The 142,462-nt window shown below is 43.4% G+C and overlaps 7 protein-coding genes and 2 long non-coding RNA genes across 22 annotated transcripts in view; 5 read left to right on the forward strand and 4 right to left on the reverse strand.

Annotated features, from left to right (window-relative positions):
- Positions 1-6,410, reverse strand: part of LOC103714626 (protein ULTRAPETALA 1-like) — an 8,822-nt gene extending 2,412 nt beyond the window's left edge. The window contains exons 1-3 of one of the 4 annotated variants that reach the window (XM_026807483.2): positions 6,163-6,410; positions 5,728-6,078; positions 3,409-3,733 (exon numbers count right to left, since the gene is read on the reverse strand). In XM_026807483.2, the coding sequence (XP_026663284.1) occupies positions 3,409-3,733; positions 5,728-5,935 (533 nt within the window). In that variant the 5' untranslated portion in view covers positions 5,936-6,078; positions 6,163-6,410. Of the gene's footprint in view, positions 1-3,408; positions 3,734-5,237; positions 5,681-5,727 lie in introns of those variants that run through there. The other 3 variants (XM_008801946.4, XM_008801945.4, XM_026807484.2) reach the window with 3 other exon arrangements.
- A 12,559-nt stretch (positions 6,411-18,969) lies between these two features.
- LOC120112550 lies at positions 18,970-20,016 on the forward strand. Its single transcript, XM_039132122.1, has one exon. The coding sequence runs from the start codon at positions 18,970-18,972 to the stop codon at positions 20,014-20,016; it is 1,047 nt and encodes a 348-aa protein (XP_038988050.1).
- Positions 20,017-50,263: 30,247 nt separating this feature from the next.
- Positions 50,264-50,986, forward strand: LOC103697879. Its single transcript, XM_008779821.1, has one exon. The coding sequence runs from the start codon at positions 50,264-50,266 to the stop codon at positions 50,984-50,986; it is 723 nt and encodes a 240-aa protein (XP_008778043.1).
- Positions 50,987-53,284: 2,298 nt separating this feature from the next.
- On the reverse strand, positions 53,285-72,082 carry LOC103697878 (WASH complex subunit 2-like). 7 transcript variants are annotated; one of them, XM_039131769.1, is made up of 9 exons: positions 67,149-67,508; positions 66,988-67,039; positions 63,074-63,238; positions 61,853-62,050; positions 61,200-61,278; positions 60,939-61,081; positions 58,037-58,118; positions 56,585-56,658; positions 53,285-54,376 (listed from the first exon to the last, which is right to left on the reverse strand). In XM_039131769.1, exons 3-9 carry the CDS (start codon positions 63,176-63,178, stop codon positions 53,843-53,845), a joined length of 1,215 nt encoding a protein of 404 aa, XP_038987697.1. In that variant the 5' UTR covers positions 63,179-63,238; positions 66,988-67,039; positions 67,149-67,508; the 3' UTR covers positions 53,285-53,842. The 7 variants fall into 7 exon arrangements, with proteins under 7 accessions (XP_038987697.1, XP_038987694.1, XP_038987698.1 ...); XM_039131766.1 differs by lacking the exons at positions 66,988-67,039; positions 67,149-67,508 and adding an exon at positions 71,854-72,082; XM_039131770.1 differs by lacking the exons at positions 66,988-67,039; positions 67,149-67,508 and adding an exon at positions 71,854-72,080 and having other exon boundaries at positions 63,074-63,210.
- A 2,142-nt stretch (positions 72,083-74,224) lies between these two features.
- Positions 74,225-88,166, forward strand: LOC120112410. Of its 5 annotated transcripts, none has more exons than XR_005514031.1 (5): positions 74,225-74,283; positions 83,187-85,254; positions 85,360-86,193; positions 86,288-87,337; positions 87,410-88,166. It is a non-coding gene; the product is annotated as an uncharacterized LOC120112410 (long non-coding RNA). The 5 variants fall into 5 exon arrangements; XR_005514029.1 differs by having other exon boundaries at positions 86,288-86,443; XR_005514032.1 differs by having other exon boundaries at positions 83,187-83,741; positions 84,873-85,254; positions 86,288-88,166.
- Positions 88,167-94,969: 6,803 nt separating this feature from the next.
- On the forward strand, positions 94,970-96,514 carry LOC103697522. The gene is made up of 2 exons (XM_008779394.4): positions 94,970-95,712; positions 95,888-96,514. The coding sequence occupies exons 1-2, from the start codon at positions 95,091-95,093 to the stop codon at positions 96,265-96,267; spliced, it is 1,002 nt and encodes a 333-aa protein (XP_008777616.2). The 5' UTR covers positions 94,970-95,090; the 3' UTR covers positions 96,268-96,514.
- Positions 96,376-97,594, reverse strand: LOC113461347. The gene is made up of 2 exons (XR_003383576.2): positions 97,031-97,594; positions 96,376-96,999 (listed from the first exon to the last, which is right to left on the reverse strand). It is a non-coding gene; the product is annotated as an uncharacterized LOC113461347 (long non-coding RNA).
- Positions 97,595-99,812: 2,218 nt separating this feature from the next.
- Positions 99,813-101,679, forward strand: LOC103697524 (vacuolar protein sorting-associated protein 28 homolog 1-like). The gene has a single exon (XM_026801273.2). The coding sequence runs from the start codon at positions 100,231-100,233 to the stop codon at positions 100,657-100,659; it is 429 nt and encodes a 142-aa protein (XP_026657074.1). The 5' UTR covers positions 99,813-100,230; the 3' UTR covers positions 100,660-101,679.
- Positions 101,246-118,518, reverse strand: LOC103714774 (B3 domain-containing protein Os07g0563300-like). The gene is made up of 12 exons (XM_039131771.1): positions 118,165-118,518; positions 117,491-117,572; positions 117,233-117,331; positions 115,137-115,918; positions 114,875-114,971; positions 113,343-113,517; positions 112,692-112,768; positions 111,605-112,003; positions 109,027-109,076; positions 104,435-104,548; positions 103,317-103,384; positions 101,246-102,439 (listed from the first exon to the last, which is right to left on the reverse strand). Exons 1-12 carry the CDS (start codon positions 118,308-118,310, stop codon positions 101,856-101,858), a joined length of 2,673 nt encoding a protein of 890 aa, XP_038987699.1. The 5' UTR covers positions 118,311-118,518; the 3' UTR covers positions 101,246-101,855.
- Between the last annotated feature and the right edge of the window lie 23,944 nt (positions 118,519-142,462).

Raw genomic sequence — 142,462 nt, forward strand, 5'->3', positions numbered from 1 at the left:
GGTCTGTAAAACAAATTATGATTTTCCTTCCCAAATATCTATGTGCCCACAAAATTCATGCAGGCCTAGACTACCATAGCCTGCCTGCCTGCATAAAGAAAGGGGAGCATAGAGTACTTCAAGATCACATGATGCTTTGAAAACATAAATTATGCATCATAGAAATGTCACCAATATAAATATTATTATTTGCTTAGATAGTACTTTTGTTAAACTCAGAGAGAAGTTAGTAATTGCTAAAACCTAAAAGAGTATCATGTCGCTCCAAAGCCACCTAGATTCTTCAAAACATTAATCAGGATCAATGGAAAAGCTTTACCTATTACTGAGAACAAAATTTTTCAAAACACCATTGCAAATTGTTATAAAAGGCTTGCCTCTATTAGTACTGTAAAATAGTAATCAATTTTCTAAGAAGCATATTGCAATTAATTGAAAGTATACTTTTAAACAAAAGTCAAATTCAAATGAAATTCTAAAGGCATCATGAAGGAACTTTTACGAACAATAAGAACAAGGTCTGCAATCTCGGTAACAGGAACCGTATCGGTCAAGTATCAGTACTGATACGGTAATAGTACCGAGCTGTACTATAGTGATACTTGATGCGCAAATGCATACCAGTTTGGTACTAGCTCAATGTTCTTTGTTCCTTTTTTCTATTTTTGTTGACTTTAAAGGTTATTTTAAGATTTATGGTTCTCTAGACTATGATTTTAATGGTATTTCAGTATTATTTTCATAGATTTACATAGGTTACATTATCCTAATATATAGGTGGACGTAACACCCAAAGGTCTAGTTATTATCTTGATCCTAGGTTATGATTGCACCTCTCTAAATCTCTCTAATTGTTGCTACCCAATTTACAATCAGCATTGGCTAGAGAGCATTGGTCTTACAGAACAAGCTCAGGATCTTTTTAAGCTTTCATTTGGTTTATGCAACCATTGTTCCCATCAAAAATTAAAGTACTATAGGAGGATTTGAAGATTCCTAAAATGACAAAAGGCTATGGTTAAGATGCATATTGTTCTTCGACATACTAATGTGTAAGAGCTTGCCTTCACTATTAATCAAAAGTGCTTTTATTTGTTGATAGTTCAAATAAGCAACACAAAGCTTGGATGGTGGTGGATTGTTTTTCTTAAGGACATGGCATAGATTATGCAAAAAGTTATTAATGGTAGGCAAGGTCTCATTCAAATATTAATTGTTGTGCAGTCTCTCTTTTAGATGAAGTGAAGAAAGCCTCTATATTGGGGATCTATATGAGATCTACATGTCCTAAACTTTGTCATTCTCTACAGATTTGGAAACTGATTATGATTAAGATCATCTCCATTTCAATGCATCTTAATTAAGGCAACGATTTTAAATTTTCATGATGAACCTAATCTTGCAGTAAAATATACAAGTTTTTCCTTACAAAACCCACCCTTTTTGATGTAGCACAGGGTACAACCAGCAAGTACTATGAGCAATGGGACTTCAATAAGCAAATATTGATATATTAATGCACATTCTATGAGAGAACTTTCTAAGACGAACAAAAAGTTCTTCAATCCATTTTGCCATCAACTTGTGTGTTGATCCCCGAATTTTAATTTTAACATTTGAATAGCTCTTCACTCCTCATGTTGCATCACTTCCCTTCACAATTTTTGCAGAATATAGAGGAGAATAGTATCTCATGGTCTTCACCTCTCTCTTTGGTCATGAGATGACCTGATCCAAGCGGAACCGAGCAATTCTGCTCAGTTTAGAGCGGTTCAAGCCAGTTTGCATTGGATCCCAAACAGAAAGACCAAACCAACCCAATTTCGCATTGGTTCGAGTTGGTATGCCCCAAATCAGATGATTTGGGTCAGTTTGGTAGACCATGAGTAAGAAGCTTATCCAACAGAGCTCCAATCCACAGATGATGAAAACTGATATCACCTACCAAGGTCTCCAATGCAACAAAAAAGAAACGATTGTTGACAAGTTTTCTCTCACATACAACCATGTAGCAAATCAATATGATAGTCTCTACAATGTTTTCTTACAAGTTCCTCAAATTTGTGCATTTAATGATTAAGTTCATGCAGGATTAGTTTGGGAGATCTCACAAAGAAAGAGACGCGGGATGGACGAGGCAAAACATTCCTTCTTTCAATTAAAAGGGTATGAATTAAACTATAAAAGGGTATAAGGTGTTAATATTAATTAGAAAAAAGAATAGACACCTGCTGAGCTTTGACACTCCTTAGATGAGGGTTTGTTGTTTGAGTGGAATATTGAAGAAAGAGTATACAATGCTATATTTTTGTAGCAGGCAGAAAGGTGTGTACCTAGAAAAAAGAAAAGAGCGGGGGGGGGGGGGGGGGAGGTGCTGGGGAGAGAGAGAAAGAAAGAAAGAAGTCTATTATCAGTCTACAGCACCTGGGGGGGGGGGGGGGGGGGCGAGGAGGTGCTGGGGAGAGAGAGAAAGAAAGAAAGAAGTCTATTATCAGTCTATAAATGCAATGTGGCTAATCCCTTAAGCTTCACCTTGCTACAGCACCTCCAAAATTCTTTATTGATCTTGGTCAGCTGGATAATGAAAATTGTGTTTGAATATTGAAAACTTTACCGACCATGTCCTGCTATATGATAGAGATCAAACACCAGCATGGAATACATTTGCAGAGTCAAAGGCATTAAGAAACAAGTGAAACTTACATTTGGGAAGTCAAAGGCATCTAGGAACAAGTTAAACTTTCTAGCATAAGAAAGTTCTGTCTGACATACTAATCCATAAATCTAGTTTGGTATAAATCTTTAGAATTAATTTAGAAAGTTTTGAATGGCTGTAAGAAGGTTTAGGGACCAAAAGGAATCAATAAAACAACAGGTTTTCAACTGTTCAGAACTCAAAATAGTCCAGTCAACAAAGAAAAGCAAGAGAGGGCAAAGCAGTAAACTCAGAATAGACTAAACACCATGAATAATCAAACTCTAATACATGCCAAATACAACTTAGTGTCAAAAGATGATTCAGTTTAAAAATTATTGATTTGAAAATTAAAGAAAATAAATCAAAATAAAACACCAAATCAGAACAAAATTCAAAAATTTTCAAACCCATAATAACCATTAAACTTTAAATCCATCATAGACCCATTTCAATTCTCGAGAACCACTAGTGTAATGGCACTACATACATGCAGAGCATGAGAAATAATTGCAAAGTTGTGTACAAAGTAGGCAATGACCAATTTGACAATTTTTTGTAAACCAAATTTTATTATAGCAGCAACAACATGAGTGAAAATTCTGCATGTCAAGAAAGTTTGATATAAAAGAAATGAGCTGACCCATTTTATGCTAAGACATGAAAAATTTGCATTGGTTAAACTTTCACACAATCCCAATGAGAACACTTACTTGTCAAATTTTGAGTCAGAGCATTTCCAGTTGAGATCAGCCACAGCATCATGGTAAATGCGGCATTCCTCTTTGGTCCGAAGGCGAAACCTGCGTTCCTTGTTACACCTTGTACAGCGGATAAACTCATCATGATGGCATGGTCGTCCATTGGGACCTTTGTGAGAGCTATTACCAGTTTTTGATGTTTGATTGTAGTACTTAAGTAGAATTGTCTTTGACAGTGGAACTTTTTCACCTTTAGCTATGACCCATACATTGCTCTTCCATTTCCTTGCAGTTTCCCGCTCAGAATGCTTCTCAAAAGCAGCTGGGGTCAACTTATCTGATGATTATATTCATGCAGATCAGCCAAAATATGAGAAGATTAAGTCATAAAAACTTATGAACATCAAGCCTACTGCCTACATACATTTGAGGTGTAACATTGAATGTTCTAGAATGCGATGGGAAACCAGTGCCAATATATTTGACAAGCATCAGATATATTTCATGCATTGAGAAAATACAAGCCAGCATACTACTATTGTAAGCAGGAAAGCTTCATCATATGACGTCTTTATGCACTCACAGATGAATCCAGAGAAGGAATTGAACAGTATGCATATTCACCAAAGAGCGACCATACTAGTAGCTACAATATGTATACAAAAGGGCATTTCTGAAGCTCCCTTTTCGACTCGAATCTCTTGATATAATAAAACAGAACAACAATTAGATCCATTAAAAGCAATTTCTTTTTATTTATTCTTCAGAACCTGAGGTATTCTAGGAGCTTTACCTCATTGTTTTTACATTTTTCTTAACGGGGTTTTAATCTAATACCCTTGCTAGGCTTTAACGACATCCATAAGCCTTCAACACAGAATAATTTTAATTAGAACTGGACTTCCTAGTTTTGAATTCAATACATGCATTTTTTACTAAGCATTCCTCCATACAACCTCAAAAGAATCTCAAATAAATAACTGGTTATGTGCTGAAAATAATTACTGTTGCCTGAAAAAATGGGTTTTTTAGTTTCTCTCCTATTAACTTTATGGTATAAAAGATTTACATCAAGAATAAATGGAGGATCAATGAATATCTTGGCATGCAGAGCTTTTCCAGAGCAAAGTCAAAATAGGAGAGGCTCCTATGATAATCTTACGCAGATTAGGAAGAAGGGCTCAGTCTGTCCACATGCGGGACATCAACCTATTTATTGTGATACATCTATTCATGTGCCACCTTACTCGCGCTTCATGTTTCTCAGATAAGATAATGAAATAAATTATGCAGGGGTAGAGTGTGAACAGATATTACAAGATGGTATCAACAAAAACAGAAATTGTGAAAGCAAATTATATAATAGAGTGGGATAGGATATAATGTCCTTAGCTCCCAAGGCATTATTTACTGGGTGACAATCACAGTTGACAAAAGCACACTGCGGCCATCATTGAAGAAACAAAGAAAATAGAGCTTCCTTGAACTGTGATGCTTCCATAAATCAGTGTTACTTCGTTCAATCACAAGGAAAATTGAGAAAGAACAGAGATAAGTAGATCTCGGCGACGTAAATCTACAAAGCAAGTCAAATCAGTGGAATGAAGATAAAAAGCCTCCACGATCATACAGAAAAAGGTTTGTAATTTTAGCTGCAAGTTTGATAAAAGAAAGAAAAACAAAAATCTACTGTGGCATAAATAAAAGTAACACCTCAAAAACACAGAGACAACATATCGACAAAACAAAACATGCAGATGATCTTGTGCAAGAACAGTTCTAACAAAAGTTCCATGCTAAAAAATGGCCGCACGTAATAATAAACAAATCTGATTTAAGACCTAATATGAGAAGCAAAATCTCTCGGATAGAAAAACATGGCCAACATGAGAAGCAATCCCTTGAACCCGAAAGCAACCGCATCAAGGCAGGCAATCAATCATAAGATGCGACCGCATTGCAAAGATAAACGAATTCATACGTCACTATACACTCCAAAAGAGCAACTAGAATCAGAACTAACACCAAAGGCTTCATGACAGAACTTAATATCTCGGCATCACATGTGAATGTAGCTGATATTTTGATATAAAACAGACAAACCTTTCACAGCCACTCATATGTATGTGGGCTGAGCTAATATAAAGATAACAGCCACAACTCCAGTATCAAACATCATGTGTGCGTGAACACCAGATTCCTCTATTCCCATAAAACTCAACATCACCAAAGCTAACAATCTGATACCTGCCTGATATTTTTTTTTACTATAAACAATATATCCAAGCACTCAAGGGAGGAAAACCCAGGAGAATAAGAGAACTAACTGACCTTCCTGACACCCCGGCGTGCACTCGCAGCTGATCTCGAGATCGCCCGAGGCGAAAACCCTAAGCCGCCCGACGGCATCGCCGTAGCGGTGGCTCGTGCACCCGCACGTCACCTCGACGAAGTCCTCGCCTCTCTTCAACCCGCTCATCTCGCTCAATTCCTCGTCGGTGAACAGAAAGTCGGCATCTTTCCCCGGAGCATCGGCCATCTCTCTTTCTCCCTGACAGAAAACTTGAGAAACCTCGCCAAGATCCCTCTTTTAACGGACGAACAGTGAAGAAGACAAGCAACGAACTCAGCTCGCCCCAGATCGCCTTCAGAAGATTCGGGGCGCCCCGGAATAACGAAGGACTGCCTAAAAGGAGATCAGGGACGATAAAAGTCTCCTAAAACCCCTGTACAAAGCCGTGGAGGAGAGATCTGAGAGGAACTCACGTCAAGAACACGCAACGGGCCGCGTCCAAGGACCCAAACCTCGTCCAAAGGCCCCCGAAAGGTACCGAAGGCGCCAACTTTTCGCTACCGAGATCTATCGCGACCCGGCGAGAGGACAAAGGCCACAAGGATCCACCGAAGGAAGCCTCCTCGCACACGCCTCTCACCTAATAAACCTATGGACAAAGCGCTCTGACCTCGTCACTCCAAACAGCTTCCCATTAAGGGCTCCCCAACCCCAACCCCAACCCCAACCCTCAAACTCTCCTCTCACCCTCTCCCCGCCTCCCCCCGCCCCCTCCCGAGAGAGGAGAGAGAGTCTCTCCGACGGAGGCGGCACGCAAGGAACCCGGGAGCCGAATCGTCTCAGAGGCGCTTTTCGCTCCGCGAAATCTGGTGGAGAGAATGCGGGTAGAGGGAAAGGGGAGGAGAGAGAATAAATCCTGGGTAGTTTGGGATTCCCAAAGAGGGCCTACCGAGCTGGCCGAGACGATACGGACACTAGCGCGCCGCGCTCGTGCATGACATGTCATGAGAAATATATGTTCACTATTCTCCTTCAGAGAGAGAGAGAGAGAGAGAGAGAGAGGGGAGAGAGCGAGATCAAAACAAGTGCTATGATGGGGAGAAGCCGAGGTTTTATAATGGCAGTACTTTTTTACCATTTCCATGTCGATGGACCCCTCCCCCCTCCTCACTGCATTTTAGATGCCTTTTTCCAAGTAAAAGCATACTTGGATTTTAGGCCACATAGGAGGATTGGCCTTTTTAAAAAGTTCCACCAACTATCCCAAGTCTCCCTTTGTACAGTGCACTCGATGGGTGTTTAGTTCATTTGCACCCATGATTGGAACCTTTTGCACCGTCACCTTTACCCATTTAAACAGTGCATTCACTATTCTCCATGAGGATATCTTCTCCTGTGGTACATTTATTTTCGCATTATTTCTCATAGTGCAAGCACAATAATTATCTCAACTCGTTCCTTCTGGGACCCACGGATAGGTGCCACAAAATGCAACAAATGTCCTCCTCCATCTGGTTTCTACACCGGGAATCATGGTTGTCATTCATAGGTCGCGATCACATCTCTATGTGCTATGTGGGACCGCCATCACTAGATTCTTTCTCACGGAAAGAAGAGGGATTAGATTTATCAAAAATATTTAGACCCCCCCCCCCCCCCCCCCCCCCCCCCCCTTCTTCTCTCTCTCTCTCTCTCTCTCTCTCTTCCGTGGAAAGGTGAATATCGCACTTTGTTTAATGATTTTTAGATATTTATGATCTTTAGATATTTATGATCATTACATACGCGTCGGTTTGGCATGTAAGTATAATTTAGACCACTTCGGACTTTCAAAAAAAAGTATTAAGATATTTTTTTATAAATAATTTTTTATAAATATAATATTTTTTAAAAAAATAATTTTGCCTTATTTGGTTGATTATAAAAAGTAGGATATTCTTTGGGGGGTTTATATTTGATTGAACATTTATTTGTTTGAGAAAATTGTCTGATATACCTATTATGCTTTTAATAAAGAAACACTCATAAGTTTTGATGACTTGAAAGTACTTTTGAAGAAAAAAAAAAAAAAAGACTCCAATTGCCAACAGGTGAAAAAGTACTTCTTCTATGTCCTTCATGGATCTTTCTTTCCATGAAACATGAAAATTTTATTCTCATAGAAATGCTGCTTCCCATCTCTTTCTTCTGAAAAATTCAACCAAATAAGAAGTACTTGTTGGCTCTCCAGTTGACCACACTTTTTCTACTTTTTTTTTTTTTCTGCGAAGTCGTTAGAGTGCATTATTTCATCACCAACCCCTATTCGCAATCATAAAATATGAAGACCAAACATCTAATTCCTTGTCATCTTACCATGTGATCTGCATGCAGTCCCTTTTTCCTTTATTCTTCTCCGTAATTGCTTCCGAACCCCTCCTACCATGTATTATTGAGGTATTGGAAACATCATAGAGAAGGAAAAAGCCTACACGGTCCCCCCGTCAACGGACTATTATTTTTTAGCACAGCTTTACACTCCAAGATAGAACGAACGCATAGCCAAGTCGACATTTTTGGCTTCTTAAATGTTAGTTTAATCAACTCATCCCAGCGGAAAAACAAATAAGTTTATTGTATTCTTGGCCTTCTTTTCAACTTCCGTAAGCTTCGCAAGCCAACCAAGTTTGAACGAGAAGGTGAAAGGTAATTTGGGGAACGAGGGAATCCAAATGGATACTTATCACATGAATATGTCAAAAAATAGTGATATGTAGACTGTTCAACCGAGGATTAGAAGAGTCATAACTAGAGGTTCCTGTCCCCACTTCAAAATTTCTGCCTTGACTTGAGAGAAATTGCCAACTGAATCAATGCGTTCTAAGTTCACCTTCTATCATTCATTTAGAATTTTGCGTCCACCGTCCACTGTGGCCTAAAGTGATGGAACCATTGCCTACCCTTCTTATTCAGTTGTACCTAATCCACACTTTAACATGGATATATGCAAATGAGCAGCAAAATTAGGCACCGAAAACTTAATTTCTACGTTACCATGTGTAGTATATGATTGATCCAATCACATGCCAATAGTTTGGTTTAAACTAGCTAGGCTAATGGACCATAGCATGTGCCAGTTGAAGGGACTTCATGTGAAGTTGTAATGGAAAGGACGAGCTTTTCTTTAGAGTCCTGCAATTCATCCATCTACGCCTTCATGACTTTATATCCACTTTATAGTAGGCTGTCATTAGACGTGGCATAAAATTTATATAAAGTAAGATTTTAAATTTGTGGGACAAGGTCGTTCGACTTTCTTATCGAATAGAACGCAGAGGAAAATGTTCCAAGGCATACTGAGGAATGCTGGGACAAAGGCGGGACGATTTTATCCTAATATTCGAAATGGCGCCCTATCTCGATATCTTGCGAGACATCCTGCTGGAACTTGAGTTCTTGATATGAAGTAAAAGAACACGGATGGCCATTATCTCAAGAGCGATGAAATATTAACTCAACTCAGAATGCTTAAATGCTTTCATTACGGGGGGAAGAATTTCCAATTGAAACAAAGAGGAGCATTGGAGTCTGATTCAAGAGCAATAATATAAAGTTGCTGCCTTTGGGATGCCATTATGGTCATACCATGCAGTATTTAGTTCATCAAAATTAAGTGAAAGTGCCAAGGCTACTGATCTAATTATAATATGCCACAAACCAAGTTGTACTGAGTAAAATAAGGAGTAGAGATAGGTTGGCCAGCAGTTTCCAAGGCCATATTATGTGAATTTTGGGTGGTTACTCCCACAGGCTCTTTGGATTCCCAAATTTGCTTCCTTGGAAGGAGAGGTAGAATGTTTATTAGCAAAAGGACCGATGAAGTCATGAACTCTCATTGCTTGGGTATTATGTTTTAATAAACAATGATGAGTCAGACTTTTTAACGCTGTCATATCAGCCTAGCAATCATCCAAAGCCTTTCACCCAGTTGTTTTCCTCAAGAATCCTGGAGTTTAACCTCTTGTATCCTCTCATATTTCAAGCACCAAAGGAGCAAATTAATAGGCTGGTCATACAACTACGTTTGGCGAGATACCTGGCACGAACGAATGGTAGCTAAACTACATTGGAACGGGCTAGATTGAAATGAAGCGTGCCAAACAAAATGCAAATCGCGTTGAACCATAAATGTTAAAGAGTCGGCATTCGAAATGCATTCTCGAAGTAGGAGTTCGTATGCAGGCTAATGCAGACCTAAATGCAGCCCAAGTTTGTATGATTTGATTTGGGTTGGAAGCTATTATTTGGAACCACTCGTTGATTTTTGCTCCCCAACTCTAAGTGGATTTCCTCATTAATTGAATCAAATACCGGTCGCAGATTTTGGATCCAATCTATAAGAAAGCTAATTCAACATGTGCCACGAATGCCAACTGTCTGGTTCTAATTGGCAAACTGGACCTGTATATCAATCTGGTGGCGGCGGACTTTATGGACTAAGAATAGGGATGAAAGTGGATTAGTTAATTTCCATCAAAATTCATTTTCATATCCAAATATATTCGAATACAGATAAAATTTGAGCATCCGACTAATATGCGTATCCATATCTGTCAAAAAAAATAGATGTGAATATGAATAAACAACTATCTGATCCGTCGATTCTACTTATAATCTTATTCAATTTTATATAGTAATTATAAACTTTTAAGAGAAATAAATGACCGTATTAACATGCTATTAACTTGATTTGTCATATTCTTTTGACTTTATGGTCATGAAATTTAATTATCCTACTTATATCTATATTTATATTTATATTTTCAGTATCTGATTGGTATCAGTATTTATTTAAAATCAATATGGATATATTGAATCTCTAATAGGAACGAGTCAATGTCATTCACTCCATATCGTAGGTCCAACCTAAGTTAGGCATTCGATATAGATGGCTAAACTAATCCAACCTAACCCCAACCTAACTCATTAAGACCTTTACTAGCAACTCAATATATGATGCGCTTGCAATTTATACTATCAGCGAAAAATATAAGTTGTGCTCCATTTGAAAGAGATTTTATTTCTACCCCAGTTTTTTTTGAGGTCTTTGATCTCAATGATTTTCCTAGCAATTTTGTGAACCAAGATTTGTTTGGTGGTAATTTTTTTGTATATTGAATTATAGAGGTGGCAATTTACTCAACCCCTTCGTATACCTAACTTCTATCGGATTTAGAGCAGGTGCAGGTAATGATAAAACTTACTCCAAACCCAAACCGAATATATATAACGTTTTGCAAATTTTCTGAGGTCAAAAAAATTACTCGTTTTTTTGTAGCTTTATTCAACTCGATCCATTCAACTTGCCATGTCTAACTCTACCTGCCCCGCCCTGAGGCAAATATAGGATAGGTTCGGGTAACAACCTCTTTGAGCCATTGCCATCCCTCATAGAAACCAAACAATTTAAGGTTTAAATCTCGGATGGCGCATATCCTTCGCCATTCAAGTGCCAAAAGAACTCTCATGCATATTTCCAAGCCTTCACAGGTCGGTGATCCCATAGCGACAGCAAAAGGTCAGTATTTGACCAAGTCAACTTGCACAACTGTAGTTAATTATTTCTAACCACTCATTCTGCAAACCCATCCGAGATTTAATGACGGCAATTAATTAGCCTAGATGGGAAGACCACTCCATTTGTGTCTTTGCCAAGATCTATAAAAACCCTCACCCAGTCGGAAAGGGACAAAGGAAGGAAGGAAGAAGGAGGAATCGCGAAGATGGCGAGAGAGAGGGTGGTTGTCGTTGGGTTCCTCCTCATCATTGCCATCCTTGCGCTCGCTGCTGTCTCGGTGAGCGGCTTCGGCTGCTTCGAGGACTGCGTGAACGGTTGCTCGAAGTCGCCGGAGGAGTGCTCAAAGACGTGCAGATTCGCTTGCATGCAAGGGTCAGGCAATGATGTATTCAACACGGGTCTGATAGATGACTGATGCACCAATCTGGTTTGTTTCTGCTGCAAAGTGATGTCAATGATGTTATTTGCTAGTTGGATCTGTAATGTTTTCTATGTTTGCCAAAAGATACTGGTTTAGTGTACTTGTTGGAGCTCATGATGCTTGAGTCCGCATTTAATTATCATTACTATTAACTCCATTATAAAATAATTTATTGGGTCTATTTTAATATGATCTTGTTGTGCCTGTGTATATGTTCTCTTGTTAAAGTACCTTTCTTAAATTATATATCAAACACGGTGCTTCTATTATCAGGGTGATTAATTTGTAATTTATCATGGCATTTGTTTGTTGGTTAGGCTCATCATAATCTTTTGATTGTTGTTTAGTGAACCACGTAGGCATTATGAAGGTTTGCGCGCGCGCATACATCAAGAGAGCTTCAAATTTTTTATAGAGAGGTTGAAACTATCAGGAGTTTAGAATTCCAGAGTGCTTTTGGAACAAAACCAATGGAGAAATTTGGAAGGATAGAGCAAATCCACGTCGTTCGAAATTGGAGTGCGGAATATTAGGTAAATCCATATTCGCCACGTAGCCATTCTGGCCACCTTATGTAGCTTGGTGAGAGGGGAGACAAGGAAAGGGAAGGGAGCGCGCCGTGATGGGAACACGTTCGGGAGGCCAAGATCACGATCTTGCACGGTCGCGAGATCGAGAAAACAAAAAGGGACATCCCTGGACCGCAATCTAAACCTCCTGGTGGCCAAGATCGCGATCTTGTGCACTCGCGAGATCGGGAAAAAAAGGACCTCCTCTCCGATCCCCTCGGCTACGAGCTCGCCCTCAAGGAGGACGCTGACTCCCTCCACCTCATCCTCGATCTTTGCCCGGGCTCCAATTTGATCGCCCGCATCTCCGGCCGCCGTGGTGATGCTCCCGCTGATACAGGTGATCGCCGTGCGCCACCAATAAAGAATCGCCCACCGAGCGTGAACAGGGGTTTCCATTTCCTCCCCCCTCCAGCTTCGTTGGCCAGAATGACCGCACGGCGAAAATGGTTTGCCCTGGCATATCGCTGAGATGGTACGCCAGGCATAGGGCATAATTTTTTTTGGCTAGAAGCTTTCTCGTGGCGAAGACCTCCCCGCGACCAAGCTCCAGTAGAGAATAGAGGACTATCGAGGTTATTAGAGCTAGGCCCATGGATGATAAAGATAGGGATGGAAAAAAGATGGGGTAGAAAAGCTCAATGAGGCCGGCCGTCACTTCTAGGGCTTATATGTAATGACTCAGGATCCTTTGTGGTATGTGTTTTACATCGTAGAGTTCTGTACAATATTTGATGATTGCCATATAGAGACGAACAATTATCAATAGCGCATGTCATGTATGATACGTAAGACTGTCGTGTTTCATATCTGTTTGTCTTTGTGATCGAATGACGTGAGGGCTATCGAGTGCCGTGCAACATTTTGACAGTGCAAATCATTCACCTTATAGAATCCTCATGGGAGGTTATTAGAGCTAGGCTCATGGATAGAAAAACTCAAGGAAGCCATCCGTCACTTCTAGGGCTTATATGCAATGACTCAGGATCTTTTGTGGTACGTATTTTGCACCATAAAGTATTGTACAATGTTTGATGACTACCATATGGAACGGACAGTTATCAATAGTAGTGTGCCATGTATGTAAGACTGTTATGTTTTATAGCTGTCTATCTTCGTGATCAAGTGATATGGAGGCTATCGAGTGCCGTACAATACTTTGTTCATGCAAATCATTTACAGCATAGAATCCGTGCTCTTTATGTGACAGCCCCTTTATTGTAGTGGAAGTGGAACTAGTCTTCTGCAAACCGCTTGCGAGGACCGGTTCACGCTAACATTGAGGATATTTTTACATATTAGCTCCAGTCAAATACGAAAATATCATTAAATCCTTCGCTCTTCAGCCTCTAGATTTTTATATCAAATGCCCTGCAGAACTTTTAAGTATTACAAAAAAATCCCTTATAAAAATAAAATATCACCAACACCAGGGGATGGAAGAGAGAAGTTCAGGCCCAAAGCACACAACAGAAAGAAACTACTGAATTAAGGTCAAAGTTGTAGTTACTTCACATACACAACGCCAAACAGCACAAATCACTGCCTTCACTCAGCAGAGACTAGTTTCATGTACCTTTCTGTAATCGTATCTTGCGAGAAATGTGTGAAGTAGCCTTTCCACCTCCAGGCCTTCCTTTGATCGATGCACGATCAAAGTACTGTATGGGAATATATAGATTATAGAGCTTCCAACAGCAAGCACTGTCCTCTTGCATTTCAAAACAAGCTCATGTAAGAAGGACTCACAAATCCTGACATCATTTAACTATTTGTTCCCATTGATACAAGAAGGTAACAGGTGCACAAGGCTCCATGCACATTCCTCGAAACATACTTCTTTTGAAGATATTTGGAAAGTTTAAATTTCCATAAAGAGGCCCCAGCTACATTAGCTTGTCTACCGTGAAAGGATGAAAGCGAGATGCTTTGTACATGGAGTCCTCGTAGAAATATTTAATTTCAAAGTTCCATCTTTGTTCCAGTTGGGCAGGTTTGGATACCGAGACGGTGCGGACTGCCGGACCTTTGACCGTTGCTTTACTTGAACCTCGGTTTGTGGGTTGAGGGACATTGCGTGTCCTTCTAAAAGGCATCCTATCTATGTCTATTACTCATTTTATACCTTATCCCAATTTTTTATTTTTTTTAACAATTCTTCCCTTGTTTAACTTTAGCACGAGACAGAAAAAAGAGAGATGCCCTAATTAGGAATCTATTTAGCTTCGCTTTGGTTTCTTAGTTTTAGTCATATATATATATATATATATATATATATATATATATATATATATATATATATATATGATATTTTTTTGTTTGATGCTTAATTTTTTTACTAACTAAAAAGAAAAATAAGAAAGTCATATTTTTAATATTTTAATGATAAAAAATTAATATTTTATATCACTGTCGATGCCGTTACTACCATCATTGTCACCGATATTGTTGCCGGTACCACTTGCCATTGTCTTTGCCGTCTACCTGCCATTAGAGTTGCGAGTGGGCTCGAGCCGAGCCGACTTCAGGAAGGGCGATGGGCTACCCCGAGTAAATTCAAATTAGTTTGGGCTAAAAATTATGGCTTGTGCATTTTTTAGGCCAAGCTCGAGTAGCTGGTTGGGTCGGCTTAAACCCGATCCGAGCCTGAGCTCAAACTAGACCCGATAATCGGGCTTGAAGTCAAGCTCGGTATCACTCGTTTGGCTGAGGGCTCTACTTTTTGTTCTTTGAAGAGACTCAATCTCTAATCGAAAACCCTTGCCCATTCCATTGGTACTTCTCTCCACCTCCCCCACCTATCCACCCTCATCGAATCTATTTGATTGTCCAAGTCTCCCTGAAGATCTGACCTCGTCGACGGTTGCCAATCACTGGTCCAAGCAAGGCGAAGGTGAGGTGAAGGCGAGTAGGCAATCCTCCTATCATTGGTGAAGGACCCTAGACTTTCACACCAACAAGAAGATCATTGAGCAGGTGGTGATCATCCCAATGAAGCGGCTCTAGAATAAGATCTCTGGGTTCTCGACCCATCTGATGCGCTGGATCTAGCGTAGCCCCGTGCATGCTCCCTTAATCTCCAAGAGGAGGAGAGCAAACTCCGCATGGATTTCATCCCCAAGATCACATCAAGGTTGAAAAAGAAGACTATGGAGATGCTCACCTCCCTCAGCATGGCCGACCTCTCGAGCATCGTCAGATAGACCCAGTATAACAGAGGTAAGCTTATGGGGAGGTGGGCGTACCCATTTTCTTTTATTATATAGTTTATATTTTTTTCCTTCATTTGCCTTCATGGTAATAGTGGAGATTCATGGTAATAGTTTATATTTTTTTCCTTCATTTGCCTTCATGGTAATAGTGGAGAGAGCTCCGTGGTTCTCTATCGGGCAATGGAGATTCATTGGACAGCGTCCCTCGCCGCCTCGATCACGATGGTGCTGCTCGCCCTCCTCTTGATCGTTATACTAAGGTCTACTTCAAAGAGAAATTTGGAGGTATGGCTATAGATCTGCTGTGATCTCCCTTTCAGTCTTCTTGATCTCACTAGTCTACTCTAATCGATGCGATCTATTTTAGGTCGGCCCGATTGAGTTTCGGGTTGGGCCCGGGCCGAGGCTCAGATTAGGCTTGGGCTTTAATTTTCTAAGATTTCTGAGTCTAACAAATGGAAAGATTTGAAAGAACTCGACAGAAGAGAAGCCGGTGATGGTCACAGGCTGGGGGAAGAGAGGAAGTCAAGAACCCTTTGTAGCTAAATGGAAACTCTGTCAATCGATGAGAGGAAGGCCACGTGACCCGTATCCACCCTACTTTGACTAGAGAACGACAAGTGCCAATTGGTGAGCGGTGACGGTACAATTTGAAGGGCAAGGCTTTCACATGGGACCGAAGGTGATGAGGATGGAGAGGCAGCAGAGGCAGAGAATGGGAGAAAAAAATCCTAGTGGAGGCATGAGGGGAGATAGAAGATTTTATTCGAGCTATTTACGCTGTCGAGCCTTCGAGTTTTCGATGGTGGAGACATTAGCGAATAGCAATCAACAAATTGAGCTCGTGAATTGATCAGACCATGTAACATAAAAGGGTTGGATTGAGCCACTAAGGACTCGGATCTATTTTGGAAATATTCTGGGTTAGGTTTGGGCCTAAGTTTGGGCTCTGTTTTAGGCCTTATCCAGACTTGGGCTTAGGCCGGGCCTAGGCCGAGCTTATGCTATACTCGAACCCAGCCCGAAAAAATATATGGGCTCTATAATCCGTCTCGAGACTCAGGTTTGAAATAAAAAAAACAAAAGAGGACCGGAATAAAAAAGAAAAAAACAACTAACATTAATATTTTTTATTTTTTTTATGATGGGCGATCATTTCTCTTCAAGAATTTCATCAAAAGGAACAAGGTATGTAGCTCACCTCCCAGCTACACTAACTATACCATATCATATTTTTTTTAAAAGATTATGATTAGAATTTACTTCTTTTTTTTTTTTTGATGGTGAGGGAGAGTAGAAACCACCTGGCCTTCACTGAAAGTGAAAGGAATACAGAAAAGAGCTGACATAAGAGAGGTTAGGCCAACTTGATAACGGCTCTTTAGAGTGAGAAGCTCTGAGGAGAGAGAAAGCGTTGAGGAGCGAGAAAGCTCTGTCAACCCAACGGCTCTCTTCGCCGGTGGTCGGTGAGCTGCTGCTGGCCGGGCCTGGGCGGTGAGGAGGGTTGTCGTTCGGTTTGCTTATTGTGTTGCAGGTCTCCCATGGCCAGGAGGAAGGGGAAGGAGCCGATGGAGGGGTCGACGGGTCCGGCAGGGGAGCAGTCATCGGGGCCGTCGTCCGCGGAAGGCAAAGACCCGACGGAGACGGCTGCGGCGGCGACGACAAGGACGTGGGCGGAGGTTGTAGCGCAAGGCAAAGGTATGAATCTAGTAAAGAAAGGGGAGAGACCCGCTGGCCGGGCGCGGCCGGCTCCATGGGTCACTCATCGGCTGACAGAGACGGAGGTGGCTCGCCTGAGCCACCACTTCTCGTCGGTGTTTGAGCTCCCGGTGGAGCCCATTGAGGCTGCTCGCCGGGAATGGGAAGGGTTAGCGCTCGTTGGCCGGAGCCTCGGTCGGCGGGTGCCGGTCGAGTGGGTGGCCAAGGATGTGGCCGCCCGACTGAGGAAACCAGGGGAGGTGGTGGCGGTGTCTTTAGCCGACGACCACTTTGCTCTGCGTTTCCGGTCGTTGGAGGTTCGGGATCGCGCCCTATCGGAAGGGCCCTGGGTGGTGGCGGGGCAGCTCTTAGCCATGGAGCCATGGACGCCGGACTTTCTACCTAGGGAAAATCCGGTGCAGAGGGTGGCGGTCTGGCTTCGGCTGCCTGGGCTCCCTCCAGAGTATTGGTCGACGTCGACTCTTCTGGAGATCGCGGCCAAGGCAGGCCGACCACTGGCGGTGGACCGAGTTACAGAGGAGCGCCGAGCTATGGGGTTTGCGCGGGTCAAGGTGTCGATTGACGCTTCTGAGCCCCTCCTCCCTGGCATCCGGATACTCGGGAAGACGAAGGCCCTCTGGCAGCCGTTCGTCTTCGAGAGTCTACCGGACCTTTGCGTGCGGTGCGGTCGGATCGGACACCTTGAGTCAGGGTGCCGATTTGGGGCTCCGGCTCCGGCGGATGGATGCCCTTCGGGGGAGGAGATCTCCGGGCCGATCTACGGCCCATGGTTGGTGACGACCCGTGCGCGGCAGACGCGGGAGAAAGGCCCGCCGCAGCCGCAGCCGGGGAAGACGACTGAGCCTTCAGTCGGAGCGTCCCCATCTCGGCCGCCCTCGCCGGTTGCCTCGCCCAGGCTTCCGGTGTCCCCGCCGGATCTTGAGGGCTGGCAAAAGCCAAGTAAAGTGGCCCGTCGCCACTCCCCGCCGGCGGAGGGGGCCCCGGCTCCCGGTAGGCAGGAAGAGGACTCCCGAGTCGACATGTCCGGCGACTCACTCGTGGGACGAGTGGACTCGGAAACTGGGTTGACTCTTGGCTCCAAGAAACGGTCCAGATACTTTGGGTCGCTGCTTGATGCGGGCCGCCCACAGGGCGTGGGACGCGTGGGCCACGGGGGAGGTCGCGGGGCACGTGAGTCCCGCGGGAGGCATGGCCGTTTTCGCGCGATGTGTTCCCAGGCCCGTCGCGCGATGGGTTTGGCGTGGCCCTGCTTGGCTGGGGCCCGTGCGGAGGATTCTGGGAAGGCCCCTGTGGGCGGGGGCCTTCCACTGTTCCCAACCCATGTGGGCCCTATGGGGTCCACAGATGGGCCTGCTATTGGGCCCGATCCACGGGCCGAGCTGGCGGGTGAGCCTGGGTTCCAGTTCAGTGCCCGGGCTTTGGGGGTAGCCTCATCGTCCGAGATCCCTACTATTCTAGGTTCCCTAGCGGCGGATGTGGGACTAGGGGATGGTGTCTCGAGCGGGCCCGATTTGGGCACCCCGACCATGACCAGCGATTTTCCAGTCTGTGTAGATTGCCCGATGCGGGATGCGCCTGCACCTGTAGAGCCTGGGCTAGGCGACTCGAGTGTCTCCGAGGAGGTGGTGAGCAGGTCTACGGTCACTCGACAGTCGTTCAGCGGGTCCGGGCGGCAGTGTTGCGTGTTGTGTCCGGGCCTAGGTGGATGAGGGTTTGCGGGATGTTCCTCATCACGAGGTAGCGATGGACCCTACGGCCCAGAGGGTGGATGTGCTTGCGGCCGACCTCTCGGACTTCTCCCCATGAGGATTCTTGCGTGGAATTGTAGAGGGGCGGCTAAGCCAGCTTTTATGTCATCTTTCAGGAGGTTGGTTCAGATCCATAGTCCAGCGATCTGCCTTCTCTATGAGACCCGACTGTCTGGTAGAGGTCTGGATCGTGTATTACGGCAGTTTGAGGTTGAGTGGGAGTCATATGTGGTTGAATCCCAGGGGTTGTCCGGGGGCATTGTGGCTTTGTGGAAGCGGGGTGTGGCCACAGTCGTTGTTTTCCATAACTGTGCCCAACAGGTCCTGATGATTATTTCGGAACCTAATGGTGCTCCATGGATATTGAGCGGTGTGTATGCTAGTACTGACCATCGGACCAGGAGGGTGCTGTGGGATGAGCTTACCCACTTGATTGCTCAGGGATTTCCGATGGTGATTGTGGGTGATTTCAATTGTATCTTGGAGAGGAGTGAGAAACGTGGAGGGAGGGCGTTTACTGATTCCGTGGACAGGAGGGAGTTTCGCGACTTCATCTCGAGAAATGGCCTAGTTGATCTAGGTTTTTCCGGCTCGCAATTCACGTGGTGTAATAACCAGTCTGGTTGTGCCAGAGTGTGGGAGCGGCTTGATAGGGCGGTTGCTTCTGCTGACTGGCTCACTAGATTTCCTTCCTACAGGGTTAGCCATTTACCCCGTATTGCTTCGGACCACTGCCCGTTGCTGGTTTCGACGGCAGCGGGCTCTAGTTACCAGTGCCCCTTCCGCTTCGAGAAGGTTTGGCTGTCCATCCCTCAATCCTGGGACATTGTCCGAGGAGCTTGGGGTCTGCCGGTTCGCGGCGACGCCATGCAGAGGGTCTCACGTAAATTGGAACTAACTAAGCGACGGCTGCGGCGGTGGAATCGTGAGGTTGTGGGTGATATCTTTAGGAAATTGGAAGGTGTGGAGGCCGCGATTGCTGACCTTCAAAGAAGAGAAGATCAGGTGGGTGTGCTCCCTGAGGCCGATATGGTTAGCCTCCGGGGACCGCTCGCCGCTCATCACTCGATCCTGCGTCAACATGAGATCTTCTGGAGATAGAAATCCAGAATCCAGTGGGTCAGAGAGGGTGACCGGAACACTAGTTTCTTTCACCGCTCTACGGTCATCAGAAGGCAGCGGAATATGATTCGGTCCTTGCAGGATGACCAGGGCCATCGGGTGGAGGGCGATTCAGATATCAGCCGTATTCTGCTCGATTTCTTTCGATCTCGTTGGACGGAGGACAGTGGGTCTTATGTTGCGGGCCAGCTCCCGAGGGTTGAGTCCCAAATTGGTATGACCGAGAACGCTATGTTGGTTCGACCAGTTATGGAGGGAGAGGTGCGTGAGGCCATTTGGGCTCTAGGGGAGGATAGGGCTCCGGGCCCGGATGGTTTTCAACCTTTCTTTTTCCGGAGATATTGGGGTATCGTTCGGAGTGCAGTGGTGGAAGCGGTCTTGTGTTTCTTTAGGCGAGCTGGGATGCCTGACGATTGGAAGGCCACTTTTGTCACTCTTATACCTAAGCGTCAGAATGCGGTCGAGCCGAGCCATTTTAGGCCGATTAGTCTGTGTACAACTTTATATAAAGTTGTCGCAAGAATACTCATGGTTCGTATGAAGCCCTTCCTTGCTGACATTATCTGTCCCGAGTAGGGTGCTTTTGTAGGTAGCAGGAATATTTCAGACAATGTCATGGTGGCCCAAGAGATGATGTGGGATCTTCGACGGGCCCCGAAGCGACATTGCCTGATGGCTGTTAAACTGGATATGGAACGTGCTTACGATAGAATCAGGTGGAGCTTTCTTACGTTAGCCTTGGAGAGTTTGGGGTTCCATGAGACATGGATTAGGTGGGTTATGGGGTGTGTTCGGGGACCGAGGTTTTCTATCTTAGTCAACGGTTCCCCATCTCCTTTCTTCAGATCTACTATGGGGCTTCGGCAGGGATGCCCGTTATCTCCATACTTGTTTATTATTTGCTCTGATGTCTTATCTCGCTCGCTGCGGGATGTATGTGCTGCCGGTGAGCTAGGGGCCTACGTCCCAGCTCCTGGGGCCCAGCCGATATCACATTTACTCTTTGCTGATGACTGCCTCCTCATGACTCGGGCCCGCGTTGTGGATGCTCAGACCATCAGGAGGGTTTTGGCTGCTTATTGCTTTGTATCTGGTCAGAAAGTGAATGTCCAGAAATCCTCCATTTCCTTTAGCCCTGGTACGACACTCGCGGTTCGACGGAGGATCCGGAGGATTCTGGAGATGCCCGAGCAGGATGGAACCTGGACCTATCTGGGTGTTCCGATCTCGGACAGGAGATTGCGTGTGTCCGAGTGTACTGGACTGGTGCAGCGGGTTCAGGGTAGACTAGAGGGGTGGCGGGCAGCATCCCTGTCAATGATGGGCAGAGTCACGCTGATTCGATCAGTTTTGAGCTCTATGCCCGTCTATCTTATGGCAAATACGGTGGTGCCAAAGTCTGTTCTACTGAAGATTGAGCAACTTTTTCGGGGTTTCCTATGGGGCTCACATGGAGGAGGACGGGGGGTGCACCTGGTGGCGTGGGAAAGCATATGCCTTCCTCTCAGCGAGGGTGGTCTAGGGGTGGCATCTCTCCTCGAGAGACGAGAGCTGCTCCTTGCCCGGCATGCCGCCCGAGTTATTCTAGAGCCGCGGGGGTTCTGGAGTCGGATCATCACTAGCCGCTATGGACGGGCAGGCCCAGAGGGCTGGGCCCGAGGAGGGCGGAGTTGCTCCTTTCTATGGCGCGAGATAGCGCGGTATTTGCCGCTAGTGTCTAGTCACACCCGATGGTTGATCGGCGACGGGTGTAGTATCGATGTTGCCAGGGACCCATGGGTCGACGGCCTTCCTTTGCGGCTTTGGCCGACTACGGTTAGTGTTGAGGCTGGGGAGGGTCTTCGAGTCTGTGATCTCATGACTCCCGGGGTGGCTGGCTGGGATGAGACTCGGTTGGCCAGGTTCTTTGGGCAGTATTTGGCGGAGCGGGTTCGCTCACTCCCTCTACCACAGAGTGGCGGACCTGATGTTCGTGTGTGGAGCTCCTCGACCAGGTCCCGGGTTAGGATGGGCGACCTTTTCCGTCTCCTTAGGCGAGGTAGTGAGCCTGGTCCGGATTGTGCCTGGATTTGGCGATTGGGGCTCCATCCGAGGGTAGCGTTGTTCCTCTAGAAGATGGCCTGGGACCGTCTTCCTACGAGTGCTGTTCTCGGCGGTCGGGGTGTGAGGATCCCACTGGTGTGTGGGGCTTGTGGTGCGACTGAGACGGTGGACCACGCCCTATTTCGGTGCACATGGGCTAGGGCTACTTGGCGTCTGGTAGGGGTCCCACATGGGGTATGGCGATGCAGGGATATGTTCCTACAGGCCATGCGTCAGGGATCGGGGTCCCCAGTGCTTCGTCAGGTGGCTATTCGAGCGAGCTGTCTTGCCTACCAGATTTGGCTGGCCAGGAACGCTCGCCTGTTTGGTGAACGACGCATGTCACTGCGATTCGTGGTCGAGAGTGCTTGCGCTCGGGCGGCTGAGCTGTGTCATACTAGTCCTGTTGGAGGGACCTTGACAGCTCGGGACATCTGGGGTTCCCACCCTGCCTCGACAGTATCCCGTACGGTGTTTTTCACCTGGGAACCCCCACCCCCGAGTTTTCTTAAGGTCAACTTTGATGGGTCTGTTCTGGATGGTGGTTTGAGGGGAGGCGCGGGTTTTGTTGTTCGGGATCCGTCTGCTAGGGTCGTGGCTGCTGGTGGCAGTCAGTTATTTGATACTTCGGTTCCATGTGAGGAGCTGAGTGCAGCTTGGGCGGGCGTTCGCTATGCCCGATGCGTCCTACGGGCTAGGTCTATCATCCTGGAGGGCGACTCAGCCACCGTTATTAGTTGGATCCAGGGGGGTCCGAGGGGTGGCGGGTGTGACCATCCCCTGCTCCGGGACATCTGGGCCATGGCGAGGGATGGATGGGCCTTTCAGGCCACGCATATTTACCGTGAAGGTAACTGTAATGTCCGGGCCCAATACAGACCGGGCCCAATACTGTAGGGCCCAGTTGAATAGTATTGGGCCAGGGAGGGGTTAGCTGGCCCAAGATGGCCATAATCTCCCGCCTGAGGGCTGAAAAGACAAGACCACCAGATGGCCAACGGAGAAACCCCCACCGGCATGCAAAACAGGAGCCCGCCACCTCCTTCCCCTCGGCAAATGAGCTGTGAGCTGGCCTGAGGAGGAGGGGCAGCTGGTGGCTCCCGGAGCAGTGAGGAAGGAGAGAACGCCACCTCTCCTTTGGGGTCAAGTCATAAGCCCTGTATTTAAAACCCCTAAGATTTGCTAACCCCGAATTGAATGTACCCTCCCTAAACCTCTAACCCTCTGGATCTACTGCACCAGAGAGCCAAGCCTTGGAGCTGGAGGCGGAAGGGACCCTGCAGCCCTAGGAGAGGAAGGAGGGAGTTGCCGAGAAGGAGATACTGCCCAACTCCAGTCAACCAAATCAAGGTAAGGCTCTGTAAGTAGGTCTCTAGGCAAGGACAGGGTGGAGGTACCCCTCTGTGGGGTATTCTCCCCTCTGTTTCACTGATGAAACAGAGGGGAGGAGACTGGCACAGAGAAGAGGAGACCGGCACGGGAGAGAAAAACAGGAGGAGGGCCGTGGGCCGGACCCACGGGCTGCGGGCCGGACCAACAGGCCGCGGGCCGGCCTGAGAACGGCCCAAGCCGAGCCCAACGCCACCCGGGCCGAGCCCAGCCGGACTCGGCCTACGGGTGACAGGCCCCAGCCACGGCTGCCCTAGGGCTGAGGGGCAGCCAAGGGCCGCCGGGTCTGCCGTGCCGGCGACCAACGCGGCCTCAAGGCCGCCAGCCCCAGCCGAGCCCCACCTCTCCGCCGGCCGAGAGGTGGTGGCGAGACTCCCACAAGAAAAAGGAAAAAAAAGGGGGAAGAAGGAAACAGAAGAAGAAGAAAGACAAAAAAAAAAAAGATATATAAAATACTTACCTCGGGCCACGGCCTTACCTTGCCGTGGTCGGAGCCGGTGGAGACCCCGGAGGAGATCCGGCGTCGATCCCTCTCGGCTTTTCCCCTCTTCTCCGGCGTCACTTCGGAGAAGGGGAAAAAGGGGACTTGCCCGTGTACGGCCGCGAGCGTCGCCGGTGCGGGCTCGGCCGGGGAAGCCGAGAGCTCGGCCGCGGGCTCGGCCGGGGAAGCCGAAAGCTCAGCCGCGGGCTCGATCGAGGAAGCCGAGAGCTCGGCTGCGGGCGTCGCCGAGAGCTCGGCTGCGGGCGTCGCCGATCGCGGTCCGACCCCCTCCCCGTGAGGAGGAGACCATCGACCTCCCTTCGCCGGAGAGGAGAGGAGAGGAGGAATGGGAGATCGGGATGAAAGGAAGCTTCGGGAAGGAGAAGAAGAAAAAAAAAAGAAACGGTAAAGAAAAGAAAAGAAAGAAAAAGAGAAGAGAAGAGAAAAGAGTGGGTTAACGGGCCGGAATCGGGTTCGGATCCGAAACCCGTTAGGCCTAAATCCTTTAATTCGATTTGGGTGAGTCCGATGAAGAATTGATTCAAGCCCAATCGAGTTAAATGGGTTAAATTAAACCCAATTGAGCTGGGCCTGAACCCCCATTTATGCAATAGTAATCCCAGCAGGCCCAATTAATTGTAAATCAGGCCTAGTCCAAGCTAATTAAATTGGCAGAGCGCCTAATTGGCTGAAAGAGGCTGGACTTAGTTTTAAATCAGGCCCAACCCTGTCATTAAAAAGCCCAATTAACCATATGGACCCAAATGGCTTTAAATGAACACCAAAGGCTTCAAATTGGCTAAATTAAAATAGGCTAAGATCCTTGGTTGGGACCCAAGCAAGTCCATGATAAGATGAACCAAATTCTATAATAAATAGAGAATAATATGATTCCTATAATGTAGTTTTAGGAATCAACGATTTGCCACCAAGACTTTGGATAACGAATTTGCTGTAAGTAATCTATCTTAATCCTATCGTAGATCTTGTATTACGTTTTATAAGATGAACCAGTGTTTTTCATACAATTTGAATTGTATGCATGATTAGTGAAGAATGTAAGTAACCTGTCCAAATCCTGTTATGGATCATGTCATGTTATTAATGTTTCTCAAGCATTTATTTTAAGTATATATGCTTCATGCATGATATGTTACAATGCATAAGTAACTTGCATGATCCCAGAAGCTATGGCTATGTATGCGACATGATGATACTGATATTTTAATCATGCATGTAAGTTTATAAAGTCCTAGCTAGCCCAGAGACACTATAATGGGCTCAAAGATGCTACTGAGAATGACTGAGCCGCCAGTGGCTGAATAGTAACTGAGCTTGCCCCGCCAGTGGCTGAATAGTAACTGAGCTGCCCCGCCAGTGGCTGAATAGTAACTGAGCCTGCCCCGCCAGTGGCTGAATAGTAATTGGGCCTGCTCCGCCAGTGGCTGAATAGTAACTGAGCTTGCCCCGCCAGTGGCTGAATAGTAACTGAGCCTGCCCCGCCAGTGGCTGAATAGTAACTGAGCTGGCCCCGCCAGTGGTCGAGTCTGACTTCGCAGTAGCATCCGAGAGAAAAAAGACCACGGCATGCCGGGGGCACGGTTTCATATGCATATATTATGAAAATTTTGTGATTTGCACTACTGCTTTGTTTAAATTGCATACATATTATGCCATGATGATTATTAGATAATACGCATGTCAACTTCTCAAACCCTGCATAAACATGGTTACCATTATGTTCGATCCGGTAAGATTATGTATGATTACTTACTGAGCCGTGTAGCTCATATCCGTTCATTTACTTTTTCTTTCAGATCCTTACCACTGATAGCTGCCAGAGACACGTTAACCTGGTATCAGGGCTTCTTTCTTTTGGGGTAAAGCAAGTATACTATTGTGTACATAAACTACATAGAGGCTCTGTATTTGGGTACTGACCAGCAGGTTGTACTAAGAATACTTTCATATGAAAAGATTCGGTTGGTTTGACTACCCTGTTACCCAGGTATGAGGCTGCGTGCTATTGTGGGCGGTAGTCGGCAATAGCACGTCCGTGTCACGGATCCGGGTCCGGGGCGTGACATATAGTGGTATCAGAGCTCTAGGTTTAACAAGACTATAACCGTAAAAATTTAGGGTAATGGGTAGTTAAGAGTATCATAATATATTAAGATTGTCATAATACCTTAGTCGAAGAAAGCAATTTATTTCAGTTTCACCCTAAACTCTTGATTGCTAGGTGGCTATAAGGAAATAGGGAATACTCAGACATTTACCCTGATGAATTACCGAAATTACCCCTGGTTGAGAAATCGAATTCACCATCGATCTTAGGAAAGGGACCCATCTTCAAGGCCCCCTACCGGGCGATTCTTGTTAAGCTATGAGAACTGAAATTTTTGGAGGGAAACTTTATCTACCTAAAAAATGTTCTTTTCGAGGAGTGTTGCCCGATTCGGGCAATACGGCAAAATGAGTCCTCGCTACATCGGTCCACTTGAGGTATGTTTAATTTCGAGGACGAAATTTATTTAAGGGGGGAAGGATGTAATGTCCGGGCCCAATACAGACCGGGCCCAATACTGTAGGGCCCAGTTGAATAGTATTGGGCCAGGGAGGGGTTAGCTGGCCCAAGATGGCCATAATCTCCCGCCTGAGGGCTGAAAAGACAAGACCACCAGATGGCCAACGGAGAAACCCCCACCGGCATGCAAAACAGGAGCCCGCCACCTCCTTCCCCTCGGCAAATGAGCTGTGAGCTGGCCTGAGGAGGAGGGGCAGCTGGTGGCTCCCGGAGCAGTGAGGAAGGAGAGAACGCCACCTCTCCTTTGGGGTCAAGTCATAAGCCCTGTATTTAAAACCCCTAAGATTTGCTAACCCCGAATTGAATGTACCCTCCCTAAACCTCTAACCCTCTGGATCTACTGCACCAGAGAGCCAAGCCTTGGAGCTGGAGGCGGAAGGGACCCTGCAGCCCTAGGAGAGGAAGGAGGGAGTTGCCGAGAAGGAGATACTGCCCAACTCCAGTCAACCAAATCAAGGTAAGGCTCTGTAAGTAGGTCTCTAGGCAAGGACAGGGTGGAGGTACCCCTCTGTGGGGTATTCTTCCCTCTGTTTCACTGATGAAACAGAGGGGAGGAGACTGGCACAGAGAAGAGGAGACCGGCACGGGAGAGAAAAACAGGAGGAGGGCCGTGGGCCGGACCCACGGGCTGCGGGCCGGACCAACAGGCCGCGGGCCAGCCTGAGAACGGCCCAAGCCGAGCCCAACGCCACCCGGGCCGAGCCCAGCCGGACTCGGCCTACGGGTGACAGGCCCCAGCCACGGCTGCCCTAGGGCTGAGGGGCAGCCAAGGGCCGCCGGGTCTGCCGTGCCGGCGACCAACGCGGCCTCAAGGCCGCCAACCCCAGCCGAGCCCCACCTCTCCGCCGGCCGAGAGGTGGTGGTGAGACTCCCACAAGAAAAAGGAAAAAAAAGGGGAAGAAGGAAACAGAAGAAGAAGAAAGACAAAAAAAAAAAAGATATATAAAATACTTACCTCGGGCCACGGCCTTACCTTGCCGTGGTCGGAGCCGGTGGAGACCCCGGAGGAGATCCGGCGTCGATCCCTCTCGGCTTTTCCCCTCTTCTCCGGCGTCACTTCGGAGAAGGGGAAAAAGGGGACTTGCCCGTGTACAGCCGCGAGCGTCGCCGGTGCGGGCTCGGCCGGGGAAGCCGAGAGCTCGGCCGCGGGCTCGGCCGGGGAAGCCGAAAGCTCGACCGCGGGCTCGATCGAGGAAGCCGAGAGCTCGGCTGCGGGCGTCGCCGATCGCGGTCCGACCCCCTCCCCGTGAGGAGGAGACCATCGACCTCCCTTCGCCGGAGAGGAGAGGAGAGGAGAAATGGGAGATCGGGATGAAAGGAAGCTTCGGGAAGGAGAAGAAGAAAAAAAAAGAAACGGTAAAAAAAAGAAAAGAAAGAAAAAGAGAAGAGAAAAGAAAAGAAAAGAGTGGGTTAACGGGCCGGAATCGGGTTCGGATCCGAAACCCGTTAGGCCTAAATCCTTTTATTCGATTTGGGTGAGTCCGATGAAGGATTGATTCAAGCCCAATCGAGTTAAATGGGTTAAATTAAACCCAATTGAGCTGGGCCTGAACCCCCATTTATGCAATAGTAATCCCAGCAGGCCCAATTAATTGTAAATCAGGCCCAGTCCAAGCTAATTAAATTGGCAGAGCGCCTAATTGGCTGAAAGAGGCTGGACTTAGTTTTAAATCAGGCCCAACCCTGTCATTAAAAAGCCCAATTAACCATATGGACCCAAATGGCTTTAAATGAACACCAAAGGCTTCAAATTGGCTAAATTAAAATAGGCTAAGATCCTTGGTTGGGACCCAAGCAAGTCCATGATAAGATGAACCAAATTCTATAATAAATAGAGAATAATATGATTCCTATAATGTGGTTTTAGGAATCAACGATTTGCCACCAAGACTTTGGATAACGAATTTGCTGTAAGTAATCTATCTTAATCCTATCGTAGATCTTGTATTACGTTTTATAAGATGAACCAGTGTTTTTCATACAATTTGAATTGTATGCATGATTAGTGAAGAATGTAAGTAACCTGTCCAAATCCTGTTATGGATCATGTCATGTTATTAATGTTTCCCAAGCATTTATTTTAAGTATATATGCTTCATGCATGATATGTTACAATGCATAAGTAACTTGCATGATCCCAGAAGCTATGGCTATGTATGCGACATGATGATACTGATATTTTAATCATGCATGTAAGTTTATAAAGTCCTAGCTAGCCTAGAGGCACTATAATGGGCTCAAAGATGCTACTGAGAATGACTGAGCCGCCAGTGGCTGAATAGTAACTGAGCTTGCCCCGCCAGTGGCTGAATAGTAACTGAGCTGCCCCGCCAGTGGCTGAATAGTAACTGAGCCTGCCCCGCCAGTGGCTGAATAGTAACTGGGCCTGCCCCGCCAGTGGCTGAATAGTAACTGAGCTTGCCCCGCCAGTGGCTGAATAGTAACTGAGCCTGCCCCGCCAGTGGCTGAATAGTAACTGAGCTGGCCCCGCCAGTGGTCGAGTCTGACTTCGCAGTAGCATCCGAGAGAAAAAAGACCACGGCATGCCGGGGGCACGGTTTCATATGCATATATTATGAAAATTTTGTGATTTGCACTACTGCTTTGTTTAAATTGCATACATATTATGCCATGATGATTATTAGATAATACGCATGTCAACTTCTCAAACCCTGCATAAACATGGTTACCATTATGTTCGATCCGGTAAGATTATGTATGATTACTTACTGAGCCGTGTAGCTCATATCCGTTCATTTACTTTTTCTTTCAGATCCTTACCACTGATAGCTGCCAGAGACACGTTAATCTGGTATCAGGGCTTCTTTCTTTTAGGGTAAAGCAAGTATACTATTGTGTACATAAACTACATAGAGGCTCTGTATTTGGGTACTGACCAGCAGGTTGTACTAAGAATGCTTTCATATGAAAAGATTCGGTTGGTTTGACTACCCTGTTACCCAGGTATGAGGCTGCATGCTATTGTGGGCGGTAGTCGGCAATAGCACGGCCGTGTCACGGATCCGGGTCCGGGGCGTGACAGTAACGGTGCTGCGGATTGGGTAGCTGCGTTTGTAGCTTGTCACTCCGGAGACACCTTATGGCTTGGTGATGGGGAGTTGCCCTTGGCACTCCGAGGTATTTTATTTTTCGACTTTATTGGGTCTATCCGCTCTCGCCGGGTATGATCGACCCGCACTAGCAAAAAAAAAAAAAAAAAAAAAAGAGCTGACATGCTGCTATCTAGGTAAGATATGCAACAAATAAAGGAAAGTAGAACCAACGAATAGAGGGGGTTAAGGCTTTTCAGCAGAGCGAACAAAGAAAAAGACAGTAAGGAACTCCAGTGAAACCAATAATCGATGCGAGTGGGGCTTCTCCTGCATGAAACAGCTTCAAATTTCTGCCATACGGAGCTTCAGATGAACCCAACATGGCGAGTCTGGAAGTCGAACGAATTGAATTTCATGATTCGAAGCGTAGCTCGCGACATGCTTCAAAGAGAAACTTGATGCGAGAGGAAGGATTTTGACCTATTGAACTTTCCTTACTGCTGATGTACGACCTCCTCAGATGAAGGAAGGTGGTGCATCCTACGTACTTCAATGAATCTTCTGTTAATCCAAGACAAAGAAGCGGAAAAGGAGAAGAATATCAGCAGGGTAAAAGCATACTCAAAGAGACCTCAGCCAGGAGCAGGGAGCTTTTGTGGGAGGGAGGAGTATTTCTGATAACATTCTGCTAGCTCAGGAGCTGATGGGGGACCTAGTGTGCGCCTCGAGGAGGCGATGCTTGATGGCAGTGAAGTTGGACATGGAGCGTGCCTACGACCGGATACGGTGGGACTTTCTTCGGCGGGCGCTGGAGAGCTTTGGTTTCCACCAGATTTGGATTGACTGGATTTTGGGATGTGTGCAGAGGCCCAGTTTCTCTATTTTGATTAATGGCACGCCATCGCCGTTCTTTCGAGCTACTATGGGTCTGCGTCAGGGATGTCCTCTATCCCCGTATCTATTTATTATTTGTTCTGATGTACTCTCTCGTGCCTTGCATGCTGCTTGTGGGAACCGGGAGTTGGTCGCCTATAGTCCAGCTCCCGGCACCCCCATTTCTCACCTAATGTTTGCAGATGACTGCCTCTTGCTCACTCGGGCGAGAGAGACTGATGCGAGAGCCCTTCGGAGGGTTTTGACAGAGTACTGCGAGATGTCTGGGCAGAGAGTCAATCTCCAAAAATCAGCCATACATTTCAGTCCGAGCACGAAGCGGAGGGTGCGACGGGAGGTTAGGGCGATCCTAGGGATGCAGGAGGAGGAGGGGGCCCTGGTTTACCTGGGGGTCCCCCTTACAGGGAGGAGGCTGCGGGTGGCGGAGTGCTCTACCTTGGTGGAGAGGGTGCGGAGCAGACTCGAGGGTTGGAGAGCGTCCTCTCTCTCTATGATGGGCAGATTGACGCTGATCAGGTCAGTTCTATGTTCTATGCCTATTTATCTGATGGCACACACTGTTGTGCCGAAGACGGTACTGGAGGAGATTGAGAGGCCCATGAGGAGGTTCTTGTGGGGCTCTCGTGGGGGAGGTCGCGGAGTACATCTGATGGCCTGGGAGAGGGTATGTTTGTCACTGCGGGAGGGTGGGTTAGGGGTGCAGTCACTCCAGGCGCGGCGCGAGGCTTTACTGGCACGACGGGCTGTGCAGGTTATTTTGGAGCCGCAGGGCTTTTGAAGCCAGATCATGATAGCTAGATACGGTCGTGCGGGATTTACTGCACAGGCGGTAGGGGGCCGCAGAGTTTCCTTTATATGGCGAGAGATTGGGCGGCACTTGCCGATGGCCTTGGCTCATTCTAGATGGTTGATTGGCGATGGACGGAGTATTGATGTGACTGAGAACTCGTGGGTGGATGCGCTCCCATTGAGATTATGGCCGACGATGTTTTGTGGATCGGGGGCAGAGGGACTCCGGGTTTCTGACCTTCTCAGGCCGGGGGCGGCAGAGTGGGATGGTGATAGACTAGACCAGCTGTTTGGAGAGCATTTGGCAGAGCGGGTTCGGGCACTTCCCATTTCGGGTTCTGCAGGTCCGGATGTCAGGGTTTGGAGTACTACTTGCAGAGCGAGTGTCGGGGTCGGTGATGTTTCCCGAGTTATTCAGCGGGAGTCAGTGCCGGGCTTAGACTGTGGCTGGGTGTGGAGGGTTGGTTTACACCAGAGGGCTGCTCTCTTCCTCTGGAAGGTGGCTTGGGAGTGTTTGCCGACGTGTTCAGTGCTGAGCAGACGAGGAGTGAGTCTCTCTCCTCTATGTCCGGATTGTGGGGTGGACGAGTCGGTGGATCATGTCCTTTTCCAATGCGATCGGGCGCGGGATGCTTGAAAGCTGACTGGGATTCCGGAGGATGCTTGGAGCCGGAGGGACTGTTTTTTGGAGAGGGTTCAGCGATGGGCTGGCATCCCTCAGATGCGCAGCATGGCTATTCGGGCAGCTTGTACAGCTTATCAGATATGGCTGGCGAGGAACGCCCGTGTCTTTAGCGAGGGTAGGCCGTCACCGCGGTTCGTGATGGAGCGGGCTAGTGCTCAGGCAGCAGAGATTATACATGTAGATTTAGCCCATAGACCTTTGATAGCTCGGGACATCTGGGGCCCCCATACTGCTTCGGCAGCTTCACATAGGGTATTTTTTACCTGGGAGCCCCCCCCCGAGTTTCCTCAAGGTCAATTTTGATGGCTCAGTCTTGGATGGAGGTAGGAGAGGAGGGGCTGGTTTCCTTATCAGGGGGCCGAGCTCTGGTGTGGTGGTGGCAGGGGGCTGTCAGATTTTTGACACCTCGGTTTCTGGGGCAGAGCTGCGGGCAGCCTGGATGGGTATGTGCTATGTGCGGCGAGTGCTTCAGGCGACTTCTGTCCTGCTAGAGGGAGATTCTGCTACTGTGATCAGCTGGGTCCGAAAGGGCTCGTGCAGCTATGGGGGAGTTCACCCTCTGATCCGTGACATTTGGGATATGGCGAGGGAGGTTACGTTCCAGGCCATGCATGTATATCGCGAGGCCAATGGGGCGGCCGACTGGGTGGCGGCATATGTTGCGAGCCACTCAGGAGGCACCCTATGGTCTGGGGAGAGTGAGTTGCCCGGAGCACTTCGGGGCCTTTTGTTTTCTGACTCTATTGGGTGTATTCGTACCCGTGTTGTATGAAATGCCCGTTCTCATCAAAAAAAAAAAAAGAGACCTCAGCAGTGGCAGATGCTTTATATATCTTGTGCTGAATCCCTTGAAGTTCAGATAAGAGGGACGGGAAGAAAGATCAAGAGGAGGAGGAAGGCGACCAGCACGAAGGGAGGAGTAGAGAAGATAGAAAGAGAGAGGAGAGGGATCAACAAATCCACGATCCAACAGACACTGTGTATCTGTAGGGGCGAACCTTATAATCATAAAAGACTACTCGACAAATCATAACAATCTCAAAATATTAATAATAATTTTTTGATCCCAAAATTTTTTTTAATTAAAATCTAAACAAATCATTTTCATAATTAATTATTTCAAAGCAACATAAGTCAAAATATGCTAACTAATTATTATGATTCAAATCAAATAAAATGTTCAAACTAAACTAGTCTAAATAGTCTAAACTAGAACTCCAATAATTGTGAATATCTTCAGAAGATTAAGCGCACTCCCCCAAGTTTCGAGCAATCATAAGTCAAAATCTGAAAAATAAAGAAAGAAGGAATAACAAGTTACATTAGCCTAGTAAGCAATATAATACCACAAAGTAGGATCTAAGTATATTAATAAATAATTAAAGAGCATAATATTGACTGAGAATAAATTAAATTTTTGTAAAATAATATTTATATATTATTTTCATAAACTGATACTAGAGATCTAACATCAGGCTATGGCACGTAACTTAGTGGCATGGGTCAGATACAGAATACACAAAGTACTAAATACCATTATTCTATTCACTGGTGATTCGGTGTCGAAACTAGTTTCTCATATTACAACTTAATAGGGCCAACAAATAATCTCCATTGGCGGGGCTAGATTATAGTCGTGCTGAGGTGCATACATATAAAATAGATTTTATAATTTGCCCGGTCATATTTTTCATAACAGAACACATAACATAATTTAAAATAATTACTATCGTAACAATAACATGCCCGCCCGTTTAACCAAGTATAAAACAGATATTATAATTAAATTTAATAAACTAATTATTATTTTATCAAAAATTTAAAAAATATATTTTGAAGTATTAGATTGCTTACATCTTCTTGCTTCAAAATCTTACTATGAGTCAGGTTCGCAATATAATTAATTTTATCATTAATTTAGAAGCTAAGCAAAATTAAAATACTATTGCGGATATGACCTTATGCCTAAATCAAGGTGAAGGAAAGGCAAGGTCAAGTAGGCTGCGGTACCCGACTGTATAGGTCGGTCTGAACAAGATGAACTGAACTGGTCAATATCATACATAATTTAAGTAACTCAATAAAGGTCAATGATGACCAAATTCTAAAGAGATTTGACAAGGGCTGAGGTAATGGGCCGGCCTATCGTCTGGATACCAGGCGATTTAGGGCCTCCATATTGGAGTCAACTAGGATCCGAATAGAGAGACAAAGGGTTGCCCAGTAGATACAACCCAAGAGGGGGGGTGAATTGGGTCTTTTAAAACTTTTAACCTACTTCTGAAAGTTTTTGATTAATTATGCTAAGTTGTATGGATGCTCAGTGAAAGTCAAACTTAGCAACAGTTTGATGTATAGAATGTGACTTGATTGAATATGCTTGCAACTAAAGGATGCGCGGATAACAGTTAAGCAAGCAATCTATCTAAGTAAGTAAGTGTGTTAGTTAGACAATGACAAGAGGCATTACAAACACAACAAACATATAGTGGTTCGGTGCACCCCAGCACCTACATCCACTCCCCAAGACCTCTTGGGAATTACACTATAATCCTACAGATTACAGCCGGTTGTTTTACAAGCTCACAACCCAACTTGTTGTTTTACGAGCGCACAACGAACTCGGTCGGTTTTTCCAGGCTCACCGACTAGAACCACTCCGATTGTTTTCCCGGGATCACAATCGAACCCTTACACGTTGGTTTTACCCTCGGCTCACCAACAAACCTAACACCGTTGGTTTTCCCTTTGGCTTACCAACAAACCTTAACCCCTTGATTCAATCCCTTGATTGAATCAAGTTACAGGATATTAAAACAAAGTGTAAAACAAATCAAAGCTTCTTAAATAAGCAGATATAACAATATAAACAAAGAGAGTAAAGAGAAGCCCTCAAACGAGTGTTGAAGATGAAGGAGCTCGGCTTCTTCTTTACTTGACCCTCTTCTGATTTGGCACGAAGTAGAGAATTTCCGAGGCAGCACACGGATGGAGAGGAAGCTTTGGGATTCGCTTGGATGCTCTTCTTCTCTCTATTTCACTTTGAATGGCCCTTTTTGTGCTTATGGGAGATTTCCCTTGTAATCTCTTTCCTAAATGTTTTCTCCCACTTCCATCCGTTCTCCCCTAGCTCTCTTCTTGTTTTTATAGCTTTAGATGGCGTGGAAACAAGAATATAGCCGTTAGAGACAAAAATAGAGCCGTTGGACACAGTCTGCACTTCCTGACAATATTACCGTTGGGATCGGAGTCGACTCGCGCGATCATGAGTCGACTCGTCTGTTGCAGGAGTCGACTCGTGTTTTACTAGAGACGACTCGGCCACTGTTCCAAATTTGAATTAATGTGCTTGCCTTGTCCTAGAGTCGACTCGGACCAAACTGGAGTCGACTCGCCAATAGCTGGAGACGACTCGGGCACTTAGGGGTCGGCTCATTCTCAGGAATCTCGACATACTTTCTGATTTTCTTCCTCAAGTCGACTCGGATTCTCTTGGAGTCGACTCGGCTCTCAGAGCCCGAAAACTGATCCTCTGTATTTTGGGGTCGCGCTGCCTTGGAGTCGACTCGCCTCTCAGAGACGAAAATACCGTCTTCTGTCTTTGGGGTTGCGCTATCTTGGAGTCGACTCGTACTTTGTGGGAGTCGACTCGAATCTCAGTGTCCGAAAAACTGCTCTCTGACTTTTTGCTTGTGTAACACTGAGAGTCGACTCTCACTTTCTTTGGAGTCGACTTGCCAACCATCGGAGTCGACTCGCGTTCCACTGGAGTCGACTCGAATCTCAGACCCGAAAACTGCTTTCTGTCTTTTTCCTTGTGTTCCTAGGAGTCGACTCATACTACCCTGGAGTCGACTCGGCAAGCATCGGAGTCGACTCGCGCTCTTCAGGAGTCGACTCGTTGACAGGTTCTGAGATGAATCTTTCTGTCCGGCTGTCTGTTGCTCCTTGGAGTCGACTCGGAACTGTAGGAGTCGACTCGAGTGCCTTTCCTTTGAATTTTTCTTAAAGCTAGCTCTTCTAAATTGAAGCCTTTGAACTTGAATCTTGGGCCAATGAGGTGTGGCTTTCTTCTAACTTTTCTTGAGAGCTTTGGAGGCCTTCTTGAATTCTTCCAACTTGCTATGTTCCTTGCAAAATAAATAATCTTTCTTCTTGCAACACAAACATTAGTATTTATACTTCAAGGTTTTGTGATCATCAAAATCAATCTGTAAATCAATCTTTGGGTCATCAGTCTCCCCCTTTTTGATGATGACAAAACTTGGAGTATATGCAATATAAAATATATTGTGTTCTAGAAGTAATACATAGCTAAGTTGCATGAAGTAGAAAACATATATATTTAAAAACATACTTCATGATAATGCTTTAGATTTAATCAGCTTAACACAATCAACATATTTCAATTTAAGCTGAGTTGGTGTTCAATGCAAAACACAAAGCATTATGAGCATATACTTAGATATTTCTCCCCCTTTTTGACAACATCAAAAAGATAGTGAAACATTAAGCACAAAGATAAGAATACTCAAATATTTCTTTTCCTTATTGTACTCTGATTTGCATGTCAAATTATTGCAAGGATATGAATCATAAAACTCAAGGCAATAATATTAGAATCAGATTAATGAGCATAGATCAGAGCCAATTAAGATAATTTCAGAGCAGAACACATCGAATGCGATTTCAAGAAATTTGATACCACAGATAGTTTTCTAATCAAGTATAGGTGGAATCTTCCTTAGGTTAATACAAGAAGTACCACAATTGATATTCAAGGAAACACATGAGTGGAAATCTAACCTCTCTTTAATAATAAGTATGAAAGCTTGTTCATTTAAGATCTTTTGCCCAATCTATTAAGTATTTTATCAACATGAGAGCAATTTAATTAATTTTCAGAGTATAAGATCAAAACTCATATACTTGAAAAACATATCATCATGTTGGATCATTAATTCTTAATGACTTCAAAGTTCTTTAATGATAATACGAGTATTGGGGCACAAATACCAAAATATGGATTCATGCAATTTTGATATATCTTAGAGCTCTCTTAAAGACTTTCTTTTATTCCTTTAGAAAATAAGCACAATTTGATACATAAAAAATATGAATTGGCACACAATTTAAGTTCTAAAGAGCAAGCCAATTTGGACTCATTAGTGAATTTCAAAATAGATTTTCTAAGAGATACAAAAAAAAAAAAAATTCAACACGTTATTCTCCCCCTTTTTTCATTAAGTTAGAGGCTCTTAAGATCAACTGTTTGACTTGCAATTTGGTTCATGATGTATGCATAAGAAATATTAACCAAATAACAAGCCTCAAGATGTATCGTAAAGATTTTCAGATTAAATTTCAGATGATACATATTGGAGAGCATTAGGATCACTTTTCATTTAGTATTCTTTCTCTCTCCTTTAGTTATAGAGTTATGCGATTAAGTTCCATAAGACCTCTCCTTCTGAAATTTTCTTTCTCCCCCTCAATTGATCATTCCATTTAAGAGTTTAGAATTTGAAGATAATGTTCAATAAAATTGTCAATCTCAAAAATATATTTTCTATAAGTTTCAGCTTATTTTCATAAGACTCAAGGTTTGAGATAAGACAACCTTTATAGAATTCATCTCAAGGTAATTAAAGCATGTCTTGCAATATAAGGAGGTTCATCAAAATCAATCCATAAAAATCAAGGTATGAGATACTGAATATCTAAAGCTCCCCCTCAAAAGATGCATTCTTTTTTAATCATTCTTTTCTATTGTTGAATTTCAGATTTTAATGATAATCGTGAATAAAACTGAAATTCTATGATATCGAGAATGTAGAGTAATATAGCATTATTCAAAATTTGTGGCAATTACTCTTTCTAATCCTTCAAGAACAAGTTATGCTTTCTCTTAATCTTAGAGAAAATGTATAGAAATATTAATCAGAAAATGATTCATTTGAAGCTCAGTTTCTTTCAAAAGCATTTACATTTTCTTTCTTTTAGAATCATTCGAGTGAGCTGAAATATTTCTTGCTTTAAGATCATTCACTCTATTCTGTCTTTAATAATGTAGGGGAGAAAAACATATAGATGATCATTGAAATATATATATTTATAGAACTCAATTTTTTAATCACAGTTTTTCAGCAATGTATACATGAAGCCCAATAGATTTTTTAATATCAAAATAAAATCATATATTTAAAAATATCTACTTGCAATCAAGATCATTGAAAGCCACATCATTTAGGCCAATATTAGTATACTTTGAAGATAAGAAATGATATGTTTCGGATGCGTATCGGAGCAATCAACCAAAGGCATCAAAATTAATTCTGTTTTTCTTTCATTAAGATTTTATTTAGAAATCATATGGAGTTTAAGCTTTTATACAAAATCAGATTCTGAATTACATAGGATTTTCAATTGAGGCTTTCAAAATCATAATTTGAGATGTGTATCTTCCAGATTGTAGCTCATCTTAAATCATTACGTTTGAAAACACATATTTCAAACATGTAAGAGCATATTCAGAGTATTTGTATTTATGTTGAGTTTTGGTATGAGTTAGAACATTATATACCAAAGTTAATCAAGTTGAAGGATAAAAACAAACTCAATTCATTTTGCCTAAATAGAGATATCCTTCTCTTCTCCTTTTTACAAATTTTATTCACCTTTCAGATTTTAACGATGATTGTGAACGACAAATCTGAAATTTCTTTTTAATAATACCAAAAAAAAATTTTATGTAGTATTCCAAACATTCAATCAAATTATCCAAGCATGAAGCATTGAGAACCCATAATTTAAACCATCATGCCATATGCAAAGTATACTGTGTGCTAAGTCATGCATTAAAATATTAAGAATAAGCATGTCAAGGATCAAAATCAATTCTTTTCAAATAAACTCCCCCTATTTAAATATAATCTTGCACTGATTTCATCCTTAAGTTGTGTTTTCAAGTGATTAAAGTTTGACTTGATTCTTCTTATATACTTTCATTTACTTTGTCATTCATTTTTACTTTCTTATGCTCTATACTCTATTTGCTCCCTATTCGGTGGAGTTGGGAAGGGGCACGAGGTACTACCACTAGCCTCCCTCTTGTGCCGTCCCTAATATGCCCTACACCGAATAGTTGGGTCAAATAGTGCCGGGTACTACCACTAGCCTCCCCATTGGCACCATCCCTATGATGAGCAATATAGACAGGTTAAAATATTTACTTCAAACTCTCCCTGTTTAAGTGTAATTAATTATGGATTTTATCCCTTTCACAAGTCAAATATATTATGCTTGTTTTGCTTTTCCTTAAGATGAAGCATTTGCCTTTACTTAGATTTTACTTCTCTTGAATAATATCCATTTTCTTTTCTTTATCTCTCTCTCTTTTTGTTATTCTCAAGTAATTTACATGAAAGAGCAGAATAAAGAATTAATCTTATGTATCATATATATGTATATCATGCAAACAACATTTTCATTATGCTCATGGATTCATAACTTCTCACAAGTTATTTTACATCCAAAATTTTAAGCATATACTTGTGTATTTCATGGTTATGATATAGGCTAAGAAATCATTTAGTTTGGGCAAACCATGAAACAGTTTCTAAAAGTATAAGTCAGTCAATACACATATAGACATGATATCAAAAATTAATAATTAAAGAATTTAATCATGCCATCATAAGATTTAAGTTATTGACTTTGCTCAATTAATTTGTGAGAAAGATATCTAAAATTATCTATTCATTATATAAATTCTTCAAGCCAAACTAGATTTCTTATGTGTGAACTTTTGGCTGGAGAAGATCCTCTCTCTTGTTTGCATGTGAATGTTTATTGTATCTTATGTGGAGGTGTCCTTCAAGTTGAAATCACTCATTTTCTTGCTCAAGGATTCTGTATTATTAACAAACTCCTTTTCTTTCTTGAAAGAAAGTCTTTAGTTTCTTTAAGATACAACCCATTCATCCAACATATTTCTAACTAGATGACTCAATTTAAGATAAGATAATAGTTGAATATTGAGTCACTTTACTCAAGAGATTGCCTAAATATAAGCAAGCACATATCACTTGAACTAAAGAAATAGTTTCATTAACCAAGACAGTTCAAGGACAAGCATGTGAGGCAATGGAAAGATTTATCAAGGTCAAATCAATTTCTTATTTCCAAAATCAATTTAGTTTAGATTCTATTTGCTTAAGATAATTATCAAAAGGATATGTTAGCTAGGTTCTAATCAACTTATCTTAAACGGTTGTTTCTTTCAAAATATGATTCATTAAAGTTGGATTGGAGTCTTGCATAAGGTCACATAATAAGCATACATTCAGGTCTACTAGCTGTATAATAAAATAATTATTCTATCATGCTTCAATACAGCTTTAAACAATAGATCTACTTTGCTCATCCTTTTCAAATTCTACAAGATGGGGTCATATATATACCTTCTTCATGCCAATCTTCTATATGAGTTTTCTTGTGGACTAACGTTGGTCAATGAAGATCCCCTTTCCTGTTTATCTTAATTTGGAGTTTGAGAGAAGATGTTAATTCATTCATCATACGTATTTCAAACTCTCCTTGCATGAGCTAAGTAAAGTCTTCATATAACTCTTCATTGGTAGAACCAAAAATGATGTCATCAATGTAAACTTTGAGCAAGTAAGATATCACAAATTCTTCTTTTTGATGCAAAGATTTATCACTATTACTTTCTATCAAAAAGGTTGCTTAAGCTTTTGTATCATGCTGTTGATGCTTGTTCCAAATTATATATTGCTTTAACATATTTGTAATGAGTGTTTTCAAATATGGTGGTTATTTAACATAGATCTCCTTTTTAATGAAATAACCACATAGGAGTGCATTCTACACATTCATTTGACAGAATATAAAGCTCATAAAGCAAGCACATGATGATGGTGATCTTGACTTCTAATCATGCAAAAATTTCATCAAGATCTATTTCATCTTTTCGTGATTTAGTCTTTTAGTAGTCATCAATTTTTCTTCATTAAGTGCATTTCTGAAAAACTCAATTTGGTTCTAATTATTAACATGTTTTTAGATTGTTATATGTAAAAGATTAACCATATGCATATATAATTTGATCTTAGTATCTTGATAATAAATCATTAGTCTCATAAAGAATAAAATGAATTGATACCTCTACAACTAGAATTTTTCATGAATGTTCTATATGCATTGCTTGATGAATGATATCCAAGGATAGAAGTATCTTTATCAGATTTGGCATTATTTTCATAAGAGCATATCAAGTATAGTATGTACGACTGAAAAATATGAAAGATATGCAATGGTTCATTTTCCATTTTTCAGAAGATCATAAGGAGTTTTCATCAAAACTGGATCTAATAGAAATCATATGTATGACAAGCAGTGATGATAGTCTTTTAAAAATTATTTAAGTAGATGACTATCATACATAATTGTCTTTTTCATTTCTTCAAGAATTCTATTAACCCTATTTTACTTATGATGTCCTTGGAGCTGAAATAATTGAATTTAATATTATTTTCTGTATAACCTTAATTAGGATTTTGGTTTTCAACACTGTGCCATGATCTTCACAGTTTGGAAACCTTTTAATTTGAAACGCTTTTACAAGATTCAGTAAATACAGAAAAATACTTCAATTTTATTTTCCAAGAACAAATCCAATGTAAGCTTTTGAAAACTTAGAGATGGAAACAACATCTTTAGATTTAGAAATGATTTTTGTTTGTTTCCTTAGTTAGCATGCATAGCAAAACTTTGACCTTTAAGTAGATAATCTAAGTAAGCCTATGGCAAGGTCTTTTGAGATTAAGTACATACTAGCATGAGTTGATTTTATATCCAAAATGGTTTCTTTAATCTTGGTGTTCATAGTGCATATATTCAAAGGTATACCAAGTGCACATTTTCATATCTATGATCGATAAACAATAATGCCATGGATAAAAACTCTCAATCAAGCATATAGAGAATTCATAGAGTTATTCTTAGCAACTTATCCAATAGTGAGTAAATAATACTATAAAATGAAGTGATTTGATAATATTTTCAAAAGTATTTTCTATATCACAAAATTGATCAATACTTGCAATTCATATTTTAATCAAATACTAAAGCAAAAGTAATGATGAGATGCAAGGGTTACTGATTTTATTATTATTAATTTTTTTAATTACTTTTCATAAGTGTATTTTAAGTTTCACTCTTTAATGTGTGTCTAGAGCACCCATTTGTATGAAAGTTCTATTTGTTTCATGGGTATCTTGGCACACCTTAATCTACATCCTCATATTTTCATTTTGGGTACCCAAGCTTGCTTGGGTTCTTGAGAGTTAGGACATATAGTTCCTTTTGGAACCCAAATTTGTTTAATTGTAATAACTTTACTACTTGATTTAATTATGTTAGAACGATAGGTAAAGTTGTTATGCCCATTCTTTTCATGTTTGAAATAAGTTATCTTATTTAATGGATTGCTTGGTGAATTGATAACCTTTTTCTTTAGGAATTCATTGCTAAGTGAAGGAGTTAAGCCAAATTTTGATTTATCAAAATCTGCATGTTGGCTTTCAAACATCATTTTTAATCTTTCTGAACTTACAGTAAATTTGTTAATGAAAGACTTCAATTGGTTAATTTCTTTACTTAAGTTTTGATTTTCTTTAATTAAATTCTGATTTTTCTGAATTAATTGTTCTGAATTTAACCTTAAAATTTCATTTTCAGAATTTAGTTTATCTTGTATTTCATCATTAGAATTTCTTTCTTTTGAAATTTTCAGATTTAGTTTCTTAAAATTTTTATTCTTCACAGCTAATTTTCTACATTCACCATACAAATCATGAAAAGCATTTAATAATTCATCATAAGAGAATTCTTCTTGAAAATCATTTGAGGTAAGAGTAGATTCAAATTTTACCTTGTCTTCTTGTGCCATAAAGCACGAGTTAGTTACCTCTTGTAGTTCCTTGGAGCTAATATCATCATTGTTGCTCCTAACTTTTAATTTCTTGCTTGACTCTTTCTTGGTCAAGGCTTTCTTCCTTTTTATCTCTTTCTTCCTTTCTTCTAGCTTCCTCTTCTTCTTTGTCTTTAGGAAGCTTTTGAATCTTTCTTCCTGATTTAGAGTGTTTCCTGCATGCTCAATGTTAGTCTTGCAATTATCCTCAAGTAAACTAACATGGGGTTCTTTAGAAATATCATAAGTTGCTTCAAGAGTATCCCATATTTGTTTGGCAGATGAACATATACAAATTTGGTTGAAAATATTTTTATTAAATGCACAATAGAGAAGGTTCATAGCCTTAGCATTTAGTTCAGCCAAATTTTTATCGAACATACTTTCAATTAATTTCGTGGGTGTGTGTAGGCCATTTGTTATGACATTCCATAACTCATAGTTTTGTGATTGAGTAAAGATTTTCATTCTAGCTTTCCATTGAATATAGTTAGATCCATCAAACAGTGGAGGTCTGTTTGTGGAAAGTCCCTCAGCAAGTAATACGTTATGTGGGGTTGTCATGATCTTTGGCTCTAGTCGGTTAAGACTACAAATAATATTTGAGCACCTGCTCTGATACCACTTGTTGCCCAGTAGATACAACCCAAGAGGGGGGGTGAATTGGGTCTTTTAAAACTTTTAACCTACTTCTGAAAGTTTTTGATTAATTATGCTAAGTTGTATGGATGCTCAGTGAAAGTCAAACTTAGCAACAGTTTGATGTATAGAATGTGACTTGATTGAATATGCTTGCAACTAAAGGATGCGCGGATAACAGTTAAGCAAGCAATCTATCTAAGTAAGTAAGTGTGTTAGTTAGACAATGACAAGAGACATTACAAACACAACAAACATATAGTGGTTCGGTGCACCCCAGCACCTACATCCACTCCCCAAGACCTCTTGGGAATTACACTATAATCCTACAGATTACAGCCGGTTGTTTTACAAGCTCACAACCCAACTTGTTGTTTTACGAGCGCACAACGAACTCGGTCGGTTTTTCCAGGCTCACCGACTAGAACCACTCCGATTGTTTTCCCGGGATCACAATCGAACCCTTACACGTTGGTTTTACCCTCGGCTCACCAACAAACCTAACACCGTTGGTTTTCCCTTTGGCTTACCAACAAACCTTAACCCCTTGATTCAATCCCTTGATTGAATCAAGTTACAGGATATTAAAACAAAGTGTAAAATAAATCAAAGCTTCTTAAATAAGCAGATATAACAATATAAACAAAGAGAGTAAAGAGAAGCCCTCAAACGAGTGTTGAAGATGAAGGAGCTCGGCTTCTTCTTTACTTGACCCTCTTCTGATTTGGCACGAAGTAGAGAATTTCCGAGGCAGCACACGGATGGAGAGGAAGCTTTGGGATTCGCTTGGATGCTCTTCTTCTCTCTATTTCACTTTGAATGGCCCTTTTTGTGCTTATGGGAGATTTCCCTTGTAATCTCTTTCCTAAATGTTTTCTCCCACTTCCATCCGTTCTTCCCTAGCTCTCTTCTTGTTTTTATAGCTTTAGATGGCGTGGAAACAAGAATATAGCCGTTAGAGACAAAAATAGAGCCGTTGGACACAGTCTGCACTTCCTGACAATATTACCGTTGGGATCGGAGTCGACTCGCGCGATCATGAGTCGACTCGTCTGTTGCAGGAGTCGACTCGTGTTTTACTAGAGACGACTCGGCCACTGTTCCAAATTTGAATTAATGTGCTTGCCTTGTCCTAGAGTCGACTCGGACCAAACTGGAGTCGACTCGCCAATAGCTGGAGACGACTCGGGCACTTAGGGGTCGGCTCATTCTCAGGAATCTCGACATACTTTCTGATTTTCTTCCTCAAGTCGACTCGGATTCTCTTGGAGTCGACTCGGCTCTCAGAGCCCGAAAACTGATCCTCTGTATTTTGGGGTCGCGCTGCCTTGGAGTCGACTCGCCTCTCAGAGACGAAAATACCGTCTTCTGTCTTTGGGGTTGCGCTATCTTGGAGTCGACTCGTACTTTGTGGGAGTCGACTCGAATCTCAGTGTCCGAAAAACTGCTCTCTGACTTTTTGCTTGTGTAACACTGAGAGTCGACTCTCACTTTCTTTGGAGTCGACTTGCCAACCATCGGAGTCGACTCGCGTTCCACTGGAGTCGACTCGAATCTCAGACCCGAAAACTGCTTTCTGTCTTTTTCCTTGTGTTCCTAGGAGTCGACTCATACTACCCTGGAGTCGACTCGGCAAGCATCGGAGTCGACTCGCGCTCTTCAGGAGTCGACTCGTTGACAGGTTCTGAGATGAATCTTTCTCTCCGGCTGTCTGTTGCTCCTTGGAGTCGACTCAGAACTGTAGGAGTCGACTCGAGTGCCTTTCCTTTGAATTTTTCTTAAAGCTAGCTCTTCTAAATTGAAGCCTTTGAACTTGAATCTTGGGCCAATGAGGTGTGGCTTTCTTCTAACTTTTCTTGAGAGCTTTGGAGGCCTTCTTGAATTCTTCCAACTTGCTATGTTCCTTGCAAAATAAATAATCTTTCTTCTTGCAACACAAACATTAGTATTTATACTTCAAGGTTTTGTGATCATCAAAATCAATCTGTAAATCAATCTTTGGGTCATCACAAAGCTTCATGCTTGATAAGGATGAAGAAGGATGGGGCTGATCGAGCAGTAAGGCCCAACAATTCGATCAGTCCGATCAAGTTCATCCTCCAATCAAAGATCAAATCAAAGTACATGTAACTTATAGCGATCGAGGATGGCCAGATCTAATGAAATCCAATAATGATCAAGATGCCAGCAAAGGCCGGGTAAATGTCAACATATTGAATGGTCACAACTGAGCCAGTCCTGGACCTAATATTTTGGCCAATCTGGAGTCCACGAAGGAAAGACCTAGAACCCTCTACTGAGCCCTAGACATGTAGCGAGAGATAAATAGAGAGAGAAAGGATGGGAAAGAGAGAGAAAGAAAGCTTCTCTCTCTAACCAAGGAAGAGAAAAAAAGAGGGTGGCTGCAAATGGTGTCCGAGGTCAAAGACCCACAGCCGAACAGCAGGCGACCAACAGCGATTGGCAGCCGACAACCCCAAAATGGACAGATTTCAATAGAGATTAGGAGTGACCAATTCTAATAAAGCTAGGGCTGACTATGAAAATACATTCATATAGGATGATATACAAGGCCAGCTAGATAGCAACGCCCAAAGCACAACGTAACTCAATCCATCTGATCAAGAAACATATATCCAATAGATCAGAGGTTATCAATTATGGATCCGATGGTAGCTGACAACAGTCGGGTGAAGAAAGGACATACAGGGTTGATTAAATAGTAGCGTCCGATGATCCAGGACGGTCCGCTCTAGCCAATCAAACCAGTCAACTCTGAAACAAGAATTAGACTATGGTACGGATAATACAATAGAAACTAATGATGATAGAGTCTAGTGGTGCTCGATCACCCAAATTAGTCAAGATGGTGTTTTCCAAATCATTAGATGAAGAAACATGTATCAAATATAGCAGGGGTAATATGCCAAGATGCTAATGATGGAGGTCCAAAAAGGGCTGATGAATGACAGTGAAGGCTAGCACGACGGATGGTTACAACAATACTAGTCTAGGACCTTCTACTAGAGTTAACCTGGGTCCACAAAGAGAATATTTGGGACCCTCCTGCCCGTCCATCAAACCATGCAAAGAGAGAGACAAAGAAAGAAAAAATAAAGAGAGAGAGAGAGAGGTAGAGAGACAAAATCTCACTTCTCTAATTCATGAAGATGGGAGTTCATCTTTTCCTTTGCCTTTGGTCAAAACCAAGGGTAGTGAGGGTGGCCGGCGGCGGCGGCCACCTGCGGCTCTCAGCCGCACCGCAATCATCACCGGCAACAATGGCCAGCCAACACAAGGAAGAAGGGAGGAAGAAACGAGAAGATAAAAAAAAATATCTACACCAAACTCGACCAATATAATGGTCGATTACCCAATCTAACAGTTTCATGATCTCATGGGTCTTAAGAGGAGTCGAAGCCCGGCCTATTTCGGTGCTCGACAGGGGTGAATAAGGAGAAGAACAACCAAAATAGAGCACCCCTATTTTGGGTCAAATCTCGGCAATTAGCCAGTGCAAAACAAGGTGGCGAAGGCTAGGAGACCAGAAAAAGAAAAAAAGAAAAACATACGCCAGGGTGAAGGTCGCAGTGACCTGCTCTGCCCCTCTCAAGCCAGGGACTTTCGTGATGGGGAGGACGAATGGGACGGAGGAAAGATTTTGGCAGAGTTTTATCTATGAGAACTTGCCGGCCCCGTGCTCCTGCTGTGGGAGAATCGGCCATTGGGGGGGTGAGTGTGGACGGCCCTCGCCGGTGATGATGGAGGCGGAGCAGGGAGAGCGGCGTGCTAAGGGGAACGCGCTGGCTGGGGGATGCTCTTCAGAGGTCCCAAGGCAGATGGAGGGAGATGGAGCTACGCCGGGGGAGTAGTCGGTGTTCGGACCATGGATGGTTACAACTGGATCTGGTACCAGCGGGCAGCCAAGCCGCCTACCAGGAGAAAGGTGACGACCGAGTCCGGGGCGAGGCGGAACTCAGCGTCGTCACCTCCGAGTCCCGGTCCTAGCTCCACTGGTGATAAGATGGCCAATGGCGGCTCCTCAATTGATCTGGAGGGCTGGCAGAAACCTTCCAAGGTTGCACGGAGGAAAACGCCGAAGAAGGATGCCTCGATGGCCAGTGCCAGCAGATCTAGAGGGACCGAGCCAACCCGGTGGTGGCACCGTGTTTTGCACCGAGTCGAGCACCGAGCCAAACGCAGGTGGGCTCAAACCCGCTTTGGATCGGGCTGGCAGGGGGCCCAAGCCTGTTACAGCGGGGTGCGCTGGTGGGCTGGGCTTAAGCCCACTAAAGAGGATGAGGAGCCCAACCATGCCTCTTCAGGCTGCGGGCCCGCTGGAGGGTGGTTTGGTCCATTTAGCAGGGGAAGTAAAGTCGGCGTCTGGGACGCCGAGGAGATCGAGGGGTGGCTTTCACCGGAGGAGCAGAAGCTCCCCCCCAACCCGGTCGACAACAAGCGGTCGACCTCCTCGGGCGGAGCCGGTGATCAGAGGTGCCAGCGACTCGTGGCTGTTTGGGGAGGCAAAGTTTCAAGGGAAAGGGCGACTCACTCGAGCGTACTCGGGGGCGGCAGCACTCTCGGAGATGGGGGCGGCGGCGACGTCGACGGACGATCGGGACGAGGTGGTGGTGGCGAGACGCAGCGTGGTCGGGGTGGCCAAGAGCTCTGGATCCGGCAAGAAAGGGATGCTCTCAGCCAAATCAATACCCACCGTGACCTGTGAGCTGTGCCATTTGGCACGGGGCAACAGTGTCCCGACGGTGATTGGGAAGGGAAAGCAGGTAATGATTCCCGGCAGTGTTGGAGGAGAGGATGCAGTTGGTGGGCAGCAGGGTGGATTAGGGGCGTCGGGCGAGGGGACTGTAGAACCTGCGTGCCGTTTGGCACAAGCCTACAGTGAAGAGAGGCATTCTCAAATGGTCAGCCAATTGATGGCTGCAGCAAAAGGAATTAATTCCAATATTGTGGTGAAAGTAGGGGAGATGAACCGGGAGGTTTCTTGTGGATACGGCCCCAGAGAGGCGGGTCGTGTCACCTCGTCAAGTGTCCATGAAGGTGCTCCTATGGAATTGCCGGGGGGCGGGGAAGCCTTCTTTTGCTCCGACTTTTCGTAAGTTGGTGTATTAGCACAACCCGGACATTTGTGTGCTACTGGAAACTCGGTTATCGAGCAATAGCTTATAAAAGGCAAGGAGGGCGGTGCCGAGGTCGTGGGGATTCTATACAATAGAATTTGTAGGTTTGTTGGGAGGCATCATTGTTACTTAGGCACAGAGTAAATGTAGAATTGACATCTTCAATGCATGCACTCAAGAGGTAATTATGGTAATTCCGAAAGGCAACAGAAATCCATGGGTCCTCGCAGCTGTGTATGTTAGTACAGACTTTAGGGCGAGGAGCATATTGTGAGAGGAGGCCTCTCAATTGATTAATTTGGGTCATCCGATGATGGTGACAGGTGACTTTAACTATATTATTGATCTACTGGAGAAAATAGGAGGGAAACCCTTCACCTTCACAAGGAAAATTAAGGAGTTTTTGGACTTCCTTGATTCAAATGGATTGGTTGATCTGGGATTTTCAGGCCCAAGGTTCACTTAGTGCAATAATCAGCAGGGATGGGCCCGAGTTTGGGAGAGACTAGATAGAGTCTGTGCTATTGCTGGGTGGGCTCGGAGCTTTCTAGACCATCATGTCAGATATCTGCCGAGGATTGCATCGGACCACTGTCCATTACTGGTGAGTACTGAGACGTTTATTCCTGTTTGACCCCCTTTTAGATCTGAGAAGTTTTGGCTCTGTTATCCGCGATCCTGGGAGATGGTTAGGGAGGCATGGAGTGCACCAGTGAGGGGTGATGCTATGTACCGAGTATCCCGGAGGCTGGAGTTGACGAGAAGACGGTTGAGGAGGTGGAATCGCGAGGAGGTGGAAAATATTTTTAGGAGGCTTGAGGATCTAGAGGAGGTCATTAGCAGACTACAGTCTCGGGAGGTCCAGGGAGGTGGATTATTGAAGGGGATGGTGGGGGAGCTCAGATCACACTTGGCACTGCATGATTCTCTCCTCAGACAGTAGGAGATACTTTGGATACAGAAGTCAAGGGTTCAGTGGATTTTGAAGGGTGATAGGAATATCAGATTTTTTTCATCAGGCGACTGTGATTAAGAAGCATCAAAACAGGATTAGAGTCATCAGAGGTGAGGATGGGCAGATGTTAGAGGATCCTGATATGGTTCGGAGGATTATGGAGGGCTTCTTTAGGGCTAGGTGGACAAAGCAGACAGGGAAGGAGAGTCCAGCGGATATTCCGATACCTTTGGTCGGGATGACGGAGGAGGAGAGTACAGCTTTGATCATGCCGGTATCGGAGCATGAGATTAGGGAGACAGTCTGGTCCCTTGAGGGAGACAAGACTTCAGGGCCGAACGGTTTTCCTCTGGTGTTCTTCCAAAGATATTGGTCGATTGTGGGACAGTATGTGACGGCAACCATACAGCAGTTTTTCAGTACAGTTACGATGTCTTCTGACTGGCAGAGGACTTTCATCACACTGATACCGAAGCGGTAGGATGCTACTGAGCCGGGCCATTTTCGGCTGATTAGCCTGTGCACGACTCTGTATAAGGCTATGACGAAGATACTTGCCGTTAGGTTGAGGGATGTTCTTTCGAGGTTGATTAGCCCGGAGCAGCAGGCTTTTTTGGGTGGGCGGAGCATTACAGACAATGTACTTATCGCCCAAGAGTTTATATTTGACCTTCGCAGGGCCCCGATGAGGAGGAGCTTGATGGGAATCAAGCTTGATATGGAGAGGACCTACGATAGAATGAGATGGAATTTTGTACAGCAATCCTTGCAAGGGTTTGGCTTTCCCGGGAGGTGGATCAGTTGGATTATGGGCTGTGTGCGGGGTCCCTCTTTCGCCATTTTGATGAACGGCACGCCATCCCATTTTTTTGAGTCTACTGGAGGGTTGCACCAGGGATGTCCCCTCTCCCTTCTCCTCTTCATTATTTGTGCGGACGCGCTCTCGAGAGCACTTCGGCATACTGTGTCCATGCAGGAGTTGGAGGTCTATAGGCCAGTGGTGAGGGCTACGCCGATCTCCCACATGCTTTTCGCTGATGATTGCTTATCGCTAGCCCACTCGACTCAGCAAGCCGCGCGGGTTATCTGTAGGATCCTCCAAGACTACTGTGCAGTGTCAGATCAGTGTGTCAATATGTCTAAATCAGCTTTATGTTTCAGCCGGAAAACTAGGTTGGCAGTGAAGAATTCTATTCTGAAGATTTTGGGGGAGGACAAGCAGGTGGGCACATTGAGGTATCTGGGGATCCCGATCTCTAATTAGTGGCTATGCAACAGTGACTTCTCCTCTTTGGAGAGTAGCATCAGGCACAGACTGGAGGGATGGCAGATGCACACTCTATCAATGATGGGGAGGATCACCCTAGTTCGGTTCAGTTCTTACGGCGATCCCTACTTACCTCCTCTCCAACGCTCTCATTCCAGTGGCATTTCTGAGGACTATTCAGCAGTTCTTTAGGAACTTCATCTGGGGGAGGAGCAGCAGTAGAGGCATTGTCCACTTGTTGGGATGAGAGGTAGTGTGTCAGCCGACCAGGTACGGAGGTTTGGGGGTGCAGTCTTTGGTGGTGAGACGGGAGGCTCTAGCAGCTTGTCATGTAGCTAGATTCATGCTAGAGCCCGATAGTATGTGGTCCTCACTGATGACGGCCAAGTATGGTGCTTTGTTGCCAGGGATACGGGCTGGCCATCACCACTCACCGGTCTGGAGGGAGATGTATGCCAGAGACATGTTGGTGCTGCTGGAGATCAGATGGGCTATTGGGGATGGTCGGTCGATCGATGTTTTGGAGGACAGTTGGGTGATTGAGCGGCCGATCGATCGTCTGCCGACCATGGTGGATTCTGCGAGGTTGGTCAGATACAGAGTATGTGATTTGCTGGATCCTACTGGGGCCAGTGGAGGGCTGGGTTGATCCGGGAGGTTTTTGGGGAGCAGTTGGCAGAGTCGGTTCTGACTCTACCGGTTCCTGACCAAAAGGAGCCTGACAAGCTAGTGTGGATGCCATCAGGTCGGACGCAGGTACGAGCTAGGGATCTTGTCACTCTGATCAGTAAGGAGTCAGCTCGGCAGATTGAGGGAGAATGAATTTGGAGGATGCGGGTCTACCCGCGTGTGGCGCTCTTCATCTGGAAGGTAGCATGGGGCTGCTTACCGACCAGGAGTTTGCTAGCTCGGCGAGGACTGTGGGTCACCCAGTGCTGCGAGGAGTGTGTGGAGATTGAGGAGACCATTGATCAGGTTCTTTTGTAGTGCCCCAGGGTGAGAGAGATATGGAGTAGATCACGGGTTCCCTTGCCCCAGTTGGTGGAGTCGGTTCAGGACCTGATCCATCTATTGAGAGTGTCTATGCGGAGTCCCGGACTCCAGGAGGAGGGGATTGCCCGAGCATACATGGCTTATCATATTTTGTTGGATAGGAATACTGGCCTATTCGAGGATAGGAGGGCGTCTCCGAGGATGATAGTGGATAGAGCTATATTGCATGCGGGGGAGGTTACTGCAGCTACCGCGTTATTTTCTACTGAAATGGCCAGGGACATCTGGGGCACTCTTTCCGTTGTCACAACGCCCAGGTTCGCCTATGTTTCTTAGGTGCCCCCACCCCTTGGTCATCTCAAAGTGAACTTTGACGCTAGCATGTCAGTGGATGGTGGATATGGGGGTGTTGGATTTGTGATCAGAGATTCTCTTAGCAGGTTGGTAGCAGCCGAGGGTCGGCTGACGCCGAGTCTCTCTATTGTAGGGACAGAGCTTCGGGCTGCATAGAAGGGACTGTTATATGCGAAGAGGTTCTTCGATGCCAAACGGGTGCATCTTGAGGGAGATTCTTCTGTAGTGATTGACTGTATACGAGGTTTGGATAGGTTTGGTGATGGCCACCCTCTCATTAGAGAGTCTCATAGATTGGTTCGGGAGATGGGTGGTATCCAATAGCTTATGTTTTTCGGAAGGCGAACCGAGCAGCAAATTGGATTGCTTCTTTCGTCGCCCGGCACTTTGGGGAGGTCCTATGGACTTCTACAGAAGATATTCTCTATCCTTTGTATTCTTTACTTTCTGTTGACTTGGCAAGATATACTCACGTTAAAGCTATATAAGTTGCCGCTTTTACCAAAAAAACAAAAAAAAAAAGTTCTGATGCATAAAATTTTTCTTATGTTTCGATAATATTCATGAAGAAAATTATGACAATGAACTCACACCGTCAATTCTCACATGTTAGCTTGAGACTCGGGACAGAATGACCGAATGTTCGGAAAGCGGAAGTTAAATATACAAGAATGGTATTATTGCAGAATCCTGTCTTAAGATTTCAGCCTGCAACCTCATCCATACACCTTAACAATTGTGTGATTATGAGATGACCATTAAGTATCCAATCTAACCCTAAGTACATCCATGGTCGTCAGTTTACTGGGAAAAAAAACATATTATCTTCATCCAGGTAAAGATCACCATTAGGCATCCCTAACTTTGTCCATGTTTATCAATTTATCTAGTAACCTGTATTGAGAATGTTCCTTACCATCTTCATTCAGAAAAATGACCTGCTACACATTGATAAATAAAATTTATATGCAAAGACTATGGAGATAGTTTACAGTGACAAATTGAAGATAAATTATCATTACTTCAACAAGTTCTCCATTCGACTTAAATCGTTCCTTCACTGTAAAAACAGGGAGGCTCACCTCCTTGCATCTTCCAAAAAAATTGAAATTCTGTCAGAGTAGAGATGATGTGACAATCAGACAATATATAAACCCACCATCTATCTTGAATTTTGATTCCAGAAGCATTTTGACCAAGCAGTTAGCAATGCGATCGTGTTTAAACCGAACGCCAACAACCATTACCACCTCCTGTCAAAACAATAACCAATGAACCTGGGTAACTAGATACCAAAACATGACAAATTGTTCTTATTTGCCCTCATCATCACAATGAGATAAACCAGATTGCTCCTCAGAGTGATCAGGCAAAGATCCTTCAAAACTGAGATGAATTGTTATCACATATGTGGGCATCAGCAGAAGATTGAAACGTTAGCTCCTTGATATCTCGAAATATCCATGGATCATGAGCAGGTGGTTTACGTTCTGAACTTTCCGATGCCTAGTTATGAGACCGAATGTCATCACTGCTAGTAACAAATGACGACGAAGCATCTTTTAGTTTGTGTGAAGATAAGGTCTGGCTCATTAAAGATCCATCCTTCTCCAAGGCATTGACATCTCCCAGAGGAGCTTTCTGTCCACCTTCCTCATTGATGCCGACGGAAGTGTCAGCACTAACATGCACCGTCGTACTCTGATCAGAAGAACCCAGATTCTCATGAATATTTAAGGATTGGGTGCCATCTACAATCTCATTCGCACCCATCATGCTTGCATGTGCAGAAATGGAATCTGCAACTGAGGCAGAAATGTCATCAGGCTCATTTTGACAAAAAGAGAGGGAATCCTCTTCACCTTCAGCATCAAATAGACTCCCAGAGACTAGTGCAGAATAAAGTTCATTGGCATGAATATCTGGGTCTTGAAGGGAAGTCAGATTTCCTTCAGTGGCAGGAACAGCTTTCTCCTCAATAACACCACGGTTTCGAGGACTACCACGTGAAACGGCTTCTGGTGCTCCTGATATTATCACCTGCAGATCAAACAATATCCATTAAGGCGATAACTAAGCAATGCATCATATGAACTAACAACCAACAATCGAATGTCAAGCAACATTTCACAATTGACAATCACTGACGCCCAGGTACCGTCTAGGTAACAATTTTGAATAGTAAAAAACTGGAAGAAATTTGCTGAAAGTCTGAAGCAGGATATAGATGCAAAATTAATGAAGAAAGTGGAGAGAGTGACATATCTGAGTGTAAAGTACTCATGACTTCTGAATGACCCATTAAGATATCACGGTTAAGTATGCAGATTAATTTATTTGATCACTATGAAGCTTGATTCAGTCAGTTTGAATAACTTATATACTCCCCTTGGCTGTGTTGCATTATATGGTTATGCATATTTCTATCTCCAAATGTGCTATGGACAAGACTATTATTCATAAATTTAATAATTACAAACAGGTCGAGGAATCCTCATATAGAAGGTGAGCCTTCATACAATAAGGCTGCTCCATTTAGACCTGGAGGTCAGAGGTTCGAAACATGGAAATAGCCTCCCTGCACACATGTCTAAAGCAGTGTACATCTGACCCACCTCAAACCTCGCAATCATGGGAGCCTCGTTTACTGAGCCCCCATTTTTTTAAGTCAAGGGATCCTCATATAACTGAAATAAAATTGATCATCAGCTATTGTTTGCTGCAGACCTATGGTTAAAATCAGGTAAGTGTATGCTCCCATTATGGAATATGGGGACAACTTTTACAATGTGTCCACTATGCCATCATGTATTTCAACATAAAGTCAATGCTTAAGATCTGCTCAAGGCTTGTGGTGATGTCATATCAAGGATCATCCATGCATGTTGTACCCTTTTCTAATAATACATCGACAAAGAGGGAAGGGGATAAATGGGATTTTAGAACGTGAAAAAAAATGCATAGCTAATCATTCAATAAAGTTCTCTTCCCTCTTCTTCCCATCTCTCTTTATCTATTTGTAACTTCTCAATTTCTTCCCTCTTTCTCAATTTGTCTACCAGTAAATAATATTGGCAAGTAGGCATAACCTTCACCTTGATGCTGCAGATAGACTAGTTTAATTCAGAATATACTTGATACCCAATAGCAGGCAAGTCCATTTCACCTAAGGCTGAAAATTAGCTGACATATCCAAACTTCAGGCCAGACGCAAAAAGGATTAACTCAGGTCGAATCAGATTTAAGTATAATGATTATGGGTCTTGGTCAGATTGCAGCAAGAGATGGAGTTTTGTTTACAGCCAAGGCAATCAAGTCAGCATTTGGTAGTTGAGCTCAATTATAATCAAACAAACTAACTAAATCGCCACATTTGAGTTACTATGTAGACCTGAAATCAACCAATCGGGCCAAAGATTCAAGTTGACTCAATTTGGGTATGTATTTCAGAAAAACAAAGACCTATTAATTTTTAGCCCTGCTTTACATATTTACGAACCTTCTTGGGTGGAATCTTCTAAAGATAATGCAACCATTTTGGAATCTTCACAGAATCTCAAACATTCACCCGCTTCTTAAGCACTTCCTTACTAAAAAGTGTTTCTAAAATATTCATTTCTCTGCACCTACACCCATAGCCGCCCTTGCTCACTTCTGATTCTGGCAACTAAGTTAGGAACAACAATAGAATGGAAGATCACTTTCCTTGACAAATCCTTTTCCAGCTCTCATAACTACTCTCCTAAATGTTGAGGATAACCTTTTTGTTAACATAATTATCGTTTTCTATTTTATTTAAGCCTAAGTATCCTAAATCAAGGTGTTATGTACTTTGTTATGTATTTTGATTTAAATGGATGAAGCAGGAAGAAAGTTTTACCATCCAGTAACTGAATACAAGGTTAGAGAAACTAACAATCTCTTTTTCTCGCTCCCTTGATAGCTCGAGTTTGATATACAGAAGTGTTTATATTCTATATAGCTGATTCCAATACAAGTATCATTTTTTATAAAAGCAAAAGAAAAGTATTTCCATTATTTTCCAATTATCAATATAGTATCCAAATATTGTCCGTGATTCTACCAATATTTTTTTATTATTCTCAATAGGTTGCAGTAGCTTTATGGATTCTCTAATTTTATTCTAGTCTCCGAGGTCTTTCTAATTTTTTTCCAAAACATTGACCTTACAAATGACTATATAAATAAGATAATATGATAGTTCCTCATAAGAAAATAAAAACTAACCGCATCCATATGTGTTTGTCCAGTGCCCCTATCATCACTTACAGCATTGTTTGCTGACAAATTTTCCTCATCATCTGCATAAAATAAAAAGAAAATTTGTCTAACATAGAAAAAAAATATTTAGTTATCATTACAAGTTGAGCATTTGAGATACAATACGAGGCAAGATCAAAATAATGTGGAAACTTGTTCAGAAATTCAGAATGAAACCAAAATGTATACGTATGTATGTATGTATGTATGTATATATTATTATATATATATAGACATACATACATGATTTCATGCACAGCTGGCAAGTGCACGTAAAGGAAATGGGAGTGGCAACAAAAATGACAAGTAATATTAAGTGTTTAGCAGGTATGGTTTGGAAGTAAATCTTAAGCCTTAACAAATGTTGAGAATGGAAAAAATTAGAAACTCAGAGAAAAAGGTCACGCGAGCAAGCATGTTTCTTGACTTTTGGTTGTTCATGTGCCTCTTTATTTTCAGAAAGGAAAAAAAAAAGTTTTCTTGTGATTTATGATAACTGATTGTATCAAAATTATTTAAGATGACCTCCATTTTTGGAGTTTTACGCAATATAATTAAAAGTATGATTTGAACATATCTTCCTTACAAGGTTTGGAATGCTAAGACTCATGATAGACCCCCATTATGCCAAGATATTTTGTGAAATTGAGTTATCATAATCTCTCTTTATTTTTTTAGTCATCTTCATTTAGAAGTGAATGGTCAAGTAGATTCATGAAACCAATCCAATTAGGTATGCTTAAGAACATTGGTCACAAAGTAAGCATTCCTCAAACAATTCATTTAGGAATTCCAGATACCAACAGTTTCCACATGGAAAATGAAACATCAAGAACACATTACATCTGCACCCCCAGCTTTGAGTTTTTTGGTTTTTTTTTTTTTTTTTGGGGGGGGGGGGGGGGGGGGGGGGGGTTGGAGATCAAACTGAAAGTAGTGCTCTCCAGAAAAAGATAATTTACTTATAAAAATAGCCTTTGCAAGCTAAGGATCTTATGCCACCTGAGCTCTACCCTAAATTGTAGTAAGTTGCTGACTCATTCAAGTGGCTTCCAACTTCAAATATCATTGCAGACATACTACAAGAGATTTACATACACAGAAATCACCAAAAAAAATAATAAACAATTCAATTAATTTGATATTATCTAAACTTAATTAATGGGGCAAATGTAAACAGGCTCACAGTATAGCAAAAATTATAAATCCTGTTGATTCAGAACAAATGGTTGCTTGCACAATAAAAGAATGCTCCAAATTTCAAGACAAGTTTTTATTTTAAAAAAGGAAAGGAAAGATCAATGAAATAAAGGTCTTCAATGCAGGCTAACAAATGCTGATTCATCCATTGATATAAAATTGAATGCATTAGTATAGCATCAAAACAAAACATAGCAAATAAAACAGAGAATCACATACAAAATTTGTAAGGATTTAGAAGTGCTGCTTCAAGCATGGCTTTAAAATCCAATGCGGCAGACACTAAAGGCTCAGTCCCATCCTGTCAAGGTTAAAAAAATCACGATTAGACCGCAAGTTTTGACACTATAGAACAAAGAATTGTAATGACAAATGCCCACAAAGCATTATTATTTATACTCACCAGTGACCCCAAGAAGGAATCATTTTTATAACCCTTATTGTGACAAAAGGAATCTATGTTGATCTTCACACACTCTCTCTCCTTGTCTCACAAACTTCATCCACCGCCACCCCCCTCCCCTTTTTCCTCTCCATTCTCTTTTACCAGAAACAACTATCTAATGTCATGCACCCATGATGAACAAACTAAGGTTTGAGGATCACTTGAGTCCCATAGCCATGATTTCAAATAAATCCAGCAAAGCAAAAGTTTAACAATTTCCCAAACTGAAAAATTTGAGAAAATGTAAAAATACACATCTTGATCCACCTGTGGGTTAACGTTGCCTAAGACACCCACTAGGCATCTCAAATATCTCAAACTGAACTAACCATCCGAATAAGGCTTAACCTGATAGACTCAAATTAATAAAAACAAATAACCAAATTTAAACCCACTTGGGAACATAGATTTGAATACTTGTTCCTTTTGCCATGTTCTTTTATCATCAATCCCTTTCTTATAAAGCAGCAAATCATGTGATACCTCCAAACCTCTTGGAGTCTTTCCATGGATCCCCTGCCAACAGAACTCTTCTTTATTACCTGGACACTCCATTTTTAAGATGTGTGAAAGTGTTGAGATTTTTGGACACTTATACATCATAGTTAAGTATCTAACACTTGGCACTTGTTTTTGGAACATCACTTAAAGGATTCTTAGTTTTAAGTGCTAGACACCTTCAGTGAAGTGTCCTCAAATTTCTTTGGACACTTTAAGTAAAGTGTCCCTAAACTTTCCTGGACACTCCAACCAAAGTATCCTTATGTTTTCTTAATATAAACTTATCAAAGCATCATTATATTGTTAATACAAAGTTATCACAGTTATCTAAACACTTCAAGCAATATATCATTACGCTTTAAATATAAACATATCACGGTTAGTTGTCAAGTTATCAATTTAAGTATCTCAGCACATCTTAAATAAACACAGCAAAAAAAAAATTAAACAACTTGAAAAATCATAGCAATTCCCTTAATTTATTTGTTAAATAGCATTTACATGGAAACACATATATGTATGTATGCATATGTATCTATATATGTGCGTGTGTATGCGTGCGCTGTGTCCCCGTGCTAGATTTTTGGAGGCTGCTGTGTACGAAACTTAAGGAGACTCGGACACTCGGCAAGGTAACACTGCTGTAAGGGCACTCGTCATGCAGAGTAAGGGATGTCAAGAAATCATCACAACAAAATAAAATGAAGAGAGATAGCAGAGAATGTGAGAGGAAATAGAACAAAGCTTAAAAAATTTTAATACTTGGTTACAATTTCTCATAGGACCAAGGTTAACAGTCTTAATTAGATGAATAAGAATATCTTTTGCTTAGTCATTCAATCCAATAGGCGCTAAACATCCAATAAAATTATGGCCAAAACAGACCTTGGCCAAGGATTGAGTATCACAAGGGACACCTGTACTGTTCACAGGTTAGCAAAATATGATACTATGTGTTGTTGCAATTTCATAGAAAGGGGGTGGAGGAGGGGGTGAGGGGGTCCATGTCAATCGATGACAATCACAAACCAGATGAATGATCATATAGGGTATGTTTGGTCAGATGATAGGGTTCATAGATAGAAGGTACAGAACAAGGCACCCTTGTATTATGCATTTACCTAGCCAACATGGTACAGACCAATAAGTATCAAAATCCACAATCATGGTTATACCCATGGTATGTCGTACCGTACCGAACCAGACAGTACCGAACGTACCATACCATACCGGTTTGGTATCAGTACCAGTACTAGTGGCGTACCGACACTCGGTATGCCAAAAAAACTGCATACCGTACCATACCAACACTATACTAATGTGGCATCGGTACGGGATTCGGTATCGAGACAGTAAACCTAGAGTTATACCAAATCCAAACCACTTAAAATTGGTGAATGCATCTAACCTGGAAATGACCAAACAATAACATTAATAACCCAGACGCAGACTAAATCAGATCACATCATCAAGTAAGGTCAAAATGAATAACACCCTACACAATAAGGAAATTCAATCCAATGAAAGGTTAACTGTTTTCAAACTAAAAGCATGATAATATGAGGAATTGTTAAAACATAGAATATCATACTCCAGATATTATAAATTTGCCAAACCATATCCATCAAACATAACAAAAGAAAATAATAAATACTTAACATCCAAGCCTCCAAGGCAAATCTTGTCACGTCTCAAACATATATATAGATGGAATAATAAAGGAAATGTGTACCATCTATATATTAATAAATAATGCAATTCTTTCATATGGTGATTTCAAAAGTTGCTAAAGGTTTGATCTGAAATACCCATTCTAATGCCCCCAGCTACCTCTCAACCCCATACAACCACCCTAGGTAAGCTACAGCATTGGGTGCTAGTATCCTACCTACTTGCACAAATATTGCATGTAATATTTAGTAAGAACTAAGCCTAACCACAATTTTGATAATTCCAGACTACTTGGTTATATTGAAAAGAAATATGAACACTAGTTGGTTATATTGAAAAGAAATATGAACACTTGAATGGAAAAGGAACTGCTAACACATCAACATGTTATTCAAGTGTCTTGGAAATTTTGCTAACAGCTATCAATCTAATGAACAAAACTTGAACAACCATCCCCACAAGAAGTAAAAGAAAAAATAAAAAAAAGAACCACCACAAACCTACCTTCTCAGACAAACCTTGTTGCATTCCAGACATGGGGGAACTAAACAAATCAGATGGACCATGCCCTTCTGCTTCTGAAGATGTTCCTTTTGAGTCCACTATCCAGCTGAAATCAAGTGGCAAAGTCCCCAATGCAAAGTCCTCTTCATAACAGAAAAGCGATCAACCAAACTTATGTATAAGAGAATTTGTGAAAGAAAAATGAAAAAAGTGCATAAATTTAACATTCATAAAATGCTTAACTGGGTAAAGCACCCATACCTGTCAACCCACAGCTATTATCATGCATATATTCTTCAGATCCAATAATATGTGGTAGTGGACCATTTGCTAACCCAGTCTTTAAATTTGATAACAGAAAGGAAATAGATAAAGATGAATAAGTTAGTGGATACAACAGAGATTCACTTATATTAACTGCAAAGAAATAATCGGAAGTTCATCGCAAACTTTTACTCTCGATAATTTATTAAAAAAAAAAGCCCTATTACTTCATGAGATTGTCGAATGGGAAAAAGTTCAAGCACAATTATGTAGCTGAACTCATGGATATAAACTTTGAGAAACAATAGAAGGAATCAAGACCCAAAAATGCATGGTCACATGCGCATAACCTTCATGCCAATAATCAATAAAGGCAGAAAGAACAAATTAGAAAAACCAATATTAACACTACATAAGGCTTAGGTTACTATGTTAGACTGATGCATATTTATAGAAACTAAATTAATCATATATTTATAGAAACTAACTAAATCATTTATTTATAGAAACTAAATTAATCATTTATTTATAGAAACTAAAGTAATCATATATTTATAGAAACTACAGTAATCATTTATTTATAGAAACTAAAGTAATCATATATTTATAGAAACTAAAGTAATCATTCATGAACAAAAAACAAAACTTACTCTGAAAACAGAAGTGGTCAAATGGCTTTTCTTTGTACTCTGTAAGTGACTTCTACAAGAAGTCAGACCCAATGATAAAGCTTCCTTATATCTGGGCAATATATCTGTTTCATAATCCTGGGCAGGTATGTCTGCTTGAACTGAACTTTTAGCACTATCCTTCATATAGGAATCCACATCATCTTCATCAGATATCTTCTGCAGTGAAGAAGAGAGCTTTCAAAGTTTAAAAAAAATGCAAAAAAAAAAAGAGAAAAGCAGTCAAATAGTAGAAAATTGCATTATGAATACCAAAGAGAAAAGGATTGGAGAAATAGAATATATTGCAAGCAGAAAAATTGGCATTATGAGATGTCCCTTCAAGATGTATAAAAATATGCAATAGAATTTTCTAATGAATCATAGGCATCAGTAGCTACAGTTAAAACGACCAAGTAAAGAAAAATACAACATCTATTTTGAAATTGATTTTTAACAAAAAAGAGATCATGTTAAAGTCCCTAGACAGTAAGTTCTGAAAAGATGTCCTAAATTCAGAGTGGAAAACTGCAACAATCAGAATAGTCCATTTGATTTTGCAGGCTATGAACTGATGGCAACTGATGCTCAGATCATGACTCTTAAATCAGCTGAGCAACAGATAGATCGCATCCCTCAGATGCTGCACAACTACATTTAATGTAACATATTAAGATGCTAAACTAGTTCCTTGTGACATTAAATATCATGATTAGAAGCCAACAGGGAACACATAGACTTAGGGTCTAGACAAACATTTAAAAAGCCAAGGTCTAATAAATGCAGGCACAAATTTTAAGTTAAAGAGAAAAATTGAAACATAATCATCAACTCAATATACAAAACAGGAAGGGAGTCAAGTATGATCTTTTGTCCTTCAAAGATACACTTGAATAACTACTCGAACATCATTTAACAGTGGCAAAAAAAAGTGAATATAAAGCTCCTTTTCAGCAACTTAACATCCATGCCATAACTGAAATCAGTGGGTCAGATACTAGCCTTAGAATTGCATCTGAAAGGCTATGGACATGAAATGGAAGAGATAAATTGAATGTAAGATAAAAGTAAACATGTGAGCACACAATGTTTTCATGGCCTTATGTTGTGGCTACACTTTAGCTTGAGATTGTGTTTAAAATGCTACAGCAACGAGCAAATATTTCTTTACAAGGATATGTACCGATCGAGAGCTGTACTTGCATGATCAACAAATTGATGATATGAGAGGGTGCGGAAGGAATTATAAGTGTTCTTCAGATCTAGTTCTACAACTCCAGCCTCGTCCAACAGTCCATTTATTTCCATCGTAGCATTATCTGCTCTCTTTTGCAGCTTTTCTGAAAACTCTGACAGCCATTTTAGAACCTAAACAAGGCAATTAGGATAAGATAAAGCTGCTTATATTGAAAGCACGGCGCAAAAAAAGAAATTCCGGAAAAGGAACAATGCTTTAAAAGAAAACAATCAATTTAGTTTTACGGAAATAGATAGCACATTCAAGACTATGTAAACCAAAGAAAATGATCAGACAGTTTTCGACAAGAAGCAATTGCAGCAAAAGCTAACTACAGATATGCAATATCCAAGTTAGATTGGCATTATACATGTTGTAGAAATATAAAAATCAGTCAGTTGCCAACAGCCTCCTTGATTTGACAAGAGCAGACCATCTATGATTAAGAGCATCCCTACCTTGAGATTCAAGTTTGTAAGTTTGCCAACACAGATTAACTTTATACAACCCAGACAATTAACCTAAGATTGCAGACGGATTGTTAGCATTCCAACTTGTAACTTGTTTAAAATAGAAACTATATAGAGTGATACTAGAAAACAGAGGCTTTCGTAAGTTTACGAGTTAGAAGGGTAAATAGTGACTAAATACCAATTCAACAGTCTTATTTTGCTCAAGGTAATCAAGCATGTCCCTCCCGTCTCAAAGAAACACTCTTATTTTGCTGAGGGGTGGTTCTATATACACCCCCCCTATTGCTCAGGACACCCCCCAAAAATTAAAAAAAAATTAAATACTCTCTACACCCCCCCATTTGCTAAGGACACCCCTAAAAAATTAAAAATTCCTAAATTACCCCCCACCCTCCCCACCCCCTCACCTAAATTGCTCTCTACACCCCCCAAACCCCCCCCCACCCCGCTCTTCCCCTCCAAAACACCCGCCGGCTTCTCCCTTCCGCCCAAAAAACCTCGCCTCAAGCACCTCGCCGGCGGCCAAACCCCCTCCGTCTCCCCCTTCTCCCTCTCGTCGCCGGTCGGTGCAGTGCACCTCGCCAACGCCCAAAACCCCCCCGTTCCCCCTTCTCCCTCTCGTCGCCGGCATTCTCCCGATCTCCGACCACCTCGCCGGCTTCTCCCGGAACCACCTCCCCGGCCATCTTCCGAGCAACGAGCACATCGCCGGCGCCTCCACGACCACCTCGAGGTAGCTCCCCCCCCCCCCGCCTCCCCTTTTGTTCGGCACTGGATCGCCGAACAAAAGGCTTCTGTTCGGCTGAACAGTGCCGAACAGAAGCCTTCTGTTCGGCAACCCTCAACCGAACAGAAGCCTTCTGTTCGGCTGCACAGTGCCGAACAGAAGGGTTCTGTCCGGCTCTGTGCAGCCGAACAGAAGCCTTCTGTTCGGCACTGTGCAGCCGAACAGAAGGCTTCTGGTGCCAAATCGCGTGCCGTGCTGAATTATTTTCTTTGATATAGCCTAACATTGAATTTCTATATTTTCAGACATGGATCCCGGTCCCGCCAGAGTTAGACCTACGGCGTCAGCTAGGAGACGTCGTGCTAGGATTGCTTCTCCCGAGCCTGCTCATATGCCATCGCCCTCTCCTGAGTCAGAGCATGATGATATGCCCGCTAGGGGCGAAGACGATGAGTCCGTTGGACCATGTCCAGGAGGTCCAGAGGATGAGTCCGTCCTGATCAGTTTCAGGACGCATATAGCAGCTTCCATCTGGAGGCAACAGGTATTGTTTATTTGTTATAGCATTATATTTTGTTTATTGATGTTTTATAAAGTAGTAGTAATTATACATTTATATTACAGGAACGGGCTCCACTAAAGTGCATGAACCATACTGCCAAGGTTGGTGAATGGAAGTGGTGGTCTTCAAACCAACCAAATACCAGGTTCAAAGCACTATTGAGGCAGTCGGGCCTCATAGAGTTAGTACAGTGCTCTTATCGATTCATCGATAAGATTCTGATTTCGGGCTTCGTAGAGAGATGGCAGCCCGAGACGAACACCTTCCATATACCATTTGGCGAGATCACTATCACGTTGGATGATGTATCCGCCATTTTAGGGATTCCTGTCGCAGGTGCCTCAGTAGCAGTTTCTCCTGAGAGGATGAGTGATCGGAATGCTGAGGAGCTACTTGTGGAGTTGTTGGGGGTGTCAGCTGGAGACGCGCGTCAGGAGGTACTGTCATCGCGCGGTCAGTCTGTGAGGATGGAGTGGCTGAGGACTCAGTTTCACTCTGTATCTGATAGAGACAGCCAGCAGAGGATAGAGTGTGCAGCACGAGCCTATTTGTTATTTTTGTTAGGCTGCACACTCTTTGCTGATAAGAGTGGGACCAGGGTGCCTATAGCGTATCTGTGTTTACTGCGGGATCTGGATAGGGTGAGCACATATGCCTGGGGTACAGCTGCCTTAGCATATTTGTATCGGCAGTTGGGGATTGCGTCGAGGTCATCAGTGAGACAGATCAGTGGTTATATGACGCTTCTGCAGGCATGGATTTATGAGCATTTTCCAGCACTCAGTCCTCACCCGTCGCTCGAGTATACTGATGCCAGTCCCCGCGTGCACCGCTGGATGCCCGGTACTCCATCCCGTACCACGATGGACCATTTAGTGGTTCTACGTGAGTCATTGGACCTTTTGAGCATCGATGAGGTATGTATCATATTACCATTTGCTTGTGTTTGTCAGTACTTTTAATATGCGATATAGTATAAAACTAAAATGGACCTTTTGTTTTGCAGGTTATTTGGGATCCCCATCATCGGCTTCGGGGAGATCGCCCATATATTGATATCGCATTTTTTAGTGGCTCCATCAAGTGCCTTGATATCGTAGAACCCTATCATCCAGAAAGGGTTCTTAGACAGTTTGGTCGTATTCAGACCATCCCTCGAGCGCCACTAGCCCCTACGCGAGCCAACAGAGGTTCCACAGCAGGCTCGTACCGGATACATTACTCCTATATGGATCAGCTTTGGGAGCGGTGGGAGGACCACGTGCTGAGCCAGGCGAGCAGGAGCCACCCAGTTACCCGGCCATCAGACAGCGTACCGGGATACATGGAGTGGTATCTCTGTATCACGCACGTTGCAGTTCAGCCTCCTCATCTGCGCTCGAGTACTCATTCTGGAGCTAGGGGAGGTCATGATGATGCTGACATGCACCGGCGGCGTAATGCAGATGCACTCGGTATCAGTACCGACATTGTACGGATGGGTCCCTCAGAGGCTACGTCACTAGGTGCCGGGCACCTATTTCATGCTATTTGTCAGATGCATCAGTTACTTCTGGGTGATGAGCCTGGCCCGAGTACAGCACCCTCTCATTCGGATCCAGCACCCTCTCATTCGGACGTACAGCAGTACACGCGTCGACGACGGCGTCATAGGAATTGATGATGGAGCCTTTGTAATCTTTGTAAAGCCTTTGATATTAATGAAAAATATATATTTTTGGTACATTTACGTGTAATATTTGTAAAGCCTGGCTCGTTCTATTTTACACAAATATAACAGTGCACATAACAATCAATCTAACAATGCGAAGACAGATATTTTTTGATTTATATTGATGATGGAGTTTCACAGTACATGACTCTAAGAGCCCAAAAAAATTTACAACTTTCAAAAATTGTACATATATAAACAATCAATCTAACTCTGCAATGCAAGTTAAGGTTCAAAGAGAACATCCTCATGATCTTTCAACATTTTAAATACATAGCTAACATAACTGTTGCTTATCAGAAAATCCGCCTCAATCATCAAAGGCAAACATTTAAAAGATGCTCTACCACCCCCTTAATTTCTCACTCCCCCAAATAAAGCGCGCAGCCTATTTGCGCTTCGCTCACCTGACCAAGAACATCACAGAGCCCTCTTTTCCAACAAAAGAAATGATAATGCCTGCTCAAAAACAAGAAAGTGAGATGGTGCAATCAGAAGTTCTTCCCCATGATACACTTCACAAGGTCTAAGATGCGAAAATAATCATAAAAAAGAGATGAATGTTTACCCTCCAGCCCATCACGACTATAGCGGTTGCTACCTGAAAGATTATTACATGGACTTCCACCAATAACCAGATCAAACCCACCAAATGTGTTAATCATCTGCTCAAGCTTGTCACCGTTAAGTTCTTGCACATCAGAAAGGTCTATTAGTTCCCCTGTTTGATTTGTTTGCTCCCACCAGCTCTTAAGTATGTTTCTGTTTACATCTGAAATCTCAACGGAAACAACAGTCTTCATATGTTTACATCTGTTTACAACTTTCAAAAATTGTACATATATAAACAATCAATCTAACTCTACTGTCTCGCTAATTATAACATTAGGTGAGATGCTCTCTTTGAACTGTTGAATCCGGGCTTCATATGAATTTTCCCATCCGGTAGCACAAGGAAGATGATATTTTCGCCAGTTGGTCGCTACTGGCGGAACGGGATGTCCCGGCAACAAGAACACCTTCAAAATTAGAAATAAGAAAATATTAATAGCTACAAAATTATAAATAAGCAAAATTTAATAAGCAAAATTAAATATTCGCAAGTGTTGTGAACGTAGTACCTCAACAAAATGATTTTCATTTACGAATCCGATAGCGATATCTTTGCGGGATAGAAGAGGTACTGGCACGGAACGGAGAGGTAGGAAGGTCAGACATTGTTGCAACGAGAGATGGTATAGGACAACATTATAGCAGGATGCTATAAGATGACCCATGTCCGGCATAGTCATCCATCTGTCATATGGTGGACAATCATCATAATATGATAATGCATGAGTGATCTCAGCAATCGTCCCTTCCACACCATATAATGTGCGATAGTGGTCCGAATGACATTGCAACTCTTGCAATAAATCCTTCCTAACACGCACCCAGTCATCTTCTCCAAATCCCAGTAAGTCAGCTATTGCCCTAAATCCGCAATTCCCATCAGCTTTTACATCCTTGATATGCTGGATGTATGGTCTCAAGGCAGAAGGAATAGCATCAATATAGATAATGGGCGTATGTGACTGGGCTCTAGTACGAAAAACCTGCAAATAATATCAAATGATAGAAAATATGTAACAATGGCAGAAATATCCAAATAGTTATCCGTCTCAGCACATCCCGTACCGGCACGGCACGGCACGTCCCGACATGTCCCGTATCGGCACATCTCGGCACGGCACGTCCCGACATGTCCTGTATCGGCACATCTCGGCACGGCACGTACCGACATGTCCCGTATCGGCACATCTCGGCACGGCACATCCCGTATCGGCACATCTCGGCACGGCACGTCCCGACATGTCCCGTATCGGCACATCACATACCGGCACGGCACGGACCGTCCCGTAGACGTTGTGATACCTATTGTAAGGAAATAAATATTTGGTACTTACCTTTTGCTTGGGCCGCCTCTTTTGAATCTGAGTAGATGGATTGCGGATGGTAACTTTCTCAACACCAGGTGAATAACTATCCTGTCCAGATAGAACCAACTCAAACGCAGACGGGTCACGTCGAGTAGACGTATCAACCTTCATTGAAGCGCGCCCACGTGAACCGGTCTTCCGTTTTGCAGGCTCTAAAAGAGGTGTACTATCTGGACTTGCAATCTCTCGTAACTTCTTGATCATCTGCAATTGAGAAGCCCCATCTAACTTCTTGAATCGTAGCGCAATCAAATCTAACTCTGCATCACAACTCAACTGAATTGGCTGCACGGGGGAGGTAGGCAGAATATCAAGTTTCCTCCAATGAGGATCTATGCAGTCGAGAGGAATGGGCCGACCTTCCACCCTGTACCGCGCAATCTGGTGAGCACATGGTATACCATGTGTGCGTCGAATAGCGCACCCACAATTTGAATCATCAAACCCAACTGAATTGGCTCGTTTCGATTGGGCGAGGACATGATTTAACGCACTTATAGATATGAAACCTCGCAACTCTTTGAATTCAGCTGGCTTGAAGTTGTGCTGCACTACCAATAAACTCTTCTCCAATGAGGCTTTAACGGAGCTGTGCTGCAACTCAATCAATCCATGTATTCTAGTCCAAGATGACTCGAAACTTCCTTGGCTTGATCCAAGCTGCTTTTTGAGCTTTGCATGTGCACTCTCGACCCTAGTAAACAAATGAAAGTTAGATATAACAATTGAGGCAAATTAAAATTAAATGAGTCTTTATTTGTGATACCTATTTGTCGTCACATTTCCGTAGTGCCTGCATGTATCCGTCCACGCCGCAACAAATCTTTCCTTGTATTTGCTCAGCCAAGTATCTGACACATACTGTAGTGCATCTGGATAGGTACCGAACTCTCTCTGCAGTGCACTCCAGCGATCATTATACTCGTCTTCCGTGGAGGACAGCACTAGTACATTCCAACTCATAATAAATTTATCCCATTTCTCCTTCAATTCGAAAAATTTTTTGCACTTGGCCAAAACATTCCTACTAATATGCCATCTACATAATAAATGTCTAGCAGTAGGAAATACTCTATGAATTGCATTCATCAAAGCCAAGTCTCTATCTGTAACAATCAACTCAGGCAAAACATCATCAGCTATGACACTGCGCAATCTCTCTAATGCCCAAGTATAGCTTTCTTCCTGCTCAGAATTTAAGTATACAAAAGCAATTGAAAATGTCATGTCAGTAGATGTCACCCCCACAATCTCTAAGAGCGGAAGACGATACCTATTCGTCTTGTACGTGCAATCCATTATCAACACACGGGGAAATGCACGGAACAAATCAATGCTGCCAGGGTGTGCCCAAAATAAGTCATGCACAACATCCGTATTAGTACAATTCCTATGCCACTCAATATATTTAGCCTCTGATAATTTACCTAATAGATGTTGCATTTCAGACCTCCCGGCTTTCTCTGCAACCTTAAACCGTTGACGTACATTGTAGATAGTCTTGATAGTCGTAACATTGAGGGCATCTCTTTCCTTCAATGTGGATAATATGTCCTTTGGACGAACCAAACTCTTCGACATATCCACTAACAATTCCGTCTCCTGCTCAGATAATCTCCGTGCATATGAGTGCCCCTCCAGATTCTCTGCAGCGGGATGATTGTGCACTCCACATACGACCAGTAATATCCAATCATCCGCAGTATCCAATTTCTTTCCTCTTAATGCAAAAGGGCATCCACACTTCTTTGTCCCACAGGCAGTCTTTATTCGCTTTTCTTTTTTGGTTCGGTACGTCCCACCCCTCTCACAACCTAACGTAATTCTGGGTTTCTTAGAAATGGTACCTGCATCGGATGATTTGATTACAACAACAAAACCATTTCGCCTCCCAGCTTCACGACACCAATTACACAAGTCCTCTCTACTCTTGAAGATCTATACATTAAACAATTTATGTAAGTACACAGTTGTAAAAATAGCTCGCTAAACTAATACAAAATTGCACAATACATTATAATACCTGGTAAGTTGTAAATTCGCTTGTGTAATCCAGTACAAATTCTGATCCAATTATACTCGATTCGGTTGTAGCATAGTCCTACATATAAAATAATTTATCACCAAGAATTAATGAATCAGAGGATCTGTTCGGCACAAAATTCAGCACGGCACGTGATTTGGCACCAGAAGCCTTCTGTTCGGCTGCACAGTGCCGAACAGAAGGCTTCTGTTCGGCTGCACTGAGCCGGACAGAACCCTTCTGTTCGGCTGCACAGTGCCGGACAGAAAACAGTGCCGGACAGAAGCCTTCTGTTCGGCACTGTGCAGCCGAACAGAAGGCTTCTGTTCGGTTGAGGATTGCCGAACAGAAGGCTTCTGTTCGGCACTGTTCAGCCGAACAGAAGCCTTTTGTTCGGCGATCCAGTGCCGAACGGAGCACGAACCGTGAAAAAAAAAAAAATTTCGAAACAAGGTGGAACACGTACCTTTGCGGCCGATTCTTCGTCCCAAATCACTAGTTGCTTGTCCATGCTTCGAATGGGGCTTAAATCTCCTTCAAAGATCGCCTAAACGATGTAAATGGATCGAGGGGTTTAAGGGGGGTTTGAGGGGGGCAAGGTTTTTTTTCTTTTCAAAACGAAACGGAGGAGGAGGAGGGGGGGTGTACTGAGAAAATTTCAAGGGCAATATGGTAATTACACTAAAGGTTAGTTTGGGTATTTTTTTTTTGATTTTTGGGGGGTGTCCTTAGCAATAGGGGGGGTGTATATAGAACCACCCTTTGCTGAGCCACAAAGAGCATGGAGTATTTTGCAATTCCAGAAGATCAAAAAATTCAGTTGCAGGATGCTTGCAATATATACTGAGACAATAGCACGTTTCGACTCGCTTCCTTAGATACCAGTATGCAGTTCAAGGTAGTGAAAAAGATAATAATTGTTGAAAGATCGTTTTAGTTGAATAGTAATTCCTCCTCTATCCAAATTTCTAGCCTCGCTCGCTCGTACCCTTCCTCCCTTTCGAACTGTAGTGCTCAAAAAACTTCACTGATTAAATTAATTAGGGAATTTATCAAACATTTAAACCCTTCTTCAAGCATAGAATCTTTCTGTCCTCCAAATTCCAAATAGCACAGATAGAATTACACAACCCCAAAAGCAAAGTCATATTAACAGAAATGAAGAATCTACATTTACTATTTTATTTATCATCGAATCATCTGAATGCCACGCCCGAATGGGAAAAACAACTGATTAAAGGGGGGGAAGTGAGAAGAGGAAAAGAGAATACCTCATTTTGCATGCTAAGCCGCTTCTTAATCGCAGGAGAAGTTGGGGTTTCGTCCATCTCCAACGGTTTGACGAATCTTGGAGAGAGATTAGGATTATCTTTTTTTTCTTTGCTTCGAACTCCGATCGTCGGACGTTGATCGATGCGAAAAGATCAAATTAGGGTTTTCGGAGAAGGAGCAGCATTTAGGAACTTCTCCGGCCAGATCTCAAGGGAGCCCACGGCTTGTAACGTCTCGGGCCATATATGTCTACTGGGCTTGTAGTGTTCTCTAAATCTCGACCGTTGATATTTAAATTTAATCAGCTGCTATAATCGGGTCAATTAGATGTCGCCTAAATTCTGATTTTAAGTTACGACTTTGAAATTAGACCGGACACCTCCAAGGTTTATGTCAATTGGGAGCTGAAATGTTTAACCAATCTCGAGAAAATTCTGATTTTGTAGCTAAAAACTTTAATCTATTCTTCTCCTCAGTCCTTAGGAAATGTGCTAGCCTTACAATATTTTGTTCATACTTCTTAGAAATTTGTATCCTGGAAGAGGTAAAAAACTGAATTTTGTTAAGGCTAAGGATTTCACATTTAGTTTTGCAATTTGAAGACATATAGGCAGCATTCTGTTCTTATGCACAAGTAAGAAATTATATTTAAAGCTTTTTTTTTTGAAAAAAAAATATAGACGTGATAACAATCATGAAAAATTTCTTAAACATCTTTGGATTGATGTCACTTGAAATTTTATGGTTGAATCCCATTCATCTTCTTCAGGTTTGTGACTTCATTTCTTTTGCCCAATTTCAGACTTTGACACCTGTTGCTGTGCTTTTCATTTCTTTATCCACGAAGGATACTGACGTTCTTCTGCCATCGTGTCGTCATAGCTTTACTCTTAATATTATGATATATGAATCCATTTGCTGACCCAAGGGCTATGTATCTTTGAAGTGCCATGGTGCATTTAAATATTTTGTGCATGGGGTATACGTGTCGTTTGCATTGTAGTTGCCTTCGACACATGTAAACAAAATTATCGGCCTACCATCTTGGTCAAGGAATACTCTGGAATAGTAAACAAGTTGATTATTTAAAAAAGGCAGCTCAATGCACTAAACTCCTGCCATTACAGGGCTGAGAAGGATCAGATGTAGCCATACTTTTATATGCAGGGAGATTATTTTCATGCTTTGGACCGATGATCTTCACCTTATCATTGCATCAAGTTGATTTTTTAATAATAATTACTTTGTCAATGGCAATAAAGTGCCATATTTTTTTTTTATATAGATTATATTTGGGAGTAATTTAGTTTTGTTAGTGAGTGAGGCAGTTTAAGTAAGTGTTATGCGAAGCTAGATTAGTACCTTGCTTTGCTCAAATATTGAGTAGGTAGTTACCCTTTTTTTTTTTTTTGCTAGAAAAAAGGGGTAGGGGGGAGGAAGGGACCAACCCACTCCCGTGTAGCAGCCCCCACTGAGCCCCTACCCCGCCAGGAGAAAGTTCGATGCGGATGCGGATAGACTCTGTTTTACTCATACCCTTCCCATCCGAAGGTGAGTACGTCACACTTGGCACCACCAAGCTACAAGTGGAAGGAAAGCATAACCGCCAACGAGCCAACCGGGCGTAGGGCATCCGGTCCCCAAATTTAATCGACGTCCGCGCGTTTCGAACCCGGACAACTCGAGTGGAATTATCGCTCCCTTACCACCAGGCTACCACCTTGGTGGCTGTAGGTAGTTACTTTCACCGTGAATGTCACTGGCAAGGGCATTAAATGGCCAAATGAAGGGAGTATCATCTACTCTTTTACTTTTTTCTTTAGATGACTGGGTTTTTAACTGTCCAAGGACCTAGTAGTTTGAATGATAGGGATTTCTTAGATTTAGGATTTTTTAAAAAAAAAAATTGGATAAAAACATAAATAGTTTTGGCTCTTATTGATTGCTTCAGTTATCTATAGGTTTGCGGCTACAGACAACTCCATCTGACCGAGTTCTTGATGACTCCTGCAGGTACGGTCTGCTAAGCTAGACACATGGCTTCCAGAGCAGATAGCATCGATTCAATGTAACTAGCTTAATCTTCTCCATCATCTTGTGTCTTGAAGTATTCGCAACTCTTTGATGATCACCACTTCACTTTTACCTGAAAATTAGAGACAGCATGGCCACTCTGTAATATTTACTTCCAATTTTCAACTACTCTTGCATGCAGCAATGGGAAATGAAAAGTCATGAAATAGCTACTAGCTAGGAAGCAGAACTATGACAGAGTGGGAATTGAAAACTGTTGATTATTTTGGACTTTGCTCCAAATAGTGGCTTTGAGAGGGACCTATTTGCAAAATGACATTTCATTAATTATATATAAGGTACACGTTACTTGTTCCCGTGGGATGAAGGGTTTCTGTTTTGTTTTAGGGTGAAAGGTGTCACGCCCCGGATCCGGATCCGTGACACGGCCGTGCTATTGCCGACTATCGCCCACAGTAGCACGCAGCCTCATACAGGGGTAACAGGTAGCCAAAAAGGATTCATCCTTATATATATATTAAAAGTTTGCAGTACAACCTTCAGATTTGAAACCAAAAATACAGAACTTCTATGCTATTCAAATGTACAGAAGTATATAAGCTTCTCCAAAAATACGAAGCTCTGTAACAAAATAAAAACATATCTGATGGCGATCACTGGTGAGGATCTGAAAGAAAAAGTAAACGAACGGATATGAGCTACACGGCTCAGTAAGTAATCCTGCATAATCCTACCGGATCAACCAGTAGACTAAACATGTAAATCAGGGTTTTGAGAAGCTGACATGCATGTTTATCTAATAATCATCCTGGCATAATAAGTATGCAATTTAAACAAAGCAGTAGTGCAAATCATAAAATTTTCATATTATATGCATATGAAACCGTGCCCCCCCGGCATGCCGTGGTCCTTTTACTCTCGGATGCTACTGCGAAGTCAGACTCGGCCACTGGCGAGGCCAGCTCAGTTACTATTCAGCCACTGGCGGGGCAAGCTCAGTTACTATTCAGCCACTGGCGGGGCAGGCCCAATTCCAATTTAGCCACTGGCGGGGCAGGCTCAGTTACTATTCAGCCACTGGCGGGGCAGCTCAGTTACTATTCAGCCACTGGCGGCTCAGTCATTCTCAGTAGCATCTTTGAGCCCATTATAGTGCCTCTGGGCTAGCTAAGACTTTATAAACTTACATGCATGATTATAATATCAGTATCATCATGTTGCATACATAGCCATAGCTTCTGGGATCATTAAAGTTACTTATGCATTGTAACATATCATGTATGAAACATATATACTTAAAATAAATGCTTAGGAAACATTAATAACATAACATGATCCATAACAGGATTAGGACAGGTTACTTACATTCTTCACTAATCATGCATACAATTCAAATTGTATGAAAAACACTGGTTCATCTTATAAAACGTAATACAAGATCTACGATAGGATTAAGACAGATTACTTACCTCAATTCGCTTTCCAAATTGCTCAAGTCCAGGTGACAAATCCTTAATCACCTAAAACAACATCATAGGGTTTACATTATTCCCCATTTATTTATTATAAAATCTCTTAGTTCATCATACTATGAACTTACTTGCTTGGATCCCATCCAAGGATCTAGCCAAGTCCAATTTACCCAATTTAGAGCCTTTGGGGCTCAGTTTAAAACCAGATTGGGCCCACATGGGTTGATTGGGTTTTTAATTGAAGGATTGGGCCTCGTTTATAATTGGGTCCAACCTTTTCTAGCCAATTGGGTCCTCTGTCAATTTACTGGGCCTAATTTAGTATTAATTGGGCCTGCTGGGATTAACTCCACTCAACTAGGTTCGGACCCAAATCAATTTGGGCCTAATTTGGTTCGGATTTGACCCAATTTGCAGTTTGGGCTCGTCTAGACTTAGCACAATCTGATTGAGCTCGGATTTAGACTTGCCCAGTCTAATTGGGCTTAGGTTAGTCGGCTAAACCCCCTCTTTTTATATTTTTTTTTTCTTTCTTTCTTTCCTTTTTTTTTCTTTCCCTTTTTCTTCCCTTTTTCTTCTCTTCTCCTTCTTCTTTTCTTCTCCTTCCCGAAGCTTCCTCTCCTCCCTTCTTCTTCCATCCCGATCTCCCCCTTCCTTTCTTCTCCGACGATGGGAGCACGACGAGCGGAAAGGGAGGACGGCGAGCGGAAGAAGGCCGGGCCACAACCGGCGGCGTCCACGGCTAGGCCCCGCGGCATCCTCGGCCGAGCCTGTGACGACGGTACTCGCGGCCGAAGCCGGCGGCCGCCGCACACGACGAGGAGGATGAGTCCCCTCTTCCTCTCTTCTTTCATTCTTCCCTTTTCTTCAACCTCCCTTCACCAACCCCCCATATTCTCTCTCTCACTCCCAAACCCTCTCTCTTCCTCTCTTCATTCTTCCCCTGTGAAGGAAGAAGGGGGGTTTGGGAGGGCGGTGCCACGGCCGAGCTCGCGGCGTCCACAGCCGCGCCTGCGGCTGAGCCCACGGCCGCGCCTGCGGCGGCCTTCTCTTCTCCCACGGGGAAGAGATGCCGGGAGAAGCCGGCGGCACTGCGGGATGCCCGCGGCCGCTCCCTTGGTCTGCCAGCAGTCCCCTTCCTCCCTTCTTTCTTTGTTTCTTTGTTGTCTTGCACAAAACAGGGGGAGAGAAGGCAGGGGGCTTACCTGGCTTTTTGCTGGTTACCGTTGGGCAGTTCTTCCCCCTGGTAGTCCCTCCTTCCTCTTGGAGCTTCAGGGCTCCTTCGCCTTCGGCTCCAGGGCTTCGGCTCCCTCTCTCTTTCTCTCGTTCGGTGTTTAGGGGGGGTCTGTGATTTGGGGTTGCCGGCAGAGGCTTAAATATTTGTTTAGAGGATGAAACCCCCCTCTGAGAGGTCCCATCCTCTCCTTTCCTCCATACTTCGGGACTGGCCGCCGCCCCCCCTTGTCTCCGGCGCGCCGGCATCGGCTGCCAGCAGGGGGTGCGGTAACCCCTCCCTGTCGGTCTTATCCCTTCATTTTTTTTTTTTTAATTTCTGATAATAATTATGCTGGCTACAGTGAAATTTGGGCCCAACCCTTAACTGGGCCTATTTCTTATTGGGCCTAGTAGGTTGTGGGCCCGGACATTACATCCTTCCCCCCTTAAATAAATTTCGTCCTCGAAATTAAACATACCTCGGTTCTCGAAGAGCTGAGGGTAGCGTTGTCGCATCTCTTCCTCCAATTCCCAGGTAGCTTCCCTTTCAGTGTGGTTGGTCCACTGGACTTTAACGTAGGGAATGGTGCGCCTTCGGAGAATTTGCTCTTTTCTGTCTATGATGCGCAGGGGAGCCTCCTCATAGGTTAAATCTTTATTTAATTGCAGAGGCTCATGTGGTACCACATGGCTGGGACCCGGAACGTACCTCCGTAACAAAGAGACGTGAAAGACGTTGTGTACGCCTGATAGCTCTGAAGGTAGGGCCAGTTTGTAGGCAACTTTGCCTATTCTAGCAAGAACCTCATATGGGCCAATGTAGCGAGGACTTAATTTGCCGTGTCTTCCGAATCGGGTAATACCCTTTGATGGTGAAATTTTTAGGAAGACAAAGTTCCCCTCCAAAAATTTCAAGGCCCTTCTTCCTCTGTCAGCCCATCTTTTCTGTCTATCCTGAGCAGCCTGAAGCCTTTGCTTAATTAGTAGTACCTTGTCTCTGGTGTGCTGGGCCAGTTCGGGGCCTAGCATTTTCCGTTCCCCGACATCATCCCAGTGTAAGGGGGATCGGCATCTTCTCCCATAGAGAGCTTCGTATGGGGCCATCTGGATACTGGAATGGTAGCTATTGTTATAAGCAAATTCCACCAGTGGTATGTGACTATCCCAGTTTCCACCTAGGTCCACAGTGCAAGCCCTCAGCATGTCTTCCAGAGTTTGGATTGTCCACACAAAGATCGTAATCGGCTTAACAGAAATAGGTGAGAGCATTAACATCAAACACTTTTCATAATCTATAATCCTCTTTCTTCTCTTAATTTTGCCTACAATTTAATGATCAACCTTTACCCTAGCAAAACTTCAAACCCCTTTCAAATAGGTAGATCGAAAATGTCATAGCTAGGAGTAAGGAACATTCCAGGTCTGAGCCCATCCAAGGCACCATCAATCCGTTAATACTAAATTTAAGATGCTCAAAATCTCTCAAGAGTTGCCAACAATAGAAAAACTCACTGGTGAAATTATATAGCTATCTCCAGATTATTCATAGAATCAACAACACTTTTCTCCACTAGAAAGTTAACTCAAATCTTCTAATAATTCTCTTTATCAATACAACTTCATCAGTAGATCTTATCAAAAGAGTAAGGTCCATTACTTCGAGATTTAGTTCTTTTAATAGGTGATCTAATTCAAACTTTTTTTTTTTGTTGCTTATACACGAAAATCAACATCTTAATTTTGAATAAAAATATCAAATTTCTTTATCAAACTATCAACTGCTCTCGATTAACCGATCTATCACAAGATTGGATCATAAACAACTCTAGTCCACTCTTGATTGAAATTCATCATGGTCTACTGATAACCTCAATTTCTTTTAATCAGATGGAGAGTTGATATTAATTAAAAAAAATTCAAGCTTCACATTTAGAAGGACGGAGGTTCATATCAGCATATTTCAGATCTGAGATCAAAATCGATGATCCATTAATTCTAGTCAAAAGATGCTAAGAATTTCTTAGCACGACATAAAACTGGAGAATCTAGGATAGCACCGTGCTATCCAAAATCAGAACATTCTCTTTTTATTTATCAAGAAAAAATCCTACTACACCAAAAAACAGATCAAAACTTTCCGAATTAAAGGAATCGCACTTCTAACCAACTTAGGTAAATAATTCAGACCACTATATTTTCGCTGCGCACTCTGATTCAAAACATCAAAATCCTTTGAATTCACTAATAACTTTTGATCAACATACTACTTGTCTACAAACAGAACTATTTAATACCTCATGGATATTTGCACTACAAATCTTTCCTCCATCTAGATCGAATTTTACTTAGCTAGAACTGCTTTTTACTTTTCCATGAACGAGCAAAGAAAGGGTATCCCAACATGAGATCCCCTTAAACAAGTGACAAACGTTTTAAACGAATTTTACATTTCCAGCAACTTCAGCCATAAAAATGAGCCTTCTTTTCTAATAAGAGATGAACTCTCAAATCATCTTAGAACATTTTAAGCTCAGAATTATGTAAACTTCTAGAAATTGTTTCTCAATATCCTAATCTTATATTAGGTATCTTTAAATTGCATGAACAATAATCTGCCCTACTTTAGCATTGCTAGAAAGTGATTCTGGATCTCACATCTCCGTTAAAAGAAAAGGATGTATACTTTTGGTGTAAGATCTCTATTTAAAAATCTTCTTCTTTTGTACTCTTTCCACCAGACGATGATATGTGGAATTATCATCCATAACTTTCACCTTCCTCATGAAACAATTTAAACTTGCTTCTTAGTGATAAACGAAAGCATTTGATAATTGCCCCTCTATTAGAGATGAAATAGTTTATTTCAAATCTTAGAAGCAGGGTCACTAAGTACAAACCCCTGAATCATCATGTGCTATTGGGCCTGTTCCCATGTCAACTCTATTGCTGATTCCACTCGCATTTCCTAATGACCCCATGTCATCATCATTTTCTTCTTTTTTTTTTTTTTTTTCAAAACATCAACTAATATTCGTTTAATTGATTTATCACAGGATCACAAACAACTGCACTTTATCCATAGTAGAACATTTGAGCCTAAAATATTCTTCAACATTGAAAATTATTCTCAGGATTTACTAAATGACTTCCAATCAAAATATTAATCTTGCATTATAATTTGCAAAGATCTAATATTTCACATTCCAAGTAAACAAAGGGAAAACTCTTAGATCTCATTCTCAAATATATTTTCTTTCTATATAATAGTTTCATGCATAATTGTCATACAAATTTCATCCTCGAAGAATAAAAATCTTTCCTTGTCCAAGCCTTAAACAACTTATGAATGAACCCTATCTTGCCATCAAAATAATTAACTTCAAACTAGAAGTATTATCCACAGTACCCAGTATCAAGTTAAACTTCCAAAATCACCTATATACTAATACACAAATAATCACTATGTACTTTAACATTCCATGGCTAGTACTCCACTTAATATCAGTCAAAATCTAATTTAATCATAATCCAAAAAAAACAAATTACTCCATCGAGAAATCTCCAAAATAATTTATTCTTATTTTGGCATGGCTTGCTAGCATTCTGATTCAAAACACCAAAATCCTTAGTAGTCTTAAATCTTAAATTCTGATACCATACCTGTCACAATCATGCCCCTAGAATGGTTTTGTATTAGCCCTAACATCTTTCTTTTTGTTGCTCATTGTCACCTATCAAAATATTTGTGTCAAGCAATTTTTGTGACTGACCGATGATGCGACCAATAAAATCTTTTCTTTCTTTCCAATATACGAAATCTCACTAAATGAGACTTAACTACCCATGCCCTTATTAAAATTTGAAATTTTTTTTTTTACTCATGATTAACCTATAGCTCTGATACCACTATATGTCACGCCCCGGATCCGGATCCGTGACACGGCCGTGCTATTGCCGACTATCGCCCACAGTAGCACGCAGCCTCATACAGGGGTAACAGGTAGCCAAAAAGGATTCATCCTTATATATATATTAAAAGTTTGCAGTACAACCTTCAGATTTGAAACCAAAAATACAGAACTTCTATGCTATTCAAATGTACAGAAGTATATAAGCTTCTCCAAAAATACGAAGCTCTGTAACAAAATAAAAACATATCTGATGGCGATCACTGGTGAGGATCTGAAAGAAAAAGTAAACGAACGGATATGAGCTACACGGCTCAGTAAGTAATCCTGCATAATCCTACCGGATCAACCAGTAGACTAAACATGTAAATCAGGGTTTTGAGAAGCTGACATGCATGTTTATCTAATAATCATCCTGGCATAATAAGTATGCAATTTAAACAAAGCAGTAGTGCAAATCACAAAATTTTCATATTATATGCATATGAAACCGTGCCCCCCCGGCATGCCGTGGTCCTTTTACTCTCGGATGCTACTGCGAAGTCAGACTCGGCCACTGGCGGGGCAAGCTCAGTTACTATTCAGCCACTGGCGGGGCAGGCCCAATTCCAATTTAGCCACTGGCGGGGCAGGCTCAGTTACTATTCAGCCACTGGCGGGGCAGGCTCAGTTACTATTCAGCCACTGGCGGGGCAGCTCAGTTACTATTCAGCCACTGGCGGCTCAGTCATTCTCAGTAGCATCTTTGAGCCCATTATAGTGCCTCTGGGCTAGCTAAGACTTTATAAACTTACATGCATGATTATAATATCAGTATCATCATGTTGCATACATAGCCATAGCTTCTGGGATCATTAAAGTTACTTATGCATTGTAACATATCATGTATGAAACATATATACTTAAAATAAATGCTTAGGAAATATTAATAACATAACATGATCCATAACAGGATTAGGACAGGTTACTTACATTCTTCACTAATCATGCATACAATTCAAATTGTATGAAAAACACTGGTTCATCTTATAAAACGTAATACAAGATCTACGATAGGATTAAGACAGATTACTTACCTTAATTCGCTTTCCAAATTGCTCAAGTCCAGGTGACAAATCCTTAATCACCTAAAACAACATCATAGGGTTTACATTATTCCCCATTTATTTATTATAAAATCTCTTAGTTCATCATACTATGAACTTACTTGCTTGGATCCCATCCAAGGATTTAGCCAAGTCCAATTTACCCAATTTAGAGCCTTTGGGGCTTAGTTTAAAACCAGATTGGGCCCACATGGGTTAATTGGGTTTTTAATTGAAGGATTGGGCCTCGTTTATAATTGGGTCCAACCTTTTCTAGCCAATTGGGTCCTCTGTCAATTTACTGGGCCTAATTTAGTATTAATTGGGCCTGCTGGGATTAACTCCACTCAACTAGGTTCGGACCCAAATCAATTTGGGCCTAATTTGGTTCGGATTTGACCCAATTTGCAGTTTGGGCTCGTCCAGACTTAACACAATCTGATTGAGCTCGGATTTAGACCTGCCCAGTCTAATTGGGCTTAGGTTAGTCGGCTAAACCCCCTCTTTTTATATTTTTTTTTCTTTCTTTCTTTCTTTCTTTTTTTCTTTCCCTTTTTCTTCTCTTCTCCTTCTTCTTTTCTTCTCCTTCCCGAAGCTTCCTCTCCTCCCTTCTTCTTCCATCCCGATCTCCCCCTTCCTTTCTTCTCCGACGATGGGAGCACGACGAGCGGAAAGGGAGGACGGCGAGCGGAAGAAGGCCGGGCCACAACCGGCGGCGTCCACGGCTAGGCCCCGCGGCGTCCTCGGCCGAGCCTGTGACGACGGTGCTCGCGGCCGAAGCCGGCGGCCGCCGCACACGACGAGGAGGATGAGTCCCCTCTTCCTCTCTTCTTTCATTCTTCCCTTTTCTTCAACCTCCCTTCACCAACCCCCCATATTCTCTCTCTCACTCCCAAACCCTCTCTCTTCCTCTCTTCATTCTTCCCCTGTGAAGGAAGAAGGGGGGTTTGGGAGGGCCGAGCCACAGTCGGCGGTGCCACGGCCGAGCTCGCGGCGTCCACAGCCGCGCCTGCGGCTGAGCCCACGGCCGCGCCTGCGGCGGCCTTCTCTTCTCCCACGGGGAAGAGATGCCGGGAGAAGCCGGCGGCACTGCGGGATGCCCGCGGCCGCTCCCTTGGTCTGCCAGCAGTCCCCTTCCTCACTTCTTTCTTTGTTTCTTTGTTGTCTTGCACAAAACAGGGGGAGAGAAGGCAGGGGGCTTACCTGGCTTTTTGCTGGTTACCGTTGGGCAGTTCTTCCCCCTGGTAGTCCCTCCTTCCTCTTGGAGTTTCATCCTCTCTCTTTCTCTCGTTCGGTGTTTAGGGGGGTCTGTGATTTGGGGTTGCCGGCAGAGGCTTAAATATTTGTTTAGAGGATGAAACCCCCCTCTGAGAGGTCCCATCCTCTCCTTTCCTCCATACTTCGGGACTGGCCGCCGCCCCCCCTTGTCTCCGGCACGCCGGCATCGGCTGCCAGCAGGGGGTGCGGTAACCCCTCCCTGTCGGTCTTATCCCTTCGTTTTTTTTTTTTTTTATTCCTGATAATAATTATGCTGGCTACAGTGAAATTTGGGCCCAACCCTTAACTGGGCCTATTTCTTATTGGGCCTAGTAGGTTGTGGGCCCGGACATTACAAAAGGGATTTCAGCCGCTGCACCCATCTTCTTCATCCTCTCGTGCGCTCTCGGTCTCCTGGCAATATTCGACTTGGGTTCCCTTTTGTCTTCACTCGCTGGAGGCTTTCTTCCTTCTTCCCTTCTTCAACCGTGGCTTCTTCCTATGACTTCCCTGTTTCCGTGAGCCTCTTTCTTCTTTGTTGTTCACAGTACATGCAACAAGGGAAGGTATGTTTTTGATATTCATTTGATCTACCATTGGAGCCGTAGAAAGGTTGATTTGCATACTACACTTTTGATCTATCATTGTGGCTGCAGAAGGGTGATCCGATCAGGTTGTTTTTGCTTTATATTTGGTTTATCTTGCCTCCTATTGTGATCATTTGGCAGTCCATATTTTGGGCTCTTATGTATCTATGTTTGTACCCTATTGGGAAGATTGACATAGTGGATTGCTCCTCCTCCCCGTGGATGTAGGCACTTGCTGCTAAACCACGTAAATTTGGTGTCTTTGTGCTTATCTTTTCATGCCTGTGATGTGTTTGATGGAATGCCTGAATGAGACCAATTGTTAATTGGTAAGCCGGATACAGTGAGTTTTGTGCCCAGTAATCTCAACAAAAACTTTATTCGTGCAAAGTACATATTTTCTCTTTAGATTTATTCCATAAGTTGTTGCTTTTCTCATGTTAACTACAGGCTTAAGGCTAAGCTTGTTACTTAGAAGAGAAAAAAAAAAATATCTGCCAGATATGAAGATAAGAGATGGATACCTAGGAACGGAACATTAAAACCTTCAGACGCTTAAGAAGAGAAAGTTCTTGAATTTCAGCAGAAACAGTGTGATAGAGATGGTCATGTGTTTGCCAACAACGTAAGTCTTCAGAAGAGCAGCATAACCTTCCATCACCCCTTGCAAAGAAAAATATTCTAGTGGCTTCAAAGCATGGTATACTGGCATATCGTACGGATGGTGTACCGATACTCGGTATACCAAATAGACTCTGTACTGTACTGTACCATATCAATACAGTGATAGCACCGGTTTGGAACAGCTTCACATGGATCAGTGACTATTATCTTTCCTTAAGAGCAAAACTAAACAAAACAATCTAAACTAACACCGGTCCTTACAAGTTACCCTGAAAAAATCAGGGTAGTGCCCCTAAAACTGAGGCCTAAATGGGGCTTTCACCCCAAGTCATGTGGAACAACACCAACCAATAACTTAACTAGGTGCTGGTTATTTGTAAGGTTTGGTGTAAATTTACCATTTCTCTTTCCCCAACTGCATCGCTTTGCTTACCTTTGTGTGAGCATGAAAGAGAGAGAGATGATTATTGGCTAAAATTTGCTATTATCTTTAAACTGAGATGACTAAAAAATATTTCTGTCTGTCTTTTCCAGCATTTTGCTGGAGTCATCACTAATAGGATAATGGTTACACTTTTTCCATTGCGTAACTTGCGAATTCTCTTAGATATTTCAACTATTGCAATCTATTAAGTATTAAGTATTAGCTCTCCTGCCCGGTAGCTGTCTCAATCGGTCGAGCTGTCACGGCCGGGGAAATGGTTTTATACGCAATTTCTCAGTCCTAAAACGAATCTACGTATTAACAAGGTGTTTTCTTCTTAATGTTTTATCCAGAAAAATGTTGAAATTATTATGATTCACAAGTAGCCTGATGAGGTGGAACTGGAAAACAGGTTTCTTCTGAACCAAAAGCAAAGCCAGTTATGCCCAAGTCTGATTCATCACAACACCTGAAGACAGCTTCTGCCAAAGCTAAAGCCCCAGTCCCTGCTAAAGTTGATGCCCCAATGCCTAAAGTTGATACCATGCCAGCGCCACCTCCAAAAGTTTGATACGTGGCTGATCTTCTTAATATGCTCTCAGTGAAAACCCTGAGCGAAAACTGCTCAGAATCATCATCCAAGGATGATAATGCATGGGCAGAATTCCAGAGTAGGATACATTGCATTCTTCCATGTTTCATAAGAACTGATATCAAATTTTCTCTGTGGCGCGATCTGTTTCTCATAGCCAGTTTTCAGAATGCAACTTCTGAATAATATATCTACACTTTACGTAATTCTCTTAAAATTTGTTTTATTTGCTAATCCTGGATGTTTAATTCTTGAAGCAACTATTTTAACTGTATTCACTTTTTTATGATGGCTTTGCTTTTTGCAGCTGCACTGGCAACAACTGCTGCAGACAGAAACACTACCGCAAAGCCAGTCGAAAATAAAAAAACAGCCTGCATCAGGAATTGAAGACCTAGTTAAAGATTCACCACCTGTGATTCTATCTTCAGCTCCAGTGAAACCCCAGAGGAATGTTAAAAACATTATTATGAACCTCTTTAATGAACATGTGGGTAGGATGCAAGTATCCATTGTTGTTATAGATACAAATTATTCACAGATTTTGGCAGCTATTGTTATCATTTGAAGAAAATGAAAAGATTATTGGTTATCAACAATGTTTCTTCCATTGTCTGATTCTAATGGGCTACCGACACACATCGGCCCTACCACCTGGTTTTTAGAAAGCTAAGCTTATGGGGCGTTGCATAAAATACATCCTTCTTAAGATCAGTGGAACTCAGATGGTTGCTGTTTTATAATCAGCTGATTCTGCCAACCGGTTATTCCATGTGCACTTATTATGGTTGTTTTATATCTTGGTTATCATTTTTGTTGCAGTAGATCTTCATAAGTTGTTATAAGTGCTCTATCTTCATTGCATTGGTGATTTATCGCGGTCCTATATTGTGTCGCCATATTCCATTCATCAACAGCAACTCGCCTTCCTTTCCCAGCAGCAGGCTCTTGTCATGGCTAGCTGCAGCTAAATCTGGCGGTGTGCCTACAACATTTCCTGGAAGAACTAATCAACTGGCTGTTAATATATAGTAGCCTGGCTAATGGAAATTTTCCAATGCAAAACTGGCCAAATATCAACTATCAGATTCCAGGAATGACACCATCAGCTGGTCAGAAGGGTGTGAACAACTTTAGTCAGGTGATGCTTTTGAAAGCTTAGATATATGGTTCTTAGGTACTTCAAGAATGCCAAATTACTATAGTTTATCCTATTTCTTTTTATTTTGCAGCAGATAGGAAGCATTGGCAGGCACGCCCCTCTGGGAATTACAGTTATTTTCCAACATCTGGGTAGCTTGCTTGTTCACCTTTTGACTATTTCTTCCTTTTTGCCTGTATTGATGCTTCATTTTATGGTGGATAGCAGTACGTACATGTGCAGACAAAAGGTATTTTTTAGGTTACTTTATGTGAAGGTTATTGCATTTCTAAGGATTATTCTTGTATGTTAAAGTTTTTTCAAAAAAATATATGCGCTAATCTAAAGTCGATCTCTTGAGAGTTCTGATCATATTTCACATTATTTAAACACTTTAAAAATTTTTTGTGGATGTTGGTTTATTTTTAAGACTGGTTTCTTTTTGAACTTGCTAACATATTTCAAAATTCAGCACTTCAAGCTGAGGTTCTTATCCCTCATAATTTTGTATTGTAACTTTCTTGTGATGTGAAGCATAAGCAGAAGCTTTTGTATGCATATGATGCACTTCTTTTGTTTAAGTTTACATCATATATTTTGCTCGGCAATGGATCATGCATCTCAAAGGATGGCAGACTCTCTTTAGTGCGCTCGTCAGTCAACACTGGAGAAAATAGGATAATAGGAGTAAGTCTGAGATACCGCAGTGGTAGCTAAATGTTGCATCGTTCTACAGAAGCTCAGTTTGAATAACCAAAGTGAACTCATTCCTTTATACATGAATAAGTCGATCAATGTTAATAAGTAATCTGAATGGTATTTCACAAGATCATCTCGAGAAGGTGTTCCACTTTTCCCTCTAGTTCTCTTTCTTTCACAATTTTGGATATTGAAGAGAATGGGCACCTGCAATAAAGGGCAGCTTTTGAGTTATGGAATCTGCAAGATGCTTAGGTTGAGGGTGGTATTATTGTTTTATGCTTTAGTCATTACATTAAATATATACTCTACTATAGATTGGTTATTGTTCATTGGCTCAGCTTACAGACAAGATCCTGAACCATTTGTAAACCTGCTGCCTATCAAGTTACTAGCAATCAACCTCAAACAGTATTTTGCCACACTGGAAATAGTTTGTATTGCTGTGAGTAATCCTTTTTCCTTCTTCAGAGACATGCATCAGTTGTATCATAAGAAATCATTTTTTCTGTTTCAGAATGTACACTATGTGCTCAGCATCATCCATCATCAACGGTGTAGCCATTGGTGGAGCAAGTTAGGCCTATTGTGTAACAATCCAGGATCTTATCTTTGGGTTCTTTAGTCTTGTATAAGTACCCAAGATCTTCTCGGCAAATAACCGGTATAAGACTAAACACACACCTATACGGATTCTCACATGTTGCACCTCCTGCCTCTTCTGTGACACCCAGTCGATTAGGCAGTGACAACGATTTTTTATCATCAACTCGAGGGATGATGCTCTCCAGACATTAAAACCTTTTCACCAGACACCAGGGCAGATGCTTTCATCTTCTCATGACATGGCCATTTGTGGTTCTATTTGCAGATTGGGTCCGGCATGCAGTTCCTTGTAGAGACTGTTTGGTGTCACATTGCTGACTTCATTTGTATGTGCAGCTGTCCAGACTCAACAAAGCATGGCCTAATTTGTTGGTGCTATTTCTTCCAGTGATTCATATGGATGTGAATCCCTCATGTTGGGAGATAATAGACTTTCCGAGTAAAAGAGCATAAATTTGACTAGATCTTTCTGGCGAGGTTAGGGCTCCAATCAGTGTCATCACAAATTGTTGGGTAGGGAAGCAGTATACAGCATTTTTGTACTGTGGAGCTAGTCCTTTTGTTTGAATTTCTTGGAGAAAAACGTAAAGGGGAGAGGAGCTGAGTGCAAAAAGGAAGTTTTGTTGCATCACCTGAACTTTGTTTCAAATCAGAGTCTACTTTCTTAATTCAACTTATTTGCTTTTTCTTAATTTTTTTGTCATGCATGAACGAACTCTAATGCAATCTTTGATATACTAGCTCAATTAGTAGATTATAATGCCCTTTACCCAAAAAAAAAATTGTATTCTCCTGCCTCTGGTTCAAATTTATCAGGCTTGAGGTGGTCCAAAAGCTGAAGTAATGAAATCTTGATTGGTGTTCCTCAAAACTTGAGTAATGAAAGCTGAGTGTTGCTCCTGAGATTTCCCACTCAGACGGTTAAAATCACTACTTATCCCAAAAGCTTAAGCCAATAGGATGAGATAGATTTATTTATATATTTTATATTTTCTTTCACTCTTCTTCAAATATTGGCCGGACTTTTTTTTAATGGGTTAGCCCAATATGTGAAATTTTAATAATCGGGTTAAAGAGTGCAAAGATAGGTTCTAATTCAAGACTTCTGCTCTAATGCCATGTTAAAATTATCACTTGTTCCAAAAATTTAAATTGGTAGGTTGAGATAAATTTATTTATATATTTTATATTTTTTTATACAGACTTGCTACTGTAGCTCCACGTCTTCTGGGCATTCCTTAGTTACATTGATTGCAACCCTGTGCATGCAAGTGCATGCAAGCTGGAGTGTGCACGCATACTCATGGATGAGCGAGTGAGTGAGAGGGAGAGAGAGAGAGAGAGATTCTTTGAGTAGGATGGAGGTGCGTTGGATTGGGTGGTCTCTACCTTGGCCTGTCACTAGGTTTGACTCAAATCAGCTTTTTACCCCCTCGTTGGGAGATTTTCAATTGGTGCCACATTTAAATCATAGTAGCTGCATATTGTTAACTATAGTTCATTTCGTCAATTTGGGTCCATGAGGAAGTAATAGAAAAGTTTGGTTTACGATTGGAATCGGAATCGGAATGAAAATCAGAGTGGTCATATTCTTCTAGGTATTTGGTTCATGACAGAAATCGGAATTAGAATTATAAAAAAATTCAAATATTAAAAGTTGATTCTTGAGAGTTGAGATGTTCTTATTTTTCTTAGAATAGAAATAAGAATAAAATTATCCAACCAACCCATTTTCATTTCCATTCTGAGGCACAACTCTCTTCAACCAAATATACCTTAAAAGGGGTTCCAATTTATGATGAGTTTGGTTTACGATCAAAATTCAAATCAGAATCGAAATAAATGGTAATAGAATTCGGAATGGATACATTCTCTGATACATTTGGTTCATATTAAAATCAAAATTAGAATCAAAATCAGAATTTTTTAAAATAAATCTTTTGAAAAATCTAGAGAAATATTTTTGAAAATTTAATTTTAAAAAGTAAATCTAGCATGATAATATTTGAATACCTGGACGAGAGCCGAGATTAATTTTTTAGAGATTGGGGCATATTTTTATTCTCTCTGAGATAGGAATAAGAATGGAACCGTCCCAACCAAGTAACTTAAGCAAGGGTCACTTATCCTTATTTCTATTCATAATTCTCCTCAGCTAAACATGTCCTTAATTTCATTCATCCCCGGCACAAATAGATTCTCAGATGTTCAGGTTGGATACGTTCGGACTTCGTGACTGTTTTCTTTTTTTCATGGTACAACCACTCCGGGTTACACCCAGGCGACGACACCCACTCACTAAATGTGTAGGCGAAGAGAAGGGTGCGGTGCACTGTACTGCTACGCGAATACAGCACTCTCGGTCCTGACCTTATCGCTTATGCCAAGCTCCGGACCTATGGGTGCCAGGATCTTCCATCCAAACGTGGCAGCCAACTATTGGATGGGCGGCGCTGCCCAAATCTCTGCATCCACTCCGGTTTTCGGACGGGAGAGTCAGACCGGGCCCAGTTAAAACTAGCTACAGTAACACATCACATCATAATGCATGAAGCCTTCTTTCTTTGCGTCGTATAGAAGGAACGAAACTTCGGCGGGGTGTCATGGAAGCTGGCTATTTGCGTCCACGACTAGCCATTTAGAAAGTGGTGTCGGCAACAGCAAAGCCTTATCTTAACAAATTTCTGCGGCAAGATCATATGCCTACACGTGGAGCCACATGAAGAGCTGCCCCACCAGTATCTCCAGCGTCTTCATCTATGCCTCTTTTTTATTGTCTTCTTTCAAATAAGCGTCGCTCTCGACCCCAAAGTGCATTGGATTCTCTTCAAACTTGGATTTGGGTGCAAGAAAATTTGGCGTTACCATACACCACTTCAGGAAGACCCAAAAAAACAAAGAGTCGTCGCCTTGAGGCATGCATAAAGGTAGACTAGGTAGTGTAGTTTCGGCAGCACATGCTTGCTTGGTAGTATATTTATTAAAAGCTTCTTCATGTTGGATGTCTCCCTTCAACCCTTTATAATCTCCCCGTTCACAAAATCCATCATATCTGAGCCACCTAAAGGAAAAGGCATCTTGGGTAGTTTAGAAAGGAGAGAGAGATTGCATAGTTTATAAAGTCATAATGCTTTATGGCCGATGGCTAGCTATCAAACAAGAAGCACCTTACAACTACCTATATTTATCATCTTTCATCAATATTTCAATATTGGATCACATGCGTACCTACATGGAGATCCCATGAACGTTAGTATCTGAAAATGGTTTAGGTGTCAAATGCATAATCATGCACATGTACGCCACCAACGCATAGTTTTAGCTTATTGGCAACTAATTGGTTTGTTCTGTTACCGTCCAACAATTCAAGATCAAGGGACGATAGGCACATACATACATAGGTTGGTTCAACATGTGTCATACATCTAGAAAGGGCTTGAGTCACATATAACTTACTTTCAAAATTCAACCTTTCTTGTACGTAAGGCTGCAAATGGATCGGATTGACTCGTGATTCAATCCAATTTGAATCGGACCTAACTCGGACTTAAATTTTTAGGTTGGGACTGGGTTATATATGGATCCAACCTGACCCAAATGACCCAAGCCGTTGGATCAGAAATTTTAGAAATGAACCCAACCCAACCCGACTCAATCTTTTATTAGATTGGTATAATATATCCATATTTTATTGGCCTATGATTTTGTTACCAACCTTCTTTGGCTTTTTCCCTGATCAAGATGGTATAAGCATAAGAAATAAACTTGGTGATGCAATGAATATCTGAATTTCATACAAGACTTAAAAAAGAGAACAAGTACCAAAAATAACCATGCCAGCGACATAGTTATCTCTAACGGATGGATAGCAAAGAACAAGTCACAACTCAAAATCTTCAATTATTTATGACCCTTGATTGATTAATGTGTTTTGATTAAAAGGTGACATAGCGTATCACATGCTGCCATCTCAAAACTTTTTGTCCAACAGAGACGGTTATGGTGCTTCGTGTCCATATCCTTGCGTCATAGTATTTGCTCCTCGATCCATAGAAGGTGGCGCAAACACTCTAATGACACAATTTCAAGTCTTTAGGTCAAATTAACAGTGGCAAGGACACTATAGGTACTTCTTTTAATCCAATCCTCACTATGGACTCATGCAAGCGTATCGTGTTGCCTAACTTGGTGGCATTGATTGACTATAATAAACACTTTTAGTCGATCATAAAATTAGACCTATTCATCAAAGCTGAACTTAAAGCCGACTAATTTTCCACAAGAGATGAGCGGTCCAGGCTTCACCAAAGCTAAATTTAGTCTACACAAGCAACTGCTTGTGGCTGTCTTTAATTAGCTTCCCTTAGAACAGTCTCCACACTGCTTCAGAAATTGAACATGGGACAACTATATATGTCACACTTTGCTTCCTATCTTGGGATGGCAACTGATGTTTCCATCATGAGGCTTACGCCGCTACGCTTGCCGACCTTTTCCACACTGGTCGGCTGGCATGACGGTGTTTGACGCCTTCTTTCTTGCTTTCGTTCGTTTCGATTCTCTTCTCTCTTCTACGCCTGTGCTCTGATAGGACTGCCGTGACTGTTAGGTCCAAGAAAAGGACCGCACCATGGTTATGTGGCGTGAGACAATTCCTTCCACAATTTGCTTCTACTTCGTGCACCTGTTCAGCATGGCAACAGCATGAAGTCTAACTCGGTAACCCTAGTAATTTTTGTAAGGAGTGCTCTGGACGGAGAAATAGCTCTCTTTTCTGTTCTTTATTTTTGAGATTCCCTCTATTACTGTTATGTGTGGTTGGGGGCATACTCGGGGATCGGAATCGAAATAAAAATCAGAAGAATTGTACTCTCCGATGTATTTGCTTCATGACTGGAATCGGAATCAAAATAAAATTTCAATGCCAGGTGAGAATTTAGATTAGATTTTTGAGAATCTCTCTAACTAAATAGCTGGAATAGAACTTGGGATCAAAATCGAAATAAGTTTTTAGAACTCATTTTTCTTCAACCAAACATGCTGATAAATATCTTCATCTTATCTATGCGCCTAAATTTGATAGGAAGTGAGGTAGGCAGCCTAATTTGATGGGGAGTGAGGTAAGTAGGGGCACTTTCACGTCTAATGCATAATTACGTCTTTTGGATGCATTGCCCAAAAGGTTTTCTTCTGCGCCACCAAAATCTGATGCCAGCACTAACTTCTAAGTTCATGCTACCATTCTACCAACATCCCACCTACCCACGTCTATTCTGCAGTGTAACCCAAACTTTGGACATTCATGGGGCGTGACATAATCTAGTGACATTAAAAATATATGAATTATTTTTCCTTCAGAAAAAACATCTTACGGCATTCGTGGACAAGCTGATTTGAAAAGTTTAGTACCAATAACAAGTCTGAATCGCAGAGAAATCTTTCTATATACCTAAGTTAACCTTCTTGCTGTCACCCTTTAATCAAACTGGCACCATTTTAAGCTGAAAGCAGTACATTTATTTCTCCGATCTGTTGCACATTTAACAATGTCGACCAGCATTCTCAAAACTGGCACCATTTGATGGCATGCATGTCTCTTTTAAGACCAGAGGAGCGGGATATAAAAAAAGAAGAATTCTTTTGGATTTTGAGAGCATGGATCCCAAAACTTAAACTATTTTTAGAGTCCAGTTGTACATGCCGGGCTCCAATGAGTTTTTTTTATATATATAGTAGATTTTCACAAAGCAATCCTGACGCCTTCAAATAAAAAATATTGCTACACCTAATTGTTGTTAGAATATCATGTTTCCAAAACTTATACAGAACTAGCTATAAATTAAAATTAATATTTGATTAGCCAGTAGTTAGGCATCACTCTCCATCTGAGAGGTCCAAAATTCGATTCCTATTTGTGGCATTCCTATCATATTTCTCAAAAAATGATTCATTAGATTTAATGTAGCCCCATTTTAATTGCTTTCAACATTTTTACTGGTTCATAATTGGCATTGGATCATAAAAAGGTGTGGTCTTTACCGTACACTAAATTATTAAACCCAAGATTGTTGATAATTTTATTGGCCAAAGGTTTCATAGCAACCATAACATAGATGCACCACCTAACACATGCATGCATTATGTATTCAGATGCAAATTGTTGTTAGGTCATTGGCTACTCAACGACCAATGAGCTAGATAATTCAATTTAAAACTCAGAAAGTTTGAGGCATATTTTGTTGAGGATAGTGGGACTTTGAAATGAAAATAAAAATGTGTAACTCCTATTCGAGTTATTTGGTTGGAAGAAGTTTCATTTCTATTTCGATTCCCAAAAAATAAATAAATAAATAACTCTAATTCTTCAAAATCTATTAATATTTTTTAATATATAAATTTTTATTATAATTTTAATAATAAATTATATATATAGGAGAATAGAGCAGTTCTGATTTTAATTTTAATTCCGGCTCGAACCAAATGCACCTTGGATTGCTCTGGTTGGTGAGAGTAAGGAGGTGGTGGAGCCAACTGATGGGAGGTGGTGCATGCATGTAAGTGTCCGTACTCTTGGTCCAGCCATTAAAATTTTCTCACTGCATCGCCGCAACCGCCATCTTCCTCTCTCTCTCTCTCTCCCCATCACACTCAAACCAACTCCCCCTTGCACACACTCGTACACGATCTTTTTAATATTTTAGTAGTAACACGGGAGAATCTCGAGGCCATGCCTGGTCCCTCCGGACTTGCGGGCCAAGTTATGGCGGAGTACAGGAGAAGAGATACCCTCCATGGCATGGGGATGGCCCCTTGGGGATCCTGCCACCCCTACCGTAGTTAACGGTACGATTTTTGACCGTTGGGGAGCACCCTTGAGCTCTCATCTCCTTTAGAAAAAAAAAACGCCAAAATCAAATTCTACTGAAGGCCAAAGACAGCCCTACCCTGATCCGTAAAGAACGTATTTAATACAAACACCACCAAAGGAATGATCTTGTTCGTCCAATTAATGGACTGGTCCTCATCAAGTCCATGAGTATCGAATACGGGAGAAGGGTAATTCAGGACTTTTGAATCTCCACAGAAAACGAAACGAGAGAACTTTTTAACTTTGCAATTTATTATAGCCTGGTCTTCCAGAAATAGCCTTTACTGGCCGTCGAGTAACCAAAGGCAACAGCAAGAGAAATCCAGGCCGTCCGCTCGACGAATCGTACTATTTTTTGTGGTAACGATAAGGGTAGCTCTAATCGAATCGAGGGCATATTCGGAATAGAAGGATCTGGAAATTTTCTTGCAAGTTTATGATCGCCTCACTGAAAGGATAATGATGGTACACCCGCCGACAGGCGACAGCGGTGAGCGTGTCGAGAATTCGCTGATCTATTCAAATCCGACGGCTTAGATCTCCCATCTCCAACCCCCCATCTCCCAAACGCCATCTATATATCGCCACCTCCCCCGCTCCTCTCCTCCTCGAAAAGCCTCCGCCACACCAGATAGCCACACACGCACAGAGAGAGGAGAGAGGAGGGAAGAGGGAGGAGGGAGAAGGGAATCGGACGGCTGTAATCTCTCGCAGGTTGAAACAGATGGAGACGATGGGTTACCGGAAATCGAGCAGCAGCACGTGGGTCTTCTCTCTCAAGGCCATGGTGGCCTCGGTCGTGGTACTATCGGCGGCCCTGATGCTCCACCTCCGGGGAGCATCGATCCTAGGGTTCCTGGTCTCCGAAATCCCCCGGATGTACGGCTTCCTGCTCTCCTGGCTCACCCCGCCCTACCTCTACTTCGTCATCAACGGCATCATCCTCTCCATCGCCGCCTCCTCCCGCTTCCAGAAACCTGCACCGGATGGCCAGGATCCGGCGCGATCCGCGCCGTCGATGGCGAATCCAACCTTGACCCAGTTGCCGGAGTACATGCCTCCGGCGGAGGAGTACGCGGCGAAGATCGCAGAGGACGTGCAGCCGGAGCCGGAGTTCGTCGCGCCAGCGGAGTACGAAGGAGAGGAGGTGGTTGGTTTGGAAGTGGCAGCGGCGGCGGAGGAGGCGGAGGGTGAGGAAGAGTTTGTGATATCGAGGTCGAGCTGGTCACCGCAGCGGAGGGAGTCGAGGGAGACGGCGACGGCAACGGACTATTTAGCCGTGACGGAGAAACCGCTGGTTTCCGTCAGGTTCGGTCGCCGGAAGAACGTGAAGCCCAGCCCCGAAGGTACCATATCCAAAATAAAAAAAATTAGCCAATATCCTTTCAGTTTTGTTCCTAGTTTTTTTTTTTTTTTTGGAACGCCGAACCGACCATCAGTCACTTAAATGGCTTGATTAATAAAAAAAACGGCGTGACAACGGCGTTACTAACGGCGATGGTAAAATGGTGATTCTCGCAGGGAAGGCGCTGCGGGTGGCGAGGGCGAAGCGGGGCGAGACGCTGGAGAGCACGTGGAGGACAATCACAGATGGCCGGCCCGTCCCGCTGGCCCGCCACCTCAAGAAGTCGGACACGTGGGAAACCCACGGCCGCTCCCTCCGCGACGAGCAGTCCCCGGCCCCGCTGATGCGCAAGTCCGAGACCTTCAACGACTCCTCTCCGTCGCCGTCGTCGTCGTCGTCGTCGAGAGGGCGACTGAGGAAGGAGCCGTCGCTGGGGCAGGACGATCTCAACCGACGGGTGGAAGCGTTCATAAAGAAGTTCAACGAGGAGATGAGGCTCCAGCGGCAGGAGTCGTTCAACCACTACTTGGAAATGATCAACCGCGGCAGCCATTAAAGCAATGAGGTGGAGGAGGGCAAACCGTTGAGTTGTTGTTAATAACTTGAAAATAAGTAGAAAAAATGATAAAGTAGAAGAGAGGTTTGTTTACCTTCTTTTTTTTTGGGGATTGAGGGGGAAGAACTGAAGTACAGAAGAAGGTGTGTGATGTGTGATGCTTGTTTTATTTTTATCATTTTTGATGTATTAGATTTATATTTTCTAAATTTTGGTTTTCAATATATAAATATATATAGTGCTCTTAGGATTGTTGTAAACTTGTATGGTCCAAGTCTCTGAGATTCCCTTCTCCTCTCCCATATCTATCATTAACTATAGCCGCTCCTCTACTACTTTTTCCTTTGATTTGCTGACATGTCTCCAGTCAAGCAAGCAGGAGAAGCCTTTCACTTTTCTTCCCCTTTCCAAAAGGAAAGCTCTCCGGGTCACATCAATTCTCTTAACAAAGTATGTTGGTATATTCAAGTTCACCAATGTCAATTTATCTCCCATAGGTTGGAATTTCTCCATCCAAGTTGCAAGTGTTTTTTTGATTTTATTCGGTATATTCGTACATGGTATGAGCGGAAAAAAAAAAAGAAAAGTTGTAAGTGTTTACCCATCTTTTATTACTGAGAAGCGAACTAAGATATTAATTTGAACTATAAGGTTCCGAGTTTGCATCCCTTGCTTCTGACCAGCTCGAGCTCAGATGCCTAATCCTACTGAGAAACTTTTACTTGGGTTAACCTTTAGTCATGCCACTGCTTTGAAGGCTAACAAAATGTACTTTAAAGCCAATAATTGATTCTCATCCACCTATCTGAACCACAGGATGCGGTATAGAAATTGTAGGTTCCATCACACGAATGAACAATGGAGACTGCGGGCGACACTGTATCTATCATCTCGAAATCCCATGCATTCACTAACATTCCCACCTAATTGGAAGTAACCAAGGATCTCCCCCACTCTCCACTTGTTTACAAGCCTCTCTGTTCTAAAATAAGAATCCAACAAAATAATTTAGAAAGTTATTTAAATATTCTGGTCAGTTTCATATTGTACCTCTCAAAATTTAAAAAATGCTAAAAGTGATTTCTAAAGTTAGTTAAATAGTTCAATATGTCCTAAAACTCTATTTGATATTTAATATTGCGAAGGCATCGCCATGAAGAATAATTTTGCCTTGATGAAAATGACTTATTTATTAAAAAATATCTTCTTTTCTTCTTTTCTTATCCCTCATCATTCTCACCATCTCCTTCTCTTCACCTCTTCTTCCCTCCCTCTAAATTATGTCGCTGTCCTTATCTAACTTGATCCCGAGCCTTATCAAATTCCACCATCTCCTCCTCTTCCAATACCTCCTCTCCCACCATCTCCTTCTCTTCTTTTTTTTTTTAGAGCAGGTGGGGCTCCGGAGGGGCTTGGGTTTCCTTCTCTTCCAACACACTCTCCTTCTCCTCTTTAAACTCCATTTTGTCCTCATCCTTACCGCCATCTAACCTAATCTTGAGCCTCACCTAGCCACTCCCACCATCTTCTCTTTCAACACCACCTCCTTCTATCTAAATCTGTCATTGCCCTCGTAGCTTTCTCTTCATCTAACTTGATCTCAAACTCCATCCACTCCCACCACCTCTTCCAACACCTCCTTTTTTTTCCTAAATTCTATTGCCATCCTCATTCCTTCTCTCCATCCCTTTTTATCTATCCTCTCTATTTAAACCACTTCTTGCAAAGGTATTTGAGTCTTAAAAATTTTACTAAACCTAAGAAAGATGGATGGTAGGACCAACTACTTAACTAACTTGGAGGAATACTTTAAAATATCTTAAACTTGAGAAGTTAAACGAATGTTTAAGTAATTTTATCAATATTTTAATAATAATTCCATTAACCTGTCCCTCTTACAAACTTCCAAGAAACCCTTCAATACATCCGATAAAAGCCAATTGCCGATTGCCTGTCATTAAACAAATTTGGAAGCCACGGAGTTAATGTTTGTTGCGAGAACCTTTGGCAATATTTTGAACATACTATGTAGCAAGCAAATAGGTCTTAAGTCATGACTCTTATCAGGCATAGCTAAATCTGAACACATTTACCCCATTTTCCCGCCATATCCCGGAAAGAGCAAGAAGGCCATATTTGATGGGTTTCCAATAACGCATAAGGAACGATAGAGGAAATCCCTCCCCCAACATTATAATTGTTACAATGGTCTCTTGGATTTGCCAAACATCACAAAAAGGCTAGATCGAGATTTCTTGTAGATGCCCAATCCCTTAGGCCCCATTTGGGGGAGCTTTTGGAGGATCAAAAAGCACTTTCTGGCCCTCTAAAAGCATTGTTAGATGAAAAATGATGTTTAGTAAAAATTTCAGAAAGTTGTTTTAGCTTTTCCAGAAAGCTAAAAACAACTTTTTGAGAGAAGCTCAATTTTGGAGTTTTTCGAAAAAACTATTTTGAGTTTTGTTGGAAAGTTGTTTTTTTGACCAAAATATCCTTATTTAAAAGTCCATTTTTCCTCCTAAAACCCTCCATCCGCCTTTTCCTTTTTCACCCATTCCCCTCCCCCTCCCTCTCACTCTCTATCTTCTTCTTCCTCTCAACACCGCCGCCCCACTTTCTTTTTTTTCTTTTTTTTTTTGCTTTGGGAGGCAGCCACGGTGGCAGCCATCACGCTGGCCACCACCCATGACTGGCGACCCCTCCGCAGGTCATCGCGACGCCACCCGTGGTGCCCGGCTGGCCCGTGGAGCGTCCGAGCTCGGCCGTGGGGTGGCTGGGCCTCCGCCAGCCCGTGGGACCGGGGAGGCGAGCCACAGCGAAGCCCCCCATGGCGGCCCCCTCCCAGGCCCCCTCCCGTGGCCGCCACCTCCCGGGCCCCCTCCCACGACCGCCACGACCCGGCCCCTTTCTGGCACCGCCGGCCTCGCGAAAGGAGAAGAAAGGGAGAGATGAAGGAAGGAGAAGAAGAGAAGAAAAAAGAAAAGAAAAAAGAAGAAGAAAAGGAAAGAAAAAAAGAGAAGAAAATAAAAAGAAAAGGAAAGAAAATAAAAAATAAATAAATAAATAAATAAATGCATAAATAAATAAATAGATAAGATAATAAAAAAATATATTTCAATGAAATAGAATAATAAATAAATAACTCAATAAAAAAATAAATAAAAAAAATGAGTGGGTGGCAAATAATCTGATCTAAATAAATAAATAAATAAATAAAAATATTAGTAATTATTTAACTAATTTTATCGCCTAGCTAGAAAATTTGTTAAAGAGATAAATGATCATCAAAAGGGTGAAAAATTAATTTATTCTAATAATTATAATATTTTTTGCATTTATTATTGTATTATACTATAAATATTGTATTTACACTAATATATTATATTTTACACTAACATATCATATTTTATTGTATTTACACTAATATATTATATGTTATTATACTATGTTGTATAATACTAATAATATCACAAAATACTTTCTCAGTTTGTTTACCAAACACATGTTAAAGTACCATAGTACTTTAGAAATGTAGTTATGAAACGGCAAACAGCTTTTTATAAAAGCTCTAATTCAGAAAACTCTACTTCCAACAGCTCTACTTGTAAAAGCTCTACTGCCAACAGTTTTCCCAAACTACGTCTTATTCTAACTCATCGGATATCCAAAGCAACAAGGCAAACCCGGACCCATTTAGGTTTCGCTGGAGCCCGACCCTAAGTCCAACCATCTCCTCTCTTCCATCCTAGCTTCCTCTCACCTCCTCGGCTTCTTCCTCCTTGTTGCTTCACCGTCCGGGAGATTCCTTGGGGCGCTTAAACCATAAGGCTGTCTAATTGTAGCTCCACCGTTCCGTTCGAAAGAGAGCGCACCGTTCCGAAAACAGAACCCTCCCAACCCCTCCAAACCATAATCCTCATCGGAGAGATCGGTCCGCCCCCGATCGCCGCCGCCGCCGCCGCGATGGAGGTGAAGCTTTGGAACGACAAGCGGGAACGCGAGATGCTCGACAGCTTCGCGGATATCTACGCCATCATCAAGACGACGGAGAAGCTGGAGTGCCTCCAGCTTATCGCCCAGCTTAAGACCCTCTCCTTCTCCCTTCGTGACGTGGTCCCCTCCATCGACCGCTTTGCCGACGCCTACAAGATGGACCGCCACGCCGCCCTCAACCGCCTCCTCATCTCCGGTGTCCCCGCCACCGTCGAGCACCGCGCCCCCTCCGCCGCCGAGTGCGTCCAGCACTTCATCACCGCCATGGACTCCCTCAAGCACAACATGATCCTGCCGCTGGACTTCGAGGGGAGAGTCAAGGTCAGGGGAGGCAGCTCCACTTTGATCTTGAATCCTCTTACAACGCATTCATGGCCGCCCTGCCAATGTATGAAATGATGATTTATCAAAGCAACAGTTGCAAAGTTATAAATACCTTTTATGGTTTGCTGCCAGCGCATTTATTTGAATTAATAAAGCTATTAACGCATCCTAAATCTAAATCAATTCATGTATCTATTTTCCATAACCTTTATGAATATAATCCCAGAGAATGGCTGGCTAATCTATGTCCATTATAGTTTCAGTTCGTAGTATCACACCCAAATGTTTTACAACAATAAAAGTTAAAAACAAAAAAGTTGACAATTGTTACAGGGAAGTCAAGCACTGTGTGTAGCAGTCAGCATTCACAAAGTGAAACAATACCAACACCGGCTTTGAGCCACCCAACTGATACTTCATATACAAATAACAGCACCCACTGCTCTACGCTTGCCTCTTACTGCTTTCTTTGAAAGCATAAATATTTCCCCTAGCCCAGGGCCACACATTTGATGCAAACCTAATCATTAAATAGAATACAATCCATCTGATGAACCGGGTCATGTATTTCTTACCTTAACGGCACTGGCACCTGTGAATCACCAGATCTCAAAGCTGTTACCAAGATCCATTACATACACAGATCAAAGGCTAATGTAAATACACAAAATACTTGCACATAATAAAGTCAATAAAAAGGAGACAACAATGTTGCAAGGCTACAATCCTTGTAAGGTTCACCTATGAGCACTGTAAACACCCATCGGGTAACTCATCCCTCATTGTTACAAATTCCATTTCTATCTGCGAACTGGCATCTGGAGTTACCATCAACCTTGCAGGCTGAGGTAAAGAACTTCTCGAATTAGCTAATCATATTCCTCTGCTGTCAAGACAAGAAACCACAAAATGAGGGAAAAGAAAATGTATGTCTCAGGATCAGCGTCCTGACCAACTTATAGAGCTTAACATATACACACATGGCTCTTTGGCCTGAATTGGAGGATGGTTTGAACAAAGCTATGGTGGCAATGGCTTTGATGAGCAGAATAATGGTGAGATTTGATAAGCAACGCCCGCTCAAAAAAAATGAAGGGCGCCTACTTATCTTTTCACCAGTGCCCAGTTAGTAAAAAAGCATGAATCCGGAACCTGTGGTCCAGATTGTGAGGGCCACCATCAAGTTTACACTGCGCCATGATCCAAGTCATATTACCTTCCATTCTGACCAAGCTCACTAACCTCTCCTATTTCAACTATCATAAAAAGGACTAAGATGCAGCATCTCTTAGGAGCCTCATCATCCCACCAGCATCTGATTTTGGCGATGGTTCTTCCTCCCGCTCCGGCTGAATGTTCAAATCAATCTGGGCCTTCAAAGGAGAAGGTGACGTTTTCGTATGCTCAGATCCCTCCTCAACCACCCCATCATCACTCACCACAACTTTCTGAGGAGAACTCTTGATGCTAGGACCAGCTGATGATGGATCATTCCCCAAGGTAGGCAACGTGTCTGGTGATTGGATGTGCTGCTGCTGTTTGCGAGCGGTCTCAGCTTCCCTCTCGGACTGACGCTTCTCACGTCTTAGCATGAGCGTTCTGAAACGACGTTTGACAGTGAGACACACATTGCATGTGCATGTCTGCTTGTGCTTGGGGCCCTTGCCGCTTGGTGGCTGGATGCATACGATGCAGGTACAACCAGGCCGGTGGCGTGGATGCTTCGTCGTAGGTTGAGAGGAAGTGGGTATGGCTTCTCCCTCACCAAGAATAGCAAGGTTAGCAAGGGTGTCAAGCCCGTCCGAAACTTCGATGTTGTCAGCTTCTACTTTAACCTTGGACCTCTTAGGAGCACCTGCGAATCACCAAAATAAATTAAAGGCCAATGATTAGATCAAAAATATGGCATGCCAAACAGACTTATTTCAGCTGGTTGGCACCCCTCTCCTTGGCAAACAGGTTTTGAGTTGAACTTGGGGTGGTGGCAAACACACAATATCTCTCACAAAAAAAATGAAAGAAAAGGAAAGGAAAGAAAGGAGGTCTAAAAATTCAAACTTCTTTGAATCTTTAAAACATCAAAGTTGTTTATTTTTCAGCATTTCTAAGTATGTAATAAATTTTGGAGGTACTGCGTTCCCTGGAAACCTGTATGCATCAAGAACGGACAATCTTCTGCAGAACTAGGCAACAACAGGCTATAATACATTTAAATGTGTTTATGTGTATGCGTCTGTATATATCAGTTAGGCTTACAATACAAACAGGGATCATAAAAGAGGCTTACGCAACCCGCATAAATTACCTCATTATCCTACCTTCATTCCCATGCAATCAAAAGGGATGACGGTATTTTTGTACTTAACCAGGGCATCAAATATGTCATCATTAGCTCATGATATGGACACTTCTGGTGCACGTAATGCCTTGGTTGAATTACAAGAATGCTCTTTCTCTTTGAAGTGATGTGAATAAATGAAAGCATTTAGATAATTTGGGTGTCGTAGCTAAATCTTCCCAACCCCACCCCACACCCCCCCCCCCCCCCCCCCCCCCCCCCCCCCCCCCCCCCCCCCCCCCCCCCACACCCCAACACACACAAAAAAAAACCGCCCTCCCTGAGCCAGTTGTTTGCAAACCTTGCAGTGAATAATAAGCATATAGTTTATGCATGCATTAAAACAAGAGATACTAGCATGGCCAAGAACTTGTCAGACTAAAGCTCTCCATACCAGTTTTAATAGGAATCAAATCCGCTAGTTGATCCAGACTTAATTCTTGTGCAGATGAACATGAAGACCTGTAAAAGAAGAGAGAGGAAATATAATTTAGAGCAAAAGTAAACTGCAGACAAAACGCATAAAAACATATAGTAGTATTTAAAGAGATTTCCTCACTGTCTATGGTATGCATCCTGGAATTTAGAATGATGTATTTCATGAGTCTATTGCGCATGCTAAAAGGAGTATTCCTCTCTGTAGATAACTAGACTTTCATTAAAGTTAATCAATGGTCAAGATCAAATTGGGTGTAACAGATTTGAAATCCCTATAAGTAGTTTCAATAGAGTTTGCACTGCAAGAAATAACAAAAAATTACTTAATAGGCACTGCAAAATCTTTTTGTTTATCCCTCCTCAAGGTAGATTTGACAGAGTGAATCCCTTCTCCAAATCAGCCCATATAGAACATAGGATCCAACCTTTTGCTTCTCACAGTATGGACAGGTGCAGTTCCATGCATCAATATGTGGCATACACAACCAGCGTTCAGTTAGTAATGTTAAGAAAACCTTGACATTATAGTCAAATATCGTTAAAGAAAAATATGCTTGTCATTTTTTAGACGAAAATAATGTAACTAAATGGGAACTTTCTTCACAGAAAAAAGTTATCCTGTCTCTTTTCTCTTGCTTGCAAGCATATACAACACCAAATTACCATCTTATAAAAATAGGTCATGGAAGAACTTATGTGGAAGCTAATGATCTATGATCAGCTTTTTTCTAAAGTAAATCACCACTGCCCTTATACCACACTCAATCGCGAATTAAATGCAAAAGAAAAGTAACACAATCCAGTGCCTGTTGGTGATTGACTTGTAAATAGAAGCAAATAATGAATCATCTGGTGTTGCATAGATAACCATGCAAACTCTTCGTAATAATTACTCCACAAATACAGCCTATATTAGATATTAAACCACAGGGAAATATAATACTTTAATTCACTAATCCATGTTTGGATGCATTTAACAGTTGCAAACAATAGAATGCCAACTTGTTATGTATACATTGGAATGGACATTGTCAGTAACACTCTTGTTTGAGAGCTGAAAGAATTCCATATCACCTGTCAGGATCCCACTTGTTATCGGAACAGGTCCATCTGAAAGGCAGAAGTGCATCAACAGGCAGTTTGCGCCACTTAGAACAATCCTCGCACTGAGCCCATTGATAATTATCACTGGTTGTGGCAAAGCATGATATTTGCATTTAATTAGCAGAAATATAAGTGCATAAATACTGCCCTAATTGGTCATGAAATGATAACAAGAGCAATTTTGCAGCATGTAGATCAAAAAACACCGAAAATGTGGATCAAGCATCCCTTTGCAAGAGAAGTGGTTTTCCTATTAAATAATTATGTCATTGATAGCTAAGTAAAATATCTTCCTCTCTCATCTACAAAAGGAATAGCACAATAACATCAATATAGTAGCATTTTATAGTGGGAGAATGCAGAACGACTGCTACAATGCAATTACAAATACACTTGCTATCCTCTGTTACTTTTAAATTCTAATTAAACAAAAAAGGACATATCACATAAGTCTGTAAATTCAAAGAGCAGAATTCACTAAATCTAAAAATTTATTGTAGTTTGTTGCATAGTGCAAGTAGCATTGCATGGACATAGATATGAGAATTGAATTCAGCCGTGTATCCAAATGTCCAACTTGGTAAAAGCGAAAAAAGGAGATACAGAGATATGTAGGATAAATTATAGATATACCTGAAATATATATTATCTGTTTTATATTCTTTGTTTAAACATTAATAATACATATTAAGAAGATATTATTTGTTAAGGTCCTTCAATATACATTTTCTCACTCAAGCTTTCCAATTAAGAATATAAGAAAAATAACATTTTTCAGAGTTATTTCAACGCCTACATCCCCGGCTAATCACTAAAAAAAAGAATACTCGCTTCTAACATGAAAATGGACGGTCAAACTCATTGCTAGAAGAGTTCAACTCTCCACCAATCTTTAAAAGTGACAACCATAAAACAAGTGTCTGATAAGTATCTGACATGGATGTGTCCAACATGGATTTTTGGAGCCAGATGCAAGTATCTAGGTAACATGGAGTGCAAGCAGTTAAGTATGACTATAAAATAATGCAAAAAGGGCTATTCACCTTGAACACAATCATCCTTATGTTTATCAAATATCATCATCATTGATATGCCTCAGAACCGACCCTAACTGATGTAGCAGGATGAACAATAGGAGTTTGCCGCATGGCTTACATTATGAGGGCAAAAAAATATTCAAATCCCCTCCAACTAGCGGCCATTACAGCTCAGCCCACGATCATGTACAGTTAATCTCCACGTGCACAACATGTAGGCACAACGTGCAGGCATAATGCGCTAGCATGGTGCTCGAGTTGTTACCAAGCAATTAGGGCATGCATCTGCCTTACTTGGTAATGGATGCTGACCCTCGCCTATATAAACTACGCCCGGGGGGGACCTCCAAATACATTCTCTTGACCCACTTTGCCACTCTTGGATCTCCATTATTTCTCTAAAATTCCTACCTGACTTAGGAATAGGAGGGTCCCCCATTGGACAAACTCCGGCAAGTGGACTTCTCTTTCTTGTTTCAGATTGGACAGTTGGCATCAGAGTCCTCCAAACACAACCACCACCAACCAGATCACCCTCTTCAGCTAAGAGGCCAGACAGGAGCGAGGACCAACCTTGTCGATTCAGTCAGCATCTCCACCAACCTCATTAGCATTTGCCAACCTCGTCAGCCCAGTGCCTAGCAATCGGGCTGGATTTTGGTGGCAACAATCATATCATCGTTGTTGTCATCAATCAAGCCTTTTTTTCCCATTAAAAAAGGTCCATCTATGGAGCATAAAAATTAAAAAAAAAAAAATCCCCTTAGAAGGACTGAGTATGTTTTCAGATCTGCTGCCAACTAGGGTCGAACCTCTAAAAACTAATTTTTGACTTCCTACCGGAGCAACTTTAGACAAGAGAGGAGTATGGCACGAAAGCTAGAAGGCTGGTTGGGGGTATGGATATCTATCTTACTACAGTTGCAATTTAAGGTCATGCAACAAGGGAGCAATCCTTCTAGATTCCCCCAAGACTTTGTATCAGTCTGGATGCAGAGGAAAAATAACAAGGTATATAGGGAACTTTGTTTCTCTTAGGCATAGGCCAGAGTGAAAGTAAGATACATCATCATATACAGAGATTCATCTAATGCATAGAATAAACATACAAGGAGAAGGTTGATAGGTGTATTTCTGCACATGCTTGCATGGGTAGTGCTGTCACTATTGATGCTTGCTCCTGGATGAGGAAGTGAAGTATGGTGTCAAGTAGTTAGTTTGTAAGGCCAAATGATGAGAAACCCCAAAGAAATAAGGAAAAGAGACATTGACCATGTCTATGATAAAATCTTTAGTAGAAACATTGTCTTGTGGCTATTCATATTTGTAGAGGATATAGCTGAAATATAGCTTGGGATGGTTAATGGCCCCTAGCAACCTCACATAAAATTATAATGCATTGAACTTTCATGGGAAGCTGCAATGATATTTTTTTGGCAAACAACAACGAGTTGAATTCATGGAAATTAGAGAAACAAAATCAGCTTATAGCACCAAAATTGCCTTTAGCTTTTTCGCATTTATACAATAAAGAATGCTAATGATGAGATCAGTGTAAATATGACAGAAATCATGTGCAGTTGCTTCACTCCCCAGTACTTATCTTTAACTAATTTGTCTGTTTCACCAAGTCAAGATACAAACCAAAATGCCTTCCAAAACCCATTATAGTTTAAACACCAATAAATGAGATATGTCTAGAGCAATTATAAAGAGAAGGTTTACAAACATAATACAAAATCATCATTTCTGACAGACCTTGAGGTAACCACAACTTGGAATTCTCTCAAAACCACCTAAATCAAAAGTATCTAACTTAAAGAGCACTAGGCTTCTAAAAGCAGTGTAGAAAGACTTCCAAAATATTATAAGGTGCAAAAAGAGGTTACAGAAACTAATATTTGTAGAGGCAAGAGTCACAAAAAGCCCTCTTTTTTATCTCAATTTAGATCCTAACATAAAATATTCTTAGGCATGGGAAGGCAAACTCAAAGAAGTATCAAGATTGCATGATTCTCAACTATGATATTGTAAACATTCCCTCTCAAGGTATCAGATTGCTTCATATCCTCACCTAAAAACAATCTCAAGTGCAGGCCCTTACTGATTGGCAAAAGATGACTAGGAACCTTCAAAAGTGGGCTGTGCCAAACAGTTCTCAAGTATCTTATTATGTTCTTCCACTTATCCCAAGCCAAATGACTACCACAAAACAACCCACTCTCTGTTACCTCATTCTTGAAGAAGAAACTTGAAAGATTTACTAGTTGATCCTCTATCTCACCTTGTCCTAGATGTGTCAGCTGGAAATGGAAAGGAGGCGTAGCTCCAAAGTGATTTTGCTACCAAAGCTCCATTCTTCTTGCCAATTCCCTTGCCTAAATATGCTTCTCCTCTGCCTCCAGCCTACAATTTATGACTAGGTCATAAATGCCCTCATCCACAAACTCAACTTCTAAAACAAGTCTTCTAATATTGAATCATAACTAATAATCTTGTCATGGGTCTAAAAAGGGGACGAGTAATAAATAAGATGCCTAAACAAAAGAACTTCAAGGAAATGGGACCATGCCACACAAAAAGAGATCGCATTTGCTCCTGCACCACTAAATAATTATTTCACTATGGGGATCCTAGTCAAGCCTCCTACCAAGATGCTTAATGGAAATCTCTCCACCCAGCGACCTGTATAACTTGTAATCCTCTCTAGATATATTTCTCAGGATTGATATGCATAAAATCTCTTGCCTAATTATTTGAGAGAATGTTACTATCCTTTACATTTTACACTTCAAGTCTGGTCTTCCCAACAAATAATTAGAGTACCATAAGCATGCTAGAGATGGCTCATTATGTACCAACCCTTGACCCCTTTAGTAACACCACCTTCCCAACAACACAACTTCAATAAGACTAACAATGTTTTGCTGGAGACTCATTTCCTTGAGAGAAGCCAATTATTTAGCAGAGGGGATTTTGACAGGACTTTTTTATTATGTTGTATCTTTAGGGTTCTTGCCATCTTGTTTATCATACAAAGATATATCTTGCCATGTAAATCATAATTTCACCCATGTTTCACTATACCAGTTTCGATACCCATGTCTGTACCATGCTAGTACAATGTTGGTACGGGTTAGTTCATGGCATCAACAATTGGCATGCTCCACATACCAAATATCAGTTTGCTACCAATATTAGATGCCTAATACAGGGTGGTATAGTCCAATACACCAAATCATGGTTTCACCTTTAAATCTTTCAACCATCTCCAAAACCCTAATCACCAATGTAGCAACTTATAACGTGATCAAAGTTAATATATAAGCCAAGATAGTAAAGGGGACTTCCTTATCCAAATAAACAGTAATCAGATTTGCATGTCCATGCAACTTAAAGCCATCAAGAAACAAATGTGTCAGTTCATATTCAAAAAGTTTCTAGGTTAGCAAATGCAACCGCATAGAGTAAATGTCAGCATGAAAAACTAAAAAATTTCTAGGCTTAGAGGCTCGAGAAGGTTACCCAGCTTGATTTGTGGTAAAGTATGTACGCTTTCCAAGTACTGGTGCTTCCTGTTAAAGACAACCAAATCAAAGTTAGATACTCATTACCTATTAACCTATAATATAAGCAATCAACTTATGAAACTATAGGGATTCAAATCAAGCGTCGATTGAGATCTCAGATGCATTCTCACTGATATGCCATGCATTGGATCTCTTAATCACCATTCCCCTGTTATGTATGAGTACCTATCTTCCTTGATCCCTCAAACTTAATGCCCAAACTAAGGCGGAAAGCCCAGAAAGGAATATACACATTAATGAGAACTTTAATGGCAACACAAGTAAAGCTGGATAGCCATTACTCCTTTGGCATGAAGTCAAAAGCTAGCATGGAGCCCAAAAGAACAGGTCTACAATCATGGTGAAATCAGTAGCAAAAAGGTGGGCAAGATAGCTGACATAGAAATAGCGGTCAGAAAGATGTAGCATAAGTTATCACCTTAATCAAAGGCAGCTTTCATACCTCTTGAAGCATCAGCAATATCATTAATCAAAGGCAGCTTGCATACCTCTTGAAGTAACAGAAATATCATGAAAGGCATTCAATGGAAACCTAAAGTTTCCAGAACAACAGAATGGTGCATGATATAATACAAACAAAACAGGCAAACTGATCACTTGCCCATGTGGACAAACAAGGTGATTTTTTTTTGGATGAGATGGATAGATCATACAACTCTGGTATGAATACATCCAAGGAAATCAGAAGATAAAACATGACGGAAGGGAAAAGGAGTAGGCTCGTAGCCGTCCCACAAGCAACCTCCATAGTGCTGAGCCACATAAGAGGCGACCTAGTCAACTCTTGGGATAATTATCATCCTTAACCTCTTCTACGTAGAATTTAAAAAAGATTAAAAAAAAATCCTTAACTGTGGTGGCATATGAGCTTCTTGTGTTCTATATCTCCTAGCAACTTGGCTTTCTAAGTAAAGAAAAATGAAGGTACTTCATGTGTGATATCTAGTAACTGAAACTTATTAAGTCCCTAAGAAGCATAAGCACTATGAAAATAAAATTATAATAACTTACATAAAAAATAAAGACACCAAAATATTCAGGAAGGGTATGACCCACATCAATGAATTGACATCTACTCTGGTAGAATTATCAAAATCAACACTTGGGTTGATAAAAGGGAATAATCAAAACAAGTGATATAGGGGCCAATTCCTGGCTTCCCATGGAAGGTTCACACCATAAGTAGGGCCCCCAAGCATTTATTGTCAATCCTTGCAGAAATTTGGATTCTCTTCCATGATTTTTATATAAGATGCATTAGAAAAAAGTAAATAAACCAACAAAGGAATGGTGCATCAATTCTAAAAGTAATCATAAGTCATCACTTGGTTTTGCTTGGTGCTATATTTCAAGATCTGGTTTTACTTAAATATTTCGAGCACCAAAATAAGATAAAGGCCTCGGAAAAAAACAGACTAGAATTACTCAACCAATGATTGACGAACCGACCTGAACCGGACAGTTTGGCCATATTAAACGGAACCGACGTCAGGTCGAAATGGTTCAACATGTTGGATTGATTCTTTCTTTATTTGTATTTGTTCTTTATTTAATTTAAATTTTTAATTTATTTCTATATTTTTTTTTTATTTACTTTTTTTCTTCAAATCCAAAAATTCCTTTTTTTTTTTACGTAGGTCGTCGATTCGGCATTGGAAAAAAAATAGCAAGATGCCCATTTTTTTAATAAATGGTTCAAATCATTTTATCGATATGAGTGTTCTATATCAGATAAATTACCAACTATTCATTTTTAAACCATTTCGGTACGTTAGTACCGGTAGAAAGAGCGGTTATGAACCCCCTCCCCCCACTCACACATCAGTCAGAGCCACCTCCCTTCTCCCCTTCCTGTCTACACCACCATCCTATCTAACATTAAGCACCCACGAACTCTTGCTTTGTACATAATTACCGGATTGGATTGTACGAAATCATTTACTAGAAATGGATTACAACACACCAAACACCTGAAGAGAATATTAGATTAAATCTTCTGCAGTGACAAATACATGCAGCCAAGAACATGCTATGTAATTCTCCTGGGGTGAATTCAAAAAATTATACCCATGTTCCATAGATAATAGTATGAGAGCATGGACATAAAATTACCACATACTCATGCGTATTGGCATTTGGCATAACTTTTATGAGAATTTACAACAAAATCAATAACAAAAGTTAGTTTAGGAATAACTACAAAACATAAAGAAGACAGAGATACTTTCTTTTTAAAATGGTAATATATACTGGACAAAGAAAAGATACAAGGCCCGAAAATAGAGATAAGGGATGATCAATTGGCCAATGATGCACTTGATTCAAAATGAACAAAGAGTAAATTGAGAAGAACAAAAAGGCTCAGCCACCCCCCATAAATAGGCTCACCTGTCAACTACCCACGAGTAGGAAAAATATAACAGTTGAAAAGAATACATTCTAGTAGATAGAAGGCCTGCACACATCTCAAAAACTACCAAAAAGATTGAAGTGAGAATCCTCAACTAGCATACCTCATATTCCTCAATTTCATGACCTTCAATGACAATGGTAGTAGGGACATGATTAGGAGGTGGTCGGAGCAGCTCTTGAGCTTCCTCCCATGTTATCTTCAACTCCATGGAGTCCTCATTTTCAATACGAAGGCGTTTACTCTTCGAACCAAGAGTGCTACCTTTCCTCTTACTAGGGCCCTGTAAAGATCTGGCAGCAGGCCCATCTTTTTGGATAAATCCTGATTTGTCAAATTTAGACCAGGTTCCTTGATCTGCTGTGTTTATTGAGTTCCTTGATTCTGCACTGCCTTTAAGAGGTCGAAGAAGCAGATTTGCATTGGAATCCCCTGCTGAATTTTTGCTATTACCCTCTGTAGAAGTGGAGAAACCATTGCCAGCTTTACCTGATTGAGTGTCCTGGCAATAAATATGAAAAAGGAAAATAAAATTTCTAAAATGTAAAAGACAAACTTCAGTTCTTTCAGTGTGTTCCTTGACCACTTTCCAAGCAGCTGTGAATAAAGAGGTGATATTTTCTTTTTTATTTTCCTCTTATAATAGAAAACAGACAAAGAAGCAACAAAGATAAAGTTTTAACAGAATAAATATATTAACTTTTATTTAAGAACACCTACTGCACCTTTGACCCAAGTGATCATTTAAAACCAACTGGTTCCAGCTAAATTTTCTCAAATTCAGATATCATACATGTGGCTTTAAAAGAAATCAGGAGATTACAGAGAACGGACTAACAAGAAAGAAATGGCTCCAGCTATCCCTATTACCTAATGAATGTCATTAACATAAAGATGTGCTTTGATAATTTTAAACATCATGATGCAATTCTGGAAGTGTGTTTTAAACGCATTGCTCCAGATTTCTATATATGTATCCATTCATTAAAGCATGAACATAGAAGATCCAGTATAACACCCATAAGTAGGCACCACATATTAAAAATAAATAACAAAGTCATATGATTGCTCCAACAATGCACAAAGCTTTTAGAGCTAGTATAAGAGGAGGATAAAAGCTGCCTAAATTACATTCTCTTTTATTTGAAAACATCTTATATTAAAATCTTTTGCAATTTTTAATCGCAAACCTGTTCAGCAGAGGCATTAGAAGCCTTTCTGAATCCCATGACCAACCTCCCTTCTGGATCTATCCGACTAAATGTCACTGCAGAAACACAAATTCTTAGTTTCAACTGAAACCATTGCATTACTGTCTTACATGAAAAAGGTAAAAGATAATGAACTTGGTTAGGCATTCCTAACTGTCTCCATCTGTGCCTCTCAAATATGTGCAAGCTTGTAAACAAATTCAACTAATGGTTAAGCAATATCAATAAGTGTGATCAACATGGATTTAACCATTAGTTGAGAAAATATTTTTAACTATACTGCCACACGAGCAAACATATGAGGAGAGAATATAAGCATAATACACAGCCTTCTCCTGCCACCAGGACTGCATGTGTAAATCATGAAAAACGATAAAAAGTAAAACAGTATAACACTTTCCACAAGGCTATAATGAAGCCTGACATGAATGTATTAACAACTTAAGTATCTTACTTCTCTATTCTATTTCTACTGTAGTCCAGAATAAAAGATAATCTGATTATAGAAGTTCCATAAAAATGATCAATTGAGATAACATGAAAAAACATGCCTACAGAAAGAACAGAATACGCAAATCTGAAACTTTCAGAGAACAAATCCAAATTCCTCCACGGATGCTGGAAAGATACCTGTGTCACCTGCTTGTAATTGCATTGACTGGATACAAGGTGTAACCCCCTCCAAAACATACATCCTGCTGTTATTATTCGGCCAGAAACGAAACTGAAATACCCACTCCTTGCCACTGGCATCCTGAACTTTTAAAGGGAGTCCTTCTGGCTGAGAGATTGTAGGGAAGTATGCCTGTTCATGATAGCCAATCAAAACATTTGTGGCATCATTCGACAAGATATTACAGATTTCCATAAGTTTAATAGTTAATTGAGAAGGAAAGAGTTCTTTTTAGTACAGACAGCAAATTATTAAAATGAGTTGATCTGAACTTATTCATATTCAATATGGCTTATTATACACTTTACGATTAGGTCCTTCCGAACAAGAAATGTATGGAGAAGTACTGAAGACAAATTACCATTTTTGAACAATCAAATCTATAAAAAATATTTGAAACAAAAATCTAACAGAATGGATGGAGCTATAGCATAAAAGTCAAAAAGGAAGGGTAATTGGTATGCTACTGCAAATTTGGTACCTTTCAATCAAATCATAGTGCATCACAAATGTAAAAAATATATACTAAAAAAGGACCACTGGTGTATATATGTGAAATGATCTACTCTGATAGCAGGTTCAACGGTTTAGTTAAAAGTTATATTTAGCATGTCAGTTAACTCTAATTTGCAATGCAGAATTGTGGCATCCAACTTCACAAGCTGTAGTCAATAAGCCACTTTAAAGGTTGACCTTAATACAGTCTACCTTAACATAGTCCTCGGATATGAAATTCAGAATTACAGTTTTCATTTGCTGATGATTTCTTGATCTGTAACCTTATAAAGTTGCATCTTTTAAAATATTCATCATTTTTTCCATTTTTCTCGATCATGCTTGCCATACAACCATATGCATCATGTTGAAGAGTAAAAGATAAACAAAGGATTGCAGCTTAGTCCAAATGCCCATCGATCAGTTTCAAACCGCATCTCAAGTTAGACTCAAATAGTTAGGAGAAGGTCCACAACAAAGAAGGGAACAGCCAAAAGGAATTATAGTAAATACAGAATAAAGAGATAAAGAACATCCAAAACATTGGACGGCAATGATGATGGTCAAACTATCACACTTTCTCCAAATCTACGGGACATAGCTATGGACGGCAATTCTTAAGAATGACAATGTAGGAGCATAACAATTTATTAGAAGTGTCCAGAAAGGGATTAAGAAAGTAAAATGAATAGAACTTGTTTTCACCATTACAACAAAATCATAAAACAGCAGCCATACATCAATCATTAACAAGTAACATGGAAAGCAAACAGTCCAAGTGCTTCACAGCCAGAGTATAGAAGGAAAAATAAGGCATATAACAAATTAACATAGTTACTGCATCATAGTTAAATCAAATTTAATATAGAAAATATTTAGCTTGTTATCTTTAATGATGCCAACAAAATCCAATCATAACATAGAACAAGAGCACCTGCGTAAGAAATCTTTGTTCGTAACCATGATGGCAAAAAAGAATGCTTAAAAGACTCACTTCAGCACATTTTTTGGGCAGCACTAGACGACCAATCCTTCCAGCATCGCTAGCACTCAACATCTTTTCAAATAATGGAGTAATGACAGAGTTTGAACTTAAATCAAGGTTAAGGATAAGCTTCCCTTAAATAGAAAGGTGGCAGAAATATCGTCACAAATTAACAATAAACTTGTCCCTAGCTGGGTGGAAATGTTTAACGCAATGTTTAAAAAAACGGCACATCAAAAATGCAATGAAATGACGATGGGGTATTGGATACTCTCCAGATATTTGTTGTAGCTCTTGATCTGTTATCCTAGGCCAATAACGAGGAAGTAACTGTGTTCGTGCTCGGGCATCCACTCGAGGCCTTCCATTGCGCATTTGAGCTTGTAGTTCACCATCAATTCCGTTGTGTGGGTAAAATTGTTTCGACGATTGAGGAGCCATTTGCCTTTGTGGCTGAGTCGTTGAAACCCTGGATAGATCCTTTGCACCATTTGGTGGTGGAAATGGCGCAGCCAAGCCAATCAGCAGAGACGACGGGTCTTCCTTTAAAGTGGATGATGGGAGCGAATCAACAGAGCTGGTTGAACAAGGGTCTAGAATCCCTCCTTTTCTTGTAGACATAGGATCATTATCTCTGACAAGGTGGCCAGGATCCTGAAGACCATCAGCATTTCCTTCCTCTCTTTGATAAGTACTAAATGCAGAAACAGGATCCGGACCACTGTTTCCATTAGCAAATCTGTCTCGAGCAACATGATTAAGGCTGCTAGAGCCTATTTTCTCAGGCAGATCTTCAAATTTCTTCTCTTGTGCTGTAATAGAACTGCGTCCCCCAGAAATCATTCTTTCTGTGTTATTTGGCCTGTCAAATTCATACGACAACCGTTGATGCAAATCAGACTGGATACTAGAAGTGTTCCAAATATGGGGCGATTGACGCCACTGTCCAGGAAATGGACCGGTCATTTGTTTCCAGCTTTTAATAGGAAAATCTTTCCTCTTGGATAATTGTGGGGGCATGACCAAAGGAGACGGCCACATCTGATTAGGTGTCTGAGGATTCACGAGCATCCAACAAAAGTAAGATTAAAGGCAGCAAGAAATACTAAAATTGAATGCAAGAAATTTTGATAGCTGCCATTGAAATGATTTAACTGTAAATTAGATAGACTGGAGAATAGTATTTGTAAAAAAAAACAGAATAGGATAAATTAGGATTTATTCAGTCAAATCATGCATAAAAAGTTGATAGAAGGCTTGATGGATTTAAAAATTTTCAAACACCATAAAAGTAGTTAGCATTTCTTAATCAAGGAAAGACTGTAGATGTTTTACAGGTAAGATGACAAAGCTATCTTAAAGGGAAATTAACATATGAGCATTTGCTTACAGAAACAATGTTGCATGAATCCAACAGCAGAGTCATCATAAGTCTTGACTCTAGAAAATACAAATATTTATACTTGAATGCAAGTCTGATTCTTAAAGTAATATGACAACAAACTCAAAACAGTTATTCTTGTCTGCTGGCGTTCCTAACTCAGCAGCTTCACCTTTTGAGCATCATCATCCTCTGCACAATAACCATCACCAAAGAGCTTCACCTATCAGTCTTTCCTTACTGATAGTAAGAAGCATTACCCCAAATCTAGCACTCCCTAGTGGCCACCCAAACACATTAGATGCCTCCCACATGGCAACAGTCTTAATTGTATGAAGACCATGGGGAGTTCACCACTCCCCAGAGTACACAAACTTAGGATCTAGTTCAGTCACCTGGTGTTACATGTGCCTATATATTTATATCATTTGTGACTCTCTGTCACTCTATATCTCTCTCACATACACATACAACGAATACAAAGTCCTATCAAGACAGACCTTTAACTTCAATCCTATTAATGAAAAAAAGAAACGTGATGGGCCATTCAGTATGAGAACTATGCACTAAAATATATAAATTGCAAACGTTTTGGTGTTTCTTACATATGCACTTAGTAGCCATAGGATGGGTTCAATGGTTGAAGGTTGAGAAATGGAGGGGACCAAAAAAACGGATCGCATTAGAGTTGGGTGAAAAGACGCATAAAGTCAACAGAAAACAAGAGTAGATATACATTCATATGGCGGGCCCAGCATACTGTTAGTGCCAGTAACTACAGACCTAACAAATTCTAAAGGAATAAATTAGTTAGTTTTAACTAGTGTTAAAGTCACTAGAACATGGTTCGATGCAGTATAAACAATTCCTGTAGTCATCAGGGCATTGAAGAAGAACAGCCGCAGCATGTCCTCAATGCATACAAATAAAATGACTTGGAGGGTTAATCCTACAATAATGTGAAGGACATCGGGTTAATTGCTTACCATTACAACAGATTTTCTCGCACATGCAAAGCACTCAATTCCTCCAGCATCAAGAAGCACGTAAGCAGAGGCTGATACTATGCATCCGCAATGCACCCTCTGCAAAATGGCATCCCAATTAGTACATAAATCACTTAAATAACCACCCCTACACTCTTCGTTTCATATTCATTACATAAGAATTTCCATGCATCCACATGTCAGATTGACAGAATCGGGACGATTTATTAAAAGAGTCACGTCAAGTTATCCTCTAACCTTTCCACAGGTCTCGCAGTTCCTCCAGCCAGCAGAGTCCGAGTGAAAGGTTTCACAGAAGCTTCCTTTCTCATACGCGCAACTAAAGACAGACATAGAATAGAAAAGAGATAACGTTGCAGGGGAATCACTGAACGAGAAGAACAGCAGAGCAGAATATGAACCAGATTCACGTCCTCGTTTCATAATACGTGATTCTCTATAAAATTTCCACGTTCCACGTGGCAGTTGAAGAAGAAAAAATTCACCTTTTGCATCATACTATATCTTTGAAACTCACTCACTTCAAAGTCAATCAGATCCAAAAACATGCAGTAGCAAACAAAGAAGAACACAAAGAAAGCAAGTGATTTCAACCGAGAGTCAAATCGGTGAAAAATCAAAGCCTATTCGTAACAAGAGAACTCCAACTTGAGCACGTCATAAAACAATCCGCAAACCCTTGATAAACCTCGGAACCGACCGAAAAACGAATCAAGAAACGAAATTTTACAAACCACCCAATGCTTCCAGTGGACCGTTACAGCAGAAACCCATTTGGAAAAGCAGCAAACAGCAAATCAAGAAAGCCCGACAAGATCGAACGCAGAAATCAACTCGTAGGACGATTTGTACGTGGGAAAAACAAAACACGTAAAAAGGAGAAAAGCACGAGAGAGAGAGGGATAGCATACGAGCAGCGGTCGCAGAGGTCGGCGAACTCGCCGGAGCGAAGTCGCCACGCCTTCCTCCGAGGGCCCTCCGATTTCGGCTCCTTGCAGTGGGAGTTGAAGCAGATCTTAGGCGCCGCCGAAGACGACGTCGACGAAGACGACGCCATGGAGACGAGAAGAAGACGAAGCCCGAGGGACGGCGAGACCAAACCCTAGAAAAACTCCCGAGGAGAGAGAGGGGGAGAGGCGCAGACGCCGTGATTTCTTCTTCTAATCATGAGAGGAGACAGAGAGAGCGAAGAGAGGAAGATGGGGGTTTGCGGAGGGATTTGGGAGAGGCAGAAGGAATCGAAGCGAGCGGAAAAAATAAAAGAGCAGGGCTTTTTGGTAAAACCGGAGGGGATGAGAAATAGGCACGCGACGGTGTTTTCGCCTTTGTCTCGGCTTCGTCGCTGCCTTTTCTCGCCCCGTTTCAACCCCTTGCGGTGCAGTCACCTTCCTTCTAACGTCACGCTCGTTTATCTTCCGAACGCATCATGACGCATTAAATACTGAAAGCGTGGGCAGTTTTCCTCCTCTTGATTCGGTCCGATGGTCTCGATCACTTCCACGTAAAAACAATTACCACCTACTAAGCTCCAAGGGTTACTGTTCTCCTCCAGCTGAAATCATCACAAAAACTTTCTTTGGCCGCCATAACTGATATTATTTGTTTTCAAAACTTTAGCATGGAAGTTGCACTGTTTCGTACAACGTTGCGTGGATGCCATGAACATGAATTTATTCGTAATAGCATTAAACCAACTCATAAAGGAGAGCCAAAGGCGTGGTCGCTGGCGGCAATAATGATTCCCCAATTAAGTGACGATGCCGTATACAAGTTTGTTCCTACACAAGCGAGAAGCGGTGTGGTTTCCAGAGGAAACCGTACACCGTGAGGTGACCAGAACCCATCTCGTTGGTTTCACTCGCCGTACTCCTCGTCGTTTGCGTTCAAACAAAAGGAAACAGCATTAAAAAACCCATGCCGCAACTCTACGTCCCCGTCCGTATAATGTTATCAAAGCGATCCTATTCCACCCTGCCAACAGCCTGGACTGACCGCAGATCTAATTCCCGCATATAATATATAATACGGACTCCCAGAAGATGAAGTTGTTGGACTCTTTTGGTCGTTCCCTCCCCGCTCCACGTCCCTCTCTCTCTTCGGTTTCCTTTTTTTGTCCTCTTTGTTTTTACCGAAAATAAATAAATCAAAAGAAGAGAAGTAATTAACGACATGCAGGCACGTAACCCCCAGGCTCACGCCTTTCACACGCCTCTTGAGGATCCGATTCACCGTCTGAACCATCCTCAGTACAGCGAACGATATCACGACACGTGCACCATAGCTTCGTGCCAGTTGCTCTCGTCCGGCGGTGGTCCTGTGCGTTTCGATCGGATCGGACGGCTGAGAGCTCATCGTCGGACGAGGATCAGACCGAATTGTGGGTCAAATTGTGGGGATTGCTGGGGTACGTGGAAACCGTAACGTTAAATTGCAGGCAGCCGCTGGTTTCCAATGACGTCCTTATCACCGTTGGAGTGTAATCCGACGGTCGTAAAGAACACTTCTGGACCAGCAGTGGACCCACTGGGTATGCTATAATAAATTAATGTTTAGGAACGGCACCGGGTTTGTGGATAAGGTCGCGAGGCTAACGTTTGGGTGTCGTCGAGAATGACTGAAGCAGCCGTCGAGTTAAGCCGGTTGGGCACGTCGCGGTGGTTCGGAGCCGTTGGATCGGGGCGCACGTGGCATCTGATGATAAGCCGAGACAGTGCTCTGTGTCCAGAGCGTGACAAAGGAGTCGGCGACTTTGGAGCACCCGCACCACCGAAAGTGGTAACCCCCACGTGGTCAAAACTTATGCGAGTATGACGCGCCAGAAAGAGTACCTTTTGAATTTTTAATTTCGAAAGGTTATAAATTTTAAAAAAATTATTTTCGGAGTTCAACGAATCTAGGAACAGGGTTGACAAAAAGCCCATGGAAGTCTACCGGAATCACAGATCTCTACCGTTGGTTTGCTGTACTCTCGGGAGCACCATTGACATCTGATTTTACCTTTGGTATTCATCATGAGTGGGTTGGGTTGTGTTAGATTGTAGGTAGTTCAAGTCAATCCTTGCTGGAATCTAACCATGGTTATAGCCTAAGATTTTTCCATGATAAATATTGAATTAGTAATATATAAATTAGATCATTCTTTGATTTCAAACCTTTCAGCGTTGGACATCCATTGCATGCCTGGTGTCTCCATCGCTATTGTGACCGGAAACTATATCTATATTTTCCAAAAATGGCATCTTTTCAGAACCATGCATCCTTTAACAAAACTCCTGCATCCAAATTTTATTTATAAAATAGCGACATTCCAAACAAATTAATGTAATTATTAGAATATCCTCCAAATGGTCTTGTGGGAGTTGTCTGCAAAAATGCTTGTGCATTATCTACTCTAGATTTTGAACATGCATCTATCACGCTCCTAACTCATAACATAACAGACACCGTATACCTATATGGCATACCATACAAACATGCAAGGTTGATCATATCAAAGCAATAATAATTTTTAAAAATTTATTTAATCAATAACTTATTCAAATAATTCTTACAATAGTTTCAAAGTGATATAAGTCAACATATGCTAACTATTAACATAAATAGAATAAAATATTCTAACTAGTCTAACTAAAATGCCAAGAACTAAATGTATCTTCAGAAAATCTAGTGCACTTCCCAAATCTCAAACAATCATGTATCTAGAACTGAAAAATAAAGAAAACATAATAACGAGCTACACTAGCCTAATAAACGACATAACATCCCAATATGGGGTCAAAGCATACCAAATAGTTAGTTAAAGCACAAAATATTGACTAAAAAATAATTCATTTTTTGAAAAATGCATATTTTTCTTTTGAAATCGAGCTTGAAATGGAAAGTCCAATGGATAAAGTATCGCTCGCTTAGACAGAAGCGATACATGCAGGTCTTATCTTGTTCTCTTTTCACTTTTCTAACTCCTCCTGCATTATTTTTTTCATAAACTAATACCACAAATCTAACATCAAACTATGGCCACATAACATAGTGGCATGGATCAGAATGCACAAAGTACCAAATACTACTATTATTAACTACCAATGTACGATGTCCAAGTACCACTATTTTAATCATCGGTAGTGCGGTGTCAAAACCAGTTTCTTATATTACAAATCGACTGGGCCAACAAATAATCTTCATTGGCGGGGCTAGATCATAGTCGTGCTGAGAATACATACATATAAAACAATTTTTTTATAATTTGCCGAATCACATTTTTCAGTTTTTATAACATAGCACATACCATATTTAAAAATATTTTCTATCATAACATTAGCATGCCTAACCGTTTAACTGAGTACAAAATAGATATCATAATCAAATTTAACTAATTATTATTTTATTAAAAATTTGAAAAATACATTTTGAAGCAGTAAGTTATTTATATTTTCTTGCTTCAAAATCTTACTTCAGGTAAGCGAGTCAGATTCACATATTTTAATATCATTAAAATATTATTAATTTCATCATCATCCCAGAAGCCAAGTGAAGTCAAAAGTTAAACACTATTAGAAAATAGCCTCATGCCCCCAAATCAGATCGATCAGGTGGCAGTACCCGACTGGCCGACTGCCTAGGTGAGTCCGAGCAAGAAGAATTTAATTGCCAGTTGAGAATCAACAGTGGCCAAAGAAAAAGTTACACTGCACAAAAGAAGTTAATTTTATAAGAAACTATTGGTAACCATTGATAAAGGAGTTAACAAAGACGAGAAACCGTTTCAACAACTTTAATCTTTATGAGAAAAAGAGGAAGAAAAGATTCATTTATCTCTACCAACACATCTTATTCTATAACAACACTACCATCAGACACCTAACGTCTTCTATGTTAGATGACATTTTCCTCTATAACTTTCTAGTTTTATGTACCTCTAAAGTCATTCAATGAATCAAAATCTCACCTTAGGGATAAGATAAAGAATTTGGATTCCATCGATCACGTCTAATGTCATGCCGAGATTGATGGGTGATCCAAAAATGCATGTTGAAAAACACGTGCAAACTCCGAGTTTCCTCAAGGTCAACTTTGATGGGTCAGTCCTGGATGGCGGTACCAGGGGAGGTGCAGGTTTCGTCATTCGGGACCCTTTCGCTAGGGTTGTGGCCGTTGGTTGCAGTCATTTATTTGACACTTCGGTTCCGAGCGCGGAGCTGAGAGCTGCCTGGGCGGGCCTTCGACATGCCCGGTGCGTGCTACAGGCTAGGTCTATCATCCTAGAGGGTGATTCAGCCACCGTTATCAGTTGGATCCGAGAGGGCCCTAGGGGTGACGTCAGTGACCACCCATTGCTTCGTGACATATGGACTATGGCGAGGGATGGATGGGCCTTTCAGGCTAAGCACATCTACCGTGAAGCCAATGGTGCTGCGGATTGGGTGGCTGCGTATGTAGCTCGTCATTCCGGAGATACCTTGTGGACTGGAGATGGGGAGCTGCCTTTGGCACTCCGAGGTATCCTATTTTTTGACTTTATTGGGTGTATCCGTACCCGTCAGGTATGATCCACCCGTATTAGCAAAAAAAAAAAAAAAAAAAAAAAAAAACACGTGCAAACATCCATGAAAATCTCACACACAAAAAAAAGGGTTACTCGATGAGGCTTGTTAATATATCTATATATTAATAAACAAAAATCATACAAGGCCGGCACCATAGAAAGAAATATGGAGTGAACTCTTTTTTTGATACATTTCTTTTTGTACCCAACTTAAAGAGAAAATCCAAAAATCAAATAGAAATAAAAAGAATCTTCCTAATGGAGTCCGTTAGCCCCCTAACTTAAAAAAAAAAAAGCAAAAGCACTCACCAAGAAGACCATCCGTAAAGTAAGATCATCCATATCTTTTTTCTTCCTCATCAAACATCTTCTTCTATCCGCTTTCTCATCAAGTCATCTCTCTCATTCGTGAAGTCTTCATTCTCTTCCCAAGTCTTTTTCTCCATTCCTTTTAGAAATTATATATCGATTTACCTAAACATGTGCATTGGAACATTAAATGACTATTTTTCTAAGTATGTATCATCTGGCTGTGCAACATGTATCAATAAATACCATGTTCTTAAAAATATGTATCGATTTACCTAAAGGTATGTGTTACGGGGGAACTTAGCCACCATGCCCCACGTGACCGGCACGCGCGCCCAGGAAGACTACGGCTGCCCCTTGATCCAGCAATCCGACCTCGGGTCGGATATCTTCGGCTCCGCAGCCCGACCCCGAGTCGGCTGCCCCTTGGTCCAGCAATCCGACCCCGGGTCGGATATCTTCGGCTCCACAGCCCGACCCCGGGTCGGCTGCCCCTTGATCCAGCAATCCGACCTCGGGTCGGATATCTTCGGCTCCGCAGCCCGACCCCGAGTCGGGTGCCCCTTGATCCAGCAATCCGACCTCGGGTCGGATATCTTCGGCTCCGCAGCCCGACCCCGAGTCGGGTGCCCCTTGATCCAGCAATCCGACCCCAAGTCGGCAATCTCTTGACAACAACAGACTGTTCCCCTGAGGCACGCCGCGGCCCCCTGCTCCACTACTCCCTGCAACGGCCGTATCCGGCGCTGCCCCACGATCCCCTGTAACAGCCGTACAAAGCGGAGCTCCACTACGCCCTGCCATTGCCGTACCCAGCGCTGCCCCACGACGTCCTGTAACGACCATGTCAGTGGCAACCCCATCGTGCCACACGATGACCAATCCCCAGAAAAACCCCCCAGCCTGATATATATGCGGCTGGGGGGGAAGGGGAGGGTAAGCAAGATTTTCCAGAGTATTATCTTACCTGCTACCTCTTCTTCTCCTTCGATCTCCCCTAACTTGATCGTCGGAGGGCCCCCACTACCCCGGTGGTGGTGCGAGGCTTGCTTGCAGGTCTCCCGGCGGAAGGCGGAGCGCAACCGAAGTAATTCCAAGGGAACCCCATTCACACCGCTGCGCCAATCGTTCTCGGTTTGGACCCCCAACAACAGTTGGCGCTAGAGGAAGGGCCCGGATCTCAGAGCGATCGTAATGGCACGGCGAGGTGGTCGTGGAGCTTCCAATGCTTCCGGTCGCGGGGCCTCTCGCGCCCATGGCCGGGAGGCCGCTGCATCTCCAACACACTCTCAGCAACACTCCACCGCCCCACCGCCCATTCAGACGGTCGAAGCCGCCCAGTTCGACCAGCTAACCCAGCAGGTTCGCACCCTCGCGGAGGCGGTGCAGAATCTGCAGGGTGCGATGTCCCGGGCGCCGCAGCGGGCTCAGGAGCTGCCGCTGCCTGAGCGTTTGCCTGTCCTCCTCAACCCGCGCTCCTTCCTCTCCCATGGGGAGGAGCGCCGGCGCGAGGAGGATTCTCGAGCACGCTCCATTCTGCCGGGACCTTCCCACCGGAGCTGCGCGGGGTACGAGAGGCGGGCCCGGGCGCGTTCCCAGACCCCCCAGTCCTCGAGGAACCCGCGCTCCAGTCGGTCCCCCTCTCGCCGCTCCTTGTCCCCCACCCACCGGTCGCGCTCCCAGGACCGGCGGGTGGACGATCTCCACCGACAACTCCAGGTCCTGAAGGGCCATTCCAAAGATCCCTTCGCCGACTTAGAGATCTCCTCCCAGCCGGCGCTTGCCTCGAGGATCCTGCGGACCCCGAATCCGCCGGGGTTCAAAATGCCGGCGATCGAGCCCTATGACGGGGCGGCGGACCCGCGGGATCACGTCGAGAGTTTCAGGACCCTTATGCTCCTCCACGGAGCATCAGATCCCCTTCTCTGCAAGGCTTTCCCGGCAACCCTCCGTGGCCCGGCGAGGGCGTGGTTCGCCGGGCTGGAGGCTGACTCAATCCAGTCCTTCGACCAGTTCATCCGCCTCTTCATCACTCATTTCGCCGTCAGTAGCCGGCGGCGACTGGTCTCCGACTCCCTCTTTGATGTCCGGCAAAACGAGGGAGAAAGCCTGCGGGATTATCTTACCTGCTTCAACAGGGCTACGCTGGAGGTCCGGAACCTGAGTCAGGAGGTAGCTCTTTCAGCCCTGAAGCGTGGCTTCCGGAAGGGCAGACTCACCTTCTCCCTGGACAAACGCCTGCCGCGGAGCTTCCCAGAGCTGTTGTCCCGGGCGAACCAGTATGCGGACGCCGAGGAGGCGGCCGCCCACCGGAGCAAGGAGGCCGTCGAGATCCCTCCAAAGCTTGGGAAGAAAAGGCGGAAAGAGGCACGCCAGAGGAGGAGCCCGACGCCCCAGCGTCGGCGCAGAAGCCCGTCGCCGGCGAAGAACCACGGCGCCCCACGCCCTCGTTCTCCGCCCCGACGTTTCAACCGGTACACCCCTCTCCTGACTCCCCGGGCCCAGATCCTTATGGAGATCAAGGGGCGGGAGGACCTCCCGGCCCCGAGACAGATGCGGAGGATACCTGGGAAGAGGCCCTCCCGGGCGTACTGTGAGTACCACCGAGACCACGGCCACGACACAGAGGACTGCTTCCAGCTTCGGGACGAGATCGAGGCTCTCATCCGTCGGGGGCGTCTCGGTCGATATGTGAGCGACCGACGTCCCCCCGCAGACCCGCATCCGGCCGACCCGGCTCCTCCGGAGCCTCGGGAGCAGAATCGACCCGTCGCGGGCGTGATCCACACTATCACTGGGGGCTGCCCCCGGCCCGTGAGGAACGCAGGGGGTTCGACGGAGGCGTCAGGGGCGGCCGTCGCAAAGAGGCAGAGGGTCGGCAATGTAATCACCTTTTGTGATGAGGATGTAAAGGGGGTTCAGACCCCCCACGATGACGCCATGGTGATCTCCCTCACTATGGCAAACTATGATGTAGGGCGTGTTCTTGTGGATAGTGGAAGCTCAGCTGATATCTTGTTTTACGAGGCCTTCCAAAAGATGGGCTTGTCCAGACAATTGTTGCACAAAATATCCACCCCCCTCATAGGATTCACCGGTGACGCTGTCCCGGCGGAAGGTGTCGTTGAGCTGCCTGTGACTGCGGGCGTCGCACCCGCAGAAGCCACGGTGCGACTCGGGTTCTTGGTCGTCCGTGTTCCCTCGGCCTACAACGCTATCCTCGGACGACCCGGACTGAACGCCCTTCGCGCGGTGGTTTCTACGTACCACTTGCTCATGCGGTTCCCCACGGCGGTCGGGATCGGGGAGGTCCGAGGCGACCAACCGACCGCACGGCAATGTTTCCTAGCGACCCTCAAAGGAAAGAAGCCCGCAGAAGCCCTAAGCGTCGAGTCCCTTGATGCCAGAGACGAGGTGGCCTTGCGGCAGGGGGAGCCGGCCGAGGGTGTGGTCGAAGTTCCCCTCGAGGAAGGCCGCCGGGACCGGGGGGTCCGGGTCGGCGCCAATCTCGACCCGGGAGCTCGGGCCCGGTTGGTGGAATTCCTCCGAGCCAATGCCGATGTATTTGCCTGGTCGGCGGCCGATGTACCTGGGATCGACCCGGAGGTCATTTCTCACGCCCTCAACGTCGACCCGACCCACCGGCCAGTGAAGCAGAAGAAGAGACACTGTGCCCCGGATCGGATCCGGGTAGTCGACCAGGAGGTAGACAAACTCTTGGAGGCAGGATTCATAAGGGAGGTGAGTTACCCCGAGTGGCTGGCAAATGTTGTACTTGTCCGGAAGGCGAGCGGGAAGTGGAGGATGTGCGTCGACTATACCGATCTGAACAAGGCGTGCCCTAAGGATAGCTTCCCGCTTCCGCGGATAGACCAACTGGTCGACGCGACTTCCGGATATCAGCTGCTGTCTTTCATGGACGCCTTCTCCGGTTACAACCAGATAATGATGGCCCCACAGGACGAGGAGAAAACTGCCTTTATAACAGACCGGGGGCTGTACTGCTATAAGGTAATGCCCTTCGGTCTGAAGAACACTGGCGCCACTTACCAGCGCCTTGTCAACAAAATCTTCAAAGAGCAAATCGGCCGGAACATGGAGGTGTACGTGGACGATATGCTGGTGAAGAGCCGCCAGGCAGACCAGCACATCGTGGATCTGGAGGAGACTTTCACCACCTTGCGGAAGTTTTGCATGAAGCTGAACCCAGCGAAGTGCGCCTTTGGCGCTTCGGCCGGGAGGTTCCTCGGTTTCATTGTCAACCAGCGGGGTATCGAAGCCAACCCGGACAAAATCAAGGCTATCCAAGGTATGTCCCCTCCGACCAAAGTGAAGGAGGTTCAGGAGCTCGCTGGAAGGGTCGCCGCGCTCGGACGATTTGTGGCAAAATCGGCCGAACGCTGCCAACCATTCTTCAAGGTGTTAAAACGCCCGAAAGACTTCCTCTGGACGGCCGAATGTCAAGCAGCATTCGACCAGCTCAAGGAATACCTGGCGTCTCCTCCCCTGCTATCCAAGCCGCAGGAAGGGGAGATGCTCTACCTCTATCTGGCGGTCTCCCCAACCGCGGTCAGTGCGGTGCTGGTTCGGGAAGAGGCAAAGCTCCAGAAGCCTGTGTACTACATCAGCCGGGTCCTACGGGACGCCGAGACGCGGTATACGAAGGCTGAAAAGATCGCCTTCGCGCTGCTGACCGCGACCAGGAGGCTCCGCCCCTATTTCCAGACCCATTCTGTCACCCTTTTTAACTGATCAACCGTTACGACAGATCCTCAGCAACCCCGAGAATGCGGGACGGCTGGTGAAGTGGGCAGTAGAACTCGGTGAGTTCGACATCCGCTACCAAGGCTATCAAGGCCCAGGTGCTCGCGGACTTCCTCGCTGAGTGCACGGTGCAGGAGGCGGAACCTAGACCGCCGGAAACGCCCAGCCTCGACCTCCCGACCTGGACGCTTCACATCGATGGGTCGTCGAACCCCGAGGGTGGAGGGGCCGGGCTGGTCCTTACCAGTCCTGATGGAGTGATAGCCGAGTATGCCTTGAGGTTTGGATTTCCAGTTACCAACAACGAGGCGGAGTACGAGGCCCTAGTCGCGGGACTCAAACTCACCGGAGAGCTCGGCATCCGGCGTTTGAAGGTCTTCACCGACTCCCAGCTGGTGGTCGGGCAGGTCCGTGGGGAGTTCGAGGCCCGGAGCCCGACCATGCAGAACTACGTCCGGAAGGTGCAAGCACTCATTCCCGACCTCGGCAGTGTCGACATCCAGCAGGTCCCCAGAAGCGAAAATGCCAGGGCCGACAGGTTGTCCCGCTTGGTGGGCGCAGAGGCGCACAACTTGTCAAGGGCAATCTACCTGGAGACCCTGGATGCCCCGAGCATCGGCGAGGCTGGAGCGGTGATGGCGATTGATCCGGAGCCGTCTTGGATGGACCCGCTCGTCGCCTACCTCGCCGAAGGGATCCTCCCTGAAGACGAAGATCAAGCTCGGCGACTTGTCAAGAAGTCCGCCCACTACGTACTCTATGAAGGGAGGCTGTATCGGACCTCGTTTACCGCCCCCCTCTTAAGGTGCCTCCGCCCCTCGGAGGCGGCCTACGTCCTCGGCGAAGTCCACGAGGGCGTCTGCGGATCCCACTCGGGGGCTAGGTCCTTGGCGCACAAGATCATGAGGCAAGGCTATTATTGGCCTACCTTGTTGGAGGACTCAAAGGATTATGTACGGAAATGCGACGCCTGCCAGCGCCACGCCAACGTCCAGAGAGTCCCTTCTGTCCCCTTGGCACCAATCACCGCACCCTGGCCCTTCGCACAGTGGGGAATGGATATCCTCGAACCATTCCCCGTCGCTTCAGCCCAGCGGAAATTCTTGATTGTTGCAATCGACTACTTCACCAAGTGGGTGGAGGCAGAGCCGCTGGCCACTATCACGGAGGCGCAAGTCCGGAAGTTTGTGAAGAAAAACATCATTGTCCGATTTGGGGTACCCCGGGTCCTCATCTCGGATAATGGTCGACAGTTCGACAACAAGCATTTCCGTGACTTCTGCGAGGAGTTCGGGATCGAGCATCGGTTCACATCTGTGTCGCATCCCCAAACCAACGGTGAGGCCGAGGTGACAAACCGGACAATCCTCTAAGGAATTAAGGCGCGAATCGGTCGGACGGGGCAAGCTTGGGTCGAAGAACTCGAGAACGTCCTTTGGGCGTATCGGACCACGCATCGGACCCCTACCGGGGAGACGCCTTTCAGCCTAACCTATGGCACGGAAGCGGTTATCCCCGTGGAGCTCGGACTCCCCTCGCCCCGGGTGGCTGCGCACCGACCCGAGGCCAATTCGGAGCAACTCCGAGGGAACCTGGACCTCTTGGAAGAAGCGAGGGAAAGGGCGCAGGTCCGGATGGCGATGTATCAGCGGAGGGTGGCCCGATATTATAACTTCAAGGTCCGACCAAAACTTTTCAGAATCGGAGATATGGTGCTAAGGCGAGCCAAAGCATCTCAACCCGCGGAAGGTGGGAAGCTGGCGCCAAATTGGGAAGGCCCGTATAGGGTTCGCTGGGTAAACCGACCTGGCTCTTACCAGTTGAAGGCCCTAGATGGTCGAGAAATTCCAAGGAGCTGGAATTCCGCTAACCTGCGGGTGTATTACCAGTAGAAAGACAAAGCCAGAAGGACAGTTCAAAAAATGTATAGTCCTTTTCATCTCAATAATTTCTGGTTACAATGGCGTGTTCGTGTGATTACAAAGAATTTCCAGAGGGGAATTGGGGAGTAAAGAAAGTAAGGAAGAGGTGGGGACTCCGTGGAGCTGAAGATCCGGGATCCCGAACCCTCCACCCGAAGCAGCTGCAATCCCACCGGACGTGGGTGCTTCCCCCCGGAGGCGCCATCGACGCCTCACGCAAAAGACGAAGAGCCGGCGCGGACGAAGAAGAAGTTCGCACTGCTTCTAGAGGAACGCCACCTCCAAGGGATATTCCGGTCCTTCCCAGGAGAAGGGGAGGAAAGGAATACAAGGGAGAAGAGCGCGAGGAGGCGCGATCCCGGATGAAGCGTCTAGCGCAGAGCTCAATCGGGAGGTGGGACTGAAAAGAGGGGGGATGTGATCCCGGATGAAACGCCTAGAGCGGAGTTCCACCGGGGAGAATCTCCCTGTTGATCCCAGATGAAATGACTAGTTGGCGGAAGTTGCGAAGGGCGCGCCTCCCGTTCCTCCGGCAGGGGTTTCCCAGCCACGCGCCGGAGAGGAGGTCCACGATCCATGGCAACCTGAACAGCTCCGGCTTGGCAGGCTCCACCGCACCTGCGCTTATATTTATAGCCAAACTGTGGCCCCCTGGTCGTTCCGATGCGGGTGGCTCCAATAAATGCGGGCACATCGAATCAGGAGCCGTTCCGGCTCTCGAGGTTTATCCCCCCACGATCTCCTAAGCGTCGTTCTCCATAATTGCATTCTTCGTGCAGGACACTCCGGGCGGCGTGTATCCCGCGGCCCACATATCTCCGCACGCGTCCAGGCCGCATTCGCCTCGAAGAACGCACGTATCGCGGCCGCTTAACTGGCACTCCTCGCAAGCAGCAACTGGCCGGTCCGATTTCCCAGATAACGCCTCAATTAGCATTTAATGTAGGGGTGGCAAAATATGACCCGACCCGCCAACCCGACCCGCGTTCGACCACCCATAAACAGGTTTGGGTTTGGTCTAAACGGGTTCAGGTCGGATACGGGTTTTAAATGTCTGACCCGTTTATTAATTGGGTCAGATACGGATTTCAGATGTCTGACCCGTGTAATCCGTTTAACCCGTTTAGCTATTGGGCTGATAGACCCGCTTCAGCCCGTTTTATTTGCATCAGCCCAACTTCCCGCGTCGGCCCAATTTCAGCGCGACCCGTTTAACCCGTCCACCGCCCGCGACTTCTCGACTTCGTGAGTTCGTGGCCTTAGGGATTTAGGGTTTGTGCTGCCGTCGCCTCTCAAGTCTCAAGTTTCTTCCCTAGTCCCCTCTCCTCTCCTCCCGATTCTTCGCCTCCCAAGCCCTCTCCTCCAGACCACCACCTCCGCCCTCTCCTCCTCCGTGTGGATAAGTTCGGCCTCTCCATCGACGGCCACCGCGGCGGCTCGAGGACCACACTCCACCGTCCGCGACTTCTCCTTAGTTAGGGACTTAGGGTTAGGGTTTGTGCCCCGCCCGAGCTCTATTCCCTCCCTCAGTCTCTCTCGAGTCTCTCCCCTCTCCTCTCCTCCGGATTCTTCGCCTCCCGAGTCCTCTCCTCCGGACCTCCACCTCCGCCCTCTCCTCCCCCGTGCCGACAACTTCGGCCTCCCCATCGACGGTGACCGCGGCGGCTCGACGGGTCCTGGGAACCAAGGTTGAATCTCTGCTCGACTGCTCCTAAAGAGGTCGGATCCTCTGCTCTACCGAGGTAAAAATGATCCACCTTTTTTTCTTTCGGCTGGGGTGATCTTTTTTCGGTTCCTCCCTTCTTCTATTCTCTGTGGGGTTTATCCTAGGCTAGCTTCTTCTATTCTCTTCGGCTGGGCAGACGGGGGCTCGGATTGGGAGGAGTGGGCCTACGCCGGGACCAGCCGCGCTGCCGTGGACGAGGCGGCGATGGGGAGCAGCAGACGGGTCGGGAGAAGGCAGCGGGCGGCGGCGATGGGGAGCGGCGGACGGGTCGGCAGAAGGCAGCGGGTGGCGGCGATAGGGAGCGGCGGATGGGTCGGGACTCGGGAGAAGCGAGCGGGCGGCGGCGATGGGGAACGGCAGATGGGCCAAGAGAAGCCGAGAAGGCAGCGGGCGGAAAAGGTCCTCTTTTATTTTAAGTATTTTATTTTTGGTTATTTACAGTAATATTTAGTTAAACGGATAAGCATAAACCAACCCGGCCTGTTTAATAAACAGGTTAAACGGGTCGGGTCAGGTGACCTGTTTATTAAACAGGTCGGATTCAGGTTGTAATTTCTGACCTGTTTAATAAACAGGTCAGGTTCAGATTTATACTTTTCTGACCTGTTTAACATCTGACCCGACCCGTTTATGCCTGACCCGACCCGATTGCCACCCCTAATTTAATGGCCTTCTGGTGTTCCCTAGGCGACGCTTCGAGAGGAGGAGAAACACGATCGCAGCTGGCCACGGAGAAACCCCGTCGAGCGGCAAGTGATAGGGGCGCGACCAACGAGCGGAATTCCCCGAGGCTTGGCCCTCGGATGCCAGGCTAACCCGATGATCATCCCGGGAGCAGACTAGCCTGAAGCCCCGACCGGTCGCCTCGGCTTGCGCCAGCCTTGGCCGACCAACGAGCGGAATTCTCCGAGGCTCGGTCCTCGGATGCCAGGCTAACCCGATGATCATCCCGGGAGCAGACTAGCCTGAAGCCCCGACCGGTCGCCTCGGCTTGCGCCAGCCTTGGCCGACCAACGAGCGGAATTCCCCGAGGCTCGGTCCTCGGATGCCAGGCTAACCCGATGATCATCCCGAGAGCAGACTAGCCTGAAGCCCCGACCGGTCGCCTCGGCTTGCGCCAGCCTTGGCCGACCAACGAGCGGAATTCCCCGAGGCTCGGTCCTCGGATGCCAGGCTAACCCGATGACCATCCCGGGAGCAGACTAGCCTGAAGCCCCGACCGGTCGCCTCGGCTTGCGCCAGCCTTGGCCGACCAACGAGCGGAATTCCCCGAGGCTCGGCCCTCGGATGCCAGGCTAACCCGATGATCATCCCGGGAGCAGACTAGCCTGAAGCCCCGACCGGTCGCCTCGGCTTGCGCCAGCCTTGGCCGACCAACGAGCGGAATTCCCCGAGGCTCGGCCCTCGGATGCCAGGCTAACCCGATGACCATCCCGGGAGCAGACTAGCCTGAAGCCCCGACCGGTCGCCTCGGCTTGCGCCAGCCTTGGCCGACCAACGAGCGGAATTCTCCGAGGCTCGGCCCTCGGATGCCAGGCTAACCCGATGATCATCCCGGGAGCAGACTAGCCTGAAGCCCCGACCGGTCGCCTCGGCTTGCGCCAGCCTTGGCCGACCAACGAGCGGAATTCCCCGAGGCTCGGTCCTCGGATGCCGGGCTAACCCGATGATCATCCCGGGAGCAGACTAGCCTGAAGCCCCGACCGGTCGCCTCGGCTTGCGCCAGCCTTGGCCGACCAACGAGCGGAATTCCCCGAGGCTCGGTCCTCGGATGCCAGGCTAACCCGATGATCATCCCGGGAGCAGACTAGCCTGAAGCCCCGACCGGTCGCCTCGGCTTGCGCCAGCCTTGGCCGACCAACGAGCGGAATTTCCTGAGGCCTAACCCTCGGATGCCCGGCCTAGCGCCGGAAGAATTTCCTGAGGCCTAACCCTCGGATGCCCGGCCTAGCGCCGGAAGAATTTCCTGAGGCCTAACCCTCGGATGCCCGGCCTAGCGCCGGAAGAATTTCCTGAGGCCTAACCCTCGGATGCCCGGCCTAGCGCCGGAAGAATTTCCTGAGGCCTAACCCTCGGATGCCCGGCCTAGCGCCGGAAGAATTTCCTGAGGCCTAACCCTCGGATGCCTGGCCTAGCGCCGGAAGAATTTTCTGAGGCCTAACCCTCGGATGCCTGGCCTAGCGCCGGAAGAACTTCAAGAGTCAGGAGTCGGCGAGGCGCTACCAGGAGTTAAAAAGAGGAAGGACGAAAGTGAAATGAGGAAACACTTTGTTTGCATTAACTTTCGTTGCATCAGGGTCGAGACCCATACAACGTGGCAAAACGCCAACATACAAAGAAAAGAACAAAGAAAAGTACAGAGAGTCAGCTTGGAGGAACCCCTGGGTCTGGAACGGCGAGCACGTCCGCGAAGGGAAGGGAGAACGGCTCCGAGAGCGTCAAAGGAGGAGCGAACGAACAGTCCGACGGCAACGGCAGCAGTACAAGGGAGAAACTTGAGGATGCCTGTGAAGAGAAAGGCGGACGGAGGAGGGCCCCCGGTTAAATAGGCAGAAAGGCGGGTGACGCCTCGGTGACGCCAGAGGACGCCTGGCTACCGAAGGATCGTTCGTGCCCCAAAGGCGAATCGACGCCATTAAGGAAGGATGTCCGCCGAAATCCGCAGACCGCCAGATCAGCGACAACCGCCATACGCCATAAAGAAGGCGGGGAGCTCGGAGCGCGCGCGCCTTTCCGAGGGATGGCGGCAATCTCGAAGCATCACTCCCTTCACCCGTTCCCCTCCTGGTTCCAGGCTCGGAAGTGGGGGGCTACTGTTACGGGGGAACTTAGCCACCATGCCCCACGTGACCGGCACGCGCGCCCAGGAAGACTACGGCTGCCCCTTGATCCAGCAATCCGACCTCGGGTCGGATATCTTCGGCTCCACAGCCCGACCCCGAGTCGGCTGCCCCTTGGTCCAGCAATCCGACCCGAGGTCGGATTGCTGGACCAAGGGGCAGCCGTAGTCTTCCTGGGCGCGCGTGCCGGTCACGTGGGGCATGGTGGCTAAGTTCCCCCGTAACAGTAGCCCCCCACTTCCGAGCCTGGAACCAGGAGGGGAACGGGTGAAGGGAGTGATGCTTCGAGATTGCTGCCATCCCTCGGAAAGGCGCGCGCGCTCCGAGCTCTTGACAACAACAGACTGTTCCCCTGAGGCACGCCGCGGCCCCCTGCTCCACTACTCCCTGCAACGGCCGTATCCGGCGCTGCCCCACGATCCCCTGTAACAGCCGTACAAAGCGGAGCTCCACTATGCCCTGCCATGGCCGTACCCAGCGCTGCCCCACGACGCCCTGTAACGACCATGTCAGTGGCAACCCCATCGTGCCACACGATGACCAATCCCCAGAAAAACCCCCCAGCCTGATATATATGCGGCTGGGGGGAAGGGGAGGGTAAGCAAGATTTTCCAGAGTATTATCTTACCTGCTACCTCTTCTTCTCCTTCGATCTCCCCTAACTTGATCGTCGGAGGGCCCCCACTACCCCGGTGGTGGTGCGAGGCTTGCTTGCAGGTCTCCCGGCGGAAGGCGGAGCGCAACCGAAGTAATTCCAAGGGAACCCCATTCACACCGCTGTGCCAATCGTTCTCGGTTTGGACCCCCAACAACAGTATGTATTAGGTTGTTGCTGGATGTATATCAAAAAAGCTTATAATATGTATCAGAAAGCCAACGAGTGTATATTACTTGGCCATGTAGCGTGTACTGGTGAGCACCATATTCTGAAAACTATGCATCGATTTATCTGAAAGTATGTATTAGAATATTGGATGACTATATTGCTACGTGTGTATCAACCAACCACATACTATATACCGGCGAGCACCATATTCTGAAAACTATATATCGATTTATCTAGTATCAGGTGGTTGTTGTATGTGTATTAAAGAATCATACAATATGTACGTATGAATGCGTACCACTTGACGAAGAAGAAAGAAAATGTATTATTAGCACATAATTTTTTAAAAAATTATAATAATTGACAAACTCTATTAGTAGAAAAAATTTTATTTTTATTTGACTGCTGGATTTCTTTGATAAGGTAAGTGCAAGAGAAATTGTCGTTAAAAAAGAAGTCATCCTATATGATATATTATGATGCCCGATCCTTAGGATTTTTGTTTGACGTCAACGCAACGATGGGTACTAGGTACAGGCTGCAAACAATCCAATAAACTAAAGATTCAAGAGCATGGCACGCCAATAGATCAAGGCGGAAGTTTTTTGATGATAAAGCTGGGCCACGCGTCAATCTTATTCACGTAATAAATAAAATAACAAATGCATCTAATCTGCACGGTCCGCGACCGCCACGGCAGGCACGTAATTCCCACGCCCCCCAGGCTCGCTTGTCGTGGACGGGTCTGGTATCCATCCCGCATTAGCGAACCATATCGCGACACGTAGTCCATTGCTGTACCAACCGGAATTTCGGGGTCCGCGGAGGGCGTTCGCCCACGCTGTGGCCGAGTAAGGTCCTGTTTGGAGGAGCTGTTAGTAGTAGAGCTTTTGAAAGTAGAGCTGTTGAAAATATAGCTGTTTGAAGCAGAGCGTTTATAAAAAGCTGTTTGTTGTTTGCTCTTTGTAGTTCGATAACTAAATTTCTAAAGTGTTGTGGCACTTTAACATGTTTTTGTGTGATAAGATGACGATAAAGGACATTACCAGTATTATATAACAGAGCATAATAAAATATAATATGTATTAATACATAAATATATGATATACTATAATATTAATGTAATGTAATATATTATTATTATAATATAATACTATAACATTATATATTATAGAATAATAATTTAATATAATATTAAATTTTTTAACATAACATATCAATGTATTATGATATAATATAATATAATATAATATTTATAGTATAATACAATAATAAATATATAAAATATTATATTTATTAGTATAAATTAATTTTTCATCCTTCCAATGACCATTTATCTTTCTAATAAATTTTCTAGTGATAAAATTGGTTAAATAATTACTAATATTTTTATTTATTTATTTAAATTAGATTATTTGCCACTCACTCATTATTTTTTTCTTTTTATTTTATTTATTCATTTATTATTTTATTTTATTGAAATATAAAGGGGTTGCCGGCCATGGGTGGTGGTCGGCATGGTGGCTGCCACCGTGAGCAGCCACGAGCTCCCAAAAAAAAAAAAGGAAGAAGAAGCAGAGGCAGCGACGTTGAGAGGAAAAAAAAGATAGAGAGGGAGAGAATGGGTGAGAGAGGCAGAGGCGGGATGAGAGTTTTGGGAGAAAAAAGTGTGATTTAAATAGGGGTATTTTGGTCCAAAAAATAACTTTCCGATAAAGCTAAAAACAGTGTTTTTAGAAAGCTCAAAATTGGAGCTTCTCCCCAAGAGCTATTTTGAGCTTTCCGCAAAAACTGAAACAGCTTTTCAAAAATTTTACCAAACAACAATTTTTATCTTAAAATATTTTTGGAGGGGCAAAAAGTACTTTTTGGCCCTCCAAAAGCTCCCGGCCTCAGTTTGGTGCTCCTATCGTGGTCCCCAGCTCTTGATCGTATCGGATGGCCAAGATCTTAGCTCTGGATGAGCGTCCCCAGAGCGGTGTCTCGCCGTGGCGTAGAGACCCAAGTATGGTCGACGAGGACCCGTTGGTCTTCGTTCTTCGTTATGATACGCTACAGCGTTTTCATCGCCCTTGGAGTGTGATCTAACGGCCAAGGATCCACTCGAGCACAAGGACCACCGGCGGAATCGGCCCGTACACTGTAATTTAATTAATTGATGATTAGAATTAGATAAAACTAACGGGCAAGAAGGACGCACTCAGCCACGTGATTCAACGGCACGGAACACGGGGATAAGGACAAGCTGACGTTTCGACCAAATGACGCGCGGCGAAGTCACGGAGTTAAATTGGCAGACACAGCGGTGGATGGGAGCCGTCCGATGAAGTTAAGATCTTTAGGATTGGACGATCTTGGAACGGCGAGGATGTGGAGAGCATCTATGGTCACTTTCTCCACAAGTGGCATGTAGATATCGACTGAGGGACGATGTTTCGTGTTGGGAATCTTACGGTGGATCAGATAAATGACGTCGGGATTGATACGGCTCTGACGTAGTAGAGATTTTTTTTTAAAAAAAAAATTATTTTTTCAGGAAATTTTTGTAAGGAAAACTCTCCATGCCTCCCTGAAAGAAATAAAAAACAAAGATCCCAACCGTGATCTCCGGCGTCGGATTTTTAATTCCTCTAGGTTCGGGTTGAGTCAACTAATAAATTGGTCGTGCCAAGCTTCAATTGAATCTGTGTTCGTAGTTATGATATTTATTGGAACATATCCAATTATGAAAGGATCTTTTCCTTGTTGTTTTTAATGAAAATGGAGGCAAGACTACAAGATTCATTTGCTCGTTAAGTGTATGTGCTGGATGACGAACTTTAGGTTTGGATTTATGTCATCAAGGAGATGGCATCATGTTTAAACAAGTTTTATGAGACCATGTCCATTTCCAAGACACCTATATTTGGAACTTGGGTAGAGTTTGGGTGTCAATCCTTAATTAAGGATTCACACCATCCGCTATTGAAGATTTTATACATGGATTAGAACTGAAATGTTTGGGCTAATGTTAGGTCTAAATTTAACTATCTACTGCTAGTCCAAAGCATCTCCAGCACATTATAAAGTGAGGAGTTTGCTTCAACTATCCATCTTCCATGGATTAGTCAAAGATGTTTCATGATGTTTCAGGAGACTTGAACCCCAGCTCCTAGCAAAGAAACAAGAGACGACACCACCTAAATAAGAGATGGGTGATGACATCAATGGAAGTTGAGTTAGACTTTGCAACAGTGATTTCAACTTCATAGAAACAGCTAGCCTCATTTGTTATCATGCCCTTAGCCTAAGCAGATGCCAAGAAATGCGATAACCTGCCCTACACGTGTAGGGCTAGGTCCTATGAGCACGCAAGGCGACAACCTATCAAGCGAACAATTATAACCAATCTAACAATAATCCACTAAACCAATTTTCAAAATATTTTCAAAACTAATTAAACCAATTCTCAAAACTTTTTTAATGTACACATTGAGGTCAAACGACATCTCAACTAATATAGCCACTTATAAAGTTTTAAAAGTTTCATGTAATTCTACAAATAATAGTATCAAGGGGAGTTCTTTAGTTAACTTATAAAGGTTGGTCTGATACAACTAAATCTAGAGTCTCGCCTCTAATGAATCTCAAGGTCCAACCTCAACCCATTCCCTCGTATGCCTTGGGCTCCATAAAAACACAGAAATCAAGAGATCACGATAATCAAGAGGATCAAAACCATAATCAAAGGGATCAAGCAAGTATAATATACAATTTGTTTAACAATAAATGCATAATAGACAAAAAAAATATTTAATAATATAGTATTTCTATAATCGAAGCTACACATATAATTTCAGAATATTGCAAACATATAATTTTTCAAACCAATAATTCAGATATGATTCCAAGGGGCATTTTAAAAGCTTTTAACAAAGCCAAGGATACTTATACCAATATTTTCAATGAGTATCTTATAATTTTTCTAAAATAATATATTTGACTCAACAATCTATACGATTAAGGTCATATTATCCTCGTGGCAAGGTTCAAAGCGCCACATTTAACACCTTCAGAGTAGGTTCAAAATACCGCATAGGTTCAAAATACTACACTTAATCCTTGCAGAGTAGGTCCAAACTACCGTACTTAACCCCTACAGAGTAGGACCAAAACAATCAAATATGGAAATGATTAAATGCTAATGTATAACCCCCACTAGTAGGATCCAAAATATAGTTAGATTGAGAGCGAATCAATACATACAAAAACCAATTGTTTAACGGATATTGTCGTGTTTTATTTTTGCAACATATAAATATAGCTCAACAATTTAGATATCCACAAAATACAAAAGATCTAGATTCAAATAACCGGTGTACAACATGATTTTCTAAATAAGGAGAAAACAAAGATTCAGGCAATGGAGAAAACAATAGGACATTGCCACTCTTTAGAGAAGAGCACTGCTTTAGGCGACCCTGATAAGGCCTAGGCCAGGCCAAGTATTACATTAACATGTGAGAATTCGTGCAGAATTTATGTTTAGTTCCACATTGGCTATGCATTGGATAGATTTTAGATACTTATATAGAACCAAGGAACTCAAGTAACACTCTTCAACTGGTCTTTTTTCGGATGAGTTTATGGGTTGTTCCAAATGGTATCGAAGCAGACCTTTAAACTAGGGAATATTACAGCATGGACCCATCCAGAACTTTAATGATGAGGGTATTTATACATAATACTTTTCGATTAGTTTTTTGAAGGAAGGCCATAGGCTGTTATATGCAGCTTCCCTTTAGAGGATGGCAAAGTCAATAAGGTCAGGGCCGAGCGGGGTATTGAATTAGCGGAGCTGATTTCGGATGTTTCATGGCAATCGGCATCCACCCTCTCCCACGCGACGGGAAAAAGATTTTTCCTATCGCGATTTCCGCTGGCATTCGCGCGGCAGCCGAAGGTTGGAAGAAGTGGGTCGCAAGGGTGAGGCCAGAAGGTACCAATAAATAAATATTCAAGGCTTATGTGCAATGCGTACAAGACCAAGCAAATTATTTGCTCCTAATGTGATTGTTTTCTTTTTTTTTCTTTTTGATACAATAATGTGATTGGATTTTTATAAATGCCTACTTGCCAACAAAATGGCAAGAGCTGGATCGAGGGACAAAATCCACGAGTACATCTTCAAGGCAAGACTTTGAAGGCAATCTTGTACGTGAGCTCGAGTTAGTATCGCATCTTGTTATCATGCTTGGAGTGCTATCATCAAGATCTAATTTTCGTCTACTCTACGATTAAAATTCTGGAACCGTGGAACGGTTTCAGACTAGCGTCAAAGTAACTAACAATGAGGGGTGTTGTGGTTCAAATCTGGCCCGAGGGTGGCCACGCCGGAGGAGTCGAGGGAGCTGCCGGTGAGTGAAAGAAAAGGACGAGCGCCACCTTCCGTGCGGCGGCGGACCTGCACAAAGCCTCACCGGTAGGGTTCCGGGGGGTTGACCGTGGACCGAGGAGGAGGAGCTACGGCATGTGGTGCGGCGGCGGACGGCTCTCTCCGGGCGACCTGCAAGAAGCCGGTGGCCGGGGGTTCTGGCACCGGCTCTCCGATGCTTAAATCAGAAGGGGTTTTTTTTTAGAGAAAGGAGAGAGCTTACGTAAAAGATGTATGGAGGAAGGAGAAGAAGAAGCCCCCCTTGCCTCAAGATCTCCCCCCCCTCCCTTTTTATAGGAGGGAGTGTAGGGGTTATCTGTGACTGGATGTGACCGTACGAATTAATGGGTTACCGTAGTGATTGGACGTGACCGTGTGAAGTAATGAGTTACCATAGTGATTGGACGTGACCGTGTGAAGTAATGAGTTACCGTAGACGGCCCGAGATTTTGGGCTGGCTGGCGAACCGTTGAGATCGTGTGCATTTAAATGTTGACAGTCGTTGAGGCGGAGATCACGGAATTTGATCGTGGATATGGAGGGTCTGGTGATTCCTTCTTTAGGCGGAGCAGCTTGACTGTTGGTCATGCTTGCCGAGCTCATACCTGCCGAGCTCATGCATGCCGAGCTCATACCTGTCGAGGTCATGCATGCCGAGCTCACGTCTGCCAAGGTCATACATGCCGAGCTCATACCTGTCGGGGTCATGCAAAGTCGAGCTCATACCTACTGAGGTCATGCATGCCGAGCTCATACCTGCCGAGGTCATGCATGCCGAGCTCATACCTGCCGAGGTCACGTCTGCCAAGGTCATGCAAACCGAGATCATGCATGCCGAGCTCATACCTACCAAGGTCACGTATGCCGAGCTCATACTTGCCGAGGCCATGCATACCGAGCTCATATCTGCCGGGGTCATGCATGCCGAGCTCATACCTACCGAGGTCATGCATGCCGAGATCATGCATGCCGAGGTCGTGCACGCCGAGATCATGCTTGCCAAGGTCACGCTTGTCGTCAGATACGGATGCTCTGATTGTATTCGTGGGGTGGTCCATTTTTTTCCCCCACAAGGGGAAAATAAAATCCCGAAAATTGATGTCACAAATGATACGGGACCGCAGAGCCCAGAATTTCCAAACGGGTTAGGTTTGCATTGGCTTTTTAAAGACATTATTGGCACTTTTCTTTTTTAAAAAAATTAAATATAAAAATTTTATTTTTATTTTTTTAAATTTCTAATAATAGAAAAATATATTTGGTTCTCCTTTTTTTTTTTGAGATACAGCCGAGAGAGCAATAGAAGAAAAAAGTGGGAATAAAGCCAGTGACGCTACCTATGATGAAGGATAGCTTTACATCAGGCGGAGAAATAGCCGGCAAGGTCCGAAGAGCTGGTATGGTTGGGTAGAAGAGACGAAGCTAAAATTGAGAGAGGTTGAGAGAAGAAGAGTAAAAACCTACTTTTAAAAAAAACTGAAAGTAAAAATTGTCCACTTCCACTTGTTTCAGAAATAATGAAAGTTGTCTAAAAAGAAAAACTAAAATAGAAATAAAATAACCAAATATATTTTCTATATTGAATTCTATATTTTTATTTTTATATAAAAAAAGAAATAAAAAAAATAGTATCAAATAGGCCCTAAATTGTAAGTTGCAGGTTTGTTTCCAAGTGCTGTAATTTTGGGGAATTTCTGAACACCATTATGATTAGGGCTGCAAATGGGTCGGGTTGGGTCGGGTCCTAGGTGACCCCGATCCGACCCGGTTGCATGTTCGGGTCCTAATTTTGGACCCAGACCCGACCCGGTTGAAAAACGGATCGGGTCGGGTCCATACCTACCCCGATGGGTCATTCGGGTCGGGT

This window comes from Phoenix dactylifera, chromosome 11 (genome assembly GCF_009389715.1).
Source record: "Phoenix dactylifera cultivar Barhee BC4 chromosome 11, palm_55x_up_171113_PBpolish2nd_filt_p, whole genome shotgun sequence".
NCBI classification, from domain to species: domain Eukaryota; kingdom Viridiplantae; phylum Streptophyta; class Magnoliopsida; order Arecales; family Arecaceae; genus Phoenix; species Phoenix dactylifera.

What these genes read in the sequence shown, in the direction of transcription:
- LOC103697879 (XM_008779821.1), top strand. Translation starts at nt 50,264, where the DNA reads ATGACGAAGATACTTGCCGTTAGGTTGAGGGATGTTCTTTCGAGGTTG.
- LOC120112550 (XM_039132122.1), top strand. Translation starts at nt 18,970, where the DNA reads ATGAGGATTCTTGCGTGGAATTGTAGAGGGGCGGCTAAGCCAGCTTTT.
- LOC103697522 (XM_008779394.4), top strand. Translation starts at nt 95,091, where the DNA reads ATGGAGACGATGGGTTACCGGAAATCGAGCAGCAGCACGTGGGTCTTC. An exon ending in CGTGAAGCCCAGCCCCGAAG is followed by an intron (nt 95,713 to 95,887) that starts GTACCATATCCA and finishes TGATTCTCGCAG; the next exon opens with GGAAGGCGCTGCGGGTGGCG.
- LOC103714774 (XM_039131771.1), bottom strand. Translation starts at nt 118,310, where the DNA reads ATGGCGTCGTCTTCGTCGACGTCGTCTTCGGCGGCGCCTAAGATCTGC. An exon ending in CGAGAAAATCTGTTGTAATG is followed by an intron (nt 115,919 to 117,232) that starts GTAAGCAATTAA and finishes GTGAATCCTCAG; the next exon opens with ACACCTAATCAGATGTGGCC. An exon ending in TTTGATTCCTATTAAAACTG is followed by an intron (nt 102,440 to 103,316) that starts GTATGGAGAGCT and finishes GGTGATTCGCAG; the next exon opens with GTGCTCCTAAGAGGTCCAAG.
- LOC103697524 (XM_026801273.2), top strand. Translation starts at nt 100,231, where the DNA reads ATGGAGGTGAAGCTTTGGAACGACAAGCGGGAACGCGAGATGCTCGAC.
- LOC103697878 (XM_039131766.1), bottom strand. Translation starts at nt 71,910, where the DNA reads ATGGACGAAACCCCAACTTCTCCTGCGATTAAGAAGCGGCTTAGCATG. An exon ending in TAATAGCTGTGGGTTGACAG is followed by an intron (nt 61,082 to 61,199) that starts GTATGGGTGCTT and finishes TCTGTTATGAAG; the next exon opens with AGGACTTTGCATTGGGGACT. An exon ending in AACAAGGTTTGTCTGAGAAG is followed by an intron (nt 58,119 to 60,938) that starts GTAGGTTTGTGG and finishes TAACCTTGACAG; the next exon opens with GATGGGACTGAGCCTTTAGT.